The sequence below is a fragment of the Dromiciops gliroides genome, chromosome 1 (assembly GCF_019393635.1).
Source record: "Dromiciops gliroides isolate mDroGli1 chromosome 1, mDroGli1.pri, whole genome shotgun sequence".
In the NCBI taxonomy this organism is placed as follows: domain Eukaryota; kingdom Metazoa; phylum Chordata; class Mammalia; order Microbiotheria; family Microbiotheriidae; genus Dromiciops; species Dromiciops gliroides.
The window spans coordinates 616053403-616162531 of record NC_057861.1 but is presented as its reverse complement, the minus strand read 5'-3'; the positions used below and the strand labels follow the sequence as shown (position 1 = coordinate 616162531).

Sequence of the window (109129 nt, the reverse complement as noted above, 5' to 3'; positions counted from 1 at the left end):
CCAGGACATTGAGCCCAAAAACTCTACCAGCCCTGCTTTCAGCCCAGCTCCCACAGCTATCATCCAGAGAAGCAACTGCTATGTACATAGTTCAAAATCAGAAACTGATATGGTTTTGGTCCATGGAAATGATATTAAATCTGCTTTGCAATTGCATCCAGCAGAAACCCCAGATAGATGTTGTCTCTTCTAGTAAAACGTGAGTCAACTTCCTGAGGACAGGGAGTATCTGCACTTTTCTATTTACATCCCTGGTGCTTAGCATAGAGTTTTGCACCTAAATGTCTTTTAAATCATTCATGAGTCCAAAAAAGAAATATAAAATGCTCTGAGAGTCCAGAGATGGCAAAGATCCTTTCTAAGTAGGGTACCAGGAATGGAGCACCTGGCGCCAGGTGGTGTGGTGGGCAGAACAGCAGACCTGGAGTTAGGAAGGTCTGGGTTAAAATCCAGTCCTTACTAGCTGTGTGATCCTGGGCAAGTCACTTAAACTCCTATTTGCCTCAGTTCCTCATCTGGGAAATGGAGACACTGGAGAAGGAGATGGCAAACCATTCCAGTACCTTTGCCAAGAAGATCCACGGTTTGTCCATGGAGTCACGCAGATTCGGACCCGACTGAACCAGTGTTGAGGTGAAGGTAGGGTGGGGAGGATGGTGAGTGGGAACGGGGTGATATGACTGGAAGCAGGGGAGCCTTATTAAGGTGTTATGGCAGCAGTCCCCAGGAGAGCTAAGGAGGCACAGACCTAGGACCTTCGGCGATGTGGAATAGAAAAGGTCCGATAAGACTCGCGGAAGACGCCAAGTCAACCTGACCTTGGCCACCTTGCGTGATTGGATGTGGGGGAAGGGGGAAGGGGTCTGCCAGTGTCAAGATCTAGAGGCTTGCAGTAAAGGTGGCGACCAGAGGGGACAGGTGGGAGAAGATGCACGCCTTCGGGCGGGGGGGGGGGGCGGGGAAGGAGGAAGGAGAACATGGGCGGTTCTGTGGGTGGATGGCCTCCCCGCCCTCATCCCCAGGAGCTTCCGTGCCGGGACAGCCCAGGCAGTTCTGTATTGTGGGTCAGGATGTGGGCGGGAGCCGCAGCTCGCTGCTCCGCACGGGTAGCTCACACCTCATTCCATCCTAGGCAAGCCCTTCTTTTAACGCTCCCGCCCTTTCCCTTGAAGTCATCACGTGTCTGGACCACAGTCACAAGGCCGTGTTGTTGTCACGTGTACTTCCCCGTGGCCGCGCCAGATCGGGGCTTGCGCACGGATCGCTCTGCCCTGCAGCCGCACCTCTCATCCGGGCTCCAGCCGCGGCCTCTCCGGGCGAGCCCCTAGGGGGCCCAAGAGACACCTAGGACTGGTGCGCATGCTTGTCAGCCGCAAACCAGGATACAAAAAGGTCCGAGCTCGCGCGCACGGTCCGGAGCGAGGTCAGAGCCGCGAGCCCCGGCGCCTGCGTATCCGGGCACGAGGCCGGGGGAAGCTCCGTGAAGCGGCTGGCTTTCCTGGGTGCTCCGTATCGCCGGGGAGAGCGTGCGCACCGAGGAAAGGGGTGCGCGTGGCTACGGGCCAGGCCACCGACCTTGCCGGAGTCCTTTTAGACAGAGAGCAGCCGCAGGTAAATAAATGCATGCGCACTTCTTTCTGGTGGATAGGAATCTGGCCATTTGGGATCTATTCTGAAAAAGAACGAGTGGGCATGGATGCAGAGGCACCCGCAGAGGGCGCGTGCGCGTTGCCGCCCCACCCCCGCGTATGCGGCGTTGCGCGTGCCCGCTCCTAGAAGGGACTCTGGCTTCTTGGGGGATCACTGGGGGTTGCCCTTGAATTTTCACTACGTATGCTCCGAGGACCAAGCGTTAATTGATACTTTGCCTCCCGCCTTGCTGCCAACCGACTCCCGCTCGCTAGCTACACCCAGGAAGGGGCCGGAAGAGGGGCCGCTCCCTTCATTGATTGCTTGGTTCACCACAAACTGTTTGCTGGCGTTGGGGCGTGGCCGCGGAGGCGTTCCGGGGTGCCCGAGGTGGGTTCCCGGCTTTCCAGGGGCTGGCAGTCTGTCTAGTAGGAGAGAGAAGACATTCAAGCAAGTAACTTATACCAGGCGGAGTGGGCACAGGAGGAGTACAGAGGATAGTATAGAAAATAAGGGAAGGAAAAGATAACTTGTGCCGGTGGCATTGGCGCTGCCCCGGCACCTCCCTGGCATTCTTTAAGTCTCAACTAAAATCTCATCTACGGGAAACCTTCCCCAGCGCCTCTTAATTCCAGTATCTTCCTTCTAATTATTTTCTTTTTATCATGTGTATAGCTTGCTTCTTATATATTTATTCGCATGTTGTTTTCCCCGTTAGATTGTAAGCTTCTTGAGGACAGGGACTGTCTTTTGCCTCTTTCTGTATCCCCAGCGCTTAACACGTAGTAGGCACTTAAATGTTTATTGCTCGGATTAAGGAGGGCTTCGTGGAGAAGGTGACTTTTGAACTGGACCTTAAAGGATGGATAGGATTTTAAATGGGGGAGGGAGGAGGGGGCAAAAGTGGAGAGGTGAATGAATGGAGGGGTGGGGAGGGAGATTAAGAAACCATTAGTAGGGCAGCTAGGAGCACTGGCCCTGGAGTCAGGAGTACCTGAATTCAAATTCGGCCTCAGACACTTAACACTTACTAGCTGTGTGACTCTGGGCAAGTCACTTAACCCCAATTGCTTCACTTAAAAAAACAAAACAACAATAACAACAAAAAAAGAAAATATTAGTATAAACAAAACAAAAAAAAAACCCGAGAGTGTATGCAAGGGGGAATAGTGGGGCAGTGTGTGTGGTATAGTGGAAAGAATATACTGACTGATCCCATATCTGACTCTCACTCCCTTTTTGACCTTGGGCAAGTTACTTAATCTTCCAAAATTTCAGTTTCCTCATCCACTGCCAAAATCGGTCTCAGTCAATAAGCATTTGTTAAGCATTTACCATGTGCCAGGCACTGTGCTAATGTTAGATCTGGAATTCAGGAAGGAAGATGGAGCTGGAGATAAACATTTAGGAAGCTTTAGTAACATTAAGTGTGTTGAGTGAATGACTGAATAGGTATCCCCTCTCTTCTACCGTCTCTGTCAGTGCATCCTAGGGTCAGAAGAATCAATTAATAGTCAAGCAAGGCAGTGGCAGTGTTGAAAATTAAAATGGAAACCCCAGTGTCCCTAGGGTTGGACTAGGTAGTCTCTAAGGACCTTTCCATTTCTAGATTTATGATCTTCTGAGGAGATCCTCATAATAAAAACTCACATCTTTATAGCTCTTTAAAGTTTACAGAGTGCTTTCATTCATTATCTCATTTGAACATCACAGCTCTGTGAGGAAAATACTCACATGTATTATGCTCATTTTAAAGATGAGGAAACTGAAGCCTGTTGTCATCTTCACATAGCTAGTAAGTTTCAGGGACAGGACAAGACCAGGTCCAGTAATGTGCACCATAACATGCACCTTTCGAATTAGAGAGAGAGTTTGGGGCCAGATCTGGGGAAATCTTAAATAGTAGCCTAAAGAATTTGGATTTTAGGCAGTAAGAAACTACTGGAAGTTTTCAGTGAAGGGATAAGTGGTCAGAGTTATGGTTTAGAGAGATTAATTTGGGAGTACTCTGTAGGATGGATGGGAGGGAGGAAAAACTGGAGGTTGGAATCCATTTAGGAGACTATTGACAAATTCTTGGTGAATGGTGTTTAAGGATTTGAATGAAATAGGGTTGCTGGCAGTGAATGGAGAGGAATGGTTACATCCATTCACCATTTAAAAACCGTTGGTTCATAAATTGTAACCCTTGTCTTGCCACCAATTTAGCAGAGGCTGAAAATAATACTTAGGTCATTCACACTAGAAGAAAGAGGAAGAGAAGCACTGTATATAGGTATATTTGCAAGTAGTTTATTATAACCATTACAAGCTGCAGCAGGACCTGTAGACATTTCCTATCACCTGCAGCAATTAGAGTAGAAAAGAAAAATTATGTTGTTTGTTATGCCATTTATCCTAGAACAGGTAAAATCTAACTTAAGACATGCCAAGGAGATAGAATCAATCAACAGGGAAAATTGATAGAATATGAGGTTAAGGAGAATGAATATTTCAAGATAACAAAGTTTTGAACATGGAATACTGATAGTGTTACTATGGATGTCAAGTCAGCAGGAGGTAAGGTTTTAGGGGAAAGATAATGATTTTAATTTTGGTGTGTGGTACCCATGTAGAGATAGATGTCTTATAGGCACTTGGAGATCTAGATGTGGAACTCAGGAAAGAAGCTGGAGCTGGATATATAGATTTAGAAGATGTCTTCAAAGAGATAATAATTGAAAATTTTAGATTAAATGGGATAACCGAGGGAGAAAATCTGGAGAGAAAAGAGTCAGGGACAGAATTTTGTGGCGCTCTCTCCAGAAGAAGGAGGGAAGAAGAAAGCAGATAACAAGGGGATTAGAGAAGAAAGATTAAACAAGATGAAAACCAAAGGAATGTGGTTTCTCTGAAGCCAAGGAGGAGTTATAACATTTCTGTAACTCATTCCATTTTACAAAGCTCTTTAACTACATTAGCTCTGTTTTGTCTTATGAAGAAGCCCTGAGAGGTACATACTGCAGTTATCCTTATTTTGTTTGCATGTAAGGAAACAGAACTTCAGAGGGGTTGAGTGACATGCCGGGGATTTCACAATGAGTCACCTATCAGAGTAGGGTTTGACTATAGTTCTTCCTGATGCTGTTTCAGGCACTTTAGCCATATCTCTATAATGTGCTCTATAGTCTTTAGAACCAGAGTTCTTAATCTCTGGGGTCCATGAACTTTAATATTACTGGTTTTCTTTCTAGTCCTATGTATTTTTTTGGGGGGGTGAGGCAATTGGGGTTAAGTGACTTGCCCAGGGTCACACAGCTAGTAAGTGTGTGTTAAGTGTCTAAGGTGGGATCTGAACTCAGGTACTCCTGACTCCAGGGCCAGTGCTCTATCTACTGTGCCACCTAGCTGCCCCTAGTCCTATGTATTTTTAATAAATTTAAAAATATTATTCCAGAGAGTTCTATAGACTTTGCCAAACTGCCAGATATGTTCACCCCCTTCTCTAGAAGGAGTAATGAAATGTTCTAGAAAGGTGGTGGTGGTTAATTGTCCTTTGTTCTTGACAGATGTCCTGACTTGCAATGAATTGGATTTAAGTGAGGAATGGCTGTGCAAAGTTACCAGCCTCACGCTCTCCTCCAGAACCATCTGGGTCCAGTGGCAAGATATATATCAGGACAACTGGAGATGGCCCCAATGTTTGAGGCAATCAGGGTTAAGTGACTTGCCCAGGGTCACACAGCTATTAAGTGTCAAGTGTTTGAGACCAGATTTGAACTCACATCCTCCTGACTCCAGGGTCAGTGCTTTTCCCACTGTCACCCAGCTGCCCCCAACAGAAAGGTAGAAAAGAACCAAAAAAAAAGGCCTTTGGATTTGGCCTTTAGTAGGTTGTTTATGACCATGGAGCAAGCAGAGATGGGGAGGGGGAAGAGTTAGGTAGCAAGGCATTAATGAACAAATGAGTAATGAGGAAGTCTAGATATGTGTAGACAGAGTTTGAGGGTTTTTGTTTTTAAGAAGTTTGGCAGTGAAGGGGATGGAAAATTGATCACTTTCTGGTTTAGAGTACAATTGTCAGAAACTTTTTAAAGGCTTGGAGAGGCCAACGTTTACATAAGCTAATAATGATAATTGTAGCCAGCATTTATAGAGAGTGCCTATTATGTGCCAGACACTGTGTTAAAGCACTTTGTCTCATTGGACTGGGAGGTAGATGCCATTATTATCTGCATTTTACAGATGAGGATACTGAGGCAAATAGAATTCAAATGACTTATCCAAGGTCACACAGCTAGTAAGTTTCTGAGAAGGAACCAATGAAGACAACTATCAGATGTTCTGGAGGTAGCAGGAAAGGGGGTAGGATCAAGGGTACAATCAGAAAGGTTTTTAGTTTTCTTTCTGGTAATGTTGAGAAGTGCCAAGAACATGGTCAGGTGGGGGGGGAATGGGAATATGATGGGTAGGCTGTGTGAGGGAACTCCTGTCAGATGGCTTTGAATTTTCTCAGTGAAGTAGGAAGCTGTCACCTACAGTCTGTATGGGGAATGGGGATGAGGTTGGAAGCTTGAGGAAAGAGGAAAAGTTTAAGATGAAAATGATGAGATTTTGGATACATGTAAGAACCAAATCACTTGCTTGTTTGCAAAGAACAGAAAGGGCAAAATGTTTTGAGATCTTAAAACTATTGGGATTCTAGTGTTTGATGTTCACTTCTGCCATAAAATTAGAACTTTCTGCTACTCTAATTGCAAGTCTTAAAGTGATCTGCATAACAAACTTACTGTATTTAATTTTTTAAGTTTTAAATTTGATGTTATAAAGGTTGTTTTTAATCAGTTCAGAAAGCTTATATCTCCTGGGCTGTCTTATGAAACTTTTTCATAGTATTGGATTGGAAAAAAAAATGCTTGCTAGGAGGATCTATTTTTTTTAAGCAACTTTTTATGAAATCATTGAACTCCTAAGATATTTTTCAAAGTGGTAATTTTATAATGCTTTTTGTTCAGCATAATTTGTACATGTACTCCTTTGATAATTTAGGAACAAATTATCAAAGATTTTACCTGGAAATTACCTTGGAAGCCATCAGGTCCAACTCCCTCATTTCCAGAGAAATTAAGTGACTTGCCCAAGGCCATACAGATACTTTTACTTTGTTTTGTATGAGAACATACCTTTTATCACTCATTTGATAATATATAGATTATATTGGGTTATTTTTACTTAAATAATAGCAATCCATAGATAAAATGTTTTAGGTGTTTTCAATATTTGAAGTATCCAGAATTTTTTCTTTCAGTGCTAAAGAAAAAAATATGAAATTCATAGATTTGCTTGTTTTAAATGGCAGAGCCTGAAATAGATTTCAGTTCCTTACCTTCTGTTATATGCCTCCATATAATATTTGGGGTGGGAGCAGGGAATGGAGGGAGAGGCCATGTGTGAATATATATCTGTGCAGTAAGTATTGTAGTTGCCTGATTTTCTTTTCTAATATTTTTTCCTGATAACCCATTTACTCATAAATATGAAACACTTATTTTGACTTAAACTTTTCATTTTCCTTTTTTGATTGAATGCTGTTTAAGTTTGACGGTTGATTTCTCCCAACAGTCATACATTCACCATGCGCAACCTAAAGTTACTTCGGACCTTGGAATTCAAGGATATTCAGACTCTTGGGAAACCCCAGTGTTTTTCCCTCCGGACTGATCAGGGAACACTGCTCATTGGCTCAGGATACGGGCTTATAGAAGTGGATCCTGTTGCAAAAGAAGTAAGTCATTGTGGGAGAATTTTATGTCATCTTGTCATAGCCTTTTTCTGGTTATTCTAAACTTTCTCCAGATAGGTTTTAGAGGCATCTTTTTTTTTTTTTTTTTGGCGGGGCAGTGGGGGTTAAGTGACTTGCCCAGGGTCACACAGCTAGTATGTGTCAAGTGTCTGAGGTGGGATTTGAACTCAGGTACTCCTGAATCCAGGGCCAGTGCTTTATCCACTGCGCCACCTAGCTGCCCCCCCTAGAGGCATCATTTTAATTGCATTCTCCCTTTAATGAGAAATCCCTACTGACCATAAAAGGTATAGTTATTTCAGGTCATGATCTCTTTGCATTCTCGGTAGACTAGTTCACAGAAGTTTGGCATAAGATTCAGGAGATAAATGTTTTATATGTATATGTAATCGGTATTCTGTTTCCACTGAATTAATCCTCATTTATGGTACATATTCTTAACATGTTTTGAGTAGTTACATTCTTCTTTTGTTCTTACATCTCATGGGACTTTAATGGTGGGGAGGTGGAGACCAACTTTTTCGTGTACTGGTGTTACAGGTTCATATTAGAAATGACTACTTGCTTGAATTGTTGAGTGAAATGGCATACACCTTGTTAAGTTAATATAAATTTGGGTTTTGCTTTGTGAGGGCTTGTGGGTTCCAAAATTGTTCAGAAACTGCTAGAATTGAGAAGTGGTAGAGCATAGTCATCAGCAGTGGCCAATGTGATGATTTGCTTTTCTTGACTATATTTATTTGTTCCAATGGAGGTAAATTCATTGAGAATCGACAAGGATATCTGAAAAAGAAAATACAAGTGAACTGAAAGGAACTACTGGAATGCATTTTTTTTCTTTTTTCAGATTCCTATACCACTCTTGTAAACAACTTGTTGAAGCCCTGGTATTCACTTTAGTTTTAGTCCCACTGCTTATAGTTTTTGAACAATTAAAATCAAAATCTTAGTATTTCTGAGTTGGAATGGACCTCAGAATACAACCTTGCCTGAATAGTCTCGTAAAGAAGTTCTTTTTGCTTTTGGACAGAACCAGCTTATTAAGATTTTTCCCCCCTTATGTCTAATTAAAATCCTTTCTAGAGCTTCCACTGTTATACCTAAATCTGTCATCTGGAATGAAATGGAACAAGTCAATCCTTCACATACTTGAAGACAATTACCAACTCTCTCTTAAGTCTTCCCGTTTTTGGTTAAACCATCTCAATTCCTTTAACTAGTCCCTCCTGATCTCCTGATCTCCTTCCCCTGGACATTTTATGGCTTATCCATTCCTGAAACTGAAATATTTTTCACTTATCCAGATATATTCTAGATGTGTTCAGGGCAGCAGTACAGCAGGGTGTTCACCTTTGTTCCAGATACTACGCAGCCTAAAATAATATTTGATTTTTTTTTCTTTGTCATATCATCCAAAGTCTGCTAACATTCCCAGATACTTTTCACATCAACTCCTCCCTAGTGATATTACCTCCATTCTGTACTATGCAGGTAATTTTTTAAAGTCCAAGTGGTAGCACTTTAGATTTATCCCTGTCCTTTTAAAAAATTTCAATTGAACTTATTCTAGCCTTCTAAAATCTTTTGAGACTCTAATTCTGCCAGCCACTGTTTTAACACATATGTATATCTATGCTTCCCTATAAGCCACTGATGAAAATTTGAAAGAGTAAAGAGCCAACAGAAACTTAGGGCATTCTTCTACAGACCTTTCCTCAGGTTTACACAAATCCATTAGTCTCTACCCTTTAGGGCCAGTTTGGGGTTCAGTTAATTCTAAGTATGCTCAAGTATTGTCATTTACAGCACATCTTTTTTTTTTTTCCCTTCAAGGATAGTGTTAGATATCTTGTGTACATTCTTACTGATATTCATATTTGCTATACCTATAACATCCCTTGGATCTCTTAGTTTACTAACCCTCCTCAAAAAGGGAATGAGATTGATGTTGAGGGACACAACAATCACCTCCATTCACAAAACATTGGTTTAATGATACATTTTAGAATTTTGCCTGGAATTTAAGGGAGGGTGACTATACTGCAACGTAAAGCATTCATTTTTCCTCTTCAGAAAAATGTGACCTTTGTCCATATTCAGTTCTGTAGCACCTCTCCTGTTTTATCATAATTGCTGGTTTTTTTAATCACCCTGGGATGTAATTTGCCTGGGCCTATTGACTTGAACTCACTGAAAACACCTGAGTGCTCAGAATGCAATTTCTGCCTAGAACAAACAGGATTGGTTTGAAAAAGTGGAAATCCTTTTAAACATTGCCTCTTGTTTCATGTTGCCCACTATCCTACTTTCTGCCTTTTGGGAGGGGAACATTTAGTCTTCGTACTCTTTCAGCTTTTACCCAATTGTCAGACAGAGCTTATTACCATTAGCTTGCCATCCTTCTGAATAGATCTCACTGACTCTTTACTTGTTATGCTCTTTGTAAATCCATTAAACAATTATGATTTGAGTGTTCTGTGCTGTTTTAAGAGTCTTGATTGTCTCATTTGTGTCTTCTTTTCTTTGTGTGAAAGGTAACCTGTGAGATTCCCTTGATGTCACAGGGCTTTCTGCCAGAAGATGGCAGTGGCTGCATTGTGGGTGTCCAGGACCTGCTGGATCAGGAGTCTGTGTGTGTGGCCACAGCTGCGGGAGATGTCCTACTCTGTAATCTCAGCAGCAGCCAGGTAAAAGGAAGTTGAATAAATGTCTGCAGTAACCAGAAAAGTGGCCTGCTGTGTCCTGTATTTACAGTAGAACTTGATTTGAACCAGTTACAGTGTTCTTGGGAGTGTTTTTTAGAAGTGAATGTCACTGCATTCCATGCTGTCACCATATACTTAAGAGAGTTTGTATACTGACTCTGGCAGCGTTTAAAAAGTATTCCTTGGCTAGAACCATACAGAGAATTTATTTTGTCTTCTATTGACAATTCATAGAACCTTTCAAATGAGAATATTACAGTATTGACAAAAGCTCTGCCTTGTGCTTTTATGTAGGTTGACCATTTCCAGAAAATGTGATCCTAAGTTGTAGTTGTTTTTTAGGTCTGAATTTATTAATTTATTTAAAATAACTAATGTGCCTTTTTTTTTGGTCATGAATGCATAAGTGCTACAAAGTATTAAGCCTAATGGTATATTCTCCATATCCAGAAAAACAGCTGTGGAGTCTGAATGCAAATTGAACCATACTGTTTCTACTTTTGTTTTTGTTTTTTGAGGTTTTTCCCTTTTGTCCTGATTCTTATTTCACAGCATGACTAATGCAGAAATAAGTTTAATGTGGTTGTACATATATAACCTATATCAGATTGTGTTCTGTCTTGGGGAGGGAAGGGAGGGAGGGAGAAAAAATTGGAACTAAAAATCTTCTGAAAACAAATGTTGAAAACTATCTTTACATGTAACTGGAAAATAATAAAATACTTTTATGATTAAAAAAAAGACTAATGGGGTAAAGTAGCTTTTAAACTCATTTCATCTTCCTCTATTCTTAGATTGTTGCTGCAATAAACTTTACACTTTTTTAGGTATATAGAACCCCCTCCCCCCCTTCTTTTGTAACAGCATTTCCAGATTAGTGACTTGGGTTCCCTAATCCTTTTTGTTGTCTTGTCTTTCTGTTTCTCACATCAGCTGTATAAATTGTCTATTATAATTCCAGATCATTTTATGGATCAAAAGTGTATTGGATTTCAAATTTTAATTCATTCCAATAAGCATTTATTAGGCGCCTGTCAAACATTTGTGCTAAGAATGCAAAGACAAATTTAAGAGTCTTTGTCTTCAGGGAGGTTATATTATTGCAGGAAATGAGGAACCAACGTGCTTAAATAAATAGAAAATAATATTGGTGTTGGGAAAGAGTCCAAAGAATTGAGACTGGGAGAGAATTAGGAAAAGCCTCTCATAGAAGGTGTCACCTGAGCCTAGACTTGCAGGAATCTAGGGATTTCAAGAGACTGTAATAAGAGATGGAATGTGCCAGAAATGAGAGACGACATCCACAAAAGCATCAAGACAGCAGGAGTGATATTGTGTAAAAGGTATAGTAAATAGGCCTATTGAGCTAGAATGGAGAGCTTTTGGAATCAGCTCAGAAAGATAGATTTGAGCCAACTTGAGCAGCTTGTATTATTTATTCCTTTATTTAAAAGGAAAAAAAAGCTTGGGGCTTAAGGGGTTTTTTTTTGGGGGGGGGCCTTATTTTGATTCAGGGCTAGGAAATTTAAATAAGCACTCAATTGCTCCCAGTTTATGGTCCTTTGAACTTCAGCATTTCACTTTTATTTTCCCGTGTGTTTCAGCTGGAGTGTGTTGGGAATGTTGCCAGTGGTTTGTCTGTCATGAGTTGGAGTCCAGACCAGGAACTCGTTCTTCTTGTTACAGGTTGAGTTGTCACAGCTTACCTACACTGATCCTCTCATAAAGTATTCTAACTCAATCTATTGGATCTTCCAGTTGTTTCTTTTTTTTTTAAATGGCAAAAGAAAGACTTTGGGGGGGAAAAGAACATAGCATCATAGTCTAGGGGGCATCTTGTTTGTGTCCTTACAGCACATAGAATAGTGTGCTCCTAAAACCTTATTTTCTTAGTTTGTGGAAAGGGAAAGCAAGGTCATAAAATCTTTGCATAGGTAAGAATGCAATGTATTTTTCTAGTAAAATCACTATTAGTAAATCTCAAGATGCTGTTTGTTCTTAACAGCTTGAGGCTTAATCCTATATATGTAGTCTGGTATTTCAGATCTAGGAATCTTGAGGTACCAGAGTGAAAGATACCCTTATCAAGAGATTTTTTTTAAAAAGATCCTATTTTTCCCTTTCATATCTGTCTGTGTTCCCTATGTAATTGTGTCTGTAAACAGATTACTTTTAATAGTGCATTGCTGGCTTCCTAAGTATTCTTTGATGAATAGTAGTAGTTGATATTCATGGAACAGAATTGTGATTCCTGATTGAATTACAGGACTAAGGGAATGTGTGTGTGCCCAAATATATGCATGACCATTAGCGCGACAGGCTGAGAAATGAAAGGAAATATTAGAATGTTTTGAGTTATGAGGAAGGAAAGCTTAGTACAGTGGCTAGAGAGCCAGCCTAAAACCGAAAACAGCTGCCTGCAGGTTTCACCTCTGATCCTTCCTGGCTTCATCTCTAAGTGCTCTAGTCACCTTTAAAAATACGAATTTCCCTCTCTTAGTAGAGGGAATGTTCACTTAGGAGTGTTGTTTCATTATGAAATTGCGCACCTAGTTTCCTAAACTTCTGAGTAGTAAACATTTTCTTTGGGGAATAAATGTTGTCTTTAGGGAATAGCAAAAACTTCATAAGCAAAAACTTTTTTTTTCTTTTCTTCACAGGCCAGCAGACCTTAATTTTGATGACCAAAGAATTTGAACCAATCATGGAGAAGCAAATCCATCAAGATGATTTTGGAGAAAGTGAGTACAAGTCTAACTTTGAAATGCCATTTCGTCTAATGCTTCTAATTTTTAAAGTTGGGCACTAATGACTTTGCCTTATTATAAGCAAATAATTGTGCATGGTACATGAATATCAAATTAATGACTGAGCATGTGTGAGCAGACATTAATGAATGACTGGGAGACGGGGTCCCTCTTTGAAAACTTAATCTCCTCATTTTCCCACATCAAGGAGAAGTCTCAGAGTTGGTTTCTTGGGCAGAAGCCCAAGAGAGGGAGAGAATTTGGAACTGAAAATAAAATTGAATTAAAGTTTTTAAAAAACATCAAGGAAATTGAATGACAGCTGGTAAGTCAAAAGCTTGAAAACAGTAAATTTCATTTTTATCTTTTCCAGTAATTTGCTCTTTGTTCATGGATACATTATTTTAAAAAATGCCTACTTGTGGGGTGAGATAAGATTACTGACCTGCCTTACCAGAAAGATTGTTAGATGAATCTCTAAAATAGTTTTAAAGAACAGGGAAATAGAAAGTGCTTTTAAAAATTCTTCATAGTAATAAGTATGCATATTAAGAAACAAGGTATTTCAGGGCAGCTAGGTGGAGCAATGGGTAAAGCACCGGCCCTGGATTCAGGAAGACCCGAGTTCAAATGTGGCCTCGGACACTTGACACTTACTAGCTGTGTGACCCTGGGCAAATCACTTAACCCTCATTGCCGTACCAAAAAAAAAAGAAGGTATTTCACTGTGGGTCAGTTAAATGAGAACGCTAAAAGTTTAAGTAATTATTGATTAATGGGAAATAATGGAAATTTTTGTTATTTATCTGGCTTAATTTTTTTATCTTTAATGTTTTCAAATTTAATCTCTAGGCAAATTTATCACTGTTGGATGGGGTAAAAAGGAGACTCAGTTCCATGGATCAGAAGGCAAACAAGCTGCACATCGCAAGCAAATGGTAATTAATGGCTTTCTGTATGACAGTATCTGTCAGTTAAATGGAGGGGTAGTCATGAACATGCAAAGATGATTTATTTTCTGTTATTTCTTTAATATTAGTTTACTGGTTTTTACTCTATGGTAGTGAATTGTTATTTTTTTAAATAGCTGATACACCAGCTATCTGCTTAAATGTGAAGCACACATAATTTACTAATATCTCACTGAGTAAAAGTAGACCAATTTTACCATCATTGCAAAATTTACTATACTCAAATGAATAATCTGGGGGAAACCACATAATTCTTTGGTCACATGATTTCTTGGATTTTTTTCATCAGCTATATCTGGCCTCCTTATGCCATGCCTAGTTTGAAGTGGCAGTGTCACCCTTCAGAAAATAGACACAACTTATCTAACTATTCATAAAATATTTTCGTTTTTCATCAAACATTGTGCTAGAAATAGGGGTGCCTTCAGATTTTTTTCTCTGAAAACTGCTTTATCTGCAAGTTGGTTTAAGTTCTCTAATTGAGTTAAGTGTATTGTATGGCATCTCTATATTTAGGTGACTCAGAATTTGCAAAGAAAATTTTAACGAGCTATGCATTCTAAGACATGGGGATTCACAATATCATCAACATTTTCTCATGTTTCCCTTGTTCAAATCTTATATAGGTGTTTTTTCTATTTTAAGGTTAATGCAGCCTTTTTATACTTCTCTTATTAATCTTTGCCTTAACACAAATTGAATCTTATAGTATGGTTCCTGTGATATAACCAACTCTTTTTTTACTGTTTGCTTTTTTATACAGTGTTTATAGACTAAAGTATTCCACTGTATTTTGACTTAGTATATCCCATTCCCATTCCCCCTGTTGTTAAACTGTATTTGTTGGTATGTTTTCTGGAGGGAAGGTGACATCTTCAGGGTTTCTTAGAGCATATAGCACAAGTACCTTTTTAATGCCACCCCCCAGATATACTTACAGAATAGAAATGCACCATGGCATCAAGGGTTACTTTATTGAGGTGCAGACGGTTGTGCGCACAGCAAGAAAACATTTTATTTCATGTCTAATTCATTTCATGCTCTTTCTTCCAGTGTTAGAGTTGCTTGTTGCCTTCATTATTCCTTATAATCTCTACTCTCATTTCTCCTGATGGCAACTCTCTTCTTTTTTCTTGTCTCTTTTGTTTCTTCTATGCTGCTTGTCTTTCCTATTAAAAAAAAGAATGACTGTTGATAGATAACTACCAGTCACCACACAGCACTCCTTATACTACTGAACCATTGAACTGACCTGCTGTGGGAGGCAGTTTGTCACTGGATAGAATATTGGATGTGGAGTTGGGGAGATTTGAGTTTGTACCCCACCTCAGGTACCTACTGTATGACTCTGGACAAGGCACTTAAACTCACAGGATTATTGTGAGAACAAATAAGATGATATTTATAAAATGCTTTGCATAAAATGCTTCAAAATGCTGCATAAGTGTTATTAAATATTATGAGTCATTGAATATAATCTTCAATTCTAAGTCTGTTCAGTGTTGTTTCATTATTGTTAGGTGTTTTAGGGTCTGCTGCTTCATTGCCAAAGGAGTAGTTGGGGTTCTATTTATTTACTTGTACCAGGGACCCACCACATCTGAGTATATACTAGTTATGGAAGCATTCGAGAAAGATTTTTAATAACCAGAGCCCCTTTTATGATAGGGGACATGCATTGTTTCATGTATTTAAATGACATTTTTTGTCTCACCTCTTCTCTTCTTCACTCAGAATGAGCAGCCTGCTTTGCCCTGGGATGACCATAGACCGCAGGTTACCTGGAGAGGGGATGGACAATTTTTTGCTGTGAGTGCTGTTTGCCCAGAGACAGGTATGGAGATGAACTGCATCCACATGTATTCTTTTTTTTTCTTTTCCTCAAATTGTCTCATTTCATTTGGGGATAATTGTTTCTAATTGTAAGTTTCAGGGATGCCTTTATAAATGCCAAAGAATTATAGAATCCAGTTGATGAAAGGGGAATCAAGAGTTCATTTGGTCCAGAGTCTTAATGAAGGACTGAACCCTCCTACAGTACCTCTGATTTTGGTTGTCTGAATTATCTTTGACTATTTCCAGTATTAGGCACTTACTACTTTTCAAGGCCTTCTGTTCTATTTGCAGTCACCTCTAATTATTAGAGAATGCTTCCTAAAGAATGAAGCCAAAATCTTTCTTCTATATTCCACCCATTAGACCTAATTCTTTCCTCTGGAGATAATTGTGTCTGATTTCTATGCCATATAATCTCCCTTAATATATTTGAAGGGCTATCACCTCTCCCCTGCCTCTTCTCTATTCCAGGCTAAATAGCAACTGATTCATTCAACAATTATTTATCAAGCAGCTATTATATATAAAACAGTACTTGGCACTGTAAGGGATGCACAGGTGAATAAGATAACACTCCTGCTCTGTAACTTACATAACATGGTTTTAAGGCTGCCTTCCCTATTCATTATTTTGTCAGAGACCCTCATTAAGTATGGTGACTCAGAAAAGTAGGTACTTTTCTCCCTGTCTTATTTCCCTTAAGTTACTAATAAGTAGATTTTAGTTTTTCAATAACTTAATATTAGGAGCTTGTTTCTTCTCTCTTTCTAATAAGGGTTTCCTTAAAGACATAATGTTTGTGTGATCATCTTTTTTGAGAGATAAGATTTTTGCTGTCTTTTTAAAGCTTAGTTTGTCTTTTGAATACAAAATTTGAACTGGTCCCATTGCGAAACAAGTGATCCAACATGGGATAGATTCTAAATTCTAAAAGGCTTAAGAATCTAGCAGAGAACTGAATCTTTTTGTGTGTAAGCTTATATATGGCAGTTAATCTTTCATTTATGAAAGAATTCCTCAAGAAGTTGCCAAAGTGACAATAATTTATTGCTTCCCTTCATTTCCTTGGTGTTGTCCTCCCTCCCCCCCCCCAGCCACACACACCTTTATTCCATTCTTCTGTAAATATTGATTTACTCTTTTTCAAACAATCTACTCTCTAGGGGCTCGGAAAATCAGAGTATGGAACAGAGAGCTTGTTTTACAGTCAACCAGTGAGCCTGTTGCAGGACTAGGACAAGCATTGGCATGGAAGTAAGTGGAGAAAATATTGCTTTGTTTGCTAGCTCACAGTTACTTCAAAACCTTGACATTTCTTTTTCTGGGCTCTATTAAAACTCTAGTGAGGGTAGCCATGTAGAATGGCAATGCTGGTAGATTTTTATGTATTCTTTGTCATCCGTCTTCGATGAGGTCTGACCTCACTGCTATTTGTAGATCTTATTTGGGTAAAGGTCAGACTTGCTTCTCTATCAGAAATGAGCCTTGAAAAAGATATTTATGTTTGCTATTTCATCTCTTTTTATACCATAATCTCTTTTGTGTAAGTTCTCTAAACAATCTAGTTCCTGGTCATGAAATAGCTCCTTAGAAGTACCATCACTCATGATGGGAAATGCTCTCCAAATCCAGAAAAAAAAAAGAACTGTGGAATCTATATGCAGATTGAACCATATTATTTTTCTTTTTCTTGTTGTTATTGTTTTTCTTTTTTGATGTTTTTCCTTTTTGTTCTGATTCTTCTTTCACAGCATGACTAATGCAGAATTATGTTTAATTTGATTGTACATATATAACCTATATCAGATTACTTGCTGTCTTAGGGAGGGGGAAGGGAGGAAAAGGAGGGAGAAAAATTTGAAACTAGAAATCTTATAAAAACAAATGTTGAAAATGACCTCTACATGTAACTGGAAAATAATAAAATGCAAGTGTTAACCTATTATTGCTATAACATATGGTAACATTTGAACTTAGAGATATCCAAAATTTGTTTCTATTGCCTTGCTTCTTCTTAGATGACAATACAAGGAGCAACTTTACCTCAAACAGGTGGCCCTTGGGCTACAGTATGCACTCTATTCCAGAACCAGATTGAAATGTAATTGGGAACTATTTAACAAAATATGTAATAATACAGTAGAACAAAGATAATGTTTATATGTGTTTTTCTAATGTGGCCTACACGTATCCTTATATTTGGTTAATGGCCTTCATTTCTATTTGGGTTTGGCACCACCACTTAGCCTCATTCTGTGAAGCAAACTTAAGTAGAGAATTGAACCAACACCTGTAAAAAAAATTTTTTTGTTTTTTGTGGGACAATGGGGGTTAAGTGACTTGCCCAAGGTCACACAGCTAGTAAGTGTCAAGTGTCTGAGGCTGGATTTCAACTCAGGTACTCCTGAATCCAGGGCTGGTGCTTTATCCACTGTGCCACCTAGCTGCCCCCAAAAATTTATTTTTAAACTACATTGTTTTGGTCATACTCCTATCACAAAATAAAGAATTGTACAATTCTGTTTTGTTTTATGCCATATAAACCTTTCACAAGGAATGAGTGAGAATATTTCATTATGCAGAAGACTGGATTAAAAATCGGTGATTGGGAGGCAGCTAGGTGGCGCAGTGGATAGAGCACCAGCCCTGGAGTCAGGAGGACCTGAGTTCAAATCCGGACTCAGACACTTAACACTTACTAGCTGTGTGACCTGGGCAAGTCACTTAACCCCAATTGCCTCACTTAAAAAAAAAAATCCATGATTTTATTTTGATTACATAAAATTGAAAAACTTAGACATGAACAAAATTAATGCAACTATAATAAGAAGGGAAGTGACCAACTGAAAAGAAAATCCTTATATCAGGTTTCTCTGCTACAGGTCATATATCCAAAATTTGTAGGAGCCAACATGAATATATAAGACCCAAATACAGAAATGGTCAAAATATATCAATATACAGTTTTTTGTAGACTCTTTAACAGCCATAGGAAAAGATGTTCCACATTACTGATAATAAGAGAAATGCAAAAGAAGACAACCCTGAGATTTTATTTCACAATCAATGATGGGAGATAATTACTGGGGATGGGGATGACAAGCACATTGATACATTGTTGTATAAAATGTTCTGAACACAGAACAAGTAGCTTTGAATTGGTCCAACCATTCTGGAAAGGAGTTTTAAATTATTCAAATAAACTAAAACATCCATACAGACTTCTGTTACACATTGAATTTATTATATTAAAAGGAAAAGCAAGCAGTTCATAATAAGACTCACAATTTTGTATACAATCTTCTTTTTCTGTTATACTTAGTAACTTATGTGGAAATTCCAATAGGAAGGAGCAGTTGAAATAAGGAAAATTCTGAGCTGATTATTTTAAGGACTTGTAAGAAGGACTCAGGAATGTAACTTCCACTTATTTGGAAATCTAGTGAGAGTGTGATTGAAAAGAGTGGTAAATCTTTAATGTTTGCAAAAGAGACAGACTATTTTGGTTCTGTGACTAAAGAAATGAAGTCATTTAACATGGATATTTTATGGAAATTTTAAACTTTTTAAACATATCACTTCTTCTTACCCCACTGATCTCTGAAATAGTCCCCTCTCTTGGAACAGAGTACAATAAATAAAAAAACCTAATTGACCATTTCTGAGAAAGGATGCCTCATTCCATACCTATAGCTCAGTGTCCCTCTTCCAAGAAGAGGAAGGCATACTCTCCACTCGGTCCTCTAAAGGTTTGCTGTATTGAAAAGAGTTGTGATGCCATTTAATTTGTTTTCCCTTTTTGTTCTTATAGTCATTGTGTAAATTATTATTCTTGTTCTGCTTATTTCCCAACTGTCTCTGCATTCTTTACATTTAGTATTTCTTACAGTGAAATATCATTTCATGATATTCATATACTACAATTTGTTCAGCAGTTCCCCAATAAGTGGGTACCTTTTTTACTTCCACTTTCTTTGCTATTGAAAAAATCTCTTGGCCTTATTGTAATACTCTTTTGGTTTGCTTTAAGGCCTTCTGGTAGTTTGATTGCATCTACACAGAATAAACCTAACCAGCATGATGTTGTATTTTTTGAAAAAAATGGACTTCTTCATGGAGATTTTATACTTCCTTTCCAGAAAGGTCAGGTAAAGGTAAGTAAGTAGGTGCATGATGAATCAATATTGAGCTTACCATGTTGAGTGAACTTTCTATAGCCATAGGAAAGCTTTATGCTTGTCTTCAGCATAAAAGGAGAAGTCTTATTAACTTATATTAATTATTAATAAAACATGAATTTTTAATAAGGAAAATCAGTTATAGCTGGCATTTCATTCAGCAGCCATTTATTAAGCACCTTCTTTATGTAACACTACATGATTCCTTTTTTTTAAAGAGATAGTTTTTACTAAGTAGATTTAAAAAACAAGCTATGTCCCCTTTTCCTTGATTGTGTTGAGAGGGACAAGTTTAACTTTTGTCTGTTTTAATGGGACTGATATCATGGCTTGGTAGATAGAGTTGCTTCTGGAATTCATTTGTCTAGTAAATATTTGTTGAATTTTCAGGATCCTTTCCCTTGAATATTATGAACTCTTATCATAGAACCATGCTTATAGCTGATAAAGCAGCTATAGACTGCATAACAAGTATAGCTGCTCTTTTGGCAGTTACTTACATTTCTTCATCTCAGGATTTAGTTGCTTTTGTGCTGTTTGCTATACCTGGAACAAGTCAAGTCAGTAAGAATTTAGTTAAGGCCTACTATGTGCCAGGTACTGAGCTAAGCCTGAGAATGCACTTCTCCTTAAAGTTTCTCTCTTCCTATGGCAAAGCTCAGGTACTATCTTCTGCATAAAGCTTTTCCTGATTCCCCTCACAGCTAGGACCCCCCCCCCCTTCTTCCCAGACTACTTTGTACCTAACTACTTTATATATACTTGTATTTGTTTATTTTATATTTTTACAGTATGTATTTATATAAGTAATTGTTGTCTCTCCCAATTACAATGGAAGCCCCTTACAGTGGGGACTGTTTTATTTCTTCTACTTCTGTATCTGTCATGTTTGTTGTTGTTCTGTCACGTCTAACTCTCTTTGTGACCCTGTGGACCAATTGTCCAGAGGTTTTCTTTGCAAAAATACTGGAGTGGTTTGCCATTTTCTTCTTCAGTCTTAACGCAGGCAGACTTTAAATGACTTGCCCAGGATCATACAGCTAGTAAGTATACAAGGCCAGATTTGAACTCTGATCTTTCTGACTCCAGGCCCAGGGCTCTATCCATTTGGCCATCTGGCCACCCCACCTGCCACGTAGTATATGCTTAATGAATGTTTGCTCACTGCTTAAAGTACAGATTTTATGAATAAGCAGGTACTTAGTAGGTTAGGTGGCTACTCTTGAGAATTAATCTTGAGGTTGGACTCGTTCAGAACTTTGAAGCAGACTTAAAAAGTTTAGCTTGTCAAATACATGGGACTGTATGTGAAATGCAATCTCTTAATTTGAAGCTCAGAATTTTAAAAAGATAGAGACAGGCATACAGACATTCTTTTCTCTGAACTCTTCAATGTAGTTTGCTTACTGTTTCTAGCAGTTCAAATGCAGTTTTTATTTTAATAAATAATGTTAATATATTAACATATAATCTCATTCCCTTCTTTGTGTATGGGAATGTTCATTAATGTTTGCCCCCCCCTTTTTTTTTTTAAAGAAAACCTTATTTACATCTCCACTATGGGTGCTTGTTGTTAAAAACATGATTCTCATTGAACATAGGCATTGAATAAATGTCAAATTGAATATAATTGCTTGGACTCATTTCTTCCCTTTTAGATATTAATGGTTTGACTATTCAGGCAGTGTGCTTTGTATTCTCATATCACCCCCAAGTTTCCCTGAAATAAAACTGTATTGGAAATGAATGAACTGTATTGGAAAATGGAATCCGGGTAGATTGTTTTTATTGTTGATATTACAAGAAAATCACCTCATTACCAAAGCTAATCACCAGTTGAAAATCAGATTCCACCTTTGAAAGCACCTTAGTTACCACTGAGGTGTTAGTTGAGATCTTGTCAGCTAAGCAGCCAATAAGGTTCTTGGAGCACTTGATTTGTACAAAGAAACAGAAACCTTTCCAATGCTAGTGAGTCTTTGTTTTTTGGAAACTTTAGTAAAAAGTCAGTAATAGTTCAAGTACAATAACAACAGAATCTTTCTTACCAGGTAAATGAGCTGCTATGGAATTCAGATTCTACAGTCCTGGCACTTTGGCTTGAAGACCTTAACTGTGAGGAGAATGCAGGGCCAGCATCCTATGGTAAGAAGGTGTAGAGTCACAGCTTTCTTTATCCTGAGTATGGATAAAAATGTTAGAATGGCAGAAAAGACAGGAGATCTCTTTTTTTATTCACAGACTTCACAATGCCCTTACTCTCTTCTACCATTTACTTAATTATTTGTTTTTAATAATTATGCAGGTACACGTATACAGACAAGACAGTTTTCACTTTATATAAGTGGACCTTTCTGCAGACCTTTTCTGTAAAGCAATGTTTATGTAACATTAATTTTCACGTGGACATGAGGAAGGGAGGGATGTTGGAAAGCAAGAAGAGGGTTGAGCTGATGGTGGAAGGGGGCCAGTAGATGATTCAATGACACAAAGAACACTTGGGAGGCAAACACATGGGGGCAGGCCAGAGGAGCAAGACAAAGGTCCCTTCTTTCAGCAAAGAAGTCTCAAGCTTGCCCCCAATCTAGCAGCTGGGGAGTGGGCTCTCTGCCCATGTGTTCTTCTGCTTTCACTTGGAGATGATGTGTGTTTTTCGGGAGGGAGGGGGGTGTTTTGTTTTTTTGGTGGGGTAGTGGGAAGCTGTGGAGTGCCAAGCTCGGGCAGGAGAGGGATGAGAGCATGGCACAGTACAATAAAGTTAACATAGGTTTTTTTCTGTATTGTAGATTTTTCAGAATTCTTTACATAAAGTTGAATTTGCATAATGTGAATTTACATAAAGCAAGAACTGTCTATATAGAGAACTGAGTCCAATAAAAAAGAATAAAAGCAATTGATAAATGGTCAAAGGATATGAATAGACAGTTTTAAATCAATAAGTTATCAATAACTATATGAAAAAATTCTCTTAAGTCACTAATAACTAGAGAAATACAAATTAAAATAACTCTGAGGTACTAAGCTATATGTAATAGATTGTTATTATGACCAAAAAAAGGAAAATGACAAATGCTAATGGGGATGTAGCAAAGGAGACACATTAATAATTGTTGGTGAAGGTATGGTCTAGTGCAATCATTCTAGAGAGCAATCTGGAACTATACACAGAAAGCTATTAAATTTTGCATGCCCTTTGACTTAGTAATACTGGCATTAAATCTATACCCCAAAGAGATTACATATGTAGAAAATAGGTACATATGTACAAAAATAGTTATGGTAGCTTTTTTAGTGGTGGCAGAGAATTGGAAACTGAGGGGATGCCTGTCAATTGGGGAATGACTGGACAAGTTACTGTGTATGAATGTGATGAAATTTTGTATTATAAGAAAAGTTGAAGAGAATGGTTTCAGAAAAATCTAGGGAAACTTTTTTGAACCAAAGGAAAGTGAAATGAGCAGAACTAGAAGAACAATGTAAAAATAATCAATTTTGAAAGACTTATTAACTGATCAGTAGTGACTGACCACTATTCCAAAAGACTCATGATGAAGCACCTAGCCACCTCTAGATATAGAAGTGATGGACTGAGGGCAGACTGAAGCTTCCTTCCTTTCCTTCCTCCCTTCTGTCCTTCCTGACTACATATTTGTAATAGGTTTTATTTTTCTTTCCATCTCAGTGGGAGGGAAGGGAGAGAATATGGAACTGAAAATAAAATTCAAAATAAAAATAAATGTTTCTTCTCACCACCACCCTTTCCTCTCTGTTTTCCAATAAGTTTCTTTCTTAGGGGACTCTTGTTGCTAATCTATGTTTCTTACTCAGCTAAGTACTTTTGTACAAGAATATGACCAAATTACTACTATCTTGGCAGTGTACCTTAATTTCAGGCCAAGTACCTAGAAGCAAATAAAAACCTCTGGTGCTGGACTTACAAATCTAAATACGTAGTGATAGCAGTAAGTTCACAACTATATCAAAGGTGGAGTTTTTTTGTTTTGTTTTTGTTTTAAATTTTTTTGGTGGGGCAATGAGGATTAAGTGACTTGCCCAGGGTCACACAGCTACTAAGTATCAAGTGTCTGAGGCCACATTTGAACTCAGGTCCTTTTGAATCCAGGTCCGGTGCTTTATCCACTGCGCCACCTAACTGCCCCTATTAGTTATTTTTAAGGACCACTTGCAGAATCTTGCCAAGCTAATCTTCTGTAACTCTGTTACTCTGTGAACAGCCCTCCAAGAAAGAACATGTTCTTGTTTTAGAATTACTTCTTCCTCTGTAACTCTATTGCTATGAAATTCAAATCCAGGATAAAAATAAGCATCTTTATGATTCACTTTATTGGTACCTGACATTTTCCTTTCATAGGAACCAGTCTTTTAAAGGAATTATCATTTCTTGTTTCTTTTTCCCCGCAACTGAACCCTCCTTTTTAACCCCCCCCAAAAATAGGTAAGCAAAACTTTTTAGACTACTTATTACCATATTCTACTGTAGTTGTCAGTTTCTTTTTCACATCAAATGGCCAGAGAGCCCACACTTTCATACTCTGGCAAATAATAGGAAGTTTGGTCTTTCTAGTCAAGTCTGTATGGCTTATAACAGCCATTTCATTTTCTTCTGTAGTTCAGCTCTGGACAGTTGGAAACTATCACTGGTACCTTAAACAAAATCTACACTTTAGTAATTGCAAAAAGAGCAAGATTGTGTCGCTGACCTGGGATCCAGTGACTCCCTACAGATTACACGTCCTCTGTCAGGGATGGCATTACCTCTGCTATGACTGGTATTGGAGCACTGACCGGAGCACGGGAGAGAATGCATGTGACCTAGCAAATGTGGCTGTCATTGATGGAGGTAAGTCCCTTTTCGGAAAGTTGGATATCCTCTCTAAGTGAACTACTGTACAGAGGGAGAAAAGAGGAAGATCTAATGATTAAAAAAATGGAGGGGTAAATCTTGAGACTTCACTTCTTGTTCCCTCCTGGGACCAAGTTCCTCAGTGACTTTGTTTCCTCGTGTTATATGTGTGAAACTTAGCCAACAGTGCAGATTATAGGGATTGTCAGTTTCCAAAACATGTTGAGTCTTTTTAGAAAAAGAACTGACATTTAAATGGTTAACTTGTTAGCTGTTGCAAAAAAGAAAAATGAATTCATATGTGAGATGGTAGCGGAATTGTCTGTAGTGCAGAAAACTTTGATAACACTGCTGTCGGGGTTTAAGAATTATACCTACCTTATAGATTTTCTTTGTCATAATGAAAAAAAGTACTGTATAGTAATTTGTACATAAGATACTTTATCTGATCTGTGATATAATAATAATAGGTAGCTTTTATGTAGTGCTTTAATGTTTGCAAAATATCTTACAAATATCTCATTTGATCATCAACAATCCTGATGGCTAGGTGTTATCATGATCCCCATTTTACAGCTGAAGAAACTGAGGCAGGCAGCAGTTAAATGACTTGCTCAGTCATACAGTAAGTGACTGAGGCTGGATTTGGACTCAAGTCTTTTTTTTTTTTTTTTTAGTGAGGCATTTGGGGTCAAGTGACTTGCCCAGGGTCACACAGCTAGTAAGTGTTAAGTGTCTGAGGCCGGACTTGAACTCAGGTACTCCTGACTCCAGGGCCGGTGCTCTATCCACTGCGCCACCTAGCTGCCCCTGGACTCAAGTCTTCTTGACTTCAGTCACTGTACCACCTAGCTACACAATTCAGGTAGGGAGAAATGTTTTATAATAGAGCATTCACAAATGCTCTGCACAAATCATGTGTGGAGAAATGCTTTATAGTAGAGTTTTACCATGTTTTGGTTTGTATGTATTACTTAACTGTAGGGCACTACTTGAGGTTTAATGTTAGAACTCTAATGATCGCATGTGGCTTGACCAATGGCACATGAGACTTTAGGGCTTTTACGAAGATATGGCCAAAATGAATACATAACCTGGATATAAAGGGAGATAGCATAAGTAAATTAGAAGAACATGGAACATCTTTCCTATGAGTTTTATGGAAAGGAGAAGAATTTAAGAATAAACAAGAAATAGCATTGTCAGATGTAAAATAGCTAATTTTGGTTACATTAAATTAAAAAGGGTTTGTACAAATAAAACCAGTATATCCGAGATTAGAAGGAAAGCAGAAAATTGTGTGTGTGTGTGTGTGTGTGTGTGTGTGTGGCAGGGGGGTGGGATTCCAGACAATTTCTCAGATAAAGGTCTCATATCTCAATTATATAAAGGACTTTTTCAAATTTATAAGAATATGAATCATTCCCCAATTGATAAATGGTGAAAGAGTATGAAGAAGCAATTTTGGGGGGAGGGCAGGGCAATGGGGGTTAAGTGACTTGCCCAGGGCCACATAGCTAGTAAGCGTCAAGTGTCTGAGGCCGGATTTGAACTCGGGTACTCCTGAATCCAGGGCTGGTGCTTTATCCACTGTGCCACCTAGCTGCCCCGAAGAAGCAATTTTTGATGAAGAAATCAAAGCAATATGTAGTCTTTGGAAAAAATGCCCTAAATCATTATTGGTTAGAGAAATGCAAATTAAAACAACTTTGAGATATCATCTCACACCTGTCAGATTGGCTAAAATGATAGGAGGAAATGACAAGTGTTGGAAGGGATGTGGAAGAATTGGGACATTAATACATTAATATCTCTATGCAATATTTTGTAAATACCTACTTTTGAATGAGAACATCATTGTAACTTTATGTACCAATTTGTTTTTCAATTGAAGACAAGGTGTTGGTGACAGCTTTTCAACCATTTCAGAGCAGTTTAGAATTATGTCCAAAGGGTTATAAAACTTTGTATGCCCTTTGACCCAGAAATACCACTATTAGAGTCTGTTTGCTAAGGTGATGGGGGGGGCGGGGGGGGGGGGAGAAAAAAAAAACCAAACCTCTATATGTTCCAAACTATTATGATAGCAGCTTTCTTTGTGGTGGCAAAGAACTAGAAATTCAGGTGATGTCCATAAGTTGGGGGGAGTGACTAAACTTATTGTGGTATATAATTGTGGAGCAATGCTACTGTGTTGTAAGAAATGATGAGCTGGTTGATTTTAGAAAAAAAAAAAACATGGAATGACGCATGAAATAATGAAAAGTGTAATGAGCAAACCCAAGAGAATGCTGTATACTGTAACAGCAATATTGTTTTAAGAATAACTGAATGACTGAGCTATTCTAAGTATTATAAATACTCAAATCAACTACAAAGAACCTATGAAGGAAGATGCTATACACCTACAGAGAAAAAAAAACTGATAAATAGAAATATGCATAGTATTTTGGGAGGGAGGGAAGGAAATCGTTCAGAACTTAAAATGTAACAAAAAAGAAATTAAATTTTTACAAATGAAGTCAGTTTGTTTCCCATGTTAGCACCACTCCTCCCCTTCTATTTGAGTTTGCTATCATTCTTGTAGAGTTTTGCCACTAATTGAAGATAAGCCCAGTGGTTTGAAGTTTACAAACAATAAGTCTTCCTTTCTTTGAAAATTGGGCCATTTCCTCATTTCTGCTCCTGATATGCCTATCCTGTTCTCCACAGTCTTTTAGATATCACTGACCACCTCTGCAGTTCTTGGCTATCCCTGGGGGAGGAAGAAATCCTCCCAATATAAACAACATATATTTGGGTGTCCTTTATGTCTCCTTATCTGGTAAAACTAACAGACATTCTCCCATAACCTTTAAGCTTGTTAGTATAATTTTCTTTAATTTTATAGTTAATCTTGTTGCAGAGACAGAAAAAATAAGATTTTTAAAGGAAAATTAATGTAAATATCTCTATGCAATATTTTATAAATGCCTACTTTTGAATGAAAACATCATTGTAACTTTATGTACCAATTTGTTTTTCAATTGAAGACAAGGTGTTGGTGACAGCCTTTCAACATTCTGTGGTGCCTCCACCTCTCTGTACCTATGAGTTACATCTTCCACATCCTGTGAACCAAGTCATGTTCTGTGCACATCCTAAAAAAAGCAGTGACCTTGCCGTTCTCGATGCCAATAACCAGATTTCTGTCTATAGATCTGGTATGAGTGTTTGTTTTTTGTTTTAAATACATAGGCTTTTATTTTTCCTTGTTTTATTCTGCTATAGATCTCTTGGCCTTCATCCAGAAAAAGATACAAACTCTAGTATTGTATTTTAGCGTATAAAAATTTTAATATTGCCGGACTGTACTTTGATATTAAATTGGACTAAGGGTTACTTTAAGTTTCTATTGACTTAGAATTCTTATAGAACATCTTGGGGTTGAAGAATGGGTATCTAAGGGTATGGTTGGACCTGGAGATACACAATAGCTATGAGATTCTCTATTAAAATCAAAATACAGATTTTATGTGATGCTTGTACTCTGAGTTACAGGCACGATTAGTTAATTTTGCTTAAATTGGGGAGGGATTGTATTTTTTATGGGGAGTTGTTTAAGTATTGGGAATCATCTGCTGTGTCAAAACATTTTATCAATAAGTAAAATTTTTTACTTTCCCATACATTGAATTAAATTTTGGTTTTGTTTGTGATTTATATAATTATTTTATAAAAGCCTTGATGTGCTATAAGGACTAATTTTTTTAAACTGGAAAATCCTTGCTAGTCATTCTCAGCTAGTATTTTCTGCCTTTGCCCTTCCCCCTGCCCCAGCCCTCCATTTCCTTAATATTTGTTAAAGTAATGAGAAATAATGTGGAAAAGTCATCAGCTTCTGTGTGTTTGTTTCTTCGATAAAAATAGGGAAGCTGTGATCTCCACTTTAATCTGCTTTTTAAGCAATGTAGCTGAATAGCAGTCATTCTAAAAATAAACAGATAAGAAGACATTATTCTGTTCTGGCTCAATACCTTTATATGAGAGAAGGGGATAGTGTCCCCTCTCTGACTTATGTAATAATGCCTTTATCAAGCATTTTGGTGGTTTGGAAAATTGTAGTGAGGAGTTGTATTCTTGTGTGTCTGATGATAATAATTACATTTGTTTTCTAGGTGGTACTACAGATTTAGACCCTACAGTGAAAATGGGAGCTGTGGGGGGAAATGGATTTAAGGTTTCTGTTACAACACCTCACCTGGAAAAAATATACAAGTAGGCATTTTTTTAATGATATGATACTACAATGTGGAGAAGGGTGAAACCTCACCTGCTAAGTCACCTTTGAGAAAAATAAATGTTGTTAATTGTTTCAAAGGCTTCTGGATCCATGCCATTTCCCCATATCTCTGCATTCCTCCTTTTGGTGATACTATTTGCTACCCCTCCAAGTGTGGGTTCCTTTTACCCAAATCCCTGGAAGGAAATACAGGGGTATAGACTGAATAATTAAGTGCTGAAAATGAAATATTTTGAGCACTCAAGCATTTAATCTACTTTCTCTCACTCTTTTTTTTTCTTTTTCTTTTTCTTTTTTTTTTTTTTTTTTTATGGGGCAATGGGGTTAAGTGACTTGCCCACGGTCACACAGCCAGTAAGTGTCAAGTGTCTGAGGCCAGATTTGAACTCAGGAACTCCTGAATCCAGGGCCGGTGCTTTTATCCACTGCGCCACCTAGCCGCCCCTCTCTCACTCTTTTTTTATAGTTTGCTTTAAAATGGTTCCCAAGTTATTTCAGAATGCCAAATAAGATAATATTAAAGTGCTATAAAACTTCAAAGTATTATTTCTAATTTATATGTAATCTACTCAGTTATACTTCTACCAGTTGAACTAAAGGTTCACTTAACTGAAATATAGGTATTGTAATAGAAATATGAGTATCTGACTAGTCTGAGTAGTATATAATTCATTATGTCACATAGAGCAGTTAACCTGGGGTTTGAGAACTTGGGTTTTAAAAAATATATATTTCAGCATAATTGGTTTCTTTTATAATCCTACATATTTTGTATTATGCATTAAAAAAATTATTGTGAGGAGTCTGACACAAAAAAGTTAGCCCCTGTGTAGAGGAAATTAACTCGGTAGGCTCCTCTTCAACATATAAGTGCCTTTTTAACATCTAGATGGCTTTTCTGGCAAACTTTTACTTTAAAATTGTGCTTGCTCTTATCCATACTAAATATGAAATTCAAAAATATTGTTGAAATATAAAGTTTATAACTGATCTGTAATTGAGTTCAACCTATTAGGGTTTTTTTGTTTGTTTTGGCAGGGCAATAAGGGTTAAGTGACTTGCCCAGCTAGTAAGTGTCAAGTGTCTGAGGCTGGATTTGAACTCAGGTCCTCCTGAATCCAAGGCCGGTGCTTTATCCACTGCGCCACCTAGCTGCCCCTACCTATTAGGTTTTTAATTAAAATAATTAATTTTTTAAAATTAATTTAAATGGTCACGTTTTAATTGAATGTTAATGCATTGCTTTGAGAGATAAGTGGTGTATCGCAGAGGTATCAGACTCTAAGCCCCTCCTGAGAGCTGCCCACTAGATTAAGATATAATTGGGAACTGTTTAACAAAATAACTAAAAATACATTACAACATGGATAATGTTCATTGTGGTTTTCTAAGCCAGTATGCTGCTGGGATCCCTTTCTGTTTGGGTTTTATATCACTGGCATAGTTGATAAAGGCCCAGCCTTTGATCCAGAAAAGTCTGGGTTCAAATCCTGCTCCTGATGCTGACTACATGACTATAGGAAAGTTACTTGACCTTTGAAGGCCCCAGGTCGACTTGTAGATGGAGTTTTCATATCAGGGTTTCTTGCATGAATGAAATACCAGTTCAAAACAAAACAAAACCAAAAACTAATTTGCAAATTACCTTTTCTTTTTGGGAGATTGGTCATCAGTTTTTTACCATGCTTATCTTTATATTAGAATAATAGCAACAACTAGAATTTACATAGCACTTTAAGGTTTGTGAATAGCTTTACAAATATCTCATTTTATCCTCACAATGTCCTTAGGAAGTTGATGCTATTATTCCCCTTTTTTATAATTGTGGAAACTAAAGCAAACCTGAGTTAAGTGATTTGTCCAAGACTATATACCTGGTAACTGTCTGTGGTCAGAGTTGAAGTCAGGTCTTCCTAACTCCAGGTCCAGAAATCTCTCCACTGGACCTTTATATAATCAGAGCAATACATTTGCCAAGAAACCTGAATAGTTTATTCTGCATATTAATGTCATTTGTGTAACTTGTCTGTTCCAATGCACATCTTGCCTTCAGATTTTTGTTGGCAAAATTAGGTGTTAAAATGCATTGTAGAGTGGGGAGGCTAGGTGGCGCAGTGGATAAAGCACCAGCCCTGGATTCAGGAGTTCCTGAGTTCAAATCCGGCCTCAGACACTTTGGCACTTACTGGCTGTGTGACCCTGGGCAAGTCACTTAACCCCCATTGCTCCCCCCACACACAAAAAAATGCATTGTAGAAAATATCTCATTTACTTTTTTTTTTTTTGAGGTTTTTGTTTTTGTGAGGCAATTGGGGTTGTGACTTGCCCAGGGTCACACAGCTAGTAAGTGTTAAGTGTCTGAGACTGGATTTGAACTCAGGTATTCCTGACTCCAGGGCCGGTGCTCTATCCACTGCGCCACCTAGCTGCCCCTATTTCATTTACTTTTGTTTTCAGGTAGCCCACAGCTCAATAGAAGGAAAGATTTTAAAACCAGTCATGTTTCTAGAGCAGGTGGAAAACCAGAGCCATAACAGTCTGAGAAGTGGCGACTTGTTTTAGGCTAGTGTTTTCTGGTAGTCTGAGACATCATGCTTTTATACATTATCATGAAATCAATAGCAAGGAGTTTGGAGCAGGGAAATAGAGTGGCAAGATTTAAGAGTTTTTATCTCCTAAATAATGTATTTATACTGTGACTTCATTTTTATTTTTAAAGTTTTGTGAATTTCAAGAGCATAATATATACTCACGTACAAATGCAAATACAAAAATACATTCTAAATCCAAATATAAAATGACTATTAGATTCATTGTCATTTTGTATTATTCATGTGATTATTGCTTCAGATATTTGAGTCAGCAATACAAAGTCATTTTAGTCGTTCAGAGCATAAAAGTTTTTAATAATATCAAAATGTTAGTTTTAAAATTTAAAGATTACTTTAAATTTACATGGAGCAGTTAAAATTACAGGAGTAGTTTATAGATTACATGCAAAAAAATTTCAGTTTGCCTTTAAAACTTTATTCATGTTTTGAATTGCTTGAATATTTCAAACAGGATTCATTTTGAGACTAGAGAAGATCAGGAAGTAAATCCCCTGAACTTGTGCCTTCTCACTTGGATCCAAGAAGATACTTTCTTGGCTATCAGTCATGGCTCATCCTCTGTTGTTCACCATGTGACTGTGGCCTCTTCTGAAACAGAGGACAAAAGTGGACATCTGAATATAAGGTATTAGAAACTTTTAGACACATAATAACAGTAATAAAATACATTCAATTTGCATAGCACTTTACAGTTTACGAAGTGTTTCCCTTACAACTGTCATGAAGGTAGTGCAACAAGCATTGGTATTTAACTGGTGAGGAAATCAAAATGCAGAGAAGCTGTTACATCCCCAAGGCCATAGGACTTGAATGTGATGTTGGTTGGACTCCAATCTAGGTTTTCTTATTCTAGGGTGGGCTTCATTCCACAATACCGTGCTTGTCTCTCTATGGAAATAAAAGAAGTTATGCCATGTGAAAACTGGCCCTTATGTTCCTTTCCTTGCTAAAACCAGGAAATTTTTCGAATAATCATTTGTTCCCTTCTCATTTCTGTTAGCTCATCAGTGACTGTGGATGGAGTTGTGATCAGTCTGTGTTATAATCCCAAAACCAAATCAGTGGCACTACAGTTAGCTGACGGTCAGATCCTCAAATACCTTTGGGGTAAGGACTAAAGTTCTACATGATAAGTTTTAATGGATTTTCCTTATAAATTTAAATGGAAGAATTTAGCTCTTGTACTTTTTAGGGTGCGCCAAGAAAGAATTGAGTACTATGTTAATTATAACCATGGGTTGGAACCTCTACTTATTTTTTTGTCTGTTAGTCTTTTGGAAAAGGATAATATATTTCATTGGCCATTTCCAGGATTTGAATTTCTTGCCTTGTAAAATGTTACTTAGATTGTTAAATGTGTCATTTCTCCTTTTGTGTGTTTTGGAGGCTATAAATGACTTAGTATACTACTTTAATATTGTTCCACATCACCTGCTGTTAAGTGTGTTAAAATTTGTACTATTGTTTCTTTAAAAGTAACAAAATCCCAAAAGGAATGCTCTTGTATATATTTGTAGAATCTTCAACTCCTGCTGTTGAAACATGGAAGGATCGTAGTGGTTTTGCTGTCCAGTTTCCCTACCCATGCACACAGACTACACTGGCTGTAATAGGTGGTGAAGTAAGTGAACCCTGGGAGAGGACTTCTCCAAGAGAGAGTGCCGGGCTAGAAACAAATCAACCTACATCACTGACTTACCAGAGATATAGAAAGAATTTAATGGGGCAGCTAGGTGGCACAGTAGATAGAGTACCGGCCCTGCAGTCAGGAGTACCTGAGTTCAAATCTGCCCTCAGACCCTTGACACTAGCTGTGTGACACTGGGCAAGTTACTTAACCCCAGTTGCCTCACTAAAAAAAAAAAAAAAGTAAAGAATTGGTAAAGAATTGAATAAATGTTTTTTATTCATGTTTTGGGTGCATCAAGGTGGAATCTAAACGTTTTGTGCAGGCATACATCCTGTTGCACAAAAAATTCAAGAGTGGATTTATCCTATACTCACTTTTTGGGTTCTATAGAATTGAATAGAAAGAGAATCAGTATTCAAAACGCATAGAATATTAGGGAAAGCTGTTCATATAGTATGTTATTGTACCCTTTAAATGTGGAATGTTCTAATAACCATGGCAAAAATCTTTACCAAGGATCCTTTTCAAGTAGAGTACTGTTACTATATGTTTGAATAAGCTTCCGTTAATCATTGCTGTTATCAGTGTGGTTATTTCCTCTAACGGTGCAGATTGCCACCTGTCCACACCCCCTCAGCATATGTGAATCTTTCCTGTTTTTCCCATAAATTTTCCCTTGATGGCCCACCCAACATCCTGGGAGCCTTTCTCCATGTTTTTAAAAAATATCACACGGGTACCAGTGCAGCACAAAGGCTGGTCTCCTGATAACATTAATTTTTACTTTATGACTAACCCACATCCTCATCCAGCCATTCATCTCTTTGATTATGTCTCTTATGTTGTTTCTTGTGTGCAGTTCAGTATTGGCAATATTCTGCAGCTTATTTGTGCCCACCATATATCTCAACATTGTGGTTCTTTAGAGATTATGGTATTCCCAGTCATGTAGAATCATTAGAAGGCTTTTTATCCCATTGCATATCATGGTCTAGACAATAAACATTCTTTATTAACTTTTTTCCTGTGAGGATTGTTAGACCTAATTCCTTTGAGTTGTTAATTTAAATAAGGGAATTTTGTAGTATGCTGGAACTTGAAACAGTCACCAAAATGCTATCTGCAGAAAGCAGTATCTTACATTTGAGCTCTGTGGTAGTCATTCTTCATGATGGTGCAGTTACCTTTAATGAACTTATGCCTTCCCATTTTGTACTTGCCTTAGTTTTGATAATCAGGATCATCAAAGTTATTTGTGTTGCAGATATGAAGGAATTTTGTATGATATTCAAGTATACATGGGAGTCATATTGTTGGAAGAGAGCCTTAAAGGCTATTACTGGAAATAACGATAAACTATCAACTCAGTTAAATCTTGTGTTTTCTGTATCTCTTAGCCAGTTGTGTGTGTGTGTGTGTGTGTGTGTGTGTGTGTGTGTGTGTGTGTATAGATGATTTTTTGCAAAAGCTAGCATTTTCCTTTCTAATATTTTTATCACAGATATCTTTGATAGTGTATAGGTCAGTCTCGAAGATTTTTTGAAGTATATGTAGACATATGAGTCCTTAGATATTTATAGCCTTTCAGTTGCCTTTTTTTCTATTAGCAATTTCCCCTCCAGGTGATCATTACCTTCCTCTTTTTTAGATATTTTGAGAATCTGTCCTTTAATGTTTTCAGAATCATGTCATTTCCAGTAATGGTTTCTTCTGTGTCCTAGTTCAGTTGCTCTTTCCATTCTTAACATCTTGAATATCATTTTTATTTCTTACTATAGTACGTCAGGTACTGAGAAGCTAGGATCCAAATTTGGTAGTTAGAATATCAATGATGATCAAAATAGTTTGTTATAGAAATGTTTCATTCATAGGTATATTTCATTTTTTCTGTTTACTGTCCTTCCAGTTTAATTTTTGGTTCTTGATTGTCTCCTACAAGCAATTGTCAGACTCATTTTTTTCCTCCACTGTTCTTTGCTATTTTATCAGACCATATCTCTGATAATCTTTCACAGTCCTCTGAAAAAATTTGTAAACAAGTTTACATGCTAAATATCCCTAAAGCCCTGCATATAACATAGTTATAACAGATACCATAAAATAGCCTTTTGTATGTCATTTACATTAATTTTAGTTTTTATTAATAAATAATGGTCATTTAGAAAACTTGCATGAATATTATTAGTTTTTCACTTAAATTCTTTTTAGCAAGATTTTGCTAGTAAAATACAGTGAAGGGTAATTTATCCTAGGCTGTAACTGTTATAAACAAAGAATTCATCTTCTCTTTCCGGAAATACATTTTCCTTCCTTCTCCTGGTTCACTCCAAAGGGAGCTTCTGAACCCAGATTAATTTTTCTTAACGTATCTTTAAATAATCGTATTTTTACTTTCTAGAGATTTGTACCTCTTTAACTGTTACGATCAAATCTTTGGAGAAATTCTTTCTCACAGCAAGCAAAGCAGCCCCTATTCTCAAAATTGGGTTAGGAGGGAACATGTGAGAGGAGAAATTACTTATCAAATTGGCTCAACAAAATTGATCTTTTGGACTTAAAAAAATGGGCATTGGGAAAAGCTTGCTCTTTTTTTAAGACATAAAAATATTCAACTGAGCTCTCTAGTAGAGATTATATCCTCAGTAGTCACTTGTGTCACTAGTGAAAAATTAGGGTAGCCTTCACAATTTACATTTTCTTTTCTTTTTGTAGGAATGCATTCTGGGGCTGACCGACAGGTGTCGCTTTTTCATTAATGATATTGAGGTATGTTGGCTAACTTTTAAAATTGATCCATTGATTATAGCTTTGAGCGTAGGCAAAATGCTGATTTCTCCCTACTGCTTTATTCTCCACTTTGTAGGTTGCATCCAATATCATGTCATTTGCAATATATGATGAATTTTTGCTGCTGACAACCCACTCTCATACCTGTCAGTGTCTATACTTGAGAGATACTTCTTTTAAAGGTGAGTTTTCAGATTAGAACTATAATCAACTGTGATAGAATTTCTCCATCTTATACAGACTTGATGATTTTGTGTTCTTGCTTTTTTAAAAAAAGCTTTTTAAAATATGGAATCCTGGGAGTATAAGGAATCTTGAAATGCTGCTTAGTCACTTCACTTATTTGTAGACAGGATAATTAAGCCATTCTAAACCAGTTAGAATCTGTCCCATGTCCCTTCAGAAAATAAGATTCTATAACCCTTTAATGATCTTATTGGTAACCCATTCTAATATTCAATAGTTGTCTTGTCGGCAAATTTTGCCATATATTTAGCTTCCTAAATTGTGGGTTGCTACCACATTTAGGATCATGTGACTTGAAAATGGGGGTCGCGAAAAATTTGGCAACAGCAAAAGGTTATGTATACCTGTTTTATATACCTATATGCCAGGGGTTGAATAAAAATTTCTCGTGGAAAAAGTTTAAGAAACCCTGATATAGACTAGGTGTATTCCTTCATATTTTATCTGCAATAGCAATAAGAAAGGATAGCTTAACTAACATATTTTCCTCTTTCACCTTTACCTTTATTTTGCCCACCATCTGAAAGGTCATCTTCTAATTTGCTAAAATACAAGGTCTTTTCTTTCTACAGTGTTTCTTTTGCATTTTAAAGGTTACTCCCTTTCACTTTTCTTAATATATTACACTTAATTAAATAATTCCTTGCACCACCACTCCTCATTTATCAGCAACTCTAGGAGTCTTTTCTTTTTTAATACGATTAAATCAGACCATTTGGCTTCAAAGTTGAAAAACTGCACTTAAACCTTCTTGTTTTTATTTTTCATTTTTTGAGGGCAATACTTCAGAGGATTCTGGCCCCATATTAGGGAAATAAAACTTACTGTTAAATATACATATTCTCAGTTTTGCTTGGGGGCAAAAGATCCTGGGTGGCATAAGTTTTTTTTTTTTTCACTTTAATTTTTTTTTTTAATGTATAAGGTATTTTATTTTTTCCGTTACATGTAAAGATAGTTCTCAACTTTTGTTTATACAAGCTTTACAATTTCAGATTTTTCTCCCTCCCTCCCCCCTCCCCTAGACAGCAGGTAATCTGATATAGGTTATATCTATATATCTCTATACATATAGATATATACACACACATATATATATATATATATATATATATATACTCATAATAACATTAATCCTATTTCTGCATTAATCCTGTTACAAGAGAAAAAATCAGAGCAGTGATGCAAAACCTCAAAATAGAAGAAAAAACCAACAGCACCCAAAACAAAAGAAATAATATGGTTCAATCAGCATCTATACTCCACAGTTCTTTCTTTCTTTTTTTTTCTTGGATTTGGAGATCCTCTTCTATCATGAGTTCCCTGGAACTCTTCTGTACCATTGCATTGGTGAGAAGAATATAGTCCATCACAGTAGGTCAACACTCAATGTTGATGATACTGTGTACAATGTTCTTCTGGTTCTGCTCATCTCACTCATCATCAGCTCACGTAAGACCCTCCAGGTTTCTCTGAACTCTTCCTGCTCATCATTTCTTACAGCACAATAGTATTCCATTGTATTCATATACCACAACTTGTCCAGCCATTCCCCAGTTGATGGGCACCCCCTCAACTTCCAATTCCTTGCTACCACGTAAAGAGTAGCTATAAATATTTTTGTACATGTGGGTCCCTTTCCCCTTTCCATGATTTCTTTGGGCAAAAGACCTAAAAGTGGAATTGCTGGGTCAAAGGGTATGGCATAAGTTTTTTGAGGGAGTTTGGGCAGAGTTTCTCTAGCCACCTCTCTCCATCTCCTAAATAAAGGTCATTCTGAACATAAGGCATTTCATTATCTCACTCTTTGTAAATAGGGTAGGATGGATGTTAAGTAGACAGGTATTTCAGCTTGTCATGTTTCCATAGAACCAAAGCGCAGAAATTGATGTTTGATAAGTTTTGTAAAATATAGGTCCCATTCTTAATTCCTCATCCTGGTTCATTGATGTTTGGGTGTCATAAACCAGAAGCCTATAGTACCCTCTACCTAATTCCATAATTCCTTCCAGGAGAAATGGACAGTTTCAGTCCTAACACACAACAGTATCCAACATCTCTGTTGGCCATGGCTTCAACTTGTTACTTCAGGCTTATGCACTTGTATCATCAAAGGTCACAAGGCTACAAACAGCTCCTAACTTTTCTTTTCTTTTTCTTCTTTTTTTTTTTTTTTTTTGGTGAGGCAATTGGGGTTAAGTGACTTGCCCAGGGTCACACAGCTAGTACATGTCAAGGGTCTGAAGCCGGATTTGAACTCGGGTCTTCCTGAATCCAGGGCCGGTGCTCTATCCACTGTGCCACCTAGCTGCCCCAGCTCCTAACTTTTCTAAACCTGTGTCACACATCACGGACTGCCATGGCTGCTCTCTCTTGATGAGGGAAGACAAGCAGGTTTTTTGTTTTTGTTTCTTTGCTTTATTGCCCTTCTTCCTAATCTTGTGTACAAGTGCTGGGCATTATGTTAGAAACTGGGGTTTCAAAGAGAGACAAAGGGCAGCCTCGCCTTCGAGGAGCTCACAATTCTATGGGGGAGACAATATGTAAATATATCCAAAGTAGGCTATGTAGAAGATAAAGAGGAAATAATTAACCGAGAGAAGATACTAGAATTAAGGGGGGAGGGGAGGGCGGTTGGGGAAGGCTTACTGCAGAAGGTAGGATTTTTGTTGGAACTTAAAGGAAACCAAGGAAGTCTGTAGGCAAAGCAAAAGATAGAGAGTGATCCAGGCTTGAGGAATGTCCAGAGAAAATGCTTAAAGCCTGGAGATGGAGTATCTTGTTTGTGGAACAGACAGGAAGCTAGTGTCTCTGGATGGAAGAGTACATGTCAGGGAGTAAAGTGTAAGAAGCCTGGGAAGGTAGGAAGCAGATGGCTTATAAAGGGCTTTGAATGCCCGAGTATTTTATATTTGAACCAGGAGGCAATGGGGAGCCACTGGAGTTGATGGTAGGGGGGCCCACCAGAGTGTTGGCAGTGTTAGAGGAGAGAAGGGTGTATTCTAGAGATACTGCAGAGGTAAAATTAGCAAAATGGATTGGGTATGGAGGGTGAGAGAGTGCAGAGTCCAGGGTGACTCCTAGGTACTGAGCCCGAGGCACTGGAAGAATAGCATTGCCCTCTACAGTAACAGGGAAGGTCAGAGCAGGGGAGGTTTATGGGGGAAAAAATGAGTTCAGTTTTGGACACATTGGATTTAAGATGTCTACTGGACATCAAAATGTCTGAAAGGCAGTTAGGGATGCAATATTAGAAGTTAGCAGAAAAGGTATATTGGGCAGGAAAGGTAGTTGAGAATCATCAGCATAGCATTAGTAATGCAATCCATGAAGCTGATGATGTGAAATAGTATAAAGAGGAGAAGAGAGGAGGGCCCAGGACAGAACCCTGAAGGACACCTACAGTTAAAGGACGCTCCTCGAAGAGGATTCAGCAAAGGAAACAGAGGAGGAGTGGTCAGATAGGTAGAAGGAGAGCCAGGAGAGAAAGGTGTCAAAAAAATTTAAGAAAGAAGGGAATATCTGGGAGGAGAGAGGATCAACACTGAGAGAGGCTGCAAGGTGGTCAAGGAGAATGAGGATTGAGAAAAGGCTGTTGTATTTGACAACTAAGATCATTAGAAACTTTGGAAAGAGAAGTTTCAGTTGAATAAGGTTGGAAACCAGAAGAGAGTGGGAAGAGAGAAGGGAGAGACACCAATTATATACAGAAGTCCTTTTAGGGACAGAAGTTAGAGGTGAAGGATCAAGTAAGGGTTTGAATGGTAGCCGCTGTATGGCTGCAAACTTCATTCTACATCAGTTCATATAAACTTGTTCTCTGCATCTCTGAATTCTTCATATTCGTTGTTTCTTTGTTATCTTCATGGATATTGATTTCATATTTGTATTTCTTATCAATAGACTAAGTTTTCTTGGTCCTCCATCTGATTCTGAGTACAATTCTGTGAAATTTGTATAATACATCTGCATTCTTTTCCAGTCCAGGCCTTCACTTCATATGGTTGGTAATGATGCCAGTTTTTTCGATTGTTTTACCATTGTGATGTTTTCAGCTTTCCAAGCAGGTCTGACCAACAGTACTGCCTCTAATGAGGAATCTCTACGGAAAGTAGAAAGAGGTTCCCGCATTGTCACTGTTGTGCCACAGGACACAAAGCTCGTATTACAGGTCAGCTTATTTTTTAGGTAATTTTTACTATATGATTGATATCAGAATTGAAAATATGTTCAGAGGAAGCTGTTGCCCTTAATATTTCACTGGAGGGAAGTCATTCAAGGCATTTATTAACAGCCTATCTTTGTGGCATCTCTATTGAACAATGTAGACAAAATTCCTATTCACTAGGAACTTTGTCGGAGGCTTCCCATTTTGGTGATACAAAGCAAGAGGCAGGTAGAGATTCATCATCATCAAAAGAAAGTTTAATATTGAGTCTCTACTCTGTTTACAAGTTTGTGCTAGCAAGTATGCCAGTTATCTTGCTTTCGCTTCCCTTTATACTAGGAGGCTATTTATCTGTAGTCTGTCTGCCTTTTTTTAAACATAAAATTTAATATATTATTTACATTATTATGTTAAAGATGCCGAGGGGAAACTTAGAAGTTGTCTATCATCGAGCCCTGGTTTTAGCTCAGATTCGGAAGTGGTTAGACAGGTGAGTGCCGTATATGGTTTCACCATTTACAGTATTGTTAATGTGATGATTGTAGGTTTTTTATTAAGAACATTTTAGAACCTGAAAGAAAAATTGCCTTTGAACAACCTTGTGAGGCTTTTTTTGTCTATGATTCCTGTCCCTACAACGTCTTTTAAGAAGTCCAGTGAACTCTAGCATTTTATTTTATTTCATTTATTTATTTATTTATTTAGTTTTGAGGTCTTGGAAGCAGAAACCGGTTACTTTTTTTTTTTAAACTACATTATTGTGCTAGAAATTCTTTTTGGTTTTTTTTTGCCTATGAGAGATAATCTATTTGTAAATTGTTTATAATAGTGAAAACATTCTGGTTCCAATAAAATGAATTTTTCTGAAATATATTTTTTCCATCCTTTTTTATCTTACCACAGACTTATGTTTAAAGAAGCATTTGAATGTATGAGAAAACTGAGAATTAATCTAAATCTGATTCATGACCATAACCCACAGGTAAATGTCTAAATCTCTAATATTTTCACATACACGTTCCTCAAACATAAGGGAATAACAACTCACTTCCATCCTACACTTAAATCTTCCATCTTGAAAAGAAATAATGAATACTGAAATGAGAGAAGAAAAACAATGAGGAAAATAATCAAAGAACTAAAACTGACCCAAGAATGCTTTCATTATTGAATTAGTATGAGAGATTATTATATAAAATTATGTTTAAATTATACATTTACAAATCATGGAGTTATTTCAGGGCAGAAGTTAACTTAAAACATGTCTTTCCTTTGTTTATGATCTTTTTGCATTTGTTTATTTGATAAACTGAAATTGTTTTTGCTTTTTTGTCAGGCATTTCTCGAAAATGTGGAAACCTTTGTAAAGCAGATTGATTCTGTAAATCATATAAATCTGTTTTTCACAGAATTGAAGTAAGTGTCTGGAGATTTTTTTTTTGACCCTTCTCTTTTAATCTTTTAAGGCTTTTTATTCATTAGAGCTTATTCAAAATTGCAGTGGGCTATAAAGTACTTTCTTTCTTTTTTTTTTTTTTTATGTGAGGCAATTGGGGTTAAGTGACTTGCCCAGGGTCACACAGCTAGTAATAGTTAAGTGTCTGAGGCCGGATTTGAACTCAGGTCCTCCTGAATCCAGGGCCGGTGCTCTATCCACTGTACCATCTAGCTGCCCCTAAAGTACTTTATTTCCCTGTCACTTGAAGTAGTCAAACAAAAGCTAGTTAGAGATGTCTATTAGGTGGGAGTTCATACACAATAATTTTTATAGTTCCTTACAATATCTTTAAGAGCCTATGATTCTCTTTGAACAATGATTCTTAATTTTTGATGTCGTTAGGAATTGAAATAAATTTGTGAAACTTTTGGGGACATGAATAAACTGCAAAGATTTGCATCTGTAATTTTTGATAGACAAGTACCAGATTTTTTACTCTTTAGAACCATACTGTTGGTCCTTGCAACTTTTTTCATTGTTTACTTTGGCGTATTTGGGTGTAAATTAATAACTGGATTCATGTGGTAGGGTTCAATTAGTGATACTTCATATATGCATATATATGTATACACACATACATTGATACATATATATGTTTTGTTTTGTTTTAGGGAAGAAGACATTACAAAGACTATGTACCCTCCTCCAGTTGCCAACAATATCCAAATGACCAGGGGTCCTGATGGTAAAAAAGTAGACCTTATCTGTGATGCCATGAGAGTAGCCATGCAGAACATAAATCCTCACAAGTATGTACACTATACATTAAGAGAAATTATGGAATACCAGGAGTGTGGAATTATGCTTCTATAGATTTGGTGTTCATTACAATTGGAAGTCTTTTTTGTTTTTTTTTTAGTGAGGCAATTGGGGTTAAGTGATTTGCCCAGGGTCACACAGCTAGTAAGTGTTAAGTGTCTAAGGCTGGATTTGAACTCAGGTACTCCTGACTCCAGGGCCGGTGCTCTATCCACTGCGCCACCTAGCTGCCCCTACAATTGGAAGTTAATGGTGTGTTTTATGTGTACAGATAGTTCTCACTTCGCATAAATTTGCATTAGACAAATTCAACTCAGCTCGCAGACAAGTAGCAGAACCCTGATCCAGGGGTGGCCCCACACCAGGAGTCCTCCCTCCACTCCAGGCATTGAAGCTGCTCTGGCCATGGGGGTGGGAGGAGGCATCAGGCACTGAAGCTGCACTGTAGAGCCATGTAGGGAATGGGGACCACATGGAGCCCCAGAGGTCTGCCGAAAGTGAGAACAAGGTTCCCTTTATGGTATTTTACCATAAGAGGTATAGTAATTGTAAAGTACCCTGGGCTTGTGATCAAAAGACCTGGGTTCAAGTTCTTAGTCTGACTCTCAATATCCAACACTAACTTAACCTCTCAGGGCCTGACTATTCTAACTTGGAGAATGGGGATAATAATACTTATACTGTCTATCTCAAAAAAATTGTTGTGTTGTTTTTGTAAACTTCAAAGCATTGTATGAATATGAGATGATTTTATTCTACCGTGGGGAATATTGTCATGATTTTGTATTGAAGACAAGATAGTGAGTGCAAATATAAATTTAGGGGGCAGCTAGGTGGTGCAATGGATAAAGCACTGGCCATGGATTCAGGAGGACCTGAGTTCAAATCTGGTCTCACACACTTGACACGTACTAGCTGTGTGACCTTGGGCAAGTCACTTAACCCTCATTGCCCACCCCCACCCCCACCCCCAAAAAACAAACAAACAAACACAAAAAATATATATATATAAATTTAAACAATAGGATATCAGCATATTTATCAACTTCAGTTTTTGCTCCTGAAATCTTCTCAAAGACAGTAAAATAAGATTTAATTTGAGAGGGGAGATTTTTTGATCAGAACAAATAGATCCTTTACAATTAAATGCTTATTGAACAATTCTTACATGTTAGGTTTCATGGAAAATAGAGAGAAGCATAAATCATCATTCCTGCCTTCAAGATATTTGCAAATCTAATTATGAGGCAAAGTACATACTTATGAACAGTTGAATAATGTACAGTGCAATGGTACAAGACACATGAGACAGCATATGATTAATTGCCAAATGAGTAACATAGACAAATTCTATTACACTCGTGTAATTGAGTGACTCAGAAAGGTTTCACATGAGGGATAGAACTTGACCTAGGCCTTGAAAGAGGTAAAGAACTTGGATAATATAAGAGAAAACAGGAAGACATTCTTGAAGAGGGAAAGTATGAGCAAAGGGATGGATAGTCAGGAAAGAAGCAGACTTTGTGAATAAACCAGCAGAAGTACATATGGGATGTAGGAAAATAGAGCATAGACTAGATGTAGATTGAGGTAAATTTAAGGAAGACTACCTGGTTAGGGAGTTTGAACTTCATCCTTTAGCCATGGGATAAGTAGAAAGTATTTAAACAGTTGATAGCCTTATACAAAATAGTATTTCAGGATGTTCATTATGGTGATAGTTGTTCAAGATTAATTAAAGGAGGAACAGAGTGTAGACAGGAAAAATTATGTTGTTAGAGTAATATGAAACTTCTTACAGCATTCTGTTTGGGCTTTTTTTCAAAAAAAACTTAAAAAAAAAAGTATTAGAGATTTATTCCTAAAAACAACTTCTGGAGTATGGAATGAAGTACATAACCAAAGCTACTCCATTCTATTGTTTTTAGCATTTGACAGTATTAGACAATGTTATTTGAAATTTATAATGGTAACTCTGACTCACTGAAAGATTCTGAAGTTCCCTCTGAATCATCAAAAAAAAGGTTTAAATTATTTTTATAGTTTTGATGTCAGTTATATTTTTGTACATCTAGTTCTTTGAAAATTACTGATCTTGTATATGGCATATAAATTTCAGTTAATTAAAAGTCCCTGGTCACTCAGAAAATAAGTTAAGCTTCACATGGTGTGTCTAAGACACCCTAATCAGTATTGATTATAGATAAACATGATTTTACCTTAGGTAAAGTTTTGGTACCAGTATTGCATTTCACACCTAAAAATAGAAGCAGAAGTAAAATCATTCTGAGTAAAAAATCAACTGAAGTCTCTAGTAATGCTCATTAACAATAGCATGAGGAATTGTTGGTAGAGTTATGAACTGATCCAACCATTCTGGAGAGTAATTTTGAACTATGTCCAAAGGGCTATGAGGTTGTGCATAACTTTACCTAGTAATACCACTACTAGGTCTGTAACCCAAAGAAATCATTAAAAAGGGAAAGGACTGTAAGGGCCAAAATTTGATATACAGAGCATTATTTGGGTGACTCGCCTTAATATTGGGGTCCCAGAAATATGAGGGACCTTTTAGGTTCACCCTCCCCTCTGAACTGCCCTTTTTAGATATTTCTCCCAGGCCAATTAGAAAGGAGCCTTTAAGCTTTAATTCACAAAAGGATCAGATTTTATTAATTGGGAATTAATTAAACAAAGGTGAAACTAATAAAAATCAAAGATAAGGAAATAGGAAAATAGAAATACAGATAAATACTCTTAACTCTAAACTTAACCTATTCAATCCTCAGATCGTTTCCAATTAAGCTAGTTCAAAAGAATTTAGGGTTTCCTGTAATTAACTCACCAAAACCTGGACAGTCTGCAGTTACTCTCGCCACCAGGACAGCAGACGCCAGAGAGAGAGTGAACCCGCGTCACCGCCAGGGGAGAAGACCAAGAGACCGAATTCCGGAAGCGCCCTCCACCTCCCTTCAGGGAGCATTCAATCTTTCCTCCCCCAAAAGGGGAGGTCCTTCAAAAACTGCCTATGGAGAGTTCTCCTTCTGACCTCAGTAGCATAACCTCAGAGTGGGCCAGGTGTGGCCTCTCCCAAATGAATCAGCTACAAATGGCAATGTTAATCTTTACCACAAATAATTTTAACCACAGGACCCACATGTACAAAAATATTTATAGCACCTCTCTTTGTGGTGGCAAAGAATTGGAAATTCCCCATCAATTGGGAGATGACTGAACAAGTTGTGGTATATGAATGTAATGGAATACTATTGTGCTATAAGAAATGATGAGCAGGCAGATTTCAGAAAAACCTGGAAAGACTTAAGTGGACTGCTGAGTGAAGTGAGCAGAACCAGGAGAACATGTTACACAGTAACAGCAACATGGTTCTGTGATGAACTGTGATAGATTTGATTTAGCTCTTCTCAACAATACAGTGATCCAAGACAGTTGCAAAGGACTCATAAGGGAAAATGTTCTCCACAGCCAGAAAAATGAACTGTGGAATCTGAATGCAGATTGAACCATACTATTTCTACTTTTTTTTTTTCCCTGAGGTTTTTCCCTTTTGTTCTGATTCTTCTTTCACAACATGACTAATGTAGAAATATGTTTAATGTGATGGTACATATATAACCTGTATCAGATTGCTTTCTGTCATGGGGAAGGGGGGCCAGAAAGGAGGGAGGGAGAAAAATTTGGAACTCAAAATCTTATAAAAACAATTGTTGAAAACTATATTTACATGTAACTGGAAAAAATAAAATACTGTTAAGATTTTAAAAAATTTTTCAAAGAAAACAATAGTATGAGGAAGTGCTATTCATTACTTTTTTCTTCTTTCCATCTCAGGTACTGCCTATGTATACTGACTTCTCACATAAAAAAGACTAAACCAGAACTGGAAATTGTCTTACAGAAGGTCCATGATCTTCAAGGTACAATAAATGTCTTAATGTCACCATTTTAATGCATCTTTAATTTGCTATAAATCTATCTGTGGAACTATGCCATCATCATAAGACAAAATTAAAATTATTTTTTAAGTAACAGTAAATCAGTGTAAAATATGGGAGGAAATTGGGTAGGAAAGAGGAAGGGCAAAGGTAGTGTTGCATGTTGTATGCAAAAGGTCGGAGACATTTATGTTCAAATAGTGTCAACTCAGGCAAAATAATGGTACTGTTTTACTGCTCAAAATACAGACTACACTTTTCTCCATATCTGTTTTACATAAAATCCTAGTGTGATTGTTATTTTTCTTGCTTTTCTGGGTGTACTTGTATACATATTTTTTCTTCAGTAAAATTTCCTTTTAGGGGGATGGTTAGTGTAGCAGCACATTAGCATAAAACTTAGTAATAACCCCAACATAGTTATTATTGTCTTTTGTTGTGTTGACTTGTGTATTTTTAAATAATTCTAGGAAATACTCCATCTTCTCCTGATGCTGTGAGTGCAGAGGAAGCCTTAAAATACTTACTGCTTTTGGTGGATGTCAATGAACTGTATGACTATTCTTTAGGGACATACGACTTTGACTTGGTGCTCATGGTAGCTGAGAAGTCACAGAAGGTATAAATAATATCAGTAATTTTTTTGTTTGTTTCTTTATCTTTTTATCCATATTACCTTGATAGTGGCAATTGAAGTTTTATTCCAGAAACATTGATAGAAATGACAAAACTCAAGGACTTTTTCAAAATAGTAGGTAAAATATTGTTAATGCTAAGTAAGCACGTGCATGCTATATGCCATTCTGGAAAAATGGAAAGGACTATTTCTTACTAGTCCCAAATTTTACTTGGATTAAATTATGGTTTCTTGTAAAGCTAATGCTACTGATTCTTGAGATACTTTCTGCTTTGGCATATGAGTCAAAGACCCTGAAGAGTAAAATTTGCCCCCATCTTTCTGACTTTTTCAAAGCACATAATAGACATGCTCTACTTCTTTTTCCAAAGTTAGGTACAGATGGTCCATTTCTATTAAATGAGTCTGCTCTACCAGAGAGGACCAAAATGAATTGCCCAGTGGCTTAACATGGGATAGTGTCATCACAGAAACTAAGAATTGAAAGGGAAACTTCAGGGATCATCACCTTGAACCTGTGACTTCCAGCAACTGATTAAAGACTTCCAGTGAGGGACACCCCCTTTGTTTCCATCTCCCAGACCACCCTGAGGCAGCTCAGTCCATTGGACAACTGTTAGGTCATATCTAAAGCTTAAATCTTCTCTACAATTTCTAGCCATAGGTCCTCTGTGGGCAAGCAAAGCAATAGCAACCAATTGTCAAATAACTGCTGTATTCACTGTGGGTGAAAATGAATTGTTGCTATCCTCAGAGAGTTTACATTCTGCTGAACAAGGCTGATTCCTCATCTAAATTACAGTCTGTAAATATTTGAAAACAACTATATATCATCTTTATCTTTTTTTCTCCAGTGTAATTATCCTCTTCTCCTTCAGCCAGTCTTCATAGGAATTCTTCCATTCTTTCAACATCCTAGTTGCCCTTTTCTGGTCATACTTTGTCTTTTCTGTGTCTTTCCTAAAACCCGGAACTAAACATACGTGACTTGGCTAAAATAGTATACAGTGGAACTATGTATTACTCCTCTTGTACTAGACATTGCATCTTTTAATGCAGCCTAGGATAGCAGTAACTTTTTAAAAATTTTATTTATTTGGGTTTTCAACCTTTGTTTAGATGAGATTTCCAATTTTTTCTCCCTCCCTCCCCTCCCTGACCCCCTCCCCTAGACAGCAGGTAAACTGATATATAACATTAAACATATTTCTGCATTAGTCATGTTGTACAAGAAGAATCAGAGCAAAAAGGAAAAACCTCAAAAAAAAAACAGCATCAAAAACAAAAGAGATAGTATGGTCCAATCAGCGTCCATATTCCACACTTTTTTTTTTTCTGGATTTGGAGAGCCGTTTTCATCATGAGTCCTTTGGAACTTTCTTGTACCATTGTATTGGTGAGAAGAATCTAGTCTATCACAGTTGATCAACACACAATTATGATGATACTGTAGCAATAACTTTTTAACTAAGCAGCAAAGTGGATAGAGCTCAGGACTTGGAAATTAGGAAGATCTGCATTTGGATTCTTCCCCAGATACTTATTCTCTGTGTGAGCTTAGGTAAATTACTTACCCTCTTTTGGCCTCAGTTTCCTCTTCTATAAAATGAGGATAATAATAACATCTACCCCAGGGTGTAGGTGAGGATTAAAATGAGTTTTTATTTTTATATATATAGGTTTGAAAACCCTAAAGTACCACATAAATGTCAGCAATTTATTATTATTATTAACTTCCATGTCACACTGTTGCTTTATGTTGAGGTTATGGTCTACTAAAACCTTTAAATCTTTTTCACACAAACTGTTTAGCTTTACCCACTGTCCCCATACTGCTTTTGTGAAACTGAAGTTTTCAACCCAAATATAGAACTTTATATTTATCCAAGTTTAATTTCTTCTTACTCAGTTCAGCTTACTATTCTATCATGGATCTATTTTGGATCTGATTTTTGTCATCTAATTAGCTATCTCTCCAAGCTTCATGTCTTCTTCAAATTTGATGAGTGTTCTATCTGTGCCTTCATCTAAGTCATGAATAAAAATGTTGGACAGGATTGGACCAAGCATAAACTCTTTGAGTTCTCCACTAGTTACAACCTTCCAAGTTGTCATTGTCCCATTAATGACTATTCTTTGGGTCATGTCATCCAACCAAGTGAGAATACCTTCAGGAGAAAGACCATAGAGACTCATTCATTAGATCTAGAGCTAATAAAGAGACTTTAGAAGTTATTTGGTTCAACGCCCTCATTTTGCATATAAGAGAACTGAATAAAATTTAATTAATTTAGATAAGATCATACAAGTAATAAGTAGCAGAGCCAGATTTTAACCCAGATCCTAAATGGTATATTGGAAAGAGTGTTGGATTTGGAGTCAGGGAGACCTGAGTTTAAATCTTGTCTCGGTATGGGCAAGTCATTTAACTTGGCGTCTTTCTTCATCTGCAAAATGTGAGTATTAATAGCACTTAACTCAGAGTTGTTGTAAGAATCAAACAATATACATAAGGCACTTTGCAAACTTTTTAAGGGTTAATTAATGTTACCTATTTTATTGTTATTATATCTATTTTATATATAATATATATACATATAATTAAAATCAATGTTCTCTCCACTAAACCATGCTGATTCCCTCTGTTTTTTTGTTTTGTTTTGTGTAAATCTCCTATTGCTCCCTGTGGTTTTGGAGATTGGTGCTCAGTAAATACTTGATTAATAAATACTGAGACTTGTTTAATGTGCACCTCAGTATAACTTAAATTTATTTCAATATAACATTTGAAAACAAAAGGAATATAGTGAGAAATCTTTACAATTATCTTTTAGTTGGGAACTTTGATATTATGAGCTTACAAAATAGAGCATGAAAATTAAGTAGCTAAGGTGAAATCTTAGCTAAATATTAAAATGTATTTTCATGAAAAGTAAAAATGTTTTAGATTTTTGAAAAATTTAGCCTAAATTTATTCATTTATCATTCAAGAGAAATGAATATAGCAATGTTGTTTGGTTCTTCAGGATCCCAAAGAATATCTTCCATTTCTAAACACACTTAGAAAGATGGAAATCAATTATCAACGGTACACAATAGATAAGCACTTGAAACGGTATGAAAAAGCCATTGGTCACCTCAGCAAATGTGGTAAGTCTGTGACAGTATTTGTTATGTATCTTTATTATTTAGGGTTTTTTTTAAGGATAGCATTGATTTACTGTAATTGCACATCTTTAGCTAAATATATTACTAAATATTACATGTAATTCAGATTTTTAGAAATTGACTCACTTAAAATTAGGGGATATGGATACTTAAATTTTTTTAAACTACAAATTTAATCATCAATAAAAATAATGAAATAAACTTACAAATAAATAAAGTCATACATAAAAACCAAGATTATTATAGTGTATATTCTTTCAGATACTTGAACAAATTAACAAAAGACAATTTTAAAAAATGTATTTTTGGGGCAGCTAGGTGGTGCAGTGGATAGAGCACCGGCCCTGGAGTCAGGAGGACCTGAGTTCAAATCCGGCCTCAGACACTTGACACTTACTAGCTGTGTGACCCTGGGCAAGTCACTTAACCCTCATTGCCCTGGGGGGGAAAAAGGCTAAATTGGAGGAGGGAGTGGACACATTAAAAATATAATTGCAGTTTGACATCAAAAAATTGCCAAGACCTGGTTATTAGAAGAAATCATTTGTAATGAGAACCTGCATCATAATGGTGTCAGTGTGCAAAGAAATATTGCAGAGGTAGAATCAATAGTACTTAGCAACATATTGGATTTTCATTAAAACAATTTTTAAAAATAAACTTAATAACCATAAACAGACAAATATATATGCAAAATAAGGCATTCAAAACACTTAATTGGCAGTACAAAAACAGACAAGGTAACAGAAAACAAAAGGAGGCATGTTCGTTCTCTGTCCCTTTCCTATTCTGTCCAAGGTTTCACTACCTTTTGCTTTCTTCCTTTGTATGTTTGTAATTGTGTGTATATAAATATATATATGTATAATTGTGTATGCAAACATATATATACCCACATGTATATATATACATGTGGGTAATCTGTGTGTATTCATTTCGGCTTCTACCCGGTTTGCTTTGCATTCTTTTATAAAGGTCTTTCCAGTTTTCCTTGTGAACACTTTCCTTGTGTATATTTCCCTCTTTTTTTTTTAAAGCAACAGTCGTGATATTAATCCAATTTATTAAGCCATTTTCAAATTTTTATATATTAGACTGTTTCCAGTGTTTTTATTATTATAAATGATATAGCTAATGAGTATTTTCGTACAATGAGGAATACTGTTTTTTACTGATATGCCATAAAATGCACCTTTTTTAAGAAGAAGGTCCTATTACAAGAATTAAAGGGTCAAAAGATAGGATTAAGATTTTTGTGTTTTTCCAGGTTGCTTTATAAAATATTTCTATGCGTTTTATAACTTTTTCTCTTTTTTCTTAGTATTTTGATTTGTATTTTTATGATTATTTGAAAAATTTGAGCTTTGTTTCCCATAGTTATTAATGGATTTGTGTTTCCTCCTTCATAAATTGTCCAACCTTTGACTCCATTGAAAGTGTTTTTAAAGAGATATTTCAATTAAAGTTCAGATTCTTTATATCAGGTTTTCTTAACACAGGACACTGCATCATTCTATTCAGTTTGATTATGAATGACTTCATGAAACATATAAGAGGTCATCCATAACACAAAAAAAGTTAAGAACCCCTGTTCTAAAACTTGGGCATCAACCTGACCTAATAAAAACCTTATTTAGTAATTAGAACTAATGTGAAAGTTTTTGTAAGAGCTTAGTAAAGATTCAAGGAAGACTTAATTCTACATTCTTCGTTTAATAATAAGCTATAATATGCTAGAAACCCAAGTACAATAATATTTGTACAGTTATGATTGAAATATGATGCCATGTCCTTTAAGCCATCATAGCCCAGTTCACTCCCTAGGAAGCAGACTTCAGAAGTTTGCAAGTTCATAGGAAAACAATAGCTCCTGGTTTTGACAGGGGTTATCTCACTACCTCTCTCTATGGTTACTTCCTTTAGTAGCTCAAGTCATTGCACTGGCAGGGATGAACAACCTTCCACATCAGGGTAAAGGCAGCACTTCCAAGGAATGCAGTAGTAGCAGGCCACAGATGTAAGAAAATTTCACTTAGAGAAGCAGCTGTCACTTTAATTGTATCCTGAAATAATTGAACCTGAAGCTTTCAGATATGACCATGGAAAAGTCATTGTAAGAAACCTCAAAATTTGTTCCCAATTGCTGTTTCTAAAAGACAAAGCAGTTTACTTATAGACTCAACATATAGTGGATCACTGTTTCATTTCTAGAATTACTTTTGTGATCGAACTTCTCCTTTGTCAGCGTTCAGTATTTCTTATTTATTCTGAACATGATTTAAAGGGTGAGGCCTCTTCTCTTTAACTAATTTGAACTCTTTTATGTTAATGGAAAAGCCAAATTTATTTTTCATTGTTTTGTTCAGCAAATATTAATCATAGGTATGATTAAATGAGCACTTATTAAAGTCCAATTACTGCACTGACTTTTAAGATACTTTGTATATATACATGCATATATGATAGATATATATATACCTGTTTGTATGTAATATACAAGTATATAATTGAAGTAAATATTATCTACATGCCCATATATATGTGAAATTGAACCTACATTCAGTACACTGTCTTGAAATCTTATGGTAGGTGAGCCATTTATGAAGTAAACTGTTTTACTACAAAAAAAGAATAAGTTACAAAGTGGCAAATTTCAGTTCAACTTAAGGAAGAATGACCTGGTAAATAGCTTTCCAACAGGTTGTCCTCAAAGGTAGTGAGATCTTTAAAAAGATGACAGAGGGGGCAGCTAGGTGGCACAGTGGATAAAGCACTGGCCCTGGATTCAGGAGTACCTCAGTTCAAATCTAGCCTCAGACATTTGACACTTACTAGCTGTGTGGCCTTGGGCAAGTCACTTAACCCCCATTGCCCTAGCCAAAAAAAAAAAAAGATGACAGATCCATTTATCTCTCAGGGCCATTCTAAATGGGATCACTCACTAATTGGGCAATTGAACTAGATGGTTTCTTACATCCCTTCTAATTCTAAATTCTATATTTTAATTAATTCTATTTCCATAGGACCTGAGTATTTTCCAGAATGTTTAAACTTGATAAAGGACAAAAACTTATATAATGAAGCTCTGAAATTGTACCCATCAAATTCTCAACAATACAAGGTATGTGGTTTGTTATCTCAAGGCTTTGTCGAGTTTGTGGCAGCATTATTTAAACTAGTATTGTACCAAATAACACTATTCTTGACTTTGATGTTTATCTTCAAGCTGTTTAGACATCTTAGCATCCTAAAATAAGCAGTGAAAAAATGTATGACCGAGCTGGCCTGCATTGGGTCTATTTTATTGATACTGGAGTTTTAGTAGTCTCATTTATGCTTAAATTTACTTTAGGATATCAGTAGCATTTATGGGGAACACCTGAAGCAAAAGAATCTTTTTGAACAAGCAGGACTAGTATTTGCACGCTCTGGCGCCTATGAGAAAGCCCTGGATGCTTTTGTGACCAGTGGCAGCTGGCAGCAAGCCTTCTGTATGGCAAGTCAGCTGAACTATACCAAAGACCAGTTGGCCAGCCTGGGCAGAACTCTGTCAGGTAAGATTATATATTTATTTCACCAGTTCTGTATAACCCTTTTCTTTTTGTTGTGTCTCTGCCTTGTTTGTACATTCTTGCCGTGCCTAAAGGTAATCTACACAGCTATCATTTAAGATTGTGAATGATAGAATAATTAAATCCAATATGATTCCAGACAGAGCTAGTTTCTAATTTGGGGGGTAAGAAGGTTGTAGATTATGGAGTAAATGGGGAAATGAAAACTCAGAATAAACAAGTTAAGAACTGGCCTGTAAGTAATTCACAAATAGGAGAATAGGAATACATCAATGGAGCCAGAGAGCTTCAGGGAAAAATGATTTTCTATAACATAGCAAAGAGATTTCTTCAACTTTCTGTTTTGTCCACAACACTCTGGTTGGGAAGCACTGTACAAGTCATATAGTAAAGTCATACTTGAGTAGAGAATAGTATTCCACTTGTATCCTGCAGTTCCCTCTTTGCCAATCAGAGGAACCAAAAAATGGAAGGAATTTTTTATTTCAACAGATCAACACAACATTTTCTGGAAAAAAAGTTTTTATATATTGTACCATGGTTCCTTTGATTAGCAAGTCTCTGTGTTAAAGGAGTAAATAAATTAGGTTGCCCTTAATCAAATTAGTGATGTTTAGTTTTTCTCATTTCTCTTCAGATTCACTATTTTTTAATCCTGTACGGGATTGTCCTTAGCTTCATAAGACCTTGATAGAACACCATTCGGTCTAAAGGCATTTATCTCCACTCTCTGATGACTTAACTTCAGATGATTGGGGATTAAAATATTTCTTTTCCAACATTAAAGCAGTGTGAATTAAATACTTCCATATGAATGAGTTTACCTTTGTAAGTTTCATGGAGGGGTTTCTAATTGGTTTCTCTTGACAAATCATCTGTTAATGACATCCTCTTTTTACAGGAAAGCTAGCAGAGCAGAGGAAACACAGTGATGCAGCCCTAGTTTTGGAGCAATATGCTGAGGTAAAACTACTCTTTTCTTTCATGTTAACTTCCTTCACCAAAAAGGGAGAAAAACATGTCCAAGTCTGTACCAGTCCTAGTCAATAAAGTGGAAAATTAGTATGCCCTAATTTGTAAAGTTAGTATACCTTTTCTTTGGGGGGGATATGTTGTAGGATTTCTCTTGAAAATGCTTTATAGTAGTTGTTAGAGCAAAGGTCTGCTTTGAAAAATGCACTAATCTTATTTGCTAAAGAGTATCATGTTTACTTTTTTAATAGTTGTGTTTTTAATGATAACTCATTGACTAGGAAATAAAGGAAAGCAAATTGTTATATGGGTCAGTGGTAAGAGTAAATTGTTATATAGATAAATGCTGCCCAAAATACATGATTTCAACACAAATATCAAACAAACTCAATGGGGTGTCTCTCCCTACCTGCTTATGTTATCATTTGTTGTTTCATATTGCCTTAAGTGGCTTCATGTAACCCTACATTTCCAGTAATCCACAAACCAGATCAGAAAGGAAAATTGAATATACATAAGATTTTATGATAGTAACCTTAAATAAATCATTCAGCTTTTATTTTGTGGTTTATTTACAGCAAAAACTAAAAGGATAGCTATCGTGTTTAAATAACATATTCTTGCTCTTAAGTGATCTTTATTTTTTATTCAGTAAGTGTGACAAGAAAGGATGATTGAAACTTTTTTTAAAAATCAGATATTAGAATCAGTCAAGGGATGATTGTTTTGGAAACAACATAATTAATGTACTACTTGTAAATCTGTATAATGTAAAAATATACAGGTTGTCACAAGAGGCTTAGGAAAATTTTAAGCTTCAGTAGCTTTAGGACACTGTTTATATGAAATCTGAAGCTTCCAAATGAATGAGTAAGCTGTCACTACCTTACTTTTATTGAAAAGGAAAATTTTGGAAGTAGAAAGCAGAAATTTTGTTTGTTTTACAAGAGACGTGATACAGAAAGACAGTTACAATAAGGAGATGGAGCAGAATCTATTATGCTTCAGCTGACCTTAAAAAAAAAAAAAGGAAGGCTAGGCATCATGATCTCAGAAAAAGCAAAAGCAAAAATAGATCTAATTAAAAGAGAAACATCTTAGTCGCGTCTGAATCTTTATGACCCGATTTGGGGTTTTCTTGGCAAAGATACTGGAGTGGTTTGCCATTTCCTTCTCCAGCTCATTTTACAGACGAGGAAACTGAGACAAACAGGGTTAAGTGAATCACATGGCTGGTAAGTGTCTGAGGCCAGATTTGAACTCAGGTTTTCCTGACTCCAAGCCTGACACTCTTTCCACTGTGCCACCTTTTTGGTTTTTACTCTCTCATGTTATTAGCAGATAGTAAAGTGATTTATAAATAATGATACATTTTATGGAGATAAATATCCCTAAAGGGCCTAATCTTAAAAAAAACCAAAACAGCCTTTCATGTTTTAATTTATTCTGGTTTATCAGCAAAGCAGAGAGACTACTTTTCCTATGATCTTAAACAGCCTAGGCCTCCAAAATTTGCCCATTTCACAATAGATCATTGGGGCCAGGGTGGGGGATGGGGGAGAGGATACTGAGAGTCATTTTAGCAATGTGAAAACAAAAGATATTAATAAGAAAATAATAGAAGAGTGTCCTGGTGGTCAGTCAATAAAGAAAAAAGATGGAAAGAGGTTTATATAAATGAATAGAATGGCATTAAAAAGGGGGGAAGATGTTGCTCTAATGTAGAACCATGGATTAGGTTTACATAAATATGCCTCACAGCTCTTTTATGGAATGCACCCATAACTTTCAGGTATACCTATAATATGTCATCTTAGCTCTAAAGAAGTAGTAGGAAAGGGGCAGCTAGGTAGTGCAGTGGATAAAGCACTGGCCCTGGATTCAGGAGGACCTGAGTTCAAATCCGGCCTCAGAGACATCCTTCCTCTGCCATGGAATCAGATATGCAACTTTGAGGATGGCCTTCACCCTCCCTAGACTTTCCCAAGCTGAAATGAGGAAATTTGACTAGGTCATCTCCAAGGTCCTGTCTAATGCTAACATTTTGTGATTCTAACTTCCAAAGATCAGTTCAATTGTTAGGATGCCATGGGTACATATAACTTGAATTTCTTCCCAAAATGTCTAACATGATGTAGTAGAAGGAACACTAAATTTTGAAGCAAGAAATGTAGACTCTAATCCTGGCCTTGCTGATTAGAGCTAGGTCACCTCAGACAAATCAATTAAATCTCTCAGCCTGTTTACTCATCTCATACAATGAGGGCAGTGATATTTACATTGTCTTCCTCACCAAGGTTAAGGAAGTAAAATGCTTTATAAACTATAAATGTTACCTATTGTGATTATTGCTTTTACATGGCATTTTATCATTCATCCTTACCATAGTGTGAGTAAATCTTAGTAAGTACCCATTATATAGTTAGAGAAGTGTGGATTAAATCAGTATGAAATAGTAGATGATCTGAAAGTGAAAGAAAGTACTTCTGCCTCCTAATGCTGTACATTGACTTCCAATCCAGTGTTCTTTGTCCCCTTTTGCTTTTCTTAGCAAATACATTAAGGAACAGAAAACAATTTAAATGTCATTTAAGATAATAGAAAGTAGCGAGAATCCCAATTTATGTTGTCCTTTAAGTGGGTGTGGGGTCTGATCTGGCTGGATTATAGAATTTTGACTGTATCTTAATTTCACTTATTTTAACTTCTTTGAAAGCTGTTAAATGTTGAGGATTATGCATAAATGATTACCTTGCCTTTCATTTCCCTGTCAGGACTATGAAGAAGCTGTATTATTGCTATTAGAAGGAGCTATTTGGGAAGAAGCACTAAGATTGGTAAGAGCATTTTCAAACTATTGTTTGTAATGGGTATTGAGTTAAGGTAGTGAAAATAGAAAGAAAGTCACCTGAAGTCTTTCATCTACTGATGGCAACTAATGAAATAGCTCATGTGCTGTCTGAGGGTCCAAAGAAATATATTTAGAAATGGCCAGTATTTTTTGTTCTTTCATTATAAATATTGAAATGAGCTCAGCCCTAATGTAATATATATTTAAATTTGGTCTGAAATTAGTAAATTTTACTTTTCTTAGCTTTTATTGAACCTGGTACTCCAAGTTGCCATTTAGTAATTCACCAGAAAAGATGTTCACTTTTTAAAATGATGTATTCATAAAGAATATTTATTTATCATTGGAGAAGGCCTGTTCACATTGTTCCTTTTATTGTTGTTGTTTTTGCTATTAGGTTTACAAATACAACAGGCTTGACATCATAGAAACAAATATTAAACCTTCAATTTTAGAAGGTGAGTGTTTTATTTCATTAAATGGGGCCTCATGCTTTAGAATGTCTCATTCAAAACAGAGAGGAAGGGGGCAGCTAGGTGGCACAGTGAATAAAGCACTGGCCCTGGATTCAGGAGGACCTGAGTTCAAATCCGGACTCAGACACTTGACACGCTTACTAGCTATGTGACCCTGGGCAAGTCACTTAACCCTGATTGCCTCAGTTTACTCATCCATAAAACGGGATAATAATAGTACCTCTTTCCCAAGGTGGTTATGAGAATAAAATGAGTTAATATTTGTAAAGTGCTGGGCCAGCCTTAAAGCACTATAAAGAATGTTTCAAAAGTCTTAGTGTAGTTTTAAGCTATTAAAGCTTAAAGCCATTATTATGTATGCCAATCTTATAAATCTGATGGCTTTTTTTCAGTCCCTATTCTCCTTCACTTCTTTGCATCATTTAGCATTGTTGGCTATCCTTGAAGCCTTCTTCCTTGATTTTCAAGCTTTCATACTCTACTAGTTCTCCCACCTTGAGTCCTCATTCTCCTGTTCATTTTGCTCATTTTTCTTCTTGATGCCCTAAGATAGGTTTTCTCCCCGAGATTTAGTCAGGTGATAAAATTATCTTTTTATTTTAATTTCTATATTTATTTCAATGCTTTTATTAACCATAATATCACCTCACAGACTGGAGGCTGGAATCTCACTTTCCTTTTTTTTTTCTAAATTAAATTGTAAAATAGGTATTATGTTGATTAGTGAGAATTTTGCTGTCTGGTTAGAAAACTTAAGACCCCAATTTCTTCCTGGGTTGGGTTTGCTTTGTTTTTGTTTTGTAACCTTTACTTGTGCCTCTTTGCCTTTAAAACCATTCCAAAATGTGTTTTTTCCATTTTACCACACAGCCCAAAAAAACTACATGGTGTTTATGGAATCTCAGACAGCCATTTTCACTCGCCATAGAAAACGTTTACTGGTGGTTCGAGAGTTAAAGGAGCAAACCCAACAAGGGAATCTAGGCAAGTGCTAAATGATTTAATTTGCATAATAATAAGGCACTTTGCATAGGTTAAGCAAAAAGCTTATTCTATCACTGTATGTTGTACTTCATGGTAATATTAGAAAAATAACTTGAGTTATAATGAATCTTACCTGCTCTTATTTAACTTTAACTTTTGTGGCTTTAACTTATTTTCAAATTATGTTTTTTTCCATTCAGGTGTATCATAGTCATCCTACCTTGTTAAATTTAAATGTTTTTGGAAAGGAAACACAGAAGTGAATGAGAGTTTTTTTATATCTATCTCTCTTCTCTTACAGATGATGACATGCCAAATGGCCAGGAGTCAGACCTCTTCTCTGAAACTAGCAGTATCGTGAGTGGTAGTGACATGAGTGGCAGATACTCTCACAGTAACTCCAGGATATCTGCGTGTGTATTCTGATTATTAAGCAACTTATTTTATTCCTTTCACTGTGATCTTCATACTATAAAATGCAAATGTTTGGCATTTCCAGGACAGAGGTTGTAGCATATAGTAGTAGAAAGAGCCCTGATTTTAGAGGAAGAGAGCCTGTATTTAAAACCTGTTTCTGCCATTAATTTGCTGTCTGGCCTTGAGCAAGTCATCCATTGCTGCCAGGCCTCAGTTTCCTTATTTGTAAAATAAGATGTTAGGACTAGATGATATTTAAACTCAGTCTGAATAATAACATGAACTCATTGAGGCAGCTAGGTTCCCCTATGCCATTTCCTCAATTACTATTTTAGGATTTAATTTTCCATTAGTTTCTTCCCTATATTTAGTTGTTTGAAGATAATTTTATTTGATAGAGAGTAAAAAATCAAAATTCTAGTTGTTAATTCTGCCTTTTCTTCATCACTCCTATTATTGTTCTCCACCCAAAGATCATCACTTTGCTCTCCCAGGACAAACAAAAAGCCCTTAAAAAAGTCTTTCGCATTAATTTCAAACTTCCGTTGAATTAATTTAAATATTCTGATAGTGTTTTAAGGGACCTTCATTCTCTTACATTCATCCACAATTACCTGACCTTCAGTTTACTTGGTCAATGAATTCTTCCTGTTCAAGAAACATGAATCTTTTAGTCATCTCCCTCCCTCTTAGGGGCTAATACTGGAATCATTTTTGTTTGTTTCATTGGAATTTCTTTCTTGAAAGCATTCCATCCCTTTTAAACTAACTTCCCTTGTGAAATCCTAGGCCTTAAGATAGAACCTATCTTTTTTTTTTTTTTTTTGCAAAATCTGCTCTCCATGAGCCTAGGATATTTGGATTGGACTATGCCTAATATCTTCCTTTTATCCGTTACAGATGATACAATCATGTAGCCACTTCTCCACCCAAAGTCTCATCATTCTAGTTTTGGAACTCCTGATGTGGAGTGGGGGTTGATTTTGCCAGCCTAGCTAAATCTGCAGATTTGTTCTCTATCCAAACACAAAGGGATTCTGACTTTAAGCCAACTACAGGGAGGCAGCAAGATGCACAGTACCTGAACTTGAATTTGCTCTGCCACATACTCTTTGTGGAACTTTGGGCAAATCACTAAACTTTTCTTGGCTTCAATTTTGTTATCCCGGTGAAGAATTTGGACTAGATGTCTTTAAGGTCTCTTCCAATTCTAAATGTACTCCAAATGTAAATTTCCTTTAGGCAATTTCTTTCTTAATAGTAGTTCTCAGTCATTTATGGATTGGTCTCTACTGTCCCACTCTACTCAGATTCTCTGCCCCCATGACAAGTTCTCCTTTTTGAAACTAATTTGCAAATCTCCTAATAGGAGATCCTCCAAGAATCGCCGAAAAGCAGAAAGAAAGAAGCACAGTCTGAAGGAGGGAAGTCCACTAGAAGACCTAGCTCTTTTGGAAGCCCTAAGTGAAGTGATACACAGCATTGAAAAATTGAAAGGTATGTTCTTGATGTTCATGTGCCAGATGTGTTGATTGATGTAGAAACTGCTTCTTAGGAGGAAAGTTCATAATTTTTTGAACAGACTTATTAGCTAACAAGAAACTAGTAACAGGCATAATGTCCTAGCCATAAGAAACAGACTTTTAACAAAGGAGCCATTTGTGCCCTCATGACATGGCCCTGCCTTTGGAGTTGATGTAGTTGATAGGAAATGAACACTCCAAAGCAATAGACTTCACCCTGGATTCCCACAACTAGCGATCATAACTTGAATTCTTAACGGCACCACTGAATTAAAGGAAATCAGTGGGAAGGGTGGATGAAACCACAGTATGACTGTGAAGTTAATCACTGAAAACTGCAGGTTTATTGTTTGGAGGAGAGGAATATGTAAGGAGATTACAACTGTAGTATATAATATTGTCTGTGTTGCTTTTGGGAAAAAAATCTGCTATGCCTCAATATCATTGAAGGGATTGATGATGCAATTGCTTATTTTTAGGCTCTGATGTCATCTCAAATTTATTCTCCCTAGATGAGATTTACCAGCTTTTAAAAGTACTCTTTCTCTTTGAGTATGATGAACAAGCAAGAGAATTACAAAAAATGTTTGAAGATACTCTGCAGCTGATGGAAAATTCACTCCCAGAAATTTGGAACCCCTCCTGCCAACAGAATCCAGCTATTCCTGTAAGTTTTCACTAACTTGATTCTCTGAAATTACATAATTCATATATTGCATTGCTTTGTTTTCAAACTTCCATTTTATAAGGAAGGGAACTTATGGTTTGGTTCTTTTCATTGAGTTATCAAAAATAAATTTGCTTGGATTTTTTATTTTTATTTTTTTGTAAACTGATAAATCAGGGTTTTTGGATTGGTAAACAAAATAAAAATCCAAGAAAATTTTGGTAGTCATCACAATAAAAAGGGACAAGATTAAAAGGAAGGTTTAAAAATGAACAGAAATGGGATGCATGAATACTGTTATCCCTAAAACTTAAGAACTTTCTGGTTTTCTAATCATTTTCACATATTCTACTTTATTTGATCCTCACATATATACCTTGTAAGGTAAGTAGGGTAATAAGCATGTTGCTGAGCCTACAAAAAAAGGTTAAATGACTTAACTGGGGAAGCAGCTAGGTGGCACAGTGGATAAAGCACCAGCCCTGGATTCAAGAGGACTTGAGTTCAAATCTAGCCTCACACTTGACACTTAACTAGCTGTGTGACCCTGGACAAGTCACTTAACCCTCATTGCCCTACCAAAACCTTAACTGGAACACACAGTGAGTCTTTTATTTTTATTACAAACATGACAAACATCCTGAATATTTCCAAAAAGGAAAAGACGGTTGTATGTGACTCCAGCATTGATAACAGCATTTCACAGAATTTAAGAGTTGGAAGGGACCGTCTTATCTCTTTCCCAAAAGAGAATCCCTATTAAACACACCTGGCCTGTAGTCATCCAGCCCCAGCATGAAGACCTCCAAGGAAGAACAATTTGCCAGCTTTAGAGGCAGTCTATTACACTTTTGAACAGTGTTCTAATTATTAGGAAGTTTTTCCTGACGTTAAGGCAGAATTAATCTCTGCAACTCCCACCCATTGCCTGTTAGAGCCCAGCAGAACAAGTCTAATGCTTCTTCCCTTTAGATTATTTAACACAATTAGCACCTGCTCTGTGAATCTTCTCTTTTTCAGGCTAAAGTTCTTCAGTTCCTTTAACTGATTTTTTTATGATATACAAGGGACCCCAAAAATCTTAGTGCCGTTTTATGCTAAGCTTAGCTTAAAGCTAAACTTAAAACCATACTAAGACTTTTGGGACCCTTATTAGAGTCAAGATCATTCGGTATCCTGGTTGCCATCCTGTAGATGGTATTCTACTTATCAGTGTGTTTGAACTGTGATGCCCAGAACAGAAGCCTGCATTCCAAATAAGGTCTGAAGAAGGCTTCTTGACTTTAGATGCCCTTTAGTGGTTTTAAAAATTTTATATTTTTATTAGATGGTGGTATATATTCTCTTGGTTTTGTTTTCTTTGTGCTGTATTAGGTCATGTAAGCCTAGGTGTGTCTCTGAATTCCTCATATTTATCATTCCATGGTAAGGGTGGGGGTGGTCCAAACCTATGATATCTTTGGTCAGCAACTGTTCTGCAACTTCTGCTCTTATGGAATTCTTGAGGCACTCAAGAGGCTAAGGGATTTGTCCCTGGTCACATAGCAAGTATGGCCCAAGGTGAACCTTGAACATGGTTCTTCCTTACTCTTTATCTACTTGCTGTGCTGCCTTACTAGGCCATGATAATATTTTGGGATTCAGTTTAGGGTTTTGTTTGTTTGCTGGTAGCTTTCAGCTCACATTTCTCTTTTCTTATGTTCTTATTCATATATTTGAATAACTACCTATTGTCACCTAATGACAAATCTCCTAATGAAAGTCAAATTAAAATTAGATATATTTTAAAGTGATTAAATTCATTGAGATTACAACTTTTTGGGTAAATAAACTTAGAAGTTTATAATGTCTCTTTTTTCTCCTTTTACTGAACATTCATCATCTCAGACACCAAATCTGTGCAACTTTGGGGAAAATGACAGAACACTTTTTTTTGTAGCATCAGTTGGTGAATTCTTGGCAATTTTTTTTTGCATGCGTACATGCATAATAGGGTTCAGATTCTCAAAATCAAAGCTTTTTCCTCTAGTAAGAAAGATTTGAAAAGTCTACATAAAGCCATTTATAGGAGTTCATGAATTCTTATTCCTGACAATTGTGTGGCTAAACTGGAAAAGTGTCTTGGAGAAACCCTATCCTCATTCATCCAGTGAATCCTTTGAATGCTATAGACATTTTGTACCCACAACAAAAAAATTCCTGAATGTGCTGCCAATGATATATCTGTTTTCTACATAGGTTCTGGGTCCCAATTCAACTGCAAACAGCATCATGGCTTCCTATCGACAGCAAAAGGCTTCAGCTCCTGTGTTCCAGGGTTAGTTTTTTAAAGAAATGTGGATATGTTAATAAGTTTGTGGTCACTATTTTCATAAGTTCTTGGTTTTAGATTGATAGGAATGTGTTTAGCATTCAAGTCAAATTCCATTGTAGCAAACTTGATGATCATTAAGAGTATCCAAATTCCTCGATTATATTAGAATTTGATTATATTAAATTTGATAGAGCTTTAGAAATGTGAATGAACTATTAGCTGGAAACCTCATGAAATCTGAACTGAGTGGTGTCAGTGACTCTAGGATTTTTGATGCCTCCTGAAGTTAGATGCAGTGACATGAGGAAACTGGAAAAATGATCATAAGTGAGCAAGATTAAGAAGAGGACAAAATCCCAACCTCCCTACAAAGTTTTATTTTTCATTTCTTAGTGTTGAACCATTTAAATGAGTATTGCCTTTCTATTGTGAAGGGAAATAATGTGTAGTTCTAGTTCCCAAGAGCATCAAGTGTAACTATTTCTGATAATAGACAAAAAAGTGAGTTGAGAATCATTCATATCTTTGGTTCCTGTTAACGGTTTATCAACTATATGTAGAAATGTGCGGTTTAAAGGGTCTTAGAATCCACAGGTTTATTTCATTTTTAGCAAATATTTTAGCTTCTCCTAGTAAAGATGTTTGCTTTCTATACATTCATTCAGATTTTTCTATTTTCTTTCCTGTTTTTTTTTTTTTTTTAGGTGCAGAACTTTTTATACCTCCGAAGATCAATAAAACTATCCAGTGGAAACTGAGCCTTCTAGAGTAACTCTGATACCATTCGGAGGTGCTCTTAGGGTGAATAGTATCATTTTAAACTCATCTCAGTATTTTGCCATCCCCACCTTGAGGTCCTAATATCTGAACCTTGGAGAATATAAGAGGAATATCTTCTGAAATTACTATTGCTTTTTGGGTCAGACTTTGTCTCACAACTTAAAATTATTTTTTTCAGAATACTCATCTATGCTACACTTCTCATTTTTAAAAACAGAGACTTTAATCTGTATACAGCACCAAGTTACAAGTATCTTACTAATGGTGTTTTTAAAAGTCAGTGAGTGGGGCAGCTAGGTGGTGCAGTGGATAGAGCACCGGCCCTGGATTCAGGAATACCCGAGTTCAAATCCGGCCTCAGACCCTTGACACTTACTAGCTGTGTGACCCTGGGCAAGTCACTTAACCCTCAGTGTCCTGCCCACCCCCCCCCAAAAAAAGTCAGTGAGTATTGTTATAGTACAGGAGTCAGGACTGGCTTCTCTTTTCACTACACTGTTAACACACAGTGGCAGATCACTTGGTCTTTGTGCCTCATTTTTCCATCTTTAAAATGAGAATAATTCCTGCTTCCCACCTCACAAGACAGGAGTATTGTGAGAGCATGTGACTTCATGCCCATAACATGCTTTAATTTCTTGGCAAAAGGCAAATATATATGAATAATAAGTTGTTGGCAGGTTACCACCTAAAGAGTTGTGGAAATTGATGATTTCTGTTTTTTTCCAAGTTAACTAAAGCATAATAAAAAGTTTTATGGTTCCATTGAATTTTTAAACTCTCCTATTTATCAATTCTCACTTAGTTGGCAGTTGTTACTTTCATGAAAATTACAGGTTATACCGTAACAAATCATAAGCTTCCAGGTGTTGAGTTTTTACCTCCTATAGTTGGTCTATTGTGGACTATTATACTGCTTTAATACTTACTGCTAATGAGATAGCAGTGTTAGAAGATTAACTCAAATTGAAATGCCTATAAAATGCTGTTACATTCACAACAGAATCTAGCAGAGTGCCTACGTAGCATATATAATGTAGTAATCACTCCTGGTTCTCCAAAGATTGTTTCGTTTGGTTAATGTCTTAGGCAAAGTGTCAGACACTATTTTGTTTTGATTATTGGTATTTTGATTTCCATTCCATTCTTTTTGACACATAGATTTTTTTCAGGATAATTTCCTCTCCTATCTTGAGGAAATAAGTTAGAATTAAAAGGTAGAGGGGGTGTGGGGATATAAATGTTGAGCTTGACAGTCCAGTTTATTCTGATTACCACTTCGTGGCTTATATGTCTTCTCCAAAACCTTCCATGAACTGGCCTTTATATGAAATAAAACTATAAACAACCCATATATAGATCTTACTGATTACAGAATATAAACCCAGAAATTCTATATCTGTTACTTTAGATAGGTATAGAATACTTACATGAGCATTTTTACATATTTCCTTGCCTTTGGTAATTTTCTGATAAATCTATAGTAAAATTTGTCATGTTTGATATTGGTTTAAGCAAATTATAAACAAAATTTTAGCTTCGAATAGGAATAAAATATTAGCAGAATTTTGCTTCCTGCAAGCCATAAAACAGGTAGGATCACATGATTTAAGAGTTGAAGCAGATTACAGTCTGGGCTCTATGATAATTTGGCATTCAGTAAGCATTTATTAAGCACATACAATGTTTTTAAGGCTTTGTAAAAATGTATCCAAAAATTTTAAATAGTTCCTACACTTGGGGAGTTTACATTTTACTAGAATCTCAAAGGAGTTCTTTTACTGCCCAGAGCATTAGTAAGAATACCAGATCTCTTCAGAATGCTAAGACTACATCATTTGAAGAATGACCCAACAAATTGTGGAATGGAATGGAATATTACTATGCTATAAAGAATACAGAGAATCCTGAGGGAAAAGGTGAAGCAAGCTAAACCAGGGGAAAATGTATATATGCCCAATGATTCCAACTATGTAAGTGAAAAATTAAAAAAAAAAAGTTTTTAAAATCTGTTACTATATTGAACAAACTTGGACCTGAAAAAGGAGAGATGAAAATACACTACTGCCTCACCCTCTTTGCCGAGGACATCCATACTGCATGTACTTGTGGGGGTGAGAGATATATTGAGAATTAAAGTGCTGTAAAAATAAAAGCTATCAATAAAAATGTTTGTTGAAGCAAAATATATGTATATACATGCACACATATACAATCAATTTATAATCATCCTTTTCTAAAAAATTTACTAACATAGTTTGGCAAGCCAAACTAGCTGCAATTTTCATCTATAAAATAATTTAGAGGACTAATGCTTAAGTATCAGAAAAGAGGTTTTGTGTTTTGCTGAGCTCATTTTTATTAGATAATAGACATTTGGATACCCCAAAAAAGTCTTTGTTATGAAGTATTAAAGTAGGAAAAATCTGTGTATATTTATGTTTTAATATGAATTTGTAAGTATATTGTTTGGCTATTTTAGTTCCCTTTTTTATTGACCACTATAGTAGAGTAGTTCATAACGAGTTAACTAAAATAACTCCATAAGTTCAATAATTTTTTTGTCATGTTATAATATTACAATGAGATGTTTCTTTCTGCTCAGACAGGGCAGGCAAGCTGAGGGGAAGCAGGAAGAAATAATCAGTTCTGAATTGAAAGTCAGGAACATTAATAAGGAATGTAGGATCTTAGACCCAAACCTAGAGAGGGCCTCAGGAACTATGGAGGCCAAACCTATCATTTATAAATGAGGAAACTAAAACCAAGGATGTTAAGTGTTAACAAAGGCAGGTTTTGAAACTAGTTCTGATCCCAAAACCAATGCTTTTTTTCCTCTATGCCACTCTACTCCTCTAACAGCCCCATACTTTTAGAGTCCCTTATGGTTTATAAAGCACTTTCCTCAGGGTTAAATGGGGGTAAACAGGTTAAAATTATGGGAAACAAACAGCTAAAATTCTTACTATTTGTTTTCCCAGCAGTGTCTGACAAGGTGAAGATTTATAATGGCAAGGAGTGGTGGTACTGAGAATAGACCCCAATTATCCTTCACTCTTCCCTTTGTTCCCATGTTGACTCACTGTGGCCTTGCATGAGAAACATGAAAAAGAAATTGTCAGTATCTTGTTAATTTCCAAAGCTTAATTTAAAACACAAGTTAGGAAGAAACTTTCATTGTAAGTTGTAAACCTAGCCAAGATATGTCAAACTTAATTTTATTTAAAGATAAAATATAGTTCCCTAAATAAGTCATCTGTAAATTTAGTTGTGGAATGGTAAATCAGATTCTTCAATGTTATTTCAGAAGCAAAGTTTTTTTAAACTTGTCTGCCAACTCATTAGTTCTTGATCTTCTATTTGAAAAATGAGAGAACCAAGGTAAATAAAAACATAATAGTGAACCTCTGTCATCCTGTTTCTCTCTTTAACTTATGTTCTCTGTGTATAGCCAACCCAGAAGAATATCAGGGTAGAGGACAATGGCATTGCATCCTTGTATATCCTAGCCCTTTTGACATTTTTTCTTCCTTAAATCAACAGGCAATTGGACTTGCAAGAAGGATTATATAGTCATCTTAATGAAAAAAAGAATGAATACAGAAATGGAAGCAAAGCCGTCCCTTCCATTTAATATAAGCTTCTCAAATCTATGGGTTATTCCAGTGCCTGGTGCTTAAAAGCTTATTGATTGATTGATAAAGATAGGGAGAAAGTGCTTGAAAGAGCGAGGCTGGTGGATGAGAATGAAAAGAAAACGGGATTGGGGAAAGCAGCAGAATCCATATGGGTCATGAGAAGTAAGTATTGGATGGACTTAGCAGTAGAAGAGTGACCCTCTGGCATGTTCAAATACAGTGATACCCCACTTGAAGAAAACCTGAAATAGGAAAATCAGAATTCTAAAAATAGTAAAAGATGATAAATTGTTCACTGACAAATTTCAAACAACATATATAAAATATCCCTTCATATACACACTCCCCCCAAAACCATTTTTTTTTTGGCCACCAGCCTCAGAACCTGTCATCTTTGACTACCCTCCTTTCTTTATCTGGTGACACTTCTTATGGATTTATGACTACTGTCACCTCTTGAATTTCTCACCTGTTAGCCTCATCACTTTCTCATTCATTAGGTTAATATTTCCAAAACTGCTTTATTTATGTCACTCCCCTGTTCAAAAACCTTTAATGGGCCTTCAATACCTACAAGATAAAGGTGAAACTTTGGTCGGTGCCAACATTTTCATCTCCCTTTTGTGTTTCCTGTCCTCCGGTCACACAGCCACCATCCCAGAGAAGTGCTCATCATCTCATGTTATGGAGCAATGCAGTAGCCTGCTAGGTGGTCTGCCTGCCTCAAGCCTCTCCCTTGTGTAAAAAAAAAAATTAATATTAATAATCTAGTCTGGAAAAAATTTTATAACTGGATTTATGAAAAATTTTAAGTTTAGAGAAATTATAATTGAACCGTAAGTCCTGTCGCGGTTGCCATTTGAAGGTAGAATAATTTAAATGACTGGGTCTAATTTTGGGGCTAATCTGACTGGAGGACTAATCTGGGGACTTTTGACTATTTGGCTATCTGCTATTAATTTAATGTGAGCCGTTTATAAAGTTCCACCACACTGCTCCACTCCCAAATTGATAAGCAAAATGTTAAGAAGCCTCTTAACTAAATAATCAAAGCAGAGTTTATTTATGAGGTACTATTTAAAATTAAGAATACAGGGAAATAAAATGTACAACCTGACTGCATTGCGGTGTGTCTTTCCAGCTAATGGCCTGGAACTTCTTTAATACAATAAGGGCCTTAGCCTCCTCTTGCCTTAGGGCACTCAGGTCCTTTATTCTAACTCTGAGCCCCTTTCACTTTGTAAATCCCCTTGCCTCCAACTTTCCTTACTGCCACTGCTGAACTGTGTTTCTCTCACACAGACCTTCTGTATGTCTGCTCCGTCAGTCTGCCCTTCCGCCTTTCTTCTCTGTTCCTGTTCTTTCTTGTCTGCCAGCCTTTCCTCCTTGCTCCTAGTCCTTTAGCCTTCTCCTGCGTCCTTCTAGCCCCCTGTCTGTCTTCTCCAACCTTTGCTATCTCGTCAGCTGCCTCTTGACCTCTTCTCCACCTCCTAGTCTCTATCTAGTCCGTCCTCCCCCTGTCTCACTCCCAGGTCTGTCTGTCTGTCTGTCTCTGTCTGTCTGTCTGTCTGTCTGTCTGTCTGTCTCTCTCTCTCTCTCTCTCTCTCTCTCTCTCTCTCTCTCTCTCTATATATATATATATATATATATATATATATATATATATATCTTTCTTATCTCCACTCAAATCTCAGGGCTTTTTGCACCTACATGCCAAGCTAATCCGCCAGCCAGGGCTGCAGCTGGAGCTATGCTCAAGCATCCCATGCCTCAGCACACTCAGGTCGGAGGGAGCTAGGGGCTTTTTTCCCCCAGCTGTCTGACCTGGCGTCTTGTACAGCCCACGGGGCTTTTTGGCTCAGCTGAAGCAGAGGGGGAGGGGCACCAGCACCTCCCACACAGAAGAGACCCTGAGGGCCTAAGGCTTTCTAATCTGAGCCTAAAGGTAGGGTCCCCAAATCAAAATAAATTTCTACACTTGTCCTGTCTGTCCACCATTCAGCTGCCAAAGTGACCTTTCTAAAACTGCAGGATTTAACCATATCATGCCATGCCCCTAACCCCCAGAAAATTCAAGTGGCCTCCCATCGCCTATCATATCTTCTTTGCCTTTGAAAGCCCTTTTGACCTGGCCCTTTTATTAATCTTCTTACACTTACTGTCTAGTGCCACTGACCTTGATGTCTGTCAAATGTGTCACCATTCCCTGGTCTCCATACATTTATACTAGCTGTTTCCCACATTTGAAATGTTCTCCTTCCTCACTTCCTCCTCTTATGCTCCCCTAACCTCCTTGAAGACAACTTGAATCCTACTTTCTGCAAGAAGTATGCCTGGTCTGGGCCACTGCCAGTGCCCCTAGGATTACCTCCCATTTTCGTCATCCCCAACTTCAAGGAACTGACATTCTATCAGGCGAGACAATGGATTAATAAAAAAAAAATTTAATAAGCCCTGACCATATGAAAATCTGTTGGACCATAGATAACTACCAGGAAGTCAGGAGTTGTTTGGCTGGTGGGTATGTTAGGTTTTGAGGTTCAAATCTTTAGTTTTCTTCCAGGCTCACCTCAAGCTCTACCTACCTATGTGAGGCTTTGCCCTGCCCTGCCAGTACCACCACCAACACCACCACCCTCGAATTCCCTTCACTCTGCCTTCCCACACATGCCCCCCCAAATTACCATATATTTAGGACAGACATTGTTTCATTTTTGTATTTTTAGTCTGGCGTATACTAGACACTTAAATTCTTGTTGACTGATTAAATGAATATAAGCACATAGTGAAAAATTAGCTAGTCTAGGGTGAGGCATGTTGAGTTTCTTATATCCAAACCAGCCCAAGTAAGAAGCTGATTTCAGATACAGCAATGACTCCCCATTGCCTCCTGAATAAAGACAGTTCAGTCCTTCCATAGTCTGGCTCCAAACTTTCTTGCTTTCTCTAGTATTATTTCTCATCATGGACTCTGTACTTCACCCAAACTGGATCCCTCCTGCTCTTTCAAATAGATCTCATATTTCTCTTTGCCTTTGTCATATTTCCTTAAATATGCTCCCCTATTAACATGCACTTATTATACACACACTTTTCACCCTATTTCTGATCTATCATCGTCTTTCAAGACCAGTAAAATGCTACCTTTTCCATGAAGCCTTTAATCTCCTAATTTGAAACAAGTTCTCCCTTATCTCAATACTATGTATTCCTCTTAAGCATTTATCATTTTCTAGTTTTAATTTTATGTATCTATACATTTCACTACTGCTAGTAGATTGTAAATTCTTGGAGAGCATGAGGAACATGGCTTGCCTATTTTTGCATTTCTAGAGCCTTGTACAATAGATTACATACATTTGTGTTTAATATTTGTTAATTTACCTTGCAAGAGATGGGTGAAACCAGGAAAAAATTGTACAGGTGACATCACCTTAATTGAGGATCATTATTTATAGGGATTGCACACACCAAGAAGGAGCCCACAGGAAGTAATGTTTGAGGCAGTGTCCATTGCACAAGTCATAATACCAGGATACAAACGGCAAGAAAGAAATGTTCCCTGCCCTCCAGCAGCTCACCCCCTGTCCAAGGAGACAACATGTACATAAATAAGTGTACACAGAATACATACAAAATAGATACAAGGTGATTTTTGAGGGTGGGCACTAGGATCTGGGAGGATCAGGAAGGGCTTTTTGTAAAAGGTAGTATTTGAGGTGAGCTTTGAAAGAAACAAAGGAATTTGTGAGGCAAGAGTGAGGAGACAGAGCCTTCTTGCCATGAGGGATAGCCAGAGGCATGGAGAGAGAATACATAGTGTTCTGTGTAAAGAACAGCAAGGAGGACCATTTGGCTATACCATAGAGTACAGAAAAAGGAGTGATGTATAATTGACCTAGAAAGGTAGGTTGGAGGTAGGTTGTGATGGCATTTGGATGCCAAACAAAGGAGTTTGTTTCATCCTAGAGCCAATAGGAAGTTTCCAGAGTTTGCTGAGTGGGACAGCAGACTTACACGTGTAGAAAGTTCTTTTGGCATCTGTGTGGAGAATGGATTAGAAGGGGAAAGACTAGACACGGAGAACAATTAGGATACTGCTACAACAGGTGAGAGGTATTGCAGGGTTTAAACTGGGATAATAGTGTGAATAGAAAAAAGTGAATAGATGAAAAAGATAAAGAAGTAGAAATAAGATGTGACAACTGATGGGATATGTGACGTGCACAAGAATGAAGAGCTGAGAATACCAAGGTAGTAAACCTGGGTAACTAAGTGTGGTAGTTCCCTTAACAGAAATAGGGAAATACACAGAAGGGAAAAGATAAGATTAGCAGTGAAGATGGTAACCCATCCATGCCTACTCATCCTGGGTGACAGCTGTTCACCAACTCAGGCCACTCTTTACCAGCAACCTCAGCGTATCTGCCACAGCCATGAGATGCTTTGGGCGCAGGATATAGGTACATTAGGAAATGAGAAAGAATTTTCCCAATGGTACCTATACAATAGATGTAGATGCTTGGGTCAGTATTATATTGTAACTACCTGAGGAACTGATGCTTGGCACTGGAAGGGAGAGGTAAGGAGTTTGCCCAGTGGTGAGAGTAGGGAAGTGATGGGTGATAATGAGTGAAGATAATAGTGGGGTTGTGTTGGAGACACACATTCAATTGATTATCATAGGAAGAATGGGATGCCACTAATTTTCTCACTCTCCTATTGGCTTGTCATGAACCATCCCTCCCTCATCAATCCCTTGGGGGTGGGGGTGGGGTGGCCTCCACTGTGGAAACCACTACTGTAGATGATGTTGTGCAGTAGCAAACTGCTCTATATGATTCATTTTCCCCAAGAGTACTCTGAATCCCAGATATGTGAGATCCAGAACCAGAATTTTATTCCACACAAATCTAGATTTCAGTTAGAGTTCATCAATTTGTCTTTTTATTTAGTGGGGGCTGGGGGAAGGGAAGAGAGAAAGGTTACAATCAAATAGGGATTCTATACCAAGGATCAAATGCACAGATGACTTGGCTCTAGAGCAGGCCTTAAACATTTTCCACTCAATCCCTTTTCACCCAAGAAATGTTTATGCAACCTCAGGTATAAAGACACATAAAATAGGTATACAAATCAAACATTTACCGCCAAATTTTTCAAAAGCCCCACATTCAATTTTGCAACCTCACATGGAGTTGCAACCCACAATTTAAGAAGCTTTGCCCTAGAGTGACCCAGCCTAGGTTTTGTTTACTCCCACAGAAAGTTTTATTGCCCTGGAACTCCTAATATTTCCATAGTTGGATGAAAAATGCACAGTAGAAGAAAGTGCTACAGTATTTGGCCGCCTACTTCAGCAACAACAACAACAACAACACTAGTACAATTATTTCTATGTATGTCACCTCTCCAGATGGGCTCAAAGTGCTATGAATGCAGCAAACCATGCTGCCACAACACTTAGCCAACAGGTTAGCACATACCTAGCAGGCATTCACCGTGGCTGTCCCAGAACTTTAAATCTAAAGATCACCTTGTAGGTTCAACGATCTAGTTTTGCAGATAACAAAAATGGAAGCCTATAGAGAATATAACTTGCCCATAGTTTGGTAAGTTTCTTGAAGGTGGAAGGGATTGCATCATATACAAAATCAAGGATCATACATTTAGAACTAGAGGGACTTTAGGAGTTGTCTAGAGGGCAGAGCCAAGATGGTGGAGGAAAGGCAGTGACTTGACTGACCTCTCCCCAAGACCCCTCCAAATACCTTCAAATAATGCCATAAGACAATTCCTAGAGCAGCAGAACCCACAAAAGGACAGGGTAAAATAATTTTCCAGTCAAAGACAACTTAGAAAGTCAGCAGGAAAGGTCCATTGTAATGTTAAGGGCTAAAATTCTAGCTAAACTGTCTAAAATATCTAATGAGTGGTCGCCAATAAATTATAAGCTTTAGCAAGAGTTAGACTTTTAAGCATTTATTAAGGAGAATAAGAATTTGGTAAAGAGAGAGAAAAAGGCCTAGATTTCTATCTATTAAAGGGAGAGCACATTTCTAGCTCCCTTCTCCACCAGAGTCCAGAGGAAAAGAGCGAGACTGAGCGCCAGTCTCTTCCTTCCTCCTCCCACTAGCCCGCGTCACTTCCTGACTCCTGGTCTTGCCCTCAAAGACCTTCCCTTCATGGGCAGAACTCTTCTACAGTAAGTATCCAGCAGGTGGTGTTCCTCCTCCCACTAGCCCGCGTCACTTCCTGACTCCTGGTCTTGCCCTCAAAGACCTTCCCTTCATGGGCAGAACTCTTCTACAGTAAGTATCCAGCAGGTGGCGTTATTCCAATCGTTACAGTAACAGGGTGAGAGTGGAGCACAGCACAGGCCATGCCAGTGCAGACCCAACCCTAGTGAAAACCAGGCCTCAGGAGCCTCTGAATCAGCTGTGGCGGCAGCTGCTTCTGGAACTCAGCCCATAGACAGTAAGGAGGTTGAACCAGGGGGAGATTACAAGGGTCTCTTTGTTGATGCTGAGATGGGACTCTTGTTTTGCCTGTGCTCGAATCTGGTCGCAGTCTTGGGTGGTGGTCCCAAGTGGGGGAGGAGCACAAGCACACAAGAACTTGCAGCCACGGTGGAGCCTATAGAGAATATAACTTGCCCATAGTTTGGTAAGTTTCTTGAAGGTGGAAGGGATTGCATCATATACAAAATCAAGGATCATACATTTAGAACTAGAGGGACTTTAGGAGTTGACTAGAGGGCAGAGCCAAGATGGTGGAGGGCTCAAAAAAGACTTTGAAAATAAAGTAAGAGAGGTAGAAGGAAAAATGGAAAGAGAAATTAGAGTGATGCAAGAAAAAAGTCAACAGCTTGAAAAGGAAAAGGAAGTGCAAAATCTCTCTGAAGAAAATAATTCCTTAAAAATTAGGATTGAGCAAATGGAAGCTAATGACTTTATGAGAAATCAAGAAACAATAAAGCAAAACCAAAAGAATGAAAAAAATAGAAGGCATGTGAAATATCTCATTGGAAAAATAACTGACCTAGAAAATAGATCCAGGAGACAGAATTTGAAAATTATTGGACTACTTGAAAGCCATGATGAAAAAAAGAGCCTAGACATCATCTTCCAAGAAATTTTCAGGGAAAATTGCCCTGATATCCTAGAAGTGGAAGGTAAAATAGAAATCGAAAGAATCCACTGATCACCTTCTGAAAGAGATCCCAAAATGAAAACTTCCAGGAATATTATAGCCAAATTCCAGAGCTCTGAGGTCAAGGAGAAAATATTGCAAGCAGCCAGAAAGAAACAATTCAAGTATTGTGGAGCTACAGTCAGGGTAACACAAGATCCAGTAGCTTCTACATTAAAGGACCTAAGGACTTGGAATATGATATTCCAGAGGCCAAAGGAACTGGGATTACAACCAAGAATCACCTACCCAGCAAAACTGAGTGTAATCCTTCAGGGGGAAAATGGGAATTGAATGAAAGAGAAGACTTTCAGGCATTATTGATGAAAAGACCTGAGCTGAATAGAAAATTTGACTTTCAAATCCAAGACCCTAGAGAAGCATAAAAAGGTAAACAGGAAAAAGAAATCATATGGGATATTAAAAGGTTAAATTTTTTACATTCCTACATGGGAAGATGATACTTGTCACTCATAAGAATTTTCTCATTATTAGGGCAGCTGGGTGGAGTATATTTAGACAGAAGGCACAGGTTTGAGTTGAATATGAAGGGATGATATCTTTAAAAAAATAAAATTAAGGGGTGAGAGAAATGTGCTGTGTGAAAGGGAAAGGGAGGGATGGAATGGGGTAAAGTGTCTCACATAAAAGAAACAAAAAAAAGCTTATACAGTGGAAGAGAAGATGGGGGAGGTGCTGGGGAGAGTGAATTTTAGTCTCATCAGAATTGGCTCAAAGAAGGAATAACATACACACTTGATTTGGTATAGTAATATATCTTACCCTGCAGGAAAGGAGGGGAAGGGGATAAGAGGGAAGGGTGAAAGAAGGGAGGGCAGATTTGGGGAGGGAGCAGTCAGAAGTAAAACACTTTTGAGGAGAGATAGGGTGAAAGAAGATATAAAATAGAGTAAATGCCATGGGGAGAAAATAGGATGGACGGAAATACAGTTGGCAATAGTAACTATGAAAAAAACTTGAAACAAGTTTGTCTGACAGGCCTCATTTCTCAAACATATAGATAATTGAGTCAAATTTGTTAAAATAAGAGCCATTCTCCAATTGATAGATGATCAAAAGACATGAAGTTTTGTTTTTGTTTTTGTTTAAGTGAGGCAATTGGGGTTAAGTGACTTGCCCAGGGTCACACAGCTAGTAAGTGTTATGTGTCTGAGGCCGGATTTGAACTCAGGTCCTCCTGACTCCAGGGCCAGTGCTCTATCCACTGCACCACCTAGCTGCCCTGACATGAAGTTTTCAGATGAAATAATCAAAGCTACCTATAGCCATATGAAAAAAATGTTCTAAATTACTGTTGATTGGAGAGATTCAGATAAAAATAATTCTGGGGTACTAACTCATAACCTGGTAGACTGGAAAATAGGACAGCAGAGGAAAATGACAAATGTCAGGGACGTGGGGAAAATGAGACATTAATACACACTTAGTAAAGTTGTGAATTGATTCAAACATTCTGTAGAGCAATGTGGAACTATGGCCAAAGGGCTATAAAATCATGCATACTTTTTGACCTAGTAATACCACTACTAGGCTGGTGTTGTAAGGGCCTAAAATTCTAGCTATGATGTCTAAAATCTAATGAGTGGTCACCTTAAATTAGAAGCTTTAGCAAGAGTTTAGACTTTTAAGTATTTATTAAAGTGCATCAGAAGTTAGTGAATAGAGAGAGAGAGGTAAAAGGCAAACTTCATCTAACTATCTAAGAGAGCCCCACATCTCACCCACCAAAGCCCAAGTCAGTAACCAAAAGGCCTCGCCTCAGTGGCTTCTCCCAGAACCACCTGTGAAACAGGAAACAGGGCTGTTCACACACACAGAGCTCCAAGCTAATTGGCTGATAACTTTGACACAACTAACAGGCGGTAACTTCCAGACACTAAAGTCACATAGTTTCCAAGTCACATGCTTTCTCCTCATGGCGGAGCTTCCCTGTAATATCTTCCTCAGCATGTTGGTAGTGCTCTAATTCTCACAGTCCTCCCTGTGCTTCATGTGAAGAAACATTGTTTCCTCATATGAAGCAATAACATTATAGACGCTTATGACTAACTAAGTAAAGGGAATGAAAAGAGAGAAAAAGAAATTGAGCACACATTGACAAAGGCTAAAGGGGGCACTCCCCTATTAGCAGGTAGACATTACAAACAGAAAAACTAAAGGGGGCACTCCCCTTTAGTATGTGGACATTATAAACAGTGTATACGATGTGCAAAAGGAAAACAGGAAGATATCCATTTAAGTATTTGGAAATCTTTTCTCAGATGATTCTTGGGATGTCCTCTGGGTGTAGTCGTGGAATGTCTTTCAGGTGTGGATGTGTGGATGCTGGTAATCAGCCAGGAAAATTTCCTACAACACTGTGTTTAACACAACTTTAAATAGCTTTGCCAATAATCAAATCAAACAATGAGAGTTCTCAAAAAAAGAAAACGTCTAAGGAAATTCAGAATCTTAGTTGTTACACATGAAACATATAATAAAAACAAAAAATTGAAACATTCTCTAAAACTTAATATTAATACACTCCTCTAAAACTTAATATTACTACACTCCCCCCTGTGGAGGATAAATTGAGAAGACAATTGTGATATTAATTTAGAAAATAATTTTTTCTTTGTTTCATCACTTTTTGCATCATCTTCTTAATTATCCTCATGCCATTATGAGAAATTAAAGAATCTAATATAATTGGTAGCAGATGTCAAGGCCAAATCCAATATTGTGTTTATCATGACACCTAAGATAATTATGGGGTTTACCATAAAAGAACAGAGAAATAACTGAGTCAGGCTTAATGAGATGCGTAGGATTGAGATGTCCATGACATCAGGCATATAGGAGAGGGAATTGAAGTCAGGTGTCGAATGAGATGGCATATCCTGGGCACCTGGTGCCATGTGGAGGAAAATTAAACCAAGAAAATCCAACCTCGATGTTTGTCAATAGCTGTTTTCTCGGCCTTTCCCAAAGCAGTGCAGTACCTGGACTTCATGCATGTCTCCCCTCATGTGACAGTTCAATGTCTGCTCTTGTATGTATTCCTCTTGTGATTGGATGGCATCTTGGCCAACTGGCATCTGATAACTCAGAATGAAGGCAATTAATGTCTTAAATGATAAGTTCCCATAATCCAAGTCTCATATGGATTTAAAACTTGAGAATAATAATGATCACAAAAAATGTGAATGTACCTTGACTCATAATATAATATATAATTATGCAATAATTTCAAGTAATAACCTTTTTTTACTAAGTATACAATTATTTTTGTGAAAAAAATCAGAATATTTTTTTTTAGTGAGGCAATTGGGGTTAACTGGCTTGTCCAGGGTCACACAGCTAGTAAGTGTTAAGTGTCTGAGGCTGGATTTGAACTCAGGTACTCCTGACTCCAGGGCCAGTGCTCTATCCACTGCGCCATCTAGCTGCCCCTAGAACATATTTTAATACAAGTTAAAACACAATCTTAAAAGAATAAAAATCTCTACAAAAATAAGCCCATACTAATGAATGCAAAATATAGTTGCAATAGCATAAAAAGAAACACTTATGTAACATTTGAACTGACTTTTTTTAATTAAAAATTTTTTTAAAGTCTCAAAGATTTTTTCAATATCTAAAATCCCCAAATAGCATATTATCATTTTGTAAAATATGTCCCTATTTATGGCAATAATAAATTTGATTACATGAGTGTAAGAAACTTTTTCAAATGTTCTCTTTTTTAATATGCTTATCAAAAATAATACTTCTAGAATTAATTTACACTTGCCATGGCAACCAATTTGCCAGGGAAATGTTTTATAGAATTTGATCAAATAATCAGTTGGAAAAAGACAATTCAGAATATGGGAGCACAATATTCCCAGAATTAACATTGTATTATGAAATCAAAACCATCTTGCATTGTTTCAAAATTGGAGAGATAGATGAATAGAACAAAATGCACATAGAAGAATAAAAGACAATGAAATTCAATGATCTACATGTGTTAGTACCCGTTTTACATGGGAGCAATATATCCATGAGTCCTCTCTGATTTTGATGGCAGTCGGAGTTGTTAGCAATACTTGGAAAGGACCTTCCCAAGCTGACTGGGTCCCACTAGTCTGCTGAAAATTTTTTTTTAATTCTTTTTATTTTCTTTCTTTTTTTTTTTTAAGTGAGGCAATTGGGGTTAAGTGACTTGCCCAGAGTCACACAGCTAGTAAGTGTTAAGTGTCTGAGGCTGGATTTGAACTCAGGTACTCCTGACTCCAGAGCCAGTGCTTTAACGACTGCACCACCTAGCTGCCCCCAAAAAATTTTGATATATACACTGTCTCCTGGTTTCAAATCATCTAAGGAGAAGTCCAAGGGGCCTGCCTGTACTGCTGCTCCTGCCTCATGGAGTACATGTAGTCTGGTTTGTAATTCCTGTATATAGGAAGCAACAGAGGCATCTCCCCCCACCAATGATGTATATACTGGGGAAAAAGGTTTTGCTTGGATAGGGGGATAGCCACAAAGCATATCATAAGGGAATATATGTAGTTCTCCTCTTGGCCTGCTATGCAGGTAGAACAGTGCCAAGGGTAAAATATCAGGCCACTTCAAACAAGTTTCAGTGCACAATTTGCCTATCATGCTCTTAAGCTCTTTATTCATACGTTCCACCTGGCCTGAACTTTGTGGGTGGAATTTTGGAGAAACTCCCAAGAAAGAGTAAATTTGGGATAAAACAGAATCAGTAAAATGTGTGCCTTTGTCAGAATCAATGTGAGCTGGTGGGCCAAAGTGAGGGACTATTTCTTTAAGGAGGGTTTTGGCAACCAAAGCAGCTGTTGCTCAGGAACATGGAAAAGCTTCTACCCACTGAGTGAGTTGATCAACTATAACAAGACAAAACTTATAACTTCCTGCCTTAGGCATTGGAATATAATCGATTTGTAGATGCTCAAAGGGTGTATATGCCAAAGGACATCCTCCATGTGCTTTAACCCAGAAAGCATATTGATTATAAGTCTGACAAACTGAACAAGAGACACAAACTCTAGAGGCCATATTAGTGATTCTAGGGGCAATCGAAACCCTTTTTACTGATTCCACAATTCCTTGTGTGCCAAAATGGCCTTTTCTGTGAATAGACAGGCATACCTGACGATTGAAGCTTCAGGGGAGAAGTAGCTTCCCCTCTGGAGTCACCCATACCCCACTGACTTCTTTAGCCTTCAATTTCTTTTTCCACTTCTCTACTTCAGACTTATCATAAGTAAGAGTAATAGAAATATCATCAGAAGAAGAAAGATTAAATATATGTTCAGGGGCTTCCAAAGCATCAAGCTTAGCAACGGTATCAGCTCGTTCATTTCCTTTTGAAACAGGGTTGCTTTTTCCAGTATGAGCAGGACAATGAACAATAGCTAAGGCAGATGGGAGTTTTAAGGCAGATAGGAGATCTTTAATAAATTCTCCATTAGCAATAGCTTTGCCAGCAGAGGTTAAAAATCCCCTTTGCCTCTAAAGCATGCCTATAGCATGGAAGACACTAAATGCATATCTGGAATCAGTGCAAATAGTAGCACTTTTTCCTCTGGCTAGAGAACAGGCTTGTCTGAGAGCCACAAGTTCAGCAGCCTGTGCACTAAGATGTGAAGGAAGAGAAGCTGCCCAGATAGTATCATAATCAGACACCATAGCAGCCCCTGTATAATGGGTCCCCTCACACATAAACAAGGAACCATCAGTATAGAAAATAAAATCAGGGTTCTCTAAGGGTGTGTCAAAAAGTTCATCATAAGGTTTCTCAGTTATGTCAACTAGGGAGGTGCAGTTGTGCAAAGGCTCACCTGAGAGTGGCAGATCAGGGAACAGTGTTGCTGGGTTAAGGACTGTACAATGCATTTAAGTGATTCTTTCATTTCCTCGTAGGGTTACTTCATATCTAGTGAGCCATTGATCTGAAAAAGCCTGTGTCCTATGACATAGTAAGAGAGCCTCAACTTCATGAGGGCACTGAATGATTAGAGGGTTACCTAAGACCAGATCGGAGGTTTTTTCTACCAAAAGAGCTGGAGCTGCCACTGCCCTAAGACAAGGTAATGCCCCAGCAGCTACAGAATCGAGTTGGCTAGAATAATAAGCTATTGAGTGCTGGACAGGTCCTAAGTTTCGAGTCAGGACCCCAGAAGCCACTCCCTTCTGTTCATATACAAAAAGGGTAAAAGACTTACTGTAGTCTGGGAGTCCTAGTGTAGGTGCTGATAACAATGCTTGTTTTAATTCTGTTATAGTTTAAAGATGCTGGGAATCCAGCTGTAAAGGTTCTGGGACAGAATTTTTGGTTAGAGCTATAAGAGGCTTAGTAATTTCACCAAAAGAGGGTATCCATTGTCTGCAATATCCAGCTGCTCCCAGAATAGCCCTTAGCTGCTTCTTAGTAGAGGGAACAGAGAGTTGTTGAATAGTCTGGACACACTTAAGAGAGATGGATTGAGTGCCAGCAGCCAAAACAAAACCCAAATATTCCACCTGAGGTAGACACCATTGTACTTTAGACTTAGAGACCTTATGGCCTCATTTGTGCAACTCTAATAACAGGTGTCGGCTGTCTTCTTGGCAAATCTCAGCATTAGGTGCAGCCAGGAGTAAGTCGTCTACATATTGGACTAAGGTAGAACCTTTAAAGGTAATGAAGGCTAAATCCTGATCCCAAATCTGAGAGAATAGTGGGGGACTATCAACAAACCCCTGTGGGAATCTGGTCCAAGTCCACTGTCTATTCTTCCAGGTAAAGGCAAACAAATATTGGGAATCTTGATGTACTGGTATTGAAAAGAAAGCAGAGCAGAGATCTACCACTGTGAAGCATGTTGCTTCACATGATATTGAGGAAACAATAATAGCAGGGTTTGGTAATATCAGATGTCTAGGTATAACATAGGAATTAATTGCTCTCAGATCTTATACAAAAGAGTAAACAGGCTTGCCATCTAGCCCCGGGCTTGGGTTTTTTAACTGGCAAAATAGGGCTATTGCATGGGGAATAAACTAATAATAAACTAATGCCTTAATTTGTCAAAGCCTCAATTATAGGAGAAATTCCCTCAATGGCTTCTCTAGATAAGGGATATTGTGGAATGGATGGTGCTGGGCCACCTTTGGTCTTAATGATAACAGGTACAGCAAATATAAGGAGACCTACGTCAGTAGAAGAGGAAGTCCATATGGACTCAGGAATATCAGAAGGGATTTAAAATGTATTCTCCACTGTTTCTTGGGTGTCTGAGATAAAAATTTCCAGTAAGTGGACAGTATCCTCTGGCACTTCCAGGGAAATGCCACCATCTGGAGAATAAGATATGGTTGCTCTAAGTTTACAAAGGAGGTCACAGCCTAATAGGTTTGCAGGAGAGTCAGGCATAAGTAGGAATGGATGTTCTACTGTTAATGGGCCCAGATTCACTATGTGAGTGAGGGGTTAATTTTGCAACTGATTGGGCTTTTCCTGAAATGCCCACTACATTTAGAGATCCAATAGGTATACATTCAGGGTCAGGTTTGCTCACTAGGACTGATCTTGAGGCTCCTGTATCTAATAAAAAATCATAATAAGTATCTCCAACCCTAAGGGTTACATGGTGTTCCTTACTTTGAGGAGGGGAATGGACTGGCACAAGAGGGCTAAAAACTTCAGGGTCTGGAAAGGTAAAATCTTCAGATTCCACTGTCCTCCCCCCACCCCATACACCATCAATCTTCTATATCTCTCTGATCTGTACACCTTTGAATGCACCTGTAACTGTTTTCATTCTGCTCACCTATATCTCTCTAAAAGGGTCTGTTTTGCCTCTGTCTGTCTGTACCCCACCTGAAAAAATCTATCTCTATTTTGGTTCTGCCTCTCTGTAGACCTCTGAGAGAAATTATATCTATCTTGGTTCTGCCTCTCTGCATTCCTCTGAGAGAAACTATATCTGTTTTCGTTTTGTTCTCATTTCATAATTCTACATGATCGCATAAAGTGTCCTTGTTTGTGGCAGTACTGGTAAAATTTAGAGGAATGATAGTGATACTGGGGTTGATAGCTATTCTGGGGTTGATAATGATTCTCAACTGCTCAGCCTCACTGCCTTGTTATTTCCTGTACTGCAGCTAAAATGCTTTTTTTTGTTCCTTTCCTCCCTCTCATTTCCTTCATAAAATATGTTGCTATTTCTTTAAGTCTGTCAGGACTCAAACTATTCCAGCCTGGACAGTGTCTTTCAAGGTATTTCCGAATTTCTGGTAAGGACTGGTGTATAAAATGAGAACAGATAATATAGGCATCTCTGGGGTCTAATGGGTCTAGTCTAGCATATTGCCTGGCATGCTTACACTACCTGTCATAGAATCTATAAAGTCTCTCATCAGGTCCCTGAACTGTATCTACAAAATTTTGCCAATTATCAGTCTTTCTAGCACAGGATTCCATTGTCTTCAACAATGTTTCCCTTTCATCCTTCAACATATCAAAATGGCCAGGGATATTGGGGTCCCAGTCAGGGTCTTGAACAGGCCATCCAATATCAACCTTTACTATGGCTTTCAGGGCATTTGCTACAGCTATTATATCAGCTTTTTCCCCTGGGGATAATATTGTTTCCATGAGATCATTAACATCATTCCAAGTGGGCTAATGTCCTCTGAAAATTGCCCTAAAGTGACTGATAACTGCTATGAGATCTTCATCAAATTTAGGAATTTCTCATTTCCATAAACCTAAGTCTTTGGGGACAAAAGGTATATATCGTCTAAGCTTTACTACAACACCTCTTTTATCTGGGGTGGGGATCTCTTGAAGGGGAAGGATTTTTATCCCCTCTGTCTCCTCTACACATGAATTTTCTCTTTTTTCCTTTTTTATTTCTTTGGTTGATATTTCAGCCTGAGAGACAGGCTTACATTCATGTTCTTCTTTTTCTCCCTTTTTGGTCAATTCCTTAATTGCTACATTCCAGAGGTTCCAATAAGTTAAATCTTTGGAGGACTCAAATTGAAGGATCATTTGTAGAGTTTTCAGTGTTAAGTGGTCAAAAGATCCATTCTCTAACCATTTGTTTTCCAGTAAGCTAGAATATTTTTTTATGCCACATAAAATACAGTTTGATAAGCCTTGCTTTTGTCATGCCTGGCTGAATCTGTAGTTTATAAGAGTCCCATGCTGCGATTATTTTCTCAAGTCTCAAATGATATGAAATGTACTATCATCAACCCCCTTCCTGTAATTCAAAAATTTCCTCACTATAACACAAAGAAAAGTAAGAATAAAAATAAAAATAGGAATAGAACATTCGAATTCATAAGGACCAAGCATAAAAACGAGGTCCATCTTGGCCTGGGTGAATAGCAATGAAAAGAGGCTTAGAATGCTACAACCCCAGAGGGTTTTTAGATCCCAGAGACCCCAATCCATTGTGAAAAGTAAAAGGGAGAGACACTTGGACATAGGAGGATAAAATTAGAAAAAAGGTACTGTAAAGAATTATTTGTTATTCGAGGTTTTTATACCTTGGCATGAACTGGCCTGGGGCTCCGCAAACTGCATGGTGCTCCACCCACTGGTTGTAGCCGTTGCCAGGGCTCTGGCACCTCATGTCATCACCACTCGCCGATGCCTACATGGGCCTGGCAAAATTATAATGATTGGAAGCCTAGTGAGGGCAGTCATGTGACTGTCAGAGTGGCCATCCCATTGGCTGGGACTGCGTGGGGTGTTTCTAGGTTTGGGGGAGGAGAATTGGGCATTCTAGGTGGAAGCTGCGTATTTTCAGCTGATTCCTGGGCGGTGGTATTTTTTCAGGTATTATAATTTCCCTTTCCCCATTTAATTTCCTTTCCCTTGATCCTACTGATCCTGTTTGTGGTGTGTTTTTTTTAAGTTCATTCTTGTTAAAATAAATCTTGTTCTGTTTTGAGGGAGGCTGCCAGTCTCCTTCCTTGCCCCAATATTGCAGCGAGCCACTTAGCTAGCACTCCCCAATTAAAAATTGGTCCCCACAGTACTTAAGAGGTAAAGCAGGTACTTAGCCTAGGTACTTAGCAGGTAAGAGAAACCCAATTTAAAGAGACAGGCACATGTGAAATAGGGGGAAATCCTAACCCAACTGGAAGATCAAAAGATCACAGGGTTCAGCATTCTCCTTGTGGTTGACATCTGTAAGGGCCTAAAATTCTAGCTATGATGTCTAAAATCTAATGAGTGGTCACCTTAAATTAGAAGCTTTAGCAAGAGTTTAGACTTTTACCTATTTATTAAAGTGCATCAGAAGTTAGTAAATAGAGAGAGAGAGGTAAAATGCAAACTTCATCTAACTAAGAGAGCCCTGCACCTCACCCACCAAAGTCCAAGTCAGGAACCAAAAGGCCTCACCTCAGTGGCTTCTCCCAGAACCTCCTGTGAAACAGGAAACAGGACTGTTCACACACACAGAGCTCCAAGCTAATTGGCTGGTAACTTTGATTGACACAACTAACAGGTGGTAACTTCCAGACACTAAAGTCACATGGTTTCCAAGTCACATGCTTTCTCCTCATGGTGGAGCTTCCCTGTAATATCTTTTTTTTTTTTTTTTTTAGTGAGGCAGTTGGGGTTAAGTGACTTGCCCAGGGTCACACAGCTAGTAAGTATTAAGTGTCTGAGGCCGGATTTGAATTCAGGTACTCCTGGCTCCAGGGCCAGTGCTCTATCCACTGCGCCATCTAGCTGCCCCAATATCTTTCTCAGCATGTTGATAGTGCTCTAATTCTCACAGTATTCAAAAAGAGATAAAAAACCAAAAAGTTGAATTCAAAATTGAGGAGATGCCCATCAATTGGGGAATGGCTGAACAAATTGTGGGATGAAATTATTATGGAACATTTTTGTGCTATAAAAAATGATGAGCAGGATGCTATCAGAAAAACCTGGAAAGACTTGCATGAGCTGATGCAAAGTGAAATGTACTGTATACAAAATAACAGCAATATTGTAAGATCATCAGCTTGAATGACTTTGCTATTTTCAGCAATACAATGATCCAAGACAACTATGAAGGACTTATGAAAAATTCAATCCATCTATAGAAAAAGAACTGATGGTATCTGGATACAGATTGAAGCATAGTTTTTTTTTTATTAGTTCCTTTTTCTAAAGTTGTTTTTTGTCTGTTTTATTTCACAACCTGACTAATGTGGAAATATCTTGACTGACTTCACATGCATAACTTATATTGAATTGCTTGAGTTTTTTGTTTGTTTCTGTTTTTGTTTTTGTTTTTGGGGGCAATGGGGGTTAAGTGACTTGCCTAGGGTCACACAGCTAGTAAGTGTCAAGTGTCTGAGGCTGGATTTGAACTCAGGTCCTCCTGAATCCAGGCCTGGTGCTTTATCCACTGCGCAACCTAGCTGCCCCCTAATTGCTTGAGTTTTTAAGGGGGGAGTGGGGAGGGAGGGAGGAAGAGAATTTGGAACACAAAAGTTCTAAAACTCAATGTTAAAATTGTTTTTAACATGTAATTTGGGAAAATTTAAATTCTAAATAATTTTTTTAAAAAAGAAGTTGGGGGCAGCTAGGTGGCACAGTGGATAAAGCACCAGGCCTGGATTCAGGAGTACCTGAGTTCAAATCCAGCTTCAGACACTTGACACTTACTAGCTGTGTGACCCTGGGCAAGTCACTTAACCTCCATTGCCCTGCAAAAAAAAAACCAAAAACCCAAAACAAAACAAAAAAGAAGTTGTCTGCTTTGGTCCTCTCTCTCAATTTCCAGAAGAGGGAATTGAGACCCAAGAGACATTGAGTGACTTGTCCAAGATCTCATAGATAGAAACCTGACTCCAAAACTAGCACTCTTTCCACTGTATCACACTGTCTCTCCCGTGGTACCTTACACATAGGTATTTAGTATATATTTATGGAACAGATTAATGAATAAGTGTCATAGATCTAGAGATAGAAAATAACTCAAAGCCTCTAATCCAAATTATTTTGTAGATGAGGAAACTGAGACCCAGGGAATTTAAGTCACTTGCCTAAGATAGACAGTGTTGACCAAGGGACTTTCTCCACCATCAGAACTTTGTGTCTTGATTGTCTAGGGAAATGGGAATGATTAGGTCTGTAACCCATCAAGGTATTGACTATGTAGCCCTTAGCACAGAGTCTGGCACACAATAGTTGCTTAATAAATGCTGGTTGATCATGTACTTCTTTGTATAGTTGGCCCATTCCTATAATCATCCTGCCCTAGCTCCACTTTGAGAGGTTATAAAATGATGTACACTGATAATTTTGTAAGTTTACACTACTGACAAGCCAAGTTCTGAGAATAATTTCACATTTATTTGATATATGTGGCCCTTGGTAAAAAGTTTTAATATAAATTTGCATATCCAATAATCCAAGACAACTCTGAAGGACTTATGAAAAATGCAATCCATCTCTGTAGAGAAGGAACTGATGGTGAATGATGGCAGATTTAAGCATATTTTTCTTAGTTTCTTTTCCTCAAGTTTTTTTGTGTCTGTTTTCTTTCACAACCTACTGTGGAAATATTTTGCATGACTACACATGTATAACTTATACTGAATTGCTTGTGTTCTTAAGGAAGAGTGGGGAGGGAGGGAGGAAGTGAATTTGGAACATAAAGTTTTTAAAATGTATGTTGAAAGTGTTTTTACATGTAATTGGTGGAAAATCAAATTCTAAACAAAACTTCAAACGAACAAACAAATCAATAAATAAAAAGGGGAAGACAAATCCTTTTCCATATATTTTTAAAAAACAAATAAATAAATAAATTTGCATTTCTTGTGAATGGCCTAGCAGAGGTTTGTGAACTTGTGGTCTAAATTGTTTCTACTTAATTGCTGTCAGTACCTTGCTGAACCTTGCCTGCCCTCTTCCAACAGATTATATACACAGATGATTGGCCTTTTCCTATTATCTGGAAGGTTCTCCTCTTGGATAATTTTACCCCAATTTTGAGGAGAAAATAAGCATTTTAAAAAATCTCCCCTGGTAAGCTGTACTCAGCATTATGATTAACAGACCCTCCTATTTCCCCCAATTAAGGCTACAAAATTGCATTCAGTCTTGCATGTTAAGTAAATAAACTAGACTCTTTTTCTCCTAAAGGAAAAATGAGTCTTTTAGGTTAAACAATATAGTAAATGCCTTTAAACTTCCCTCCTACCCCTACCCTTTCATTTTGGCAAATACCTAAGTGGGATGACATATTTGTGATCTCTGCCATTCCTGTGAAATCAAGCAACAGAAGATCATTGACACTGTGAATTGGAACATGGTAATTATTTTAGATATCTCTTGGTCCACTATTCTGAGATTCAGCAGAGTTAATTGCATCACAAGCTCATGTTCCAGCAGGCATGCTTTGGCTTCAGAAACATCTCTTGTATAAGAAGGAAGGCCCATGTTCCTGGTATTCCGACCGTTGCACCCAGAGTGACTGAAATCCTTCGAGTGAGGCCAGGATGGAGCCCCCAGTCCACACTGAAGTATCCCTTTCAGGTAACACATTCACTGTAGGTGTGTCATTTGGGCACATCTTAGACAGCTCCTTCTGCAAACGAACAGGAAAGCCATTCAACATGGTACTGCCCCCACACAACAAAATGTTGTTCATGAGGTCCCTTTTGAGGGCAACGTCACACTTGTTGAGGCAGGTCATAGTCTGGGTATGAAGGCCCAGTTGCATAGATTTGATAAGGGAAGGCTTGAAGAACATCTCAGAACACATGAAACGTTCTTGGCCAATGGTAATCTGTTCTCCATCAGGAAGCTGGTAGTTAACCATATCATCTTTGATGGAAGAGCCCTCTTGGACAGCATCAGGAGCCATATAACAGTATTTCTTCTTGATGTCTTCTACAATGTTTGTTTGGTCTTCTGTAAAGTTTTTCCCAGATTGATTCATTAGCGTCATTAGATAGGCAGTGAGGTCAGAGCCAGCATAGTCTAGCCTACCTGTGATGCTTGGCAAAGGATATCCATCAAAGATTGGGACCACATAGGACACACCATGGCCAACTTCTACCACCAAACCTGATGTCTTTCCATAAGAGTACATGGATAGTCGAGATTGATAGGCTATGTGCATTGCTGGAGTGTTGAAGGTTTCAAAGAGCATCTCTGCATACTTCTCCCTGTTGGTAAAGGGGCCCAAGGGAGGATCTGACACCAAAACAACATGTTCCTCTGTGGGGATCTTCATCTCGTGCAGAAAAAGATATTCCCAGATATCCTGCACTGAATCCCAATCCACGATAATACCATGTCTCAGGGGATTAACTAATTTAAGGCGGATATCAGGGTATAGGAGCTCATGTCCAATAAAGGTTTCTTTTCGGTTGTCTCCCGTTTTAGCGGTCTCCATATAAGGCTTCCCTACTGTTGTTGAAATCATGTGGCTAGGCCTCTGCTCTCCAGCATAGCCACATTTACAGTAGCCTGTGCCGATGTCAACAACCACTGCTCTCATTTTCTTCACTCTCTTTGGTTTCTCCTTAACTATTACCGAAAGGGCTTTTTCTTCAGGTTTCTTATTATTATTGATAAGCAGTGCCTTTTTCGCAGGACCTTCAGTCAAGGAGGCAACCTGGAAGGGCTCAGGTTCCTTTGATAATTGTTCATTTGCTTTAACAAGTAGAGCTCTTTTTGCTGGACCTTCCTCTACAGTTGCCACCTGTGAAGCCCATGTCCTTGTGAGTGACATATTTTTTCCCCTCCTTTCATGGATGGCTCTTTCCAGAGACTCCATTGGTAATACAAAGGAAGAGGCCAAAATAAAAATGGTGACTTCAGAATCTTTCTGACAATGACATCACTGATTATGACATAAGGCAGCTGTTGGTATAGCATGGTGGAATCATGATTTTCAGTCACTGAGAAGTTTTGTCCTGCTATAGGATAAATCTTGGATTAAAAAGTTGGTCATTATTAGGTGTTCTTTTCCTAGGGCTATCTACTTTAATCTCTCTAACCTTTTGCTTCCCTTTCTATACCACTTGCCATAGAACACTCTGTGAGGTTTTTTTTTTTTCCTTATCTCTGTTCCTCAGTGGTTCTCAGTCTTTCTGATGAATGACTACAGTGAGGAAAATCATTGTGGGCCAACCTATTTCACTTCTTCCCATTTACACCCCACCCCCCCAAAAAAATTGTGTACATGTATGTATCCCTGAGAAAATGAAACTAAATGGTAAATGGCATTTAACAATTAAATATCATAAAACAATTCATGCCAGAAATAAAAGTATATTCCTTTTTCTTTCAATCATAACAGTGCTCAAGGAGACTTGCTTAAAAAGTCCCTCAAATTACTCTAATAACCACCTATTCTCTACCCCACTCCCTTACTAGCACCTTTAGACACCATTGCCCCTGTGGGACTAAAAGTGTTGTCTGGGGTATGGTCCTATTCAACCTTTCAACTCTGCAAAAATACAGTGGAGACATAGCTTCTTAAAGTACTGTTAGACAGGTCCAATTACAAACAAATATAAAACTAAACAAAAAAAAAAAGAAAAAATAAAATTTTCAAGAATGCTTTTGTTTATAACAGAGAAGTTTAGGTATTTTCTGTTTTTCTCATTTTAAGGGGGGGAAATGGAATAGCCCTATGGGTTTCATTGATTAAGGAAATACTGCATGAGGAAATTCCCTCTACCTATGCATATTAGTACTTTCTCTGCAACTTAAAGTCTTAGAGCAAGCTATTCCCAAACTTGTTGCTCTCAGGACTGTTTTACACTCTCAAAAACTGAGTGCCACAAAGAGCTTTTGTCTGTGTATTATATTTACTGTATTAGAAATTAAGACGGGGGCAGCTAGGTGGCTCAGTGGATAGAGCACCAGCCCTGGAGTCAGGAGAACCTGAGTTTAAATCCAGCCTCAGACACTTAGCACTTACTAGCTGTGTGACCCTAGGCAAGTCACTTAACCCCAATTGCCTCACCAAAAAAAAAAAAAAAGAAAGAAATTAAGACAAATTTTTAAAAAAATAATAAACTTTTTTATTTAAACTTTTGGGTTCCAATTTTTATCCCTTTCCCTCCCTCTCCTCCCCCTTCCTTGAGGCAGCAATCAGATATGGGTTATACATGAATGATTATGTAAAATATTACCCTATTTGTCATTTTGTACAAGTAAACTTGATTAAAAGGAAAAAATTAAAGTGAAAAATAACATGCTGCAATCTGTGTTCTATCAATATCAGTTCTTTCTTTGGAGGTTGATAGTATGTTTCATCAATAGTCCTTTGGGATTGTTTTGAATCATTGTATTGTTGAGAATAGTCAAGTCATTCACAGTTCTTCATCAAACAATATTGCTGTCTCTGTGTACAATGTTCTCTTCGTTCTGCTCACTTCACAATACATCATTTCATACATGTCTTTTCAGGCCTTTCTGAAGTCATCCTGCTTGTCATTTCTGATAGCACAATAACATTCCCCAATTGATGGGCGTTCCTTTGATTTCCAATTCTTAGACACCACAAAAATAGCTGCTATAAATATTTTTGTTCAAATAGGTCTTTTTCTCTTTTGGGGGATGTCTTTGGGATAGAAACCTAGCAGTTGGATCAAAGGGTATGCACAGTTCTATAGCTCTTTGGGAATAGTTCCAAATTGTTCTCCAGAATGGTTGAATCTTTTCATAACTCCACTAACAGTGGATTATTGTCCCAGCTTTCCCACATCTCCTCTGACATCCAATATTTTCCGTTTTTGCTATATTCATCACTCTGATAGGTGTGAGGTGATATCTCAGAGTTAAAACATAAATTTTAAAAATATTTATTATTTGTGTAAATAATAATAAACTCTTTACATGTTAGCATAAATAACTTTATTTATGGAAAAAAGCTTCCAAAAGAAAAAAATTTAGTAAGAAGAGTGACATCGTTTTACATATTTTTGCAAATCTCTTTCATGTCTGGTGTGGGAAACAGTAATAATTTGATACAACAGTGGAATCTTCTCAGAAGAAAGCATGTCCATGTAAGGAACAGCAGGATAGTATTATCTAGTGAATTAAGTCAACTCAAGAAAGAGAAAAGTAAGTTTTTCAGGGTTAGAGATAGGAACCAGTTTGAGCTGACTCTCCCCAGTTCTCTAGTAAAAGTAGGTAAAAGTTCAACCCTAGTCACTACTGTGCTAGCCTAATAGACTTATGAATATTAACTTCTCCTCCCCTATCTAAAATCTCCACCCCATTTTCAATCACGGGTTGCATGAAGGTGTATGTGTATGGGAGGGGTAACATATCAAGTTAGAACTTTTCCGGGAAGATTGTGAACCTGAGCCTAGCAACCTATAGTGGCTCAGGGGAGGGACTTAGCCAGTGCTAGCTTGGGATAAATACTGGCTGAGACCTCTCAGCATTCACACTCACTAATTAATTGGCTTTACTATGGGTGCCCCATTCTCATGAGAATGCAATAAAGGCAAAAGTTGCCTCTAAAAAAACTTAATTTGAAAAGGTGATCTGCACCTGTTTCTCACATCTGGCTTAATAGAACTAGATTCTCATATTCACTTCGATGTGTGACAATATGTTTTGATTGAAATATATAAAGAAAATTCAGACTTACACAGATAAGTAGTTGGAAAAGGGAGTATTTTAATAGGCAAACAACATTTTAGTATTATAAATAAAAATAACTTTGACCTCACAGACTCCTGGCAAAAGGTCTCAGGGACCCCTGGGGGTCAATAGGCTAAACTTTGAGAATTGTTATCTTAGAGAGTTGTCTGGGGACCTGAGAGTTTGTGACTGATTTGCCCAGGGTCACACAGCCAGCATGTGTCAGAGATAGTTCTTTTTTTTTTTTTTTTTTTTGTGAGGTGATTGGGGTTAAGTGACTTGCCCAGGGTCACACAGCTAGTAAGTGTTAAGTGTCTGAGGCCGGATTTGAACTCAGGTACTCCTGAATCCAGGGCCGGTGCTTTATCCACTGCGCCATCTAGCTGCCCCAGAGATAGTTCTTAAACTCAGGTCTTTCTGACTCTAAGGCCTGTTTTCTATACACTACACCCTCTATATCTTGCTCTAATAGCACAATAATAGACTATAGAAATAGTACTTGTTAATCATGTTTTCGGAAGATGAATAAAATTTATTGCTAATATTCATCATACATATCATTGCTCCTATCTACATGAGTATTATTAAGGACAATAGGAAAGGAACTGAATACATCAGGTTCAAGTACTCCTGGGCCATATTGGGGGCACTCAGAAGCCCTGTTGCTCCATAGCTTTACCCAGTACAATCTCTCTGTCTCTGATCTATCCTCACTGATTCCTTTCTTTAATAATCAAAGCAAAGGAATTTATTCACTAAGATGGCATAAGAACAAAACATTCTCCCCATATACTTGTGGGAAAAATGGAGCGCAGACTTAGAATACTAAGTAATAATGACACATAGACAAGGCAACTCCTGTCTCTGATTCTGCAGGCCCCCAGTGTTCTTTTCTCTTCACAAGATGTCTTCACACTGCTCTCCCCTAGGCATAGTGTCCATAGTGCTAGACAAGGTGCTCAGCTGAACTCTGTAGACCTGCTCTCCACAGTCCAAATCCACTGTCCAGGCTAGTTATCTCTTGAGTACACTCTCTTCTCTGCCAGCAGAGGCCTTGCTCCTTAAAACTGCTTTCTGTCTAGAATGTGTCTATCTCCATACAGTGTGTGTGCATGTGTCTGCTACCCTTCAACTGGGGCTTGAATTCTCTTAAAGTGTCAAATTGTCTTTTTTTTTTTTGCAGGGAAATGAGGGTTAAGTGACTTGCCCAGGGTCACACAGCTAGTAAGTATCAAGTGTCTGAGGCCAGATTTGAACTCAGGTCCTCCTGAATCCAGGGCCGATGCTTTATCCACTGTGCCACCTAGCTGCCCCTCAAATTGTCTTTTAAGGGATATTCTGGCCAGGTGTGGCCTATTGCTTTCCCAGCCAATGGCCAGGCTCCCCTTCTAATTCTATCAGGAAGAATTTCACTTTTCATAAAAGGATAATGGTGTGGTTAGCATGTCTTTTTATACTCTGCTTTCTGTGATCACATCATCTGGCTATGGGTAGCCAATATGGAACCAAATCCACCCTTCTTCCCCACTACACTTGTAGTACATATATATTCTGCCTATATTTATATATGGGGAGGCACTACCATTTCCAGTACTTTTAGGCCTAAGATCCTGCCGAGTGGGGCCTAAGAGGAAACAGTTGAGGTGATGGTTAGTGGTCGGCGGGGGGAGGGTGGTATGTATGTGCCAGACATTGCCCTAGGCTAAAAAAGAAAAAAAAAAGAAATAATCTCTGGGAGATTGTTTCTCAAGGATTGCTCCTCAAGGAGCTTACATTTTAAATACAAGGGAGAGGGGAGGTAGTGGCAGCAGAGCAGGGAAAGGCCTTTTGCAGGTGTGGCTTGAGGTGAACCTGGAAGAAAACTAGGAGAAGAGCTTTAAAACCTATCATACCCACCAGGTCAACAACTCCAGCTGGGAGTTGTTGTAAGGGCTTATTAAATACTTTTTCATTCATTTGTTATCTCCCCAATAGAATGCCAGTTCCTTGAAGTCAAGGTCTATTATGTTTGCCTTTGTTTTGTTTTTGTTGTTTTTGTTTTTCGTGAGGCAATTGGGGTTAAGTGACTTGCCCAGGGTCACACAGCTAGTAAGTGTTAAGCATCTGAGGCTGGATTTGAACTCAGGTCCTCTTGACTCCAGGGCCGGTGCTCTATCCACTGTGCCACCTAGCTGCCCCTATGTTTGCCTTTGTAACCTCAGAGCTAGCACAGTGCATGGCATGTAGTCAGTTCTCCTGCTACCTATCTGACTGCTTCTCAAGATCCTTTACTAGCTCATCATCCATTTGGTCACGAATCACTGGTTAAGTGCTTATTGTGTGCCAGGCATTGTGCCAAGTACTTGGGTATACAGAGAAAGCAAAAAATAGTTCCTGTTGTAAGGAACTAACATTCTAATGTGAGAGACAACATGTAAAGAACTAGGTTCATACAAGATAGATACACAGTACACAGAAGGTAGGCCCTAGAAGCTAGAGGTACCAGGAAAGTCCCTTAACTACCTAGACCTTTCCTGAGCAGCTGGGTAGCACAGTGGTTGGAGTGCTGGGCCTGGAGTCAGAGTTCAAATTCAGCCTCAGGTACTAGCTGTGTAATCCTAGCCAAGTCACTTAGCCTCTTTGCATCAGGGTTCTTATCTGTATAATGGAGGCAATAGCATCTACCTCCCAGAGTGGCTGTGAGGAGACAATAATTATAAAGTGTTTAGCACAGTGCCTGGTATAGAGTAAGTACTATGTAAATTTTATCTATTATTATTGTTGTTGTTTTATGCTCTCACTCCCGGTGATTTCATCAGCTCCCATCAGTTCAGTTGACATCCCTGTGCAGATTGCCACTAGACCTACATATCTAGCCCACATAGACAGCACCTCTCTCCTGAGCACCAGGCTTACATCACCAACTGCCTGTTGATTATTTCAAACTAGATGTTCTGTTGGCAATTCAAACTCTGCATGTGTCCAAAAGAGAATTCATTATTTCTCCTTTCAAATCCATCTCTTTTAGACTTTCCTGTTGCTGTAGAGGGCCTCCCCATTCTTCCAGACACTCAAGTTTGCCACCTTGGTGTCATCCTTCGCTCTACATGTGCAACCAATCGCCACATCTTGTTGCTTCTATCTCGACATCTCTCCCATGTATCTCCTCTCCACTCACACAACCACCACCTCAGTTCAGGTACTTATCACCTCTTTCCTGGAGTACTGAAATAGTTTCCTAATTGTTTTCCCTGCCTCAAGCCTCTCCCTACATTTTACTAATCTCTGGCTTCTATACAAATTTTGCACTTTCCTACCTCCCTCCCTTTAGGTTCACACCATCCTGTTGAGGGTACAGAGCACCCCAGAAGTTCTCTGGGGCACATCAAGGAATCTTCTTGAGAAACTAAACCAGAGGACAGATAAGCCTAGAGAGATAAGCGGAACCTGTTTGGACTGAGCTAGCTTTGGGACCTCCACCCTTCCTTCTGGTCTCCCTTACCCCTGGGGAGATAAGTTTGAGTGTGGCTGCTGCCTTTGTGTCCTGAAGAGAGAGATGGCTTGAGAGATCCGTAGCCACCCCTCACCCAATTCCTCTAGTCACCACCAGTGGGGGATGGTCCTCCACTCCTCACCCAACTCCTCCAGCCACCACCAGTGGGGGATGGTCCTCCCTCACCAAAGGAACTTTCCACAGTCAAATGGTCACCCCTCCCCCCATCAGTCCTCTATAAAAGTACCTGCCGGACTCCTGTTCGAGGAGATTGGTACCTCAGAGCCATGTGCTTTGTTCCATGCCTATCTCCCCATGAGAAGTCCAAGGATTTCTTTCATGGTTTCCCTTCCCCCTCTTCCCTTCCCTTACCCCTAAATAAACTACCATCTTATTCTAACTGCTTTTGTGTGCAAGAGGGTGTAATTCTTTAAAGAGGAATTTCTAAGAACCCCTACCCCTAACTCAACCCCGTATCCATTTTCCCCCATAACATTTTGGTGCATTTCCCCCATAACAATCCCCTATGACTGAAATATTCTCTTCTAACCCTGCCTTCAAGACTTGTTAAAATAATACCATTCATCCTTTAAGAACTGACTCAAAAAAAAAAAAAAAAAGGTCAGAATGAGTACATGATTTACACATAAAGGGTGATACCATAAACAAATTAAGAGAGCATGGAATAGTTTACCTGTCAGATTTATGGACGGGAAAGAATTTAGGACCAAAGAAGATATAGAGAGCATTACAAAATGTAAAATAGATAATTTTGATTATATAAAATCTTTTGCACAAACAAAACCAAAGCAACCAAAATTGTAAGGAAAGCAGAAAACTGGGAAAGGATTTTTGTAACAAGTATCTCTGATAAAGGTCCTGTTTCTCAAATATATAGATTACTGAGTCAAATTTACAAGAATACAAGTCATTCTCCAAATGACAAATGGTCAAAGGATATGAACAGGGAGTTTTCAGACAAAGAAATCAAAGCCATCTATAGTCATATGAAAAAATGCTCTAAATCACTATTGATCAGAGAAATGCAAATGAAAACACTCTGAGGTACTACCCCATATCTATCAAATTGGCTAATATAACAAAAAAGAAAAATGTTGAATATTGGAGCGGATTTGAGAAAACTGGGATGCTAATTCACTGTTGCTGGACTTGTGAATGGATCTAATCATTCTGGGGAGCAATTTGGAACTAATGTCTTTAGAACTATGCATAACCTTTGATACAGCAATACTTCTTGCTAGGTTTCTATCCCAAAGACATCCCCAAAAAGAGAAAAAGACCTATTTGTATAAAAATATTTATAGCAACTCTTTTTGTGGTGGTTAAGAATTTGGAGATCAAAGAATGCCCATCAACTGGGGAATGGCTAAACAAGCTGTGGTATATGATGGTGATAGAATATTATTGTGTTATGAGAAATGACAAGCAGTATAACTTCAGAAAGACCTGAAAAGACTTATATGAACTGATGTATAGTGAAGTGAGTAGAGCCAAGAGAACATTGTGCACAGTGACAGCAATATTGTTTGATGAAGAACTGTGAATGATAACTATTCTCAGCAATACAAAGACCCATGACAATCCCAAAGGACTAATTTTGAAGCATATCCACCTTCAGAGAAAGCTCTAATATTGATTGAACACAGACCGAAGTACGCTATTTTTCACTTTCATTCTTTCATTTTTTCTTTTATTTGAGTTTTCTTGTACAAAATGACCAATATGGTAACGTTTTACATAATTGCAAATGTATAACCTATATCTGATTGCTTATGACCTCAGGAAGGAAGGAGGGGAGGAGGAAAGGAGGGATAGAATTTGGAACTCAAAACTTTAAATAAAAATGTTTATTAAAAATAAAAAAAGAATTGGCAACTAACACAGAAATATGCTTACTGTAATTGTACAATATATGACCTGTATCAGATTGCTTGCTGTCCTAGGGAGGGGGAAGGAAAGAGAGGGAGGGAGAAAAAATTGGAACTAGAAATCTTATAAAAACAAATGTTGAAAACCGTTTTTACATATAACTAGAAAATAATAAAATACTTTTATGATTTAAAAAAAAGAATTGACTCAAATGCTACCTACTTACTCCATGAAGCCTTCTATGGTTCGCAGTCGAAAATAATCTTCCCTTCCTCAAATTTCATATACTTTGTACCCCTCTTATGCATGTCTGTTCTGTTCCATGTTAGACTTGTGTATCATCTCCTAGATTAAAATTTCCTTGAGGGAAGGGATCATTTTTTACATTGTATATTCCCTAGCACTTAGCTCAGAACAGTATACCCAAGGAACCTTAATGAATATTTATTGAACTGTTCTATTGATTCTGTTTTTTAATTGCTGCCATAAACCTAATTACTTTTTTTTTTAGTGAGGCAATTGGGGTTAAGTGACTTGCCCAGGGTCACACAGCTAGTAAGTGTTAAGTGTCTAAGGCCAAATTTGAACTCAGGTACTCCTGGCTCCAGGGCCGGTGCTCTATCTACTGCGCCACCTAGCTGCCCCCATAAACCTAATTACTTTTAACCATAATAATAATGTTATTTTGAATTTTTTATTTTTACCTTGATTTTATGAACACCAAAAAAAGCAAACATTTCCATATAATAGAACAAGGAAAAGGGGGATTATGATGATGATAATGTTAACAATAAGTTTCATTTGTATACTGTTCTACATTTTACAAAGAACATTTACCACTGAGTTCTCAAAACCATACTGTGAGGCAGGCAGGACAGCTAATTAATATTCATCCCTCCTAGAGATAATTCCCCTGAGCCTCAGTTTCTTTTCTTTTTTTTTTTTAGTGAAGCAATTGGGGTTAAGTGACTTGCCCAGGGTCACACAGCTAGTAAGTGTTAAGTGTCTGAGGCCGGATTTGAACTCAGGTACTTCTGAATCCAGGGCCGGTGCTCTATCCACTGCACCACCTAGCTGCCCCCTCAGTTTCTTCAAATGAAAGTCTAGGGTCACACAACTAATGGCTGGAGATCTCAAACTAAAGCCCTCTGATTCTAAATTGAACTCACTTTCCATTACTCTCCATTACCTCTTAAACTATAGTAGAGGAATGAGTACTGGACTTGTGTAGGCAACTCCTTCTACCAATACAGTTCAGTATCTTCTCTGCAAACTCAGGTATTAGAGAATTGCTTAGAGTACTAAAAGTTATTTGCCCTGGGTCATGTGGCTAACATGTATTCAAAGGGGACTTGATCTCCACTCTTCCTAGGTCCAAGGCTGGCTCTTTATTCCCTATGCCAGTGCAAATATAGTTACTATATTAGGTTTTGGTATCTTGTCTTAGATCATCATTTCTCAAGTTGCCTCCCTTGACTTGCCCTGCTGACATTTTTTATACCTTCTCAAAGAAATTAATCAGGGGAACTTCAGTTCTGGACCTGCCTGATTCTTTGAACACAAATGTTAATAACACCTTTAGAGGACTCAACCCTTCTTAGCAAAGGAGTAAAAGGGGGGAGGGATAGACAAGTTCTCAGAATAAATGGTATTTGGAGTTTTAAAATGAACTGGTTATGCATTTTCCACTGGAGAAAAACTTTTGAGTGAAGAGTTCACATGTCCTGAGTACATCATATAGACCACTGGGAGGAAAACCCCTCTGAAGTATGAATGCTTATTACATCATAATTGCAGCGATCCCCATGACATCCACCAGAGAGTAATCCCTAACTTATTTCTCACCACAGATCTCAAGTATGTGGATGTGAAAACTGAGTCAGGGAGGCAAATGGCAACGAGGAACACCCCCAGCCCTAGGCCCATGCCTGTAGGAACTGCCCAAGGTGATCCTGGGGAAGCCAGTGTGTTAATGAACCTTGATGGGAAATCCATGGATAATGGGACACCAACACAGATGAAGATGAAACCAAAGAAAACAAGAAAGGTCAAAGCACTAATCATTGACCTTGGCTCCCAGTATTGTAAGTGCGGCTATGCAGGAGAACCAAGGCCCACCTATTTCATCTCATCGACAGTCGGCAAGCACTTCTTGGAGACTGCCAACTCAGGAGACAATAGGAAAGAAACCTATGTTGGACACGAACTTTTGAATACAGATATACCCCTCAAGTTGGTCAACCCTCTCAAACACGGCATAGTGGTGGACTGGGACTGTGTCCAGGGTATTTGGGAGTACATCTTTCATTCAGCCATGAAGATCCTCCCCGAGGAACACGCTGTTCTTGTTTCCGACCCCCCCCTGAGTCCCAGCAGTAACCGGGAGAAGTATGCAGAGCTGATGTTTGAGACTTTTAGTATCCCAGCCATGCATATCGCTTCTCAGTCCCTGCTGTCCATCTATTCCTATGGCAAAACCTCAGGACTGGTAGTAGAGAGTGGACATGGTGTCTCCCATGTCGTGCCCATTTCAGAGGGAGACATCATGCCAGGTTTGATAGGCCACGTAGACTACGCTGGGTGCGACCTTACCAATTACCTAATGAAGCTACTGAATGAAGCTGGGCACAAATTCAATGATGAGCACTTGCACATCATGGAGCACATCAAGAAGAAGTGTTGTTACACAGCATCCAATCTGGATGAAGAGTTCAGCTTGCCCCTCGAAGACCTACGGGTAGACTATGAGCTCCCGGATGGGAAACTGATCACTATTGGCAAGGAAAGGTTTTTGTGCTCTGAAATGCTTTTCAAGCCCTCCCTAGCTGGCTCTAGCCAGCCAGGCCTGCCCTCCGTGACTGCTGCCTGTCTCAACCAATGTGAAGCCTCCTTTAAGGAGGAGATGATGGCCAATATACTCTTATGTGGGGGCTGCACCATGCTGGATGGCTTCCCAGACCGCTTCCAGAGGGAGCTGAGTCAGCTGTTTCCCAATGATAGTCCTCTTGTGGTAGCAGCGCCAGAGAGGAAGACTTCTGTATGGACTGGAGGCTCCATCTTAGCCTCTCTCCAAGCCTTCCAGCAGCTCTGGGTCAGCAAAGAGGAGTATGAAGAACGAGGGAATGCTGCTATTTACAGCAAATGCTAAGTTCCGGTGAGGCCCAGATGCCCCAAGCAACGATACCATGACAATGTTAACACATTACACATTTACCGACTTTGACATAAAGCTTTACCCTGAATTGCTTTGGTGGCGCTTTTGTCAGATCAGTGGGTAAAGTAGCAGCATTGTGATAGTGACAAATTGAGTTATCAAGAGGGCTTATATTTCTTTAGTAGCTCTCCTAAGAACTTTTCGAGGTAGCTAGGTAGTAGGGGGACGTGGCAGGGTCAGATGGTGTGCTGATAATAGTATTAATGCACATTTCTGTAGCATTTTAATTTTTACAAAGTGTTATCTTCATAGCAATGGGGGATAATAGTAGTAGTAATCATAGTAAACATTTCTATAGCTCTTTAAATCTGTATAAATGCTTTATTCACAGCTTGGGAGGGGTGGGAATAATCCTTTATTTGGTACTTTAATTTTTACAAGATGCTTTCTTTCCTCACAGTGACATGATGTAATGGATAGTATACTTGCCTTGGCACCTAGAAGACCAGGTTTCAGAATCCTATTTCAGATATTTACTGATTCTGTGTGACCTTGGGCAAGTCACTTAACATCTTTCATACTTAGGTCCCCTATAAAATGAGAGGGTTGCACCTAGAGAGTCCCAGATCTATGGTCAGATGTTTTTGGTTCAGACTCAGAATTTCCATCAGTACAATGGACTCCCTGTTTGGCAGCTCTCTCCACTGATAAGATTGTCCACTCATCTGTAAACCATGGTTTTAGAGAGGTCTGGAGCACTGAGGTTAAGTGATTTGTTCATGGCCAGAAAACAAAAATGGTACTTGACCCCTGTCTTCCAGACTCCAGGCCAGAATTGCCTTCTCAATAAGATAAGTAGTGTAGGCAGGCACCCTGAGGGCATTTGGAGCATGCTCACTGTGCCTAACATGGAAGTGCTCTGCATCCCCTACTAGGTCAATGGATGTAGCCTCTGTTGACTGGCTGCATAGCCAAAAAGGCTGCATCTTTAATACTGGCAAGACTAAAATGGGCATTCTTTTCTGCACTGTTCACACAGAGCTTTGACGCCATGAACTGGACCTGTGAGGTGAAAGTTCCCTCACCAGCACAGCCTCTCTTTTGTTTTTTTGTTTTTGTTTTTGTTTTTTAAGTGAGGCAATTGGGGTTAAGTGACTTGCCCAGGGTCACACAGCTAGTAAGTGTTAGTGTCTGAGGCCAGATTTGAACTCAGGTACTCCTGACTCCAGGGCCGGTGCTCTATCCACTGTGCCATCTAGCTGTCCCACAGCCTCTCTTTTACCCTGCTCTGAGAGAAGTGGGCCTGGTGGTGTTGTGTGCGTGATCTCTATCATTTGTTCTAGTGTCAGGTGTTGGAGGTGATTCCCACCACTTCAACCCATGGTGACCTTTGAGCCAGGACTCCTGCAGGAGCTTGCAGCTAGGCTGCCCAACAGGAGAGACTGGAGAAGGCTGATGGGGGTTTTGGTCTTGGAACTTGAGTCTGTGTATTCTATAGTTAAGTGAGCTGAGTTAAGATATGAATCTAATCCCCTTCCCCTCCTCAGAGTATGAGATAGTAGTGTAATGGTGGAGGTAGATTATATTCCACATTTTGCGAGAGTATGCCTGTATATTTGTTATATTTTTTGTTTTTGTTTTTGTTTTTTGTGAGGCAATTGGGGTTAAGTGACTTGCCCAGGGTCACACAGCTATAAGTGTCAAGTGTCTGAGGTCACATTTGAACTCAGGTCCTCCTGAATCCAGGGCCCGTGCTCTATCCACTGTGCCACCTAACTGCCCCTATTTGTTATATCTTTATGTAAACATTCCTTCTAAAAGCTACTTTGTAAGTGATTAAATGGAACTGAGAAGCATGGGACACTCCCCTACACTTGAGGGAATACCATTGGTGGGGACTAGAACCAATTTCAGAAAGCCTAGAAAATGCCTTCACTTCTCCTGGAGGGTATTTAAGAACCCTACGGGTAGGATAAAATATGACCTCCCTCACCTTCAGGTAGTGAGGACCTGGCTAATAAATATTACAGCACTATAGACATCATTATCTCTATTTTTAAACTTTGATGACTGAGACCCAAAGAGGTGAAATTACTTGCCCAGGTCCCACAGCTTATAAATGTCACAGTTTAGAGCTGGCTGTAATCTAGGTCATTCAACTCCTAGGAAACCAGAATTTATTCTACTTCAGTTTTCATAATCTCTTTAGCTATATGGGTTTCATGCCTATGAGAGAAGCATAGAATGTTTGGATTATGATGTAACACGTCAGAACCTTGAAAGCATGGTCTATTGCTGTTGTCTGAGTTATAACAAAACAACTTTTAGAAGTGTTTCCTGACAGAAAATGCAACTATCTTTCAATTGAGCCCTTTGGTGTTAATTTACATTTGGGGTAAGAGAGGCCAAAGTGGAAAGAATTTGTCCAGTGTTTTGGAACTTAAAACAGAATCTCAGGCTTCTGACCATCAATCTCATGCTCTGATTGTCAGGGGAAAGTGCTCAGACCTGTGCTGCTGAGCTGAGGGAGGAGATCCAGGTTGGAATTTAGGTACAGAGAAGGGCAAAGAATGATGGGAAGAAGTCAGAGGGAAGAAGCAGGAGTCAGGTCCCCTAGAAGAAAAGCATAGATGATCTCAGGGGAATGGGGAGAGACACCAGGAAACAGATGTAAAATGTAAAGTCAAATAGAAGAGAAGAAAATCAGGTTGTTGAGCCAAAATCTGAGATATCTTTAGCTTTTGGTGTGGTATGATACAAAGCTAAAGCATTGCAGAAGATCCACTCTATACTATGCCCTTCCTTTGTATCACCTCCCATAGTAGTGAGTTGGTACAAGTAAGCATCTCGGAATAAGCAGAACAATATCAGGGTTAGGTCTGGCTCTGGACACTGCCATTCAACTCACCAAAATTTATTAAACACTCATGCACAATACACCCTGTGTAAAGTGCTAGGGACACAGAAATGAAAAATGATGTAGTCCACTGCCTTCTGGGAGCTTACCAGAGGGAATCCAACATAAATACAGGTAAGGTAAGTGTGATGATAAGAGGCAATGGAGAATTGTAAGAAAATTTTGAGACAAAATTCTAGTAACTACCAACACTAGTCTGTATTTTAGAAAAAAATGTAAAACAAAGGACAGAACCAGAAACAATAAATTCATTCTAAATAATTATTGTTGTTGTTTGTCCTTCATTCGTGAAGACCAATGACATCAGGAGGGTGATGTCATGACTTGCAATGAATTGGATTGTAAGTGAGGGAGGGCTGTGCAAAGTCACCAGCCTCACTCTCCTCCAGAGTCATCTGGGTCCAGTGGCAAGATACATATCAGGATGACTGCAGTGGGGAGATCTTGGCCAGGTCTCACTTTTTCTAACACCCATTCAGTGATTAAGGCTAGGTAAGAAATGAGGCAAAGATTGGCCTCTTTTACCCAGTTATAAAATAAAATCAATCACAGAGGGAAAGACCCTCAGGGTTTCTGTCCAAAACAGAAATAATTGCTATTTATACTCACTCTGAGCCATCAGAACCCAATGACTAAGTGAGGCTTGGGTTGGGACCTATAGTTGGCTAATCAATGACAGCCAGAGTGGTCCTTAAAAAGAAATCTAGGGCAGCTAGGTGGTGCAGTGGATAGAGCACCAGTGCTGGATTCAGGAGGACCTGAGTTCAAATCCAGCCTCAGACACTTAACACTCACTAGCTGTGTGATCCTGGGCAAGTCACTTAACCCCAATTGCCTCACTTAAAAAAAGAAAAGAAAGAAATCTAGCCCATAAACCCAAGACATCTCTAGAGGTTTCAGTGATCAAAGTTTATATTCCTCTGGGCAGAGTACCTGTAGGTAAATCTATAATTCCTATAATAGTCAATTACTAAATGATGGCGCACAAGAGAAGAAAATGAAATCTAAATACAGGCAGCTAGTGGTCTTATCTACCATAACCTTTCCTGGGAACTTTGAACAACTTTGGTTTTCCACAGCTGGGCATTCACAGGATTGGAGGAGTTAGAGGAGAAAAGAAACTTTGAGATCTAGGATTGGAAGAAGTAAAATCCAGGCAAAAAAGGGGAAAAGTCCCAGGTCACACAATTAATAGGGAGCAAAGCTGAGATTCAAACCTAGGTCCCCTCCAAAGCCATTGTTTTTTTTGTTTTTTTGTTTTTACACTGAACCACTATAGCCTCAACAAAGTCCATTTGCAATCCCATGTTAATTTTGTGCCTTTGCTTTGCTACTTCGGATTGAGCATCATAGCTTTATGATCTAAATAGTCTCATTGAACAATCCAAAGGAAGCGCTTGCTTCTTGAACCAAAGTCTCCCTGCCATCTTTAATAGCTTCCAAACAGTCCTCCCCTTAAGGGTTTCTCCCTCTCACAGGTTGGTCACTCACTACTGTAAAATTTTATAATGGCCTTAGCTGTAATTAGCTGACTATTAGCTGACTAAACCAATCTGTAAAGGCTGTTAAAAAAATCCCCCAACTGCTTCTCCCAGACTAGCAAGAAACAAGATTAGGAAACCTTTTTTTCAATTAAAGCAAATACCAGGGTTTATTGATATGGATAAATTTAGGGATAAATGTAGAAACAAAAGCCACACCTCACTCAGACCAGTTCACCTCCCTCTCTCCGTTGCTCCCCTCTTAGCCAAAAGCTGCCCTCATTCAATTCACTGGAAACCCCTTATTCTTTTCTCATCAGCAGCCTCTTTCCTTCTCTGTTCCCCATCTCTCCTTCTCTCTTCCTCCCTTTTCACTGTCAGCCACGCCTGCTCTCCTTAGCGTCCCTGCCTGTGTCTCCTTTCTCAGTCCTCCCTGCTGTCCTCCCTTACTCAGTCCTTCTTCTCAGTCTCCCTCTACGTCTCTACCCCTCAGGCTATATATCCCTTCTTCCTCTGAGAAGCCTCAGGCTGGGCCACCCACACAGCCAAGCTAATTTGCTGGTGCCCCCAGGCCAAGGGGACTCCCCTTGTCAGACCTGCCTGGGGCCTGGGGCTGAGCTGAGGAAGCTGGGGCATGCCTGAGGCCCTTTGCCTGGGGCAGTTTGGGGGAGAGCAGTCGCTCTGGGGGAGGGGCAGCCCATTTGGGGTGCCTGAGGCTAATTTTAGCCACTTACACTACCTCTCCCCATTGCTTATTTATAGGTAGGTATGGTGAGGGTTTCAGAATCCAATGTCCTTGGAAAAGACCAGCTGGAATCAACAATCATTTCCACCCTCTGACAACCAGAGTCTTAACCAACTCAAGGTTAGACTCAGTCTTTCTAACTCATGAATTCTAAACCTTCTTATTCTTAGACTCATTTGATAGTCTTTGGTAGAGTTATCAAAATATATTTTTTAAAAAGTTTACAGATGCCAAATTAAGAAACCCTTCTAGCCTTATACTAATGCATAGAGATTACTAAGGCCTTCCAGGGGAGCCTTACTCTCCCTGTTTATAGAGGATGACAGTTTTAAGGTTCTAAGTGATTTTGTGGATCAGCTAGTAAGAACCTTTGATTTTAAATATGAGGAAACTGAAACCAGAAGCCACACAGGTTGTAAAATGTGGAGCTCGGATTTTCACCCAGGTCTTCTGACTCCCCCCAACAATGTGTAAAGCATTGTATTGTAGTAGGCATTGGGGATGCAAAGACAAAAATTATCTATTCGACGTTCTCAGGATGCTTACATTCTAATAATAGGTGGATACAACAGTATGGTGCAAATGGGTCCTTTGATTTGCTTGAGCCCCCAGTTATTCAGGTAACCAGAAGAACTGTATGAGGATGGGTTGACATACCAACAATCCTTTGCAGTGACCAAGAGTAAACTTAGCTGAACATGCAGAAAATCAGCAACTCTAAAGCCAATTAAGATCATACCAGCTTTGAAGCAGACTCCAAGCCATTTGGTGGTTTATGCACCTTCAAGATACATATCTATCTTCAAAGACTTACCTGACTTCAGGTTATGAGATTATAGATATATTTTGTTTATGGTCTTTTTGGAGACAACCTTATCTTCAGCAACTCTTCTATCTTTGGTTATGGGGTTCTCAAAATTATTCTTTTTTTTCTTTTCATTTTTTTTTCAGGGCAATGAGGGTTAAGTGACTTGCCCAGGGTCACAGAGCTAATAAGTGTTAAGTGTCTGAGGCCAGATTTGAACTCAGGTCCTCCTGAATCCAGGACCAGTGCTTTATCCACTGTGCCACCTAGCTGCCCGAAGAATTATTCTGTTTTTGGAGACATCTCCTTATCAAGCCCCAAACTATGAACTGCTTATCACCAAAAATGCCTTCTGATTTGTGAATCAAAGGCCGAATCCTTCGAATCTGGAATTCCTCACTCTTCTTCCCCTTGGGAATGGGGCCCATTGACTCATTCCTTTCTAAGTCCACCCTTTTCCCCAAATTCCTTACCTTCCTTTGTTTAAAAGATAGATAAACTTTCCCCATCCATTACCTGGCATCTTATTCAGTCAACAGAGGCTGGATAGGACCCATGCACGTGTTAATTTTTTTCCCTGCTTAATAATATCTTTAATTTCACAGGCATCATCTTTCTCTGGTTTCTTTCCCTTTAGGGAAAAGGGGAATTTAAATATAGAGAATTGGACTGGTTCTCCAGTCATCTTCCCCTTTGGGAGAAAGAGAGACCTAAATATCCTCAAGAGAGTGTTTGCCTCAGTTTACAGTATGCTATAAATAAAAGGTATTATGAAAGGGAAGTGGGCACCAACTGGGAGGATCACAGAAGGGCCCATGGAGGAGAAGGAAGATCGTGTTTGTGACAGATAGAGAGGAGGGTGTGCATTCCAGGCATGACTTGGGTGAATGCTAGCTCGCGCCTTCCCTCAGAGATTAAATGCCACTTAACCAATCTATGTCTTGTCTGTGCACAACTGTTTGCTTGTTGTCTTCTCCCAGCCCCCTAAGGAGGTGAGCTTCTAAAAGACTAGGACTGATTTTTGCCTTTCTTTGTATCCCCGGCTATTATCACAGGGCCTAGCACATAGTAATCACCTAGTGAATACTTGTTGAGTGACTAAGTTCAGAGAATAACCAGTTATCTACGTTGGCCAGAAGTGATGCTTAACCAAGGGCATAAATCTGGAAAGGTAAATTGAAGCCAGATTACTGGAATCC

At 38.1% G+C, this 109129-nt stretch overlaps 3 protein-coding genes across 3 annotated transcripts; 2 read left to right on the top strand and 1 right to left on the bottom strand.

The window, feature by feature from the left end:
• Positions 1-1471: 1471 nt before the first annotated feature.
• ELP1 (elongator acetyltransferase complex subunit 1) lies at positions 1472-67197 on the top strand. The gene is made up of 37 exons (XM_044000901.1): positions 1472-1611; positions 7231-7393; positions 9946-10098; positions 11721-11802; positions 12777-12857; positions 13716-13801; positions 15569-15668; positions 16834-16924; positions 19701-19824; positions 21900-21993; positions 24479-24709; positions 27745-27915; positions 28870-28969; positions 32058-32231; positions 32607-32713; positions 33124-33227; positions 35949-36002; positions 36100-36205; positions 40325-40440; positions 40854-40927; positions 41341-41419; positions 41774-41853; positions 42547-42684; positions 46547-46632; positions 47121-47269; positions 50314-50437; positions 53479-53576; positions 53808-54009; positions 54929-54990; positions 57774-57836; positions 58248-58308; positions 59197-59310; positions 59612-59723; positions 61097-61224; positions 61763-61917; positions 64156-64234; positions 64936-67197. The coding sequence occupies exons 2-37, from the start codon at positions 7244-7246 to the stop codon at positions 65001-65003; spliced, it is 3996 nt and encodes a 1331-aa protein (XP_043856836.1). The 5' UTR covers positions 1472-1611; positions 7231-7243; the 3' UTR covers positions 65004-67197.
• A 22061-nt stretch (positions 67198-89258) lies between these two features.
• ACTL7A (actin like 7A) lies at positions 89259-90702 on the bottom strand. Its single transcript, XM_043978956.1, is given in 2 exon segments — positions 89259-90639; positions 90641-90702. Coding segments are annotated over 2 exon segments (1443 nt in total).
• Positions 90703-100719: 10017 nt separating this feature from the next.
• On the top strand, positions 100720-101976 carry ACTL7B (actin like 7B). The gene has a single exon (XM_043979021.1). The coding sequence runs from the start codon at positions 100720-100722 to the stop codon at positions 101974-101976; it is 1257 nt and encodes a 418-aa protein (XP_043834956.1).
• The last annotated feature ends 7153 nt before the right edge of the window (positions 101977-109129 follow it).

Excerpts from the sequence above, each read along its gene's own strand:
- ELP1 (XM_044000901.1), top strand. The coding sequence starts at position 7,244 with ATGCGCAACCTAAAGTTACTTCGGACCTTGGAATTCAAGGATATTCAG. Across the intron at positions 32,232-32,606 it reads AGTGGACATCTGAATATAAG|CTCATCAGTGACTGTGGATG; the intron begins GTATTAGAAACT and ends CATTTCTGTTAG. Across the intron at positions 46,633-47,120 it reads GAAGGTCCATGATCTTCAAG|GAAATACTCCATCTTCTCCT; the intron begins GTACAATAAATG and ends AAATAATTCTAG.
- ACTL7B (XM_043979021.1), top strand. The coding sequence starts at position 100,720 with ATGGCAACGAGGAACACCCCCAGCCCTAGGCCCATGCCTGTAGGAACT.